The 144,179-nt window shown below is 41.0% G+C and overlaps 2 protein-coding genes and 1 long non-coding RNA gene across 3 annotated transcripts; 2 read left to right on the top strand and 1 right to left on the bottom strand.

Moving 5' to 3' along the window:
* Positions 1-59,950: 59,950 nt before the first annotated feature.
* LOC118946052 (cis-aconitate decarboxylase-like) lies at positions 59,951-71,908 on the bottom strand. The gene is made up of 6 exons (XM_036970260.1): positions 71,664-71,908; positions 70,304-70,361; positions 68,861-69,048; positions 65,058-65,150; positions 61,352-61,557; positions 59,951-60,920 (listed from the first exon to the last, which is right to left on the bottom strand). The coding sequence occupies exons 1-6, from the start codon at positions 71,679-71,681 to the stop codon at positions 59,975-59,977; spliced, it is 1,509 nt and encodes a 502-aa protein (XP_036826155.1). The 5' UTR covers positions 71,682-71,908; the 3' UTR covers positions 59,951-59,974.
* Positions 62,805-63,158, top strand: LOC118946053. Its single transcript, XR_005041209.1, has 3 exons — positions 62,805-62,867; positions 62,927-62,996; positions 63,115-63,158. It is a non-coding gene; the product is annotated as an uncharacterized LOC118946053 (long non-coding RNA).
* A 128-nt stretch (positions 71,909-72,036) lies between the features above and the next one.
* LOC110504477 lies at positions 72,037-89,902 on the top strand. Its single transcript, XM_036970259.1, has 10 exons — positions 72,037-72,241; positions 75,608-75,785; positions 76,095-77,657; positions 79,484-79,576; positions 82,335-82,439; positions 82,899-83,008; positions 83,183-83,540; positions 83,979-84,144; positions 88,524-88,618; positions 88,897-89,902. The coding sequence occupies exons 2-10, from the start codon at positions 75,629-75,631 to the stop codon at positions 88,980-88,982; spliced, it is 2,733 nt and encodes a 910-aa protein (XP_036826154.1). The 5' UTR covers positions 72,037-72,241; positions 75,608-75,628; the 3' UTR covers positions 88,983-89,902.
* Positions 89,903-144,179: the final 54,277 nt, after the last annotated feature.

The raw sequence follows: 144,179 nt of genomic DNA, 5'->3' as shown, positions 1-144,179 counted from the left end.
ATATTATGACAGACCAGCAAGATCTACTGTCTCTATTATATTATGACAGAGCATCTAGATCTACTGTCTCTATTATATTATGACAGACCAGCTAGATCTACTGTCTCTATTATATTATGACAGACCAGCTAGATCTACTGTCTCTATTATATTATGACAGAGCCTCTAGATCTGCTGTCTCTATTATAATATGACAGACCAGATAGATGTACTGTCTATATTATAATATGACAAACCAGCTATATCTACTGTCTCTGTCTCTATTATATTACGACAATCCAGCTAGATCTACTGCCTCTATTAAATTATGACAGACCAGCTAGATCTACTGTCTCTATTATAATATGACAGACCAGCTAGATCTCCTGCCTCTATTATAATATGACAGACCGGTTAGATCTACTCTCTCTATGTCTCTATTATATTATGACAGACCAGCTAGATGTATTGTCTCTATTATAGACCAGCTAGATCGACAGTCTCAAACATATTATGACAGACCAGCAAGATCTACTGTCTCTATTATATTATGACAGAGCATCTAGATCTACTGTCTCTATTATATTATGACAGACCAGCTAGATCTAATGTCTCTATTATATTATGACAGACCAGCTAGATCTACTGTCTCTATTAAATTATGACAAAGCCTCTAGATCTGCTGTCTATATTGTATTTTGACAGACCAGCTAGATCTACTGTCTCTATTATATTATGACAGACCAGCTAGTTCTACAGTCTCTATTATATTATGACATACCAGCTAGATCTGCTGTCTCTATTATATTATGACATACCAGCTAGATCTACTGTCTCTATTATAATATGACAGACCAGCTAGATCTACTGTCTCTATTATAGACCAGCTAGATTGACAGTCTCTATTATATTATGACATACCAGCTAGATCTACTCTCTATTATATTATGAGAGACCAGCTAGATCTACTGTCTCTATTATATTACGACAAACCAGCTAGATCTACTGCCTCTATTAAATTATGACAGACCAGATAGATCTACTGTCTCTATTATATTATTACAGACCAGCTAGATATATGGTGTCTATTATATTATGACAGACCAGCTAGATCTACATTCTCTATTATATTATGACATAGCAGCTAGATCTGCTGTCTCTATTATATTATGACATACCAGCTAGATCTACTGTCTCTATTATAATATGACAGACCAGCTAGATCTACTGCCTCTATTATATTATGACAGACCAGCTAGATCTACGGTATTATAATATGACAGACCAGCTAGATCTCCTGCCTCTATTATAATATGACAGACCAGCTAGATTTACTGTCTCTATTATAGACCAGCTAGATCGACAGTCTCTATTATATTATGACAGATAAGCTAGATCTGCTGTCTCTGTTATATTATTACAGACCAGCTAGATCTACTGTCTATATTATAATATGACAGACCAGCTAGTTCTCCTGCCTCTATTATATGATGACAGAAAAGCTATATCTACTGTCTCTAATATATTATGACAGACCAGCTAGATCTAATGTCTCTATTATATTATGACATAGCAGCTAGATCTGCTGTCTCTATTATATTATGACATACCAGCTAGATCTACTGTCTCTATTATAATATGACAGACCAGCTAGATCTACTGTCTCTATTATAATATGACAGACCAGCTAGATCTACTGTCTCTATTATAATATGACAAACCAAATAGACCTACTGTCTCTATGTCTCTATTATATTATGAGAGACCAGCTAGATCTACTGCCTCTATTATAATATGACAGACCAGCTAGATCTACTGTCTCTATTATAATATGACAGACCAGCTAGATCTACTGTCTCTATTGTAATATGACAGACCAGTTAGATCTACTGTCTCTATTATAATATGACAGACCAGCTAGATCTACTGGCTCTATTATAATATGACAAACCAAATAGACCTACTGTCTCTATGTCTCTATTATATTATGAGAGACCAGCTAGATCTACTGCCTCTATTATATTATGACAGACCAGCTAGATCTACGGTATTATAATATGACAGACCAGCTAGTTCTCCTGCATCTATTATAATATGACAGACCAGCTAGATTTACTGTCTCTATTATAGACCAGCTAGATAGACACTCTATTATATTATGACAGATCAGCTAGATCTGCTGTCTCTGTTATATTATTACAGACCAGCTAGATCTACTGTCTATATTATAATATGACAGACCAGCTAGATCTACTGTCTCTATTATATTATGACAGAACAGCTAGATCTACTGTCTCCATTATATTATGACAGACCAGCTAGTTCTCCTGCCTCTATTATATGATGACAGAAAAGCTAGATCTACTGTCTCTAATATATTATGACAGACCAGCTAGATCTAATGTCTCTATTATATTATGACATAGCAGCTAGATCTGCTGTCTCTATTATATTATGACATACCAGCTAGATCTACTGTCTCTATTATAATATGACAGACCAGCTAGATCTACTGTCTCTATTATAATATGACAGACCAGCTAGATCTACTGTCTCTATTATAATATGACAAACCAATTAGACCTACTGTCTCTATGTCTCTATTATATTATGAGAGACCAGCTAGATCTACTGCCTCTATTATAATATGACAGACCAGCTAGATCTACTGTCTCTATTATAATATGACAGACCAGCTAGATCTACTGTCTCTATTATAATATGACAGACCAGTTAGATCTACTGTCTCTATTATAATATGACAGACCAGCTAGATCTACTGGCTCTATTATAATATGACAAACCAAATAGACCTACTGTCTCTATGTCTCTATTATATTATGAGAGACCAGCTAGATCTACTGCCTCTATTATATTATGACAGACCAGCTAGATCTACGGTATTATAATATGACAGACCAGCTAGTTCTCCTGCATCTATTATAATATGACAGACCAGCTAGATTTACTGTCTCTATTATAGACCAGCTAGATCGACACTCTATTATATTATGACAGATCAGCTAGTTCTCCTGCCTCTATTATATGATGTCAGAAAAGCTAGATCTACTGTCTCTATTATAATATGAGAGACCAGGTAGATCTGCTGTCTCTGTTATATTATTACAGACCAGCTAGAGCTACTGTCTATATTATAATATGACAGACCAGCTAGATCTACTGTCTCTATTATATTATGACAGACCAGCTAGATCTACAGTCTCCATTATATTATGACAGACCAGCTAGTTCTCCTGCCTCTATTATATGATGTCAGAAAAGCTAGATCTACTGTCTCTATTGTAATATGAGAGACCAGGTAGATCTACTGTCTCTACTATAATATGACAGCCCAGCTAGATCTACTGTGTCTATTATATTATGACAGACCAGCTAGATATGCTGTCTCTATTATAGTATGACAAACCAGCAAGATCTACTGTCTCTACTATATTATGACAGACCAGCTAGATCTACTGTCTCTATTATATTATGACAGAGCAGCTAGATCTACTGTCTCTATTATATTATGAGAGACCAGCTAGATCTACTGCCTCTATTATATTATGACAGACCAGCTTGATCTACTGTCTCTGTTATATTATGACAGACCAGCTAGTTCTACTGTCTCTCTTATAATATGACAAAGCAGCTAGATCTACTGTCTCTACTATATTATGACAGACCAGCTAGATCTACTGTCTCTATTATATTATGACAGACCAGCAATATCTACTGTCTCTATTATAATATGACAGACCAGCTAGATCTACTGTCTCTATTATAGACCAGCTAGATCAACAGTCTCAGTTATAGTATGACAGACCAGCAAGATCGACTGTCTCTATTATAATATGCCAAACCAGCTAGATCTACTGTCTCTGTTATAATATGACAGACCAGCTAGATCTACCGTCTCTATTATAATATGACAAATCAAATAGACCTACTGTCTCTATGTCTCTATTATATTATGAGAGACCAGCTAGATCTACTGCCTCTATTATATTATGACAGACCAGCTAGATTTACTGTATTATAATATGACAGACCAGCTAGATCTCCTGCCTCTATTATAATATGACAGACCAGCTAGATTTACTGTCTCTACTATAGACCAGCTAGATCGACAGTCTCTATTATATTATGACAGATCAGCTAGATCTGCTGTCTCTATTATATTATTACAGACCAGCTAGATCTACTGTCTATATTATTATATGACAGACGAGCTAGATCTACTGTCTCTATTATATTATGACAGACCAGCTAGATCTACTGTCGCTATTATATTATGACAGAGCCTCTAGATCTGCTGTCTCTATTGTATTTTGACAGACCAGCTAGATCTACTGTCTCTATTATATTATGACAGACCATCTAGATCTACAGTCTCTATTATATTATGACATAGCAGCTAGATCTGCTGTCTCTATTATATTACGACAAACCAGCTAGATCTACTGCCTCTATTTAATTATGACAGACCAGCTAGATCTACTGTCTCTATTATATTATTACAGACAAGCTAGATATATGGTTTCTATTATATTATGACAGACCAGCTAGATCTACATTCTCTATTATATTATGACAGACGAGCTAGTTCTCCTGCCTCTATTATATGATGACAGACCAGCTAGATCTACTGTCTCTATTATTTTATGACAGACCAGCTAGATCTAATGTCTCTATTATATTATGACAGACCAGCTAGACCTGCTGTCTCTACTATATTATGACAGACCAGCTAGATCTACTGTCTCTATTATAATATCAGAGACCAGGTAGATCTACTGTCTCTACTATAATATGACAGCCCAGCTAGATCTGCTGTCTCTATTATATTATGAAAGACCAGCTAGATATGCTGTCTCTATTATAGTATGACAGACCAGCTTGATCTACTGCCTCTATTATAATATGACAGACCAGCTAGATCTACTGTCTCTATTCTATTGTGACAGACCAGCTAGATCTACTGTCTCTATTATATTATGACAGAGCCCCTAGATCTGCTGTCTCTATTGTATTTTGACATACCAGCTAGATCTACTGTCTCTATTATAATATGACAGACCAGCTAGATCTACTGTCTCTATTATAATATGACAAACCAAATAGACCTACTGTCTCTATGTCTCTATTATATTATGAGAGACCAGCTAGATCTACTGCCTCTATTATATTATGACAGACCAGCTAGATCTACTGTATTATAATATGCCAGACCATCTAGATATCCTGCCTCTATTATAATATGACAGACCAGCTAGATTTACTGTCTCTATTATAGACCAGCTAGATCGACAGTCTCTATTATATTATGACAGATCAGCTAGATCTGCTGTCTCTATTATATTATTACAGACCAGCTAGATCTACTGTCTATATTATAACATGACAGACCAGCTAGATCTACTGTCGCTATTATATTATGACAGACCAGCTAGATCTACTGTCTCTATTATATTATGACATAGCCTCTAGATCTGCTGTCTCTATTGTATTTTGACAGACCAGCTAGATCTACTGAATCAAATCAAATCAAATGTATTTATATAGCCCTTCGTACATCAGCTGATATCTCAAAGTGCTGTACAGAAACCCAGCCTAAAACCCCAAACAGCAAGCAATGCAGGTGTAGAAGCACGGTGGCTAGGAAAAACTCCCTAGAAAGGCCAAAACCTAGGAAGAAACCTAGAGAGGAACCAGGCTATGTGAGGTGGCCAGTCCTCTTCTGGCTGTGCCGGGTGGAGATTATAACAAAACATGGTCAAGATGATCAAATGTTCATGAATGACGAGCATGGTCGAATAATAATAAGGCAGAACAGTTTAAACTGGAGCAGCAGCACAGTCAGGTGGACTGGGGACAGCAAGGAGTCATCATGTCAGGTATTCCTGGGGCATGGTCCGAGGGCTCAGGTCCTCCGAGAGAGAGAAAGAAAGAGAGAATTAGAGAGAGCATATGTGGGATGGCCAGTCCTCTTCTGGCTGTGCCGGGTGGAGATTATAACAGAACATGGCCAAGATGTTCAAATGTTCATAAATGACCAGCATGGTCTAATAATATTAAGGCAGAACAGTTGAAACTGGAGCAGCAGCACAGCCAGGTGGACTGGGGACAGCAAGGAGTCATCATGTCAGGTAGTCCTGGGGCATGGTCCTAGGGCTCAGGTCCTCCGAGAGAGAGAAAGAGAGAAGGAGAGAATTAGAGAACGCACACCTAGATTCACACAGGACACCGAATAGGACAGGAGAAGTACTCCAGATATAACAAACTGACCCTAGCCCCCTGACACATAAACTACTACTGCAGCATAAATACTGGAGGCTGAGACAGGAGGGGTCAGGAGACACTGTGGCCCACTCCGAGGACACCCCCGGACAGGGCCAAACAGGAAGGATATAACCCCACCCACTTTGCCAAAGCACAGCCCCCACACCACTAGAGGGATATCTTCAACCACCAACTTACCATCCTGAGACAAGGCTGAGTATAGCCCACAAAGACCTCCGCCACGGCACAACCCAAGGGGGGAGGGGGGGGGGGGGCGCCAACCCAGACAGGATGACCACATCAGTGACTCAACCCACTCAGGTGACGCACCCCCTCCAGGGACGTCATGAGAGAGCCCCAGTAAGCCAGTGACTCAGCCCCTGTAATAGGGTTAGAGGCAGAGAATCCCAGTGGAAAGAGGGGAACCGGCCAGGCAGAGACAGCAAGGGCGGTTCGTTGCTCCAGAGCCTTTCCGTTCACCCTCCCACTCCTGGGCCAGACTACACTCAATCATATGACCCACTGAAGAGATGAGTCTTCAGTAGAGACTTAAAGGTTGAGACCGAGTTTGCGTCTCTGACATGGGTAGGCAGACCATTCCATAAAAATGGAGCTCTATAGGAGAAAGCCCTGCCTCCAGCTGTTTGCTTAGAAATTCTAGGGACAATTAGGAGGCCTGCGTCTTGTGACCGTAGCGTACGTGTAGGTATGTACGGCAGGACCAAATCAGAGAGATAGGTAGGAGCAAGCCCATGTAATGCTATGTAGGTTAGCAGTAAAACCTTGAAATCAGCCCTTGCTTTGACAGGAAGCCAGTGTAGAGAGGCTAGCACTGGAGTAATATGATCAAATTTTTTGGTTCTAGTCAGGATTCTAGCAGCCGTATTTAGCACTAACTGAAGTTTATTTAGTGCTTCATCCGGGTAGCCGGAAAGTAGAGCATTGCAGTAGTCTAACCTAGAAGTGACAAAAGCATGGATTAATTTTTCTGCATCATTTTTGGACAGAAAGTTTCTGATTTTTGCAATGTTACGTAGATGGAAAAAAGCTGTCCTTGAAATTGTCTTGATATGTTCTTCAAAAGAGAGATCAGGGTCCAGAGTAACGCCGAGGTCCTTCACAGTTTTATTTGAGACGACTGTACAACCATTAAGATTAATTGTCAGATTCAACAGAAGATCTCTTTGTTTCTTGGGACCTAGAACAAGCATCTCTGTTTTGTCCGAGTTTAAAAGTAGAAAGTTTGCAGCCATCCACTTCCTTACGTCTGAAACACATTCTTCTAGCAAGGTCAATTTTGGGTCTTCACCATGTTTAATTGAAATGTACAGCTGTGTGTCATCCGCATAGCAGTGAAAGTTAACATTATGTTTTCGAAAAACATCCCCAAGTGGTAAAATATATAGCGAAAACAATAGTGGTCCTAAAACGGAACCTTGAGGAACACCGAAATTTACAGTTGATTTGTCAGAGGACAAACTATTCACAGAGACAAACTGATATCTTTCCGACAGATAAGATCTAAACCAGGCCAGAACTTGTCCGTTTAGACCAATTTGGGTTTCCAATCTCTCCAAAGAGACTGTCTCTATTATATTATGACAGACCATCTAGATCTACAGTCTCTATTATATTATGACATAGCAGCTAGATCTGCTGTCTCTATTATATTATGACATACCAGCTAGATCTACTGTCTCTATTATAATATGACAGACCAGCTAGATCTACTGTCTCTATTATAATATGACAGACCAGCTAGATCTACTGTCTCTATTATAATATGACAAACCAAATAGACCTACTGTCTCTATGTCTCTATTATATTATGAGAGACCAGCTAGATCTACTGCCTCTATTATATTATGACAGACCAGCTAGATCTACTGTATTATATTATGACAGACCATCTAGATCTACAGTCTCTATTATAATATGAGAGACCAGGTAGATCTACTGTCTCTACTATAATATGACAGCCCAGCTAGATCTACTGTCTCTATTATATTATGACAGACCAGCAAGATCTACTGTCTCTATTATAGTATGACAGACCAGCTAGATCTACTGCCTCTATTATAATATGACAGACCAGCTAGATCTACTGTCTCTATTATATTATGACAGACCAGCTAGATCTACTGTCTCTATTATAATATGACAGACCAGCTAGATCTCCTGCCTCTATTATAATATGACAGACCGGTTAGATCTACTCTCTCTATGTCTCTATTATATTATGACAGACCAGCTAGAGGTATTGTCTCTATTATAGACCAGCTAGATCGACAGTCTCAAACATATTATGACAGACCAGCAAGATCTACTGTCTCTATTATATTATGACAGAGCATCTAGATCTACTGTCTCTATTATATTATGACAGACCAGCTAGATTTACTGTCTCTATTATAGACCAGCTAGATCGACAGTCTCTATTATATTATGACAGATAAGCTAGATCTGCTGTCTATATTGTATTTTGACAGACCAGCTAGATCTACTGTCTCTATTATATTATGACAGACCAGCTAGATCTACAGTCTCTATTATATTATGACATAGCAGCTAGATCTGCTGTCTCTATTATATTATGACATACCAGCTAGATCTACTGTCTCTATTATAATATGACAGACCAGCTAGATCTACTGTCTCTATTATAATATGACAGACCAGCTAGATCTACTGTCTCTATTATAATATGACAAACCAAATAGACCTACTGTCTCTATGTCTCTATTATATTATGAGAGACCAGCTAGATCTACTGCCTCTATTATATTATGACAGACCAGCTAGATCTACGGTATTATAATATGACAGACCAGCTAGATCTCCTGCCTCTATTATAATATGACAGACCAGCTAGATTTACTGTCTCTATTATAGACCAGCTAGATCGACAGTCTCTATTATATTATGACAGATAAGCTAGATCTGCTGTCTCTGTTATATTATTACAGACCAGCTAGATCTACTGTCTATATTATAATATGACAGACCAGCTAGATCTACTGTCTCTATTATATTATGACAGAACAGCTAGATCTACTGTCTCCATTATATTATGACAGACCAGCTAGTTCTCCTGCCTCTATTATATGATGACAGAAAAGCTAGATCTACTGTCTCTAATATATTATGACAGACCAGCTAGATCTAATGTCTCTATTATATTATGACATAGCAGCTAGATCTGCTGTCTCTATTATATTATGACATACCAGCTAGATCTACTGTCTCTATTATAATATGACAGACCAGCTAGATCTACTGTCTCTATTATAATATGACAGACCAGCTAGAACTACTGTCTCTATTATAATATGACAAACCAAATAGACCTAATGTCTCTATGTCTCTATTATATTATGAGAGACCAGCTAGATCTACTGCCTCTATTATAATATGACAGACCAGCTAGATCTACTGTCTCTATTATAATATGACAGACCAGCTAGATCTACTGTCTCTATTATAATATGACAGACCAGTTAGATCTACTGTCTCTATTATAATATGACAGACCACCTAGATCTACTGGCTCTAGTATAATATGACAAACCAAATAGACCTACTGTCTCTATGTCTCTATTATATTATGAGAGACCAGCTAGATCTACTGCCTCTATTATATTATGACAGACCAGCTAGATCTACGGTATTATAATATGACAGACCAGCTATTTCTCCTGCATCTATTATAATATGACAGACCAGCTAGATTTACTGTCTCTATTATAGACCAGCTAGATCGACACTCTATTATATTATGACAGATCAGCTAGATCTGCTGTCTCTGTTATATTATTACAGACCAGCTAGATCTACTGTCTATATTATAATATGACAGACCAGCTAGATCTACTGTCTCTATTATATTATGACAGACCAGCTAGATCTACAGTCTCCATTATATTATGACAGACCAGCTAGTTCTCCTGCCTCTATTATATGATGACAGAAAAGCTAGATCTACTGTCTCTAATATATTTTGACAGACCAGCTAGATCTAATGTCTCTATTATATTATGACAGATCAGCTAGATCTGCTGTCTCTCTTATATTATTACAGACCAGCTAGATCTACTGTCTATATTATAATATGACAGACCAGCTAGATCTACTGTCTCTATTATATTATGACAGACCAGCTAGATCTACAGTCTCCATTATATTATGACAGACCAGCTAGTTCTCCTGCCTCTATTATATGATGACAGAAAAGCTAGATCTACTGTCTCTATTATAATATGATAGACCAGCTAGATCTACTGTCTCTACTATAATATGACAGCCCAGCTAGATCTCCTGCCTCTATTATAATATGACAGACCGGGAAGATCTACTCTCTCTATGTCTCTATTATATTATGACAGACCAGCTAGATGTATTCTCTCTATTATAGACCAGCTAGATCGACAGTCTCAAACATATTATGACAGACCAGCAAGATCTACTGTCTCTATTATATTATGACAGAGCATCTAGATCTACTGTCTCTATTATATTATGACAGACCAGCTAGATCTACTGTCTCTATTATAATATGACAGACCAGCTAGATCTCCTGCCTCTATTATAATATGACAGACCGGTTAGATCTACTCTCTCTAAGTCTCTATTATATTATGACAGACCAGCTAGATGTATTGTCTCTATTATAGACCAGCTAGATCGACAGTCTCAAACATATTATGACATACCAGCAAGATCTACTGTCTCTATTATATTATGACAGAGCATCTAGATCTACTGTCTCTATTATATTATGACAGACCAGCTAGATCTACTGTCTCTATTATATTATGACAGACCAGCTAGATCTACTGTCTCTATTAAATTATGACAGAGCCTCTAGATCTGCTGTCTATATTGTATTTTGACAGACCAGCTAGATCTACTGTCTCTATTATATTATGACAGACCAGCTAGATCTACAGTCTCTATTATATTATGACATAGCAGCTAGATATGCTGTCTCTATTATATTATGACTTACCAGCTAGATCTACTGTCTCTATTATAATATGACAGACCAGCTAGATCTACTGTCTCTATTATAATATGACAAACCAAATAGACCTACTGTCTCTATGTCTCTATTATATTATGAGAGACCAGCTAGATCTACTGCCTCTATTATATTATGACAGACCAGCTAGATCTACGGTATTATAATATGACAGACCAGCTAGATCTCCTGCCTCTATTATAATATGACAGACCAGCTAGATTTACTGTCTCTATTATAGACCAGCTAGATCGACAGTCTCTATTATATTATGACAGATAAGCTAGATCTGCTGTCTCTGTTATATTATTACAGACCAGCTAGATCTACTGTCTATATTATAATATGACAGACCAGCTAGATCTACTGTCTCTATTATATTATGACAGAACAGCTAGATCTACTGTCTCCATTATATTATGACAGACCAGCTAGTTCTCCTGCCTCTATTATATGATGACAGAAAAGCTAGATCTACTGTCTCTAATATATTATGACAGACCAGCTAGATCTAATGTCTCTATTATATTATGACATAGCAGCTAGATCTGCTGTCTCTATTATATTATGACATACCAGCTAGATCTACTGTCTCTATTATAATATGACAGACCAGCTAGATCTACTGTCTCTATTATAATATGACAAACCAAATAGACCTAATGTCTCTATGTCTCTATTATATTATGAGAGACCAGCTAGATCTACTGCCTCTATTATAATATGACAGACCAGCTAGATCTACTGTCTCTATTATAATATGACAGACCAGCTAGATCTACTGTCTCTATTATAATATGACAGACCAGTTAGATCTACTGTCTCTATTATAATATGACAGACCACCTAGATCTACTGGCTCTATTATAATATGACAAACCAAATAGACCTACTGTCTCTATGTCTCTATTATATTATGAGAGACCAGCTAGATCTACTGCCTCTATTATATTATGACAGACCAGCTAGAACTACTGTCTCTATTATATTATGACAGACCAGCTAGATCTACAGTCTCCATTATATTATGACAGACCAGCTAGTTCTCCTGCCTCTATTATATGATGACAGAAAAGCTAGATCTACTGTCTCTATTATAATATGATAGACCAGCTAGATCTACTGTCTCTACTATAATATGACAGCCCAGCTAGATCTCCTGCCTCTATTATAATATGACAGACCGGGAAGATCTACTCTCTCTATGTCTCTATTATATTATGACAGACAAGCTAGATGTATTCTCTCTATTATAGACCAGCTAGATCGACAGTCTCAAACATATTATGACAGACCAGCAAGATCTACTGTCTCTATTATATTATGACAGAGCATCTAGATCTACTGTCTCTATTATATTATGACAGACCAGCTAGATCTACTTTCTCTATTATATTATGACAGACCAGCTAGATCTACTGTCTCTATTGTATTATGACAGAGCCTCTAGATCTGCTGTCTCTATTGTATTTTGACAGACCAGCTAGATCTACTGTCTCTATTATAATATGACAGACCAGCTAGATCTACAGTCTCTATTATATTATGACATAGCAGCTAGATCTGCTGTCTCTATTATATTATGACATACCAGCTAGATCTACTGTCTCTATTATAATATGACAGACCAGCTAGATCTACTGTCTCTATTATAATATGACAGACCAGCTAGATCTACTGGCTCTATTATAATATGACAAACCAAATAGACCTACTGTCTCTATGTCTCTATTATATTATGAGAGACCAGCTAGATCTACTGCCTCTAGTATATTATGACAGACCAGCTAGATCTACTGTATTATAATATGACAGACCAGCTAGATCTCCTGCCTCTATTATAATATGACAGACCAGCTAGATTTACTGTCTCTATTATAGACCAGCTAGATCGGCAGTCTCTATTATATTATGACATACCAGCTAGATCTACTGTCTCTATTATAATATGACAGACCAGCTAGATCTACTGTCTCTATTATAATATGACAGACCAGCTAGATCTACTGGCTCTATTATAATATGACAAACCAAATAGACCTACTGTCTCTATGTCTCTATTATATTATGAGAGACCAGCTAGATCTACTGTCTCTATTATAATATGACAGACCAGCTAGATCTACTGTCTCTATTATATTATGACAGACCAGCTAGATATGCTGTCTCTATTATAATATGACAAACCAGCTAGATCTACTGTCTCTATTATAGACCAGCTAGATCGATGGTCTCAATTATATTATGACAGACCAGCTAGATCTACTGTCTCTATTATATTATGACAGACCAGCTAGATATGCTGTCTCTATTATAATATGACAAACCAGCTAGATCTACTGTCTCTATTATAGACCAGCTAGATCGATGGTCTCAATTATATTATGACAGACCAGCTAGATCTACTGTCTCTATTATAATATGACAGACCAGATAGATCTACTGTCTATATATTATAATGTGACAAACCAGCTAGATCTATTGTCTCTATTATATTACGACAAACCAGCTAGATCTACTGCCTCTATTAAATTATGACAGACCAGATAGATCTACTGTCTCTATTATATTATTACAGACCAGCTAGATATATGGTGTCTATTATATTATGACAGACCAGCTAGATCTACATTCTCTATTATATTATGACAGACCAGCTAGTTCTCCTGCCTCTATTATATGATGACAGACCAGCTAGATCTACTGTCTCTATTATATTCTGACAGACCAGCTAGATCTAATGTCTCTATTATATTGTGAAAGACCAGCTAGATCTACTGTCTCTATTATAATATGAGAGACCAGGTAGATCTACTGTCTCTACTATAATATGACAGCCCAGCTAGATCTACTGTCTCTATTATATTATGACAGACCAGCTAGATCTAATGTCTCTATTATATTGTGAAAGACCAGCTAGATCTACTGTCTCTATTATAATATGAGAGACCAGGTAGATCTACTGTCTCTACTATAATATGACAGCCCAGCTAGATCTACTGTCTCTATTATAGTATGACAGACCAGCTAGATCTACTGCCTCTATTATAATTTGACAGACCAGCTAGATCTACTGTCTCAATTCTATTATGACAGACCAGCTAGATCTACTGTCTCTATTATAATATGACAGACCAGCTAGATCTCCTGCCTCTATTATAATATGACAGACCGGGTAAATCTACTCTCTCTATGTCTCTATTATATTATGACAGACCAGCTAGATTTATTGTCTCTATTATAGACCAGCTAAATCGACAGTCTCAAACATATTATGACAGACCAGCAAGATCTACTGTCTCTATTATATTATGACAGAGCATCTGGATCTACTGTCTCTATTATATTATGACAGACCAGCTAGATCTACTGTCTCTATTATATTATGACAGACCAGCTAGATCTACTGTCTCTATTATATTATGACAGAGCCTCTAGATCTGCTGTCTCTATTGTATTTTGACAGACCAGCTAGATCTACTGTCTCTATTATAATATGACAGACCAGCTAGATCTACTGTCTCTATTATAATATGACAGACCAGCTAGATCTACTGTCTATATTATAATATGACAGACCAGCTAGATCTACTGTCTCTATTATATTACGACAATCCAGCTAGATCTACTGCCTCTATTAAATTATGACAGACCAGCTAGATCTACTGTCTCTATTATAATATGACAGACCAGCTAGATCTAATGTCTCTATTATATTATTACAGACCAGCTAGATCTACTGTCTACTATATTATGACAGACCAGCTAGATCTACTGTCTCTATTATATTATGACAGAGCAGCTAGATCTACTGTCTCTATTATATTATGACAGTCAGGCTATATCTACTGTCTCTATTATATTATGACAGACCATCTAGATCTGCTGTCTCTATGATATTATGACAGGCCAGCTAGATATATGATGTCTGTTATATTATGACAGACCAGCTACATCTACATTCTCTATTATATTTTGACAGACCAGCTAGATCTACTGTCTACTATATTATGTTATGTCTTTTTTATAATATGACAGACCAGCTAGATGTCCTGCTTCTTTTATAATATGACAGACCAGGTAGATCTACTCTCTCTAAGTCTCTATTATATTATGACAGACCAGCTAGATCGACAGTCTCTATTAAATTATGACAGACCAGCTAGATCTACTGCCTATATTATAATATGACAGACCAGCTAGATCACCTGTCTCTATTCTATTATGACAAACCAGCTAGATTTACTGTCTCTATTATAGACCTGCTAGATCGACAGTATCAAACATATTATTAGAGACCAGCAAGATCTACGGTCTCTATTATATTATGACAGACCAGCTAGATCTACTGTCTCTATAGAATATGACAGACCAGCTAGATCTACTGTCTCTATTATAATATGACAGACCAGGTAGATCTACTGTCTCTATGTCTCTATTATATTATGACAGAGCAGCTTGATCTAATGTCTCTATTATATTATGACAGACCAGCTGGATCTGCTTCCTCTATTATATTATGACAGACCAGCTATATCTGCTGTCTCTATTATATTATGACATACCAGCTAGATCTACTGCCTCTACTATAATATGACAGACCAGCTAGATCTACTGTCTCTATTATATTATGACAGAGCATCTAGATCTACTGTCTCTATTATATTATGACAGACCAGCTAGATCTACTGTCTCTATTATATTATGACAGACCAGCTAGATCTACTGTCTCTATTATATTATGACAGAGCCTCTAGATCTGCTGTCTCTATTGTATTTTGACAGACCAGCTAGATCTACTGTCTCTATTATAATATGACAGACCAGATAGATCTACTGTCTATATTATAATATGACAAACCAGTTATATCTACTGTCTCTGTCTCTATTATATTACGACAATCCAGCTAGATCTACTGCCTCTATTAAATTATGACAGACCAGCTAGATCTACTGTCTCTATTATAATATGACAGACCAGCTAGATCTCCTGCCTCTATTATAATATGACAGACCGGTTAGATCTACTCTCTCTATTATATTATGACATACCAGCTAGATCTACTGTCTCTTTTATAATATGACAGACCAGCTAGATCTACTGTCTCTATTATATTATGACAGAGCCTCTAGATCTGCTGTCTATATTGTATTTTGACAGACCAGCTAGATCTACTGTCTCTATTATATTATGACAGACCAGCTAGTTCTACAGTCTCTATTATATTATGACATAGCAGCTAGATCTGCTGTCTCTATTATATTATGACATACCAGCTAGATCTACTGTCTCTATTATAATATGACAGACCAGCTAGATCTACTGTCTCTATTATAATATGACAGACCAGCTAGATCTCTTGCCTCTATTATAATATGACAGACCAGGTAGATCTACTGTCTCTATTATAGACCAGCTAGATCGACAGTCTCAAACATATTATGACAGACCAGCAAGATCTACTGTCTCTATTATATTATGACAGAGCATCTAGATCTACTGTCTCTATTATATTATGACAGACCAGCTAGATCTACTTTCTCTATTATATTATGACAGACCAGCTAGATCTACTGTCTCTATTGTATTATGACAGAGCCTCTAGATCTGCTGTCTCTATTGTATTTTGACAGACCAGCTAGATCTACAGTCTCAAACATATTATGACAGACCGGCAAGATCTACTGTCTCTATTATATTATGACAGAGCATCTGGATCTACTGTCTCTATTATATTATGACATACCAGCTAGATCTACTGTCTCTATCATAATATGACAGACCAGCTAGATCTACTGTCTCTATTATAATATGACAGACCAGCTAGATCTACTGTCTATATTATAATATGACAGACCAGCTAGATCTACTGTCTCTATTATATTATGACAGACCAGCTAGATCTACTGTCTCTATTATAATATGACAGACCAGCTAGATCTCCTGCCTCTATTATAATATGACAGACCGGTTAGATCTACTCTCTCTATTATATTATGACATACCAGCTAGATCTACTGTCTCTTTTATAATATGACAGACCAGCTAGATCTACTGTCTCTATTATATTATGACAGAGCCTCTAGATCTGCTGTCTATATTGTATTTTGACAGACCAGCTAGATCTACTGTCTCTATTATATTATGACAGACCAGCTAGTTCTACAGTCTCTATTATATTATGACATAGCAGCTAGATCTGCTGTCTCTATTATATTATGACATACCAGCTAGATCTACTGTCTCTATTATAATATGACAGACCAGCTAGATCTACTGTCTCTATTATAATATGACAGACCAGCTAGATCTCTTGCCTCTATTATAATATGACAGACCAGGTAGATCTACTGTCTCTATTATAGACCAGCTAGATCGACAGTCTCAAACATATTATGACAGACCAGCAAGATCTACTGTCTCTATTATATTATGACAGAGCATCTAGATCTACTGTCTCTATTATATTATGACAGACCAGCTAGATCTACTTTCTCTATTATATTATGACAGACCAGCTAGATCTACTGTCTCTATTGTATTATGACAGAGCCTCTAGATCTGCTGTCTCTATTGTATTTTGACAGACCAGCTAGATCTACAGTCTCAAACATATTATGACAGACCGGCAAGATCTACTGTCTCTATTATATTATGACAGAGCATCTGGATCTACTGTCTCTATTATATTATGACATACCAGCTAGATCTACTGTCTCTATCATAATATGACAGACCAGCTAGATCTACTGTCTCTATTATAATATGACAGACCAGCTAGATCTACTGTCTATATTATAATATGACAGACCAGCTAGATCTACTGTCTCTATTATATTATGACAGACCAGCTAGATCTACTGTCTCCATTATATTATGACAGACCAGCTAGTTCTCCTGCCTCTATGATATGATGACAGAAAAGCTAGATCTACTGTCTCTAATATATTATGACGGACGAGCTAGATCTAATGTCTCTATTATATTATGACAGACCAGCTAGATCTGCTGTCTCTATTATATTATGACAGACCAGCTAGATCTACTGTCTCTATTATATTATGACAGACCAGCTAGATCTGCTGTCTCTATTATAATATGACAGACCAGCTAGATCTCCTGCCTCTATTATAATATGACAGACCGGGTAGATCTACTCTCTCTATGTCTCTATTATATTATGACAGACCAGCTAGATTGATTCTCTCTATTATAGACCAGCTAGATCAACAGTCTCAAACATATTATGACAGACCAGCAAGATCTACTGTCTAAATTATATTATGACAGAGCATCTAGATCTACTGTCTCTATTATATTATGACAGACCAGCTAGATCTACTGTCTCTATTATATTATGACAAACCAGCTAGATCTACTGTCTCTACTATATTATGACAGACCAGCTAGATCTACTGTCTCTATTATAATACGACAGACCAGCTAGATCTACTGTCTCTATTATATTCTGACAGACCAGCTAGATCTAATGTCTCTATTATATTGTGACAGACCAGCTAGATCTACTGTCTCTATTATAATATGAGAGACCAGGTAGATCTACTGTCTCTACTATAATATGACAGCCCAGCTAGATCTACTGTGTCTATTATATTATGACAGACCAGCTAGATATGCTGTCTCTATTATAATATGACAGACCAGCTAGATCTACTGTCTCTATTATAGACCAGCTAGATCGATGGTCTCAATTATATTATGACAGACCAGCAAGATCTACTGTCTCTATTATAATATGACAGACCAGATAGATCTACTGTCTATATATTATAATGTGACAAACCAGCTAGATCTACTGTCTCTATTATATTACGACAAACCAGCTAGATCTACTGCCTCTATTAAATTATGACAGACCAGATAGATCTACTGTCTCTATTATATTATTACAGACCAGCTAGATATATGGTGTCTATTATATTATGACAGACCAGCTAGATATACATTCTCTATTATATTATGACAGACCAGCTAGTTCTCCTGCCTCTATTATATGATGACAGACCAGCTAGATCTACTGTCTCTATTATATTCTGACAGACCAGCTAGATCTAATGTCTCTATTATATTGTGAAAGACCAGCTAGATCTACTGTCTCTATTATAATATGAGAGACCAGGTAGATCTACTGTCTCTACTATAATATGACAGCCCAGCTAGATCTACTGTCTCTATTATATTATGACAGACCAGCTAGATATGCTGTCTCTATTATAGTATGACAGACCAGCTAGATCTACTGTCTATATTATATCATGACAGAGCAGCTAGATCTACTGTCTCTATTCTATTATGACAGACCAGCTAGATCTAATGTCTCTATTATAATATGACAGACCAGCTAGATCTCCTGCCTCTATTATAATATGACAGACCGGGTAGATCTACTCTCTCTATGTCTCTATTATATTATGACAGACCAGCTAGATTTATTGTCTCTATTATAGACCAGCTAAATCGACAGTCTCAAACATATTATGACAGACCGGCAAGATCTACTGTCTCTATTATATTATGACAGAGCATCTGGATCTACTGTCTCTATTATATTATGACAGACCAGCTAGATCTACTGTCTCTATTATATTATGACAGACCAGCTAGATCTACTGTCTCTATTATATTATGACAGAGCCTCTAGATCTGCTGTCTCTATTGTATTTTGACAGACCAGCTAGATCTACTGTCTCTATTATAATATGACAGACCAGATAGATCTACTGTCTATATTATAATATGACAAACCAGCTATATCTACTGTCTCTGTCTCTATTATATTACGACAATCCAGCTAGATCTACTGCCTCTATAAAATTATGACAGACCAGCTAGATCTACTGTCTCTATTATAATATGACAGACCAGCTAGATCTACTGTCTCTATTATATTATGACAAAGCAGCTAGATCTACTGTCTCTATTATATTATGACAGTCAGGCTATATCTACTGTCTCTATTATATTATGACAGACCATCTAGATCTGCTGTCTCTATGATATTATGACAGGCCAGCTAGATATATGATGTCTGTTATATTATGACAGACCAGCTACATCTACATTCTCTATTATATTTTGACAGACCAGCTAGATCTACTGTCTACTATATTATGTTATGTCTTTTTTATAATATGACAGACCAGCTAGATGTCCTGCCTCTTTTATAATATGACAGACCAGGTAGATCTACTCTCTCTAAGTCTCTATTATATTATGACAGACCAGCTAGATCGACAGTCTCTATTAAATTATGACAGACCAGCTAGATCTACTGCCTATATTATAATATGACAGACCAGCTAGATCACCTGTCTCTATTCTATTATGACAGACCAGCTAGATTTACTGTCTCTATTATAGACCTGCTAGATCGACAGTATCAAACATATTATTAGAGACCAGCAAGATCTACGGTCTCTATTATATTATGACAGACCAGCTAGATCTACTGTCTCTATAGAATATGACAGACCAGCTAGATCTACTGTCTCTATTATAATATGACAGACCAGGTAGATCTACTGTCTCTATGTCTCTATTATATTATGACAGAGCAGCTTGATCTAATGTCTCTATTATATTATGACAGACCAGCTGGATCTGCTTCCTCTATTATATTATGACAGACCAGCTATATCTGCTGTCTCTATTATATTATGACATACCAGCTAGATCTACTGCCTCTACTATAATATGACAGACCAGCTAGATCTACTGTCTCTATTATAATATGACAGACCAGCTAGATCTCTTGCCTCTATTATAATATGACAGACCAGGTAGATCTACTGTCTCTATTATAGACCAGCTAGATCGACAGTCTCTATTATATTATGACATACCAGCTAGATCTAATGTCTCTATTATATTGTGAAAGACCAGCTAGATCTACTGTCTCTATTATAATATGAGAGACCAGGTAGATCTACTGTCTCTACTATAATATGACAGCCCAGCTAGATCTACTGTCTCTATTATATTATGACAGACCAGCTAGATATGCTGTCTCTATTATAGTATGACAGACCAGCTAGATCTACTGCCTCTATTATAATTTGACAGACCAGCTAGATCTACTGTCTCTATTCTATTATGACAGACCAGCTAGATCTACTGTCTCTATTATAATATGACAGACCAGCTATATCTAATGTCTCTATTATATTATTACAGACCAGCTAGATCTACTGTCTACTATATTATGACAGACCAGCTAGATCTACTGTCTCTATTATATTATGACAGAGCAGCTAGATCTACTGTCTCTATTATATTATGACAGACAGGCTATATCTACTGTCTCTATTATATTATGACAGACCATCTAGATCTGCTGTCTCTATGATATTATGACAGGCCAGCTAGATATATGATGTCTGTTATATTATGACAGACCAGCTACATCTACATTCTCTATTATATTTTGACAGACCAGCTAGATCTACTGTCTACTATATTATGTTATGTCTTTTTTATAATATTACAGACCAGCTAGATGTCCTGCCTCTTTTATAATATGACAGACCAGGTAGATCTACTCTCTCTAAGTCTCTATTATATTATGACAGACCAGCTAGATCGACAGTCTCTATTAAATTATGACAGACCAGCTAGATCTACTGCCTATATTATAATATGACAGACCAGCTAGATCACCTGTCTCTATTCTATTATGACAGACCAGCTAGATTTACTGTCTCTATTATAGACCTGCTAGATCGACAGTCTCAAACATATTATTAGAGACCAGCAAGATCTACGGTCTCTATTATATTATGACAGACCAGCTAGATCTACTGTCTCTATTATAATATGACAGACCAGCTAGATCTACTGTCTCTATTTTAGACCAGCTAGATCCATGGTCTCAATTATATTATGACAGACCAGCAAGATCTACTGTCTCTATTATAATATGACAGACCAGATAGATCTACTGTCTATATATTATAATGTGACAAACCAGCTAGATCTACTGTCTCTATTATATTACGACAAACCAGCTAGATCTACTGCCTCTATTAAATTATGACAGACCAGATAGATCTACTGTCTCTATTATATTATTACAGACCAGCTAGATATATGGTGTCTATTATATTATGACAGACCAGCTAGATCTACATTCTCTATTATATTATGACAGACCAGCTAGTTCTCCTGCCTCTATTATATGATGACAGACCAGCTAGATATATGGTGTCTATTATATTATGACAGACCAGCTAGATCTACATTCTCTATTATAATATGAGAGACCAGGTAGATCTACTGTCTCTACTATAATATGACAGCCCAGCTAGATCTACTGTCTCTATTATATTATGACAGACCAGCTAGATATGCTGTCTCTATTATAGTATGACAGACCAGCTAGATCTACTGCCTCTATTATAATTTGACAGACCAGCTAGATCTACTGTCTCTATTCTATTATGACAGACCAGCTAGATCTACTGTCTCTATTATAATATGACAGACCAGCTAGATCTCCTGCCTCTATTATAATATGACAGACCGGGTAGATCTACTCTCTCTATGTCTCTATTATATTATGACAGACCAGCTAGATTTATTGTCTCTATTATAGACCAGCTAGATCGACAGTCTCAAACATATTATGACAGACCAGCAAGATCTACTGTCTCTATTATATTATGACAGAGCATCTGGATCTACTGTCTCTATTATATTATGACAGACCAGCTAAATCTACTGTCTCTATTATATTATGACAGACCAGCTAGATCTACTGTCTCTATTATATTATGACAGAGCCTCTAGATCTGCTGTCTCTATTGTATTTTGACAGACCAGCTAGATCTACTGTCTCTATTATAATATGACAGACCAGATAGATCTACTGTCTATATTATAATATGACAAACCAGCTATATCTACTGTCTCTGTCTCTATTATATTACGACAATCCAGCTAGATCTACTGCCTCTATTAAATTATGACAGACCAGCTAGATCTACTGTCTCTATTATAATATGACAGACCAGCTATATCTAATGTCTCTATTATATTATTACAGACCAGCTAGATCTACTGTCTACTATATTATGACAGACCAGCTAGATCTACTGTCTCTATTATATTATGACAGAGCAGCTAGATCTACTGTCTCTATTATATTATGACAGACAGGCTATATCTACTGTCTCTATTATATTATGACAGACCATCTAGATCTGCTGTCTCTATGATATTATGACAGGCCAGCTAGATATATGATGTCTGTTATATTATGACAGACCAGCTACATCTACATTCTCTATTATATTTTGACAGACCAGCTAGATCTACTGTCTACTATATTATGTTATGTCTTTTTTATAATATTACAGACCAGCTAGATGTCCTGCCTCTTTTATAATATGACAGACCAGGTAGATCTACTCTCTCTAAGTCTCTATTATATTATGACAGACCAGCTAGATCGACAGTCTCTATTAAATTATGACAGACCAGCTAGATCTACTGCCTATATTATAATATGACAGACCAGCTAGATCACCTGTCTCTATTCTATTATGACAGACCAGCTAGATTTACTGTCTCTATTATAGACCTGCTAGATCGACAGTCTCAAACATATTATTAGAGACCAGCAAGATCTACGGTCTCTATTATATTATGACAGACCAGCTAGATCTACTGTCTCTATAGAATATGACAGACCAGATAGATCTACTGTCTCTATTATAATATGACAGACCAGGTAGATCTACTGTCTCTATGTCTCTATTATATTATGACAGAGCAGCTTGATCTAATGTCTCTATTATATTATGACAGACCAGCTGGATCTGTTTCCTCTATTATATTATGACAGACCAGCTATATCTGCTGTCTCTATTATATTATGACATACCAGCTAGATCTACTGCCTTTACTATAATATGACAGACCAGCTAGATCTACTGTCTCTATTATAATTTGACAGACCAGCTAGATGTCTTGCCTCTATTATAATATGACAGACCAGGTAGATCTACTGTCTCTATTATAGACCAGCTAGATCGACAGTCTCTATTATATTATGACATACCAGCTAGATCTAATGTCTCTATTATATTGTGAAAGACCAGCTAGATCTACTGTCTCTATTATAATATGAGAGACCAGGTAGATCTACTGTCTCTACTATAATATGACAGCCCAGCTAGATCTACTGTCTCTATTATATTATGACAGACCAGCTAGATATGCTGTCTCTATTATAGTATGACAGACCAGCTAGATCTACTGCCTCTATTATAATTTGACAGACCAGCTAGATCTAATGTCTCTATTCTATTATGACAGACCAGCTAGATCTACTGTCTCTATTATAATATGACAGACCGGGTAGATCTACTCTCTCTATGTCTCTATTATATTATGACAGACCAGCTAGATTTATTGTCTCTATTATAGACCAGCTAGATCGACAGTCTCAAACATATTATGACAGACCAGCAAGATCTACTGTCTCTATTATATTATGACAGAGCATCTAGATCTACTGTCTCTATTATATTATGACAGACCAGCTAGATCTACTGTCTCTATTATATTATGACAGACCAGCTAGATCTACTGTCTGTATTATATTATGACAGAGCCTCTAGATCTGCTGTCTCTATTGTATTTTGACAGACCAGCTAGATCTACTGTCTCTATTATAATATGACAGACCAGATAGATCTACTGTCTATATTATAATATGACAAACCAGCTATATCTACTGTCTCTGTCTCTATTATATTACGACAATCCAGCTAGATCTACTGCCTCTATTAAATTATGACAGACCAGCTAGATCTACTGTCTCTATTATAATATGACAGACCAGCTAGATCTAATGTCTCTATTATATTATTACAGACCAGCTAGATCTACTGTCTACTATATTATGACAGACCAGCTAGATCTACTGTCTCTATTATATTATGACAGACCAGCTAGATCTACTGTCTCTATTATATTATGACAGACCATCTAGATCTGCTGTCTCTATTCTATTATGACAGACCAGCTAGATCTACTGTCTCTATTATAATATGACAGACTAGGTAGATCTACTGTCTCTATGTCTCTATTATATTATGACAGACCAGCTAGATCTAATGTCTCTATTATATTATTACAGACCAGCTAGATCTACTGTCTACTATATTATGACAGACCAGCTAGAACTACTGTCTCTATTATATTATGACAGACCAGCTAGATCTGCTGTCTCTATGATATTATGACAGGCCAGCTAGATATATGATGTCTGTTATATTATGACGGACCAGCTACGTCTACATTCTCTATTATATTTTGACAGACCAGCTAGATCTACTGTCTACTATATTATGTTATGTATTTTTTTAAATATGACAGACCAGCTAGATGTCCTGCCTCTTTTATAATATGACAGACCAGGTAGATCTACTCTCTCTAAGTCTCTATTATATTATGACAGACCAGCTAGATCGACAGTCTCTATTAAATTATGACAGACCAGCTAGATCTACTGCCTATATTATAATATGACAGACCAGCTAGATCTCCTGCCTCTATTATAATATGACAGACCGGGTAGATCTACTCTCTCTATGTCTCTATTATATTATGACAGACCAGCTAGATTTATTGTCTCTATTATAGACCAGCTAGATCGACAGTCTCAAACATATTATGACAGACCAGCAAGATCTACTGTCTCTATTATATTATGACAGAGCATCTAGATCTACTGTCTCTATTATATTATGACAGACCAGCTAGATCTACTGTCTCTATTATATTATGACAGACCAGCTAGATCTACTGTCTGTATTATATTATGACAGAGCCTCTAGATCTGCTGTCTCTATTGTATTTTGACAGACCAGCTAGATCTACTGTCTCTATTATAATATGACAGACCAGATAGATCTACTGTCTATATTATAATATGACAAACCAGCTATATCTACTGTCTCTGTCTCTATTATATTACGACAATCCAGCTAGATCTACTGCCTCTATTAAATTATGACAGACCAGCTAGATCTACTGTCTCTATTATAATATGACAGACCAGCTAGATCTAATGTCTCTATTATATTATTACAGACCAGCTAGATCTACTGTCTACTATATTATGACAGACCAGCTAGAACTACTGTCTCTATTATATTATGACAGACCAGCTAGATCAACTGTCTCTATTATATTATGACAGACCATCTAGATCTGCTGTCTCTATGATATTATGACAGGCCAGCTAGATATATGATGTCTGTTATATTATGACGGACCAGCTACGTCTACATTCTCTATTATATTTTGACAGACCAGCTAGATCTACTGTCTACTATATTATGTTATGTCTTTTTTAAAATATGACAGACCAGCTAGATGTCCTGCCTCTTTTATAATATGACAGACCAGGTAGATCTACTCTCTCTAAGTCTCTATTATATTATGACAGACCAGCTAGATCGACAGTCTCTATTAAATTATGACAGACCAGCTAGATCTACTGCCTATATTATAATATGACAGACCAGCTAGATCACCTGTCTCTATTCTATTATGACAGACCAGCTAGATTTACTGTCTCTATTATAGACCTGCTAGATCGACAGTCTCAAACATATTATTAGAGACCAGCAAGATCTACGGTCTCTATTATATTATGACAAACCAGCTAGATCTACTGTCTCTATAGAATATGACAGACCAGCTAGATCTACTGTCTCTATTATAATTTGACAGACCAGGTAGATCTACTGTCTCTATGTCTCTATTATATTATGACAGAGCAGCTTGATCTAATGTCTCTATTATATTATGACAGACCAGCTGGATCTGCTTCCTCTATTATATTATGACAGACCAGCTATATCTGCTGTCTCTATTATATTATGACATACCAGCTAGATCTACTGCCTCTACTATAATATGACAGACCAGCTAGATCTACTGTCTCTATTATAATATGACAGACCAGCTAGATCTCTTGCCTCTATTATAATATGACAGACCAGGTAGATCTACTGTCTCTATTATAGACCAGCTAGATCGACAGTATCTATTATATTATGACAGACCAGCTAGATCTACTGTCTCTTGTATATTATTTCAGACCAGCTAGATCTACTGTCTCTATTATATTATGACAGACCAGCTAGAACTACTGCCTATATTATAATATGACAGACCAGCTAGATCAACTGTCTCTATTCTATTATGACAGACCAGCTATATCTACTGTCTAATATATTATGACAGACCAGCTAGATCTACTGTCTCTATGATTCTATGACAGGCCAGCTAGATCTGCTGTAACTATTATATTATGACTGACCAGCTAAATCTACTGTCTCTATTAAATTGAGACAGACCAGCTAGATCTACTGTCTCTATGTCTCTATTATATTATGACAGACCAGCTAGATCTACTGGCTCAATTATATTATGACAGACCAGCAAGATCTATTGTGTCTATTATATTATGACAGACCAGATAGATCTACTATCTCTATTATAATATGACAAACCAGCTAGATATATTGTCTCTATTATATTATGACAGACCAGATAGATCTACTGTCTCTATTATATTATGACAGACCTGCTAATTCTCCTGCCTCTATTATATTATGACAGACCAGCTAGATCTACTGTCTCTATTATAATATGACAGACCAGCTAGATCAACGGTCTCTATTCTATTATGACAGATCAGCTAGATCTACTGTCTCTTTTATAATATGACAGACCAGCTAGATCTCCTGCCTCTATTATAATCTGACAGACCAGGTAGATCTACTCTCTCTAAGTCTCTATTATATTATGACAGACCAGCTAGATCGACAGTCTCTATTAAATTATGACAGACCAGCTAGATCTACCTCCTATATTATAATATGACAGACCAGCTAGATCACCTGTGTCTATTCTATTATGACAGACCAGGTAGATCTACTCTCTTTATGTCTCTATTATATTATGACAGACCAGCTAGATTTACTGTCTCTATTATAGACCAGCTAGATCGACAGTCTCAAACATATTATTACAGACCAGCAAGATCTACTGTCTCTATTATATTATGACAGAGCATCTAGATATACTGTCTCTATTATATTATGACAGACCAGCTAGATCTACTGTCTCTATTATAATATGACAGACCAGGTAGATCTACTGTCTCTATGTCTCTATTATATTATGACAGACCAGCTAGATCTACTGTCTCTATGTCTCTATTATATTATGACAGACCAGCTAGATCTACTGTCTCTATGTCTCTATTATATTATGACAGACCAGCTAGATCTACTGTCTCTATTATATTATGACAGAGCAGCTAGATCTACTGTCTCTATTATATTATGACAGACAGGCTATATCTACTGTCTCTATTATATTATGACAGACCATCTAGATCTGCTGTCTCTATGATATTATGACAGGCCAGCTAGATATATGATGTCTGTTATATTATGACAGACCAGCTACATCTACATTCTCTATTATATTTTGACAGACCAGCTAGATCTACTGTCTACTATATTATGTTATGTCTTTTTTATAATATTACAGACCAGCTAGATGTCCTGCCTCTTTTATAATATGACAGACCAGGTAGATCTACTCTCTCTAAGTCTCTATTATATTATGACAGACCAGCTAGATCGACAGTCTCTATTAAATTATGACAGACCAGCTAGATCTACTGCCTATATTATAATATGACAGACCAGCTAGATCACCTGTCTCTATTCTATTATGACAGACCAGCTAGATTTACTGTCTCTATTATAGACCTGCTAGATCGACAGTCTCAAACATATTATTAGAGACCAGCAAGATCTACGGTCTCTATTATATTATGACAGACCAGCTAGATCTACTGTCTCTATAGAATATGACAGACCAGCTAGATCTACTGTCTCTATTATAATATGACAGACCAGGTAGATCTACTGTCTCTATGTCTCTATTATATTATGACAGAGCAGCTTGATCTAATGTCTCTATTATATTATGACAGACCAGCTGGATCTGTTTCCTCTATTATATTATGACAGACCAGCTATATCTGCTGTCTCTATTATATTATGACATACCAGCTAGATCTACTGCCTTTACTATAATATGACAGACCAGCTAGATCTACTGTCTCTATTATAATATGACAGACCAGCTAGATGTCTTGCCTCTATTATAATATGACAGACCAGGTAGATCTACTGTCTCTATTATAGACCAGCTAGATCGACAGTCTCTATTATATTATGACATACCAGCTAGATCTAATGTCTCTATTATATTGTGAAAGACCAGCTAGATCTACTGTCTCTATTATAATATGAGAGACCAGGTAGATCTACTGTCTCTACTATAATATGACAGCCCAGCTAGATCTACTGTCTCTATTATATTATGACAGACCAGCTAGATATGCTGTCTCTATTATAGTATGACAGACCAGCTAGATCTACTGCCTCTATTATAATTTGACAGACCAGCTAGATCTAATGTCTCTATTCTATTATGACAGACCAGCTAGATCTACTGTCTCTATTATAATATGACAGACCGGGTAGATCTACTCTCTCTATGTCTCTATTATATTATGACAGACCAGCTAGATTTATTGTCTCTATTATAGACCAGCTAGATCGACAGTCTCAAACATATTATGACAGACCAGCAAGATCTACTGTCTCTATTATATTATGACAGAGCATCTAGATCTACTGTCTCTATTATATTATGACAGACCAGCTAGATCTACTGTCTCTATTATATTATGACAGACCAGCTAGATCTACTGTCTGTATTATATTATGACAGAGCCTCTAGATCTGCTGTCTCTATTGTATTTTGACAGACCAGCTAGATCTACTGTCTCTATTATAATATGACAGACCAGATAGATCTACTGTCTATATTATAATATGACAAACCAGCTATATCTACTGTCTCTGTCTCTATTATATTACGACAATCCAGCTAGATCTACTGCCTCTATTAAATTATGACAGACCAGCTAGATCTACTGTCTCTATTATAATATGACAGACCAGCTAGATCTAATGTCTCTATTATATTATTACAGACCAGCTAGATCTACTGTCTACTATATTATGACAGACCAGCTAGAACTACTGTCTCTATTATATTATGACAGACCAGCTATATCAACTGTCTCTATTATATTATGACAGACCATCTAGATCTGCTGTCTCTATGATATTATGACAGGCCAGCTAGATATATGATGTCTGTTATATTATGACGGACCAGCTACGTCTACATTCTCTATTATATTTTGACAGACCAGCTAGATCTACTGTCTACTATATTATGTTATGTCTTTTTTAAAATATGACAGACCAGCTAGATGTCCTGCCTCTTTTAAAATATGACAGACCAGGTAGATCTACTCTCTCTAAGTCTCTATTATATTATGACAGACCAGCTAGATCGACAGTCTCTATTAAATTATGACAGACCAGCTAGATCTACTGCCTATATTATAATATGACAGACCAGCTAGATCACCTGTCTCTATTCTATTATGACAGACCAGCTAGATTTACTGTCTCTATTATAGACCTGCTAGATCGACAGTCTCAAACATATTATTAGAGACCAGCAAGATCTACGGTCTCTATTATATTATGACAAACCAGCTAGATCTACTGTCTCTATAGAATATGACAGACCAGCTAGATCTACTGTCTCTATTATAATTTGACAGACCAGGTAGATCTACTGTCTCTATGTCTCTATTATATTATGACAGAGCAGCTTGATCTAATGTCTCTATTATATTATGACAGACCAGCTGGATCTGCTTCCTCTATTATATTATGACAGACCAGCTATATCTGCTGTCTCTATTATATTATGACATACCAGCTAGATCTACTGCCTCTACTATAATATGACAGACCAGCTAGATCTACTGTCTCTATTATAATTTGACAGACCAGCTAGATCTCTTGCCTCTATTATAATATGACAGACCAGGTAGATCTACTGTCTCTATTATAGACCAGCTAGATCGACAGTCTCTATTATATTATGACAGACCAGCTAGATCTACTGTCTCTTGTATATTATTTCAGACCAGCTAGATCTACTGTCTCTATTATATTATGACAGACCAGCTAGAACTACTGCCTATATTATAATATGACAGACCAGCTAGATCAACTGTCTCTATTCTATTATGACAGACCAGCTATATCTACTGTCTAATATATTATGACAGACCAGCTAGATCTACTGTCTCTATGATTCTATGACAGGCCAGCTAGATCTGCTGTAACTATTATATTATGACTGACCAGCTAAATCTACTGTCTCTATTAAATTGAGACAGACCAGCTAGATCTACTGTCTCTATGTCTCTATTATATTATGACAGACCAGCTAGATCTACTGGCTCAATTATATTATGACAGACCAGCAAGATCTATTGTGTCTATTATATTATGACAGACCAGATAGATCTACTATCTCTATTATAATATGACAAACCAGCTAGATATATTGTCTCTATTATATTATGACAGACCAGATAGATCTACTGTCTCTATTATATTATGACAGACCTGCTAATTCTCCTGCCTCTATTATATTATGACAGACCAGCTAGATCTACTGTCTCTATTATAATATGACAGACCAGCTAGATCAACGGTCTCTATTCTATTATGACAGATCAGCTAGATCTACTGTCTCTTTTATAATATGACAGACCAGCTAGATCTCCTGCCTCTATTATAATCTGACAGACCAGGTAGATCTACTCTCTCTAAGTCTCTATTATATTATGACAGACCAGCTAGATCGACAGTCTCTATTAAATTATGACAGACCAGCTAGATCTACCTCCTATATTATAATATGACAGACCAGCTAGATCACCTGTGTCTATTCTATTATGACAGACCAGGTAGATCTACTCTCTTTATGTCTCTATTATATTATGACAGACCAGCTAGATTTACTGTCTCTATTATAGACCAGCTAGATCGACAGTCTCAAACATATTATTACAGACCAGCAAGATCTACTGTCTCTATTATATTATGACAGAGCATCTAGATATACTGTCTCTATTATATTATGACAGACCAGCTAGATCTACTGTCTCTATTATAATATGACAGACCAGGTAGATCTACTGTCTCTATGTCTCTATTATATTATGACAGACCAGCTAGATCTACTGTCTCTATGTCTCTATTATATTATGACAGACCAGCTAGATCTACTGTCTCTATTATAATATGACAGACCAGCTAGATCTACTGTCTCTATTATAGACCAGCTAGAGCGACAGTCTCCATTATATTATGACAGACCAGCAAGATCTTCTGTCTCTATTATATTATATCAAACCAGCTAGATCTACTGTCTCTATTATATTATGACAGACCAGCTTGATCTACTGTCTCTATTATAATATGACAGACCAGATAGATCTACTGTTTCTATTATAATATGGCAAACCAGCTAGATATACTGTCTCTATGTCTCTATTATATTATGACAAACCAGCTAGATCTACTGCCTCTATTATATTATGACAGACCAGCTTGATCTACTGTCTCTATTATAATATGACAGACCAGCTAGATCTCCTGCCTCTATTATATTTTGACAGACCTGCTAGATCTACTGTCTTTATTATTATATGACAGACCAGCTAGATCTCCTGCATCTATTTTAATATGACAGACCAGGTAGAACTACTGTCTCTATTATATTATGACAGATCAGCTAGATCTGCTGTCTCTATTATATTATTACAGACCAGCTAGATCTACTGTCTCTATTATAATAAGACAGACCAGCTAGATCTCCTGCCTCTATTATAATCTGACAGACAATGTAGATCTACTGTCTCTATGTCTCTATTATATATTGACAGAGCAGCTTGATCTACTGGCTCTATTATAATATGACAGACCAGCTAGATCTCCTGCCTCTATTATATTTTGACAGACCAGCTAGATCTACTGTCTTTATTATTATATGACAGACCAGCTAGATCTCCTGCCTCTATTATAATATGACAGACCAGGTAGAACTACTGTCTCTATTATATTATGACAGACCAGCTAGATATACTGCCTATATTATAATATGACAGACCAGCTAGATCACCTGTCTCTATTCTATTATGACAGACCAGCTAGATTTACTGTCTCTATTATAGACCTGCTAGATCGACAGTCTCAAACATATTATTAGAGACCAGCAAGATCTACGGTCTCTATTATATTATGACAAACCAGCTAGATCTACTGTCTCTATAGAATATGACAGACCAGCTAGATCTACTGTCTCTATTATAATATGACAGACCAGGTAGATCTACTGTCTCTATGTCTCTATTATATTATGACAGAGCAGCTTGATCTAATGTCTCTATTATATTATGACAGACCAGCTGGATCTGCTTCCTCTATTATATTATGACAGACCAGCTATATCTGCTGTCTCTATTATATTATGACATACCAGCTAGATCTACTGCCTCTACTATAATATGACAGACCAGCTAGATCTACTGTCTCTATTATAATATGACAGACCAGCTAGATCTCTTGCCTCTATTATAATATGACAGACCAGGTAGATCTACTGTCTCTATTATAGACCAGCTAGATCGACAGTCTCTATTATATTATGACAGACCAGCTAGATCTACTGTCTCTTGTATATTATTTCAGACCAGCTAGATCTACTGTCTCTATTATATTATGACAGACCAGCTAGAACTACTGCCTATATTATAATATGACAGACCAGCTAGATCTACTGTCTCTATTCTATTATGACAGACCAGCTAGATCTACTGTCTCTATTATAATATGACAGACCAGCTAGATCTACTGTCTCTATTATAGACCAGCTAGAGCGACAGTCTCCATTATATTATGACAGACCAGCAAGATCTTCTGTCTCTATTATATTATATCAAACCAGCTAGATCTACTGTCTCTATTATATTATGACAGACCAGCTTGATCTACTGTCTCTATTATAATATGACAGACCAGATAGATCTACTGTTTCTATTATAATATGGCAAACCAGCTAGATATACTGTCTCTATGTCTCTATTATATTATGACAAACCAGCTAGATCTACTGCCTCTATTATATTATGACAGACCAGCTTGATCTACTGTCTCTATTATAATATGACAGACCAGCTAGATCTCCTGCCTCTATTATATTTTGACAGACCTGCTAGATCTACTGTCTTTATTATTATATGACAGACCAGCTAGATCTCCTGCATCTATTTTAATATGACAGACCAGGTAGAACTACTGTCTCTATTATATTATGACAGATCAGCTAGATCTGCTGTCTCTATTATATTATTACAGACCAGCTAGATCTACTGTCTCTATTATAATAAGACAGACCAGCTAGATCTCCTGCCTCTATTATAATCTGACAGACAAGGTAGATCTACTGTCTCTATGTCTCTATTATATATTGACAGAGCAGCTTGATCTACTGGCTCTATTATAATATGACAGACCAGCTAGATCTCCTGCCTCTATTATATTTTGACAGACCAGCTAGATCTACTGTCTTTATTATTATATGACAGACCAGCTAGATCTCCTGCCTCTATTATAATATGACAGACCAGGTAGAACTACTGTCTCTATTATATTATGACAGACCAGCTAGATATACTGCCTATATTATAATATGACAGACCAGCTAGATCACCTGTCTCTATTCTATTATGACAGACCAGCTAGATTTACTGTCTCTATTATAGACCTGCTAGATCGACAGTCTCAAACATATTATTAGAGACCAGCAAGATCTACGGTCTCTATTATATTATGACAAACCAGCTAGATCTACTGTCTCTATAGAATATGACAGACCAGCTAGATCTACTGTCTCTATTATAATATGACAGACCAGGTAGATCTACTGTCTCTATGTCTCTATTATATTATGACAGAGCAGCTTGATCTAATGTCTCTATTATATTATGACAGACCAGCTGGATCTGCTTCCTCTATTATATTATGACAGACCAGCTATATCTGCTGTCTCTATTATATTATGACATACCAGCTAGATCTACTGCCTCTACTATAATATGACAGACCAGCTAGATCTACTGTCTCTATTATAATATGACAGACCAGCTAGATCTCTTGCCTCTATTATAATATGACAGACCAGGTAGATCTACTGTCTCTATTATAGACCAGCTAGATCGACAGTCTCTATTATATTATGACAGACCAGCTAGATCTACTGTCTCTTGTATATTATTTCAGACCAGCTAGATCTACTGTCTCTATTATATTATGACAGACCAGCTAGAACTACTGCCTATATTATAATATGACAGACCAGCTAGATCTACTGTCTCTATTCTATTATGACAGACCAGCTAGATCTACTGTCTCTTTTATAATATGACAGACCAGCTAGATCTACTGTCTCTATTATATTATTCCAAACCAGCTAGATCTACTGTCTCTATTATATTATTACAGACCAGCTAGATATATGGTGTCTATTATATTATGACAGACCAGCTAGATCTACATTCTCTATTATATTATGACAGACCAGCTATATCTAATGTCTAATATATTATGACAGACCAGCTAGATCTACTGTCTCTATGATTCTATGACAGGCCAGCTAGATCTGCTATAACTATTATATTATGACTGACCAGCTAAATCTACTGTCTCTATTAAATTGAGACAGACCAGCTAGATCTACTGTTTCTATGTCTCTATTATATTATGACAGACCAGCTAGATCTACTGGCTCAATTATATTATGACAGACCAGCAAGATCTATTGTCTCTATTATATTATGACAGACCAGATATATCTACTATCTCTATTATAATATGACAAACCAGCTAGATATATTGTCTCTATTATATTATGACAGACCAGATAGATCTACTGTCTCTATTATATTATGACAGACCTGCTAATTCTCCTGCCTCTATTATATTATGACAGACCAGCTAGATCTACTGTCTCTATTATAATATGACAGACCAGCTAGATCAACGTTCTCTATTCTATTATGACAGATCAGCTAGATCTACTGTCTCTTTTATAATATGACAGACCAGCTAGATCTCCTGCCTCTATTATAATCTGACAGACCAGGTAGATCTACTCTCTCTAAGTCTCTATTATATTATGACAGACCAGCTAGATCTACCTCCTATATTATAATATGACAGACCAGCTAGATCACCTGTGTCTATTCTATTATGACAGACCAGGTAGATCTACTCTCTTTATGTCTCTATTATATTATGACAGACCAGCTAGATTTACTGTCTCTATTATAGACCAGCTAGATCGACAGTCTCAAACATATTATTACAGACCAGCAAGATCTACTGTCTCTATTATATTATGACAGAGCATCTAGATATACTGTCTCTATTATATTATGACAGACCAGCTAGATCTACTGTCTCTATCGAATATGACAGACCAGCTAGATCTACTGTCTCTATTATAATATGACAGACCAGGTAGATCTACTGTCTCTATGTCTCTATTATATTATGACAGACCAGCTAGATCTACTGTCTCTATGTCTCTATTATATTATGACAGACCAGCTAGATCTACTGTCTCTATTATAATATGACAGACCAGCTAGATCTACTGTCTCTATTATAGACCAGCTAGAGCGACAGTCTCCATTATATTATGACAGACCAGCAAGATCTTCTGTCTCTATTATATTATATCAAACCAGCTAGATCTACTGTCTCTATTATATTATGACAGACCAGCTTGATCTACTGTCTCTATTATAATATGACAGACCAGATAGATCTACTGTCTCTATTATAATATGGCAAACCAGCTAGATATACTGTCTCTATGTCTCTATTATATTATGACAAACCAGCTAGATCTACTGCCTCTATTATATTATGACAGACCAGCTTGATCTACTGTCTCTATTATAATATGACAGACCAGCTAGATCTCCTGCCTCTATTATATTTTGACAGACCAGCTAGATCTACTGTCTTTATTATTATATGACAGACCAGCTAGATCTCCTGCCTCTATTATAATATGACAGACCAGGTAGATCTACTGTCTCTATGTCTCTATTATATTATGACAGAGCATCTAGATCTACTTTCTCTATTATATTATGACAGACCAGCTAGATCTACTGTCTCTATTATATTATGACAGATCAGCTAGATCTGCTGTCTCTATTATATTATTACAGACCAGCTAGATCTACTGTCTCTATTATAATAAGACAGACCAGCTAGATCTCCTGCCTCTATTATAATCTGACAGACAAGGTAGATCTACTGTCTCTATGTCTCTATTATATTATGACAGAGCATCTAGATCTACTTTCTCTATTATATTATGACAGACCAGCTAGATCTACTGTCTCTATTATATTATAACAGACCAGCTAGTTCTCCTGCCTCTATTATATTATGACAGACCAGCTAGATCTGCTGTCTCTATTATAGTATGACAGACTGGCTAGTTCTCATGCCTCTATTCTATTATGACAGACCAGCTAGAACTACTGCCTATATTATAATATGACAGAGCAGCTATATCTCCTGTCTCTATTATATTATGGCAGACCATCTAGATCTGCTGCCTCTATTATATTATGACAGACCAGCTAGATCTGCTGTCTCTATTATATTATGACATACCAGCTAGATCTACTGTCTCTATGTCTCTATTATATTACGACAAACCAGCTAGTTCTACTGCCTCAATTAAATTATGACAGACCAGCTAGATCTCCTGCCTCTATTATATTTTGACAGACCAGGTAGATCTACTGTCTCTATTATAGACCAGCTAGATCGACAGTCTCTATTATATTATGACAGAGCATCTAGATCTGCTGTCTCTATTATATTATTACAAACTAGCTAGATCTACTGTCTCTATTATAATAAGACAGACCAGCTAGATCTGCTGTCTCTATTATATTATTACAGACCAGCTAGATCTACTGTCTCTATTATAATAAGACAGACCAGCTAGATCTCCTGCCTCTATTATAATCTGACAGACAAGGTAGATCTACTGTCTCTATGTCTCTATTATATTATGACAGAGCATCTAGATCTACTTTCTCTATTATATTATGACAGACCAGCTAGATCTACTGTCTCTATTATATTATGACAGACCAGCTAGTTCTCCTGCCTCTATTATATTATGACAGACCAGCTAGATCTACTGTCTATGTTATATTATGACAGACCAGCTAGATCTACTGTCTCTATTATATTATGACAGACCAGCTAGATCTGCTGTCTCTATTATAGTATGACAGACTGGCTAGTTCTGATGCCTCTATTCTATTATGACAGACCAGCTAGAACTACTGCCTATATTATAATAAGACAGAGCAGCTATATCTACTGTCTCTATTATATTATGACAGACCAGCTAGATCTGCTGTCTCTATTATATTATGACATACCAGCTAGATCTACTGTCTCTATGTCTCTATTATATTACGACAAACCAGCTAGTTCTACTGCCTCAATTAAATTATGACAGACCAGCTAGATCTCCTGCCTCTATTATATTTTGACAGACCAGGTAGATCTACTGTCTCTATTATAGACCAGCTAGATCGACATTCTCTATTATATTATGACAGAGCATCTAGATCTGCTGTCTCTATTATATTATTACAAACTAGCTAGATCTACTGTCTCTATTATAATAAGACAGACCAGCTAGATCTCCTGCCTCTATTATAATCTGACAGACAAGGTAGATCTACTGTCTCTATGTCTCTTTTATATTACGACAGACCAGCTAGATCGACAGTCTCTATTATATTATGACAGAGCATCTAGATCTACTGTCTCTATTATATTATGACAGACCAGCTATATCTACTGTCTCTATTCTATTATGACAGACAAGCTAGATCTACTGTCTCTTTTATAATATGACAGACCAGCTAGATCTACTGTCTCTATTATATTATGACAGACCAGCTAGATCTACTGTCTCTATTATATTATGACAGAGCAGCTAGATCTACTGTCTCTATTATATTATGGCAGACCAGCTAGATCTGCTGCCTCTATTATATTATGACAGACCAGCTAGATCTGCTGTCTCTATTATATTATGACATACCAGCTAGATCTAGTGTCTATATGTCTCTATTATATTACGAAAAACCAGCTAGTTCTACTGCCTCAATTAAATTATGACAGACCAGCTAGATCTCCTGCCTCTATTATATTTTGACAGACCAGGTAGATCTACTGTCTCTATTATATACCAGCTAGATCTACTGCTCTATTATATTATTTCAGCAGCTAGATCTACTGTCTCTATTATATTATGACAGACCAGCGAGATCTCCTGCCTCTCTTATAATATGACAGACCAGCTAGATCTGCTGCCTCTATTATATTATGACAGACCAGCTAGATCTACTGTCTCTATTATAATAAGACAGACCAGCTAGATCTCCTGCCTCTATTATAATCTGACAGACAAGGTAGATCTACTGTCTTTATGTCTCTTTTATATTATGACAGAGCATCTAGATCTACTTTCTCTATTATATTATGACCGACCAGCTATATCTACTGTCTCTATTCTATTATGACAGACCAGCTAGATCTACTGTCTCTTTTATAATATGACAGACCAGCTAGATCTCCTGCCTCTATTATAATATAACAGACCAGCTAGATCTACTGTCTCTATTATATTATGACAGACCAGCTAGATCTACTGTCTCTATTATATTATGACAGAGCAGCTAGATCTACTGTCTCTATTATATTATGGCAGACCAGCTAGATCTGCTGCCTCTATTATATTATGACAGACCATCTAGATCTGCTGCCTCTATTATATTATGACAGACCAGCTATATCTGCTGTCTCTATTATATTATGACATACCAGCTAGATCTACTGTCTCTATGTCTCTATTATATTACGACAAACCAGCTAGTTCTACTGCCTCAATTAAATTATGACAGACCAGCTAGATCTCCTGCCTCTATTATATTTTGACAGACCAGGTAGATCTACTGTCTCTATTATAGACCAGCTAGATCGACAGTCTCTATTATATTATGACAGAGCATCTAGATCTGCTGTCTCTATTATATTATTACAAACTAGCTAGATCTACTGTCTCTATTATAATAAGACAGACCAGCTAGATCTGCTGTCTCTATTATATTATTACAGACCAGCTAGATCTACTGTCTCTATTATAATAAGACAGACCAGCTAGATCTCCTGCCTCTATTATAATCTGACAGACAAGGTAGATCTACTGTCTCTATGTCTCTATTATATTATGACAGAGCATCTAGATCTACTTTCTCTATTATATTATGACAGACCAGCTAGATCTACTGTCTCTATTATATTATGACAGACCAGCTAGATCTGCTGTCTCTATTATAGTATGACAGACTGGCTAGTTCTGATGCCTCTATTCTATTATGACAGACCAGCTAGAACTACTGCCTATATTATAATATGACAGAGCAGCTATATCTACTGTCTCTATTATATTATGACAGACCAGCTAGATCTGCTGTCTCTATTATATTATGACATACCAGCTAGATCTACTGTCTCTATGTCTCTATTATATTACGACAAACCAGCTAGTTCTACTGCCTCAATTAAATTATGACAGACCAGCTAGATCTCCTGCCTCTATTATATTTTGACAGACCAGGTAGATCTACTGTCTCTATTATAGACCAGCTAGATCGACATTCTCTATTATATTATGACAGAGCATCTAGATCTGCTGTCTCTATTATATTATTACAAACTAGCTAGATCTACTGTCTCTATTATAATAAGACAGACCAGCTAGATCTCCTGCCTCTATTATAATCTGACAGACAAGGTAGATCTACTGTCTCTATGTCTCTTTTATATTACGACAGACCAGCTAGATCGGCAGTCTCTATTATATTATGACAGAGCATCTAGATCTACTGTCTCTATTCTATTATGACAGACAAGCTAGATCTACTGTCTCTTTTATAATATGACAGACCAGCTAGATCTACTGTCTCTATTATATTATGACAGACCAGCTAGATCTACTGTCTCTATTATATTATGACAGAGCAGCTAGATCTACTGTCTCTATTATATTATGGCAGACCAGCTAGATCTGCTGCCTCTATTATATTATGACAGACCAGCTAGATCTGCTGTCTCTATTATATTATGACATACCAGCTAGATCTAGTGTCTATATGTCTCTATTATATTACGAAAAACCAGCTAGTTCTACTGCCTCAATTAAATTATGACAGACCAGCTAGATCTCCTGCCTCTATTATATTTTGACAGACCAGGTAGATCTACTGTCTCTATTATATACCAGCTAGATCTACTGCTCTATTATATTATTTCAGCAGCTAGATCTACTGTCTCTATTATATTATGACAGACCAGCGAGATCTCCTGCCTCTCTTATAATATGACAGACCAGCTAGATCTGCTGCCTCTATTATATTATGACAGACCAACTAGATATACTGTCTTATAATAATATGACAGACCAGCTAGATCTACTCTCTATTATATTATGACAGACCAGCTAGATCTACTGTCTCTACTATAATATGACAGACCAGCTAGATCTACTCTCGCTATTATATTATTTCAGACCAGCTAGATCTACTGTCTCTATTATATTATGACAGACCAGCTAGATCTACTGTCTCTATTATATTTTTACAGACCAGCTAGATCTACTGTCACTATTATATACCAGTTAAATCGACAGTCTCAATTATATTATGACAGACCAGCTAGATCTAATGTCTCTATTATATTATTCCAAACCAGCTAGATCTACTATCTCTATTATATTATTTCAGACCAGCTAGATCTACTGTCTCAATTATATTATGACAGACCAGCTAGATCTACTGTCTCTATTATATTATGACAGACCAGCTAGATCTGCTGTCTCTATTATATTATGACAGACCAGCTAGATCTGCTGTCTCTATTATATTATGACATACCAGCTAGATCTACTGTCTCTATGTCTCTATTATATTACGACAAACCAGCTAGATCTACTGCCTTAATTAAATTATGACAGACCAGCTAGATCTCCTGCCTCTATTATATTTTTACAGACCAGCTAGATCTACTGTCTCTATTATATACCAGCTAAATCGACAGTCTCAATTATATTATGTCAGACCAGCTAGATCTACTGTCTCTATTATATTATGACAAAGCAGCTAGATCTACTGTCTCTATTATATTTGACAGACCAGCTAGATCTGCTGCCTCTATTAAATTATGACAGACCAGCTAGATCTGCTGTCTCTATTATATTATGACATACCAGCTAGATCTACTGTCTCTATGTCTCTATTATATTACGACAAACCAGCTAGTTCTACTGCCTCAATTAAATTATGACAGACCAGCTAGATCTCCTGCCTCTATTATATTTTGACAGACCAGGTGGATCTACTGTCTCTATTATAGACCAGCTAGATCGACAGTCTCTATTATATTGTGACAGATCATCTAGATCTGCTGTCTCTATTATATTATGACAGACCAGCTAGATCTACTGTCTCTATTATAATAAGACAGACCAGCTAGATCTCCTGCCTCTATTATAATCTGACAGACAAGGTAGATCTACTGTCTTTATGTCTCTTTTATATTATGACAGAGCATCTAGATCTACTTTCTCTATTATATTATGACCGACCAGCTATATCTACTGTCTCTATTCTATTATGACAGACCAGCTAGATCTACTGTCTCTTTTATAATATGACAGACCAGCTAGATCTCCTGCCTCTATTATAATATAACAGACCAGCTAGATCTACTGTCTCTATTATATTATTCCAAACCAGCTAGATCTACTCTCTCTATTATATTATTTCAGACCAGCTAGATCTACTGTCTCTATTATATTATGACAGACCAGCTAGATCTGCTGCCTCTAATATATTATGACAGACCAGCTAGATCTGCTGTCTCTATTATATTATGACAGACCAGCTAGATCTACTGTCTCTATTATATTATGACAGACCAGCTAGATCTGCTGCCTCTATTATATTATGACAGACCAGCTAGATCTGCTGTCTCTATTATATTATGACATACCAGCTAGATCTACTGTCTCTATGTCTCTATTATATTACGACAAACCAGCTAGGTCTCCTGCCTCTATTATATTTTTACAGACCAGCTAGATCTACTGTCTCTATTATATACCAGCTAAATCGACAGTCTCAATTATATTATGTCAGACCAGCTAGATCTACTGTCTCTATTATATTATGAGAGACCAGCTAGATCTACTGTCTCTATTATATTATGACAGACCAGCTAGATCTGCTGCCTCTATTATATTATGACAGACCAGCTAGATCTACTCTCTATTATATTGTGACAGATCATCTAGATCTGCTGTCTCTATTATATTATTACAGACCAGCTAGATCTACTGTCTCTATTATAATAAGACAGACCAGCTAGATCTCCTGCCTCTTATTATAATCTGACAGACAAGGTAGATCTACTGTCTTTATGTCTCTATTATATTATGACAGACCAGCTAGATCGACAGTCTCTATTATGTTATGACAGAGCATCTAGACCTGCTGTCTCTATTATATTATTACAGACCAGCTAGATCTACTGTCTCTATTATAATAAGACAGACCAGCTAGATCTCCTGCTTCTATTATAATCTGACAGACAAGGTAGATCAACTGTCTCTATGTCTCTTTCATAATATGACAGACCAGCTAGATCGACAGTCTCTATTATATTATGACAGAGCATCTTGATCTACTTTCTCTATTATATTATCACAGACCAGCTAGATCTACTGTCTCTTTTATAATATGACAGACCAGCTAGATCTACTGTCTCTATTATATCATTCCAAACCAGCTAGATCTACTGTCTCTATTATATTATTTCAGACCAGCTAGATCTACTGTCTCTATTATATTATGACAGACCAGCTAGATCTACTGTCTCTATTATATTATGACAGAGCAGCTAGATCTACTGTCTCTATTATATTATGACAGACCAGCTAGATCTGCTGCCTCTATTATATTATGACAGACCAGCTAGATCTCCTGCCTCTATTATATTTTTACGGACCAGCTAGATCTACTGTCTCTATTATATACCAGCTAAATCGACAGTCTCAATTATATTGTGACAGACCAGCTAGATCTAATGTCTCTATTATATTATGACAGACCAGCTTGATCTAATGTCTCTATTATATTATGACAGACCAGCTAGATCTGCTGCCTCTATTATAGTATGACAGACCAGCTAGATCTGTTGTCTCTATTATATTATGACATACCAGCTAGATCTACTGTCTCTATGTCTCTATTATATTACGACAAACCAGTTAGATCTACTGCCTCAATTAAATTATGATAGACCAGCTAGATCTCCTGCCTCTATTATATTTTTACAGACCAGCTAGATCTACTGTCTCTATTATATACCAGCTAAATCGACTGTCTCAATTATATTATGACAGACCAGCTAGATCTAATGTCTCTATTATATTATGACAGAGCAGCTTGATCTAATATTTATATTATATTATGACAGACCAGCTAGATCTACTGCCTCTTTTATAATATGACAGACCAGGTAGATCTACTGTCTCTATTATAGACCAGCTAGGTCGACAGTCTCTATTATATTATGACATACCATCTATATCTACTGTCTCTATTATATTATGAGAGACCAGTTAGATCTACTGTCTCTATTATATTATGAGAGACCAGCTAGATCTACTGCCTCTATTATATTATGACAGACCAGCTAGATCTGCTGCCTCTATTATATTATGACAGACCAGCTAGATCTACTCTCTATTATATTGTGACAGATCATCTAGATCTGCTGTCTCTATTATATTATTACAGACCAGCTAGATCTACTGTCTCTATTATAATAAGACGGACCAGCTAGATCTCCTGCCTCTATTATAATCTGACAGACAAGGTAGATCTACTGTCTCTAGGTCTCCATTATATTATGACAGACCAGCTAGATCTACTGTCTCTATTATATTATGACAGACCAGCTAGTTCTCCTGCCTCTATTATATTATGACAGACCAGCTAGATCTACTGTCTATATTATATTATCACAGACCAGCTAGATCTACTGTCTCTATTATATTATGACAGACCAGCTAGATCTACTGTCTCTATTATATTATGACAGAGCAGCTTGATCTAATGTCTCTATTATAATATGACAGACAAGGTAGATCTACTGTCTCTATGTCTCTATTATATTATGACAGACCAGCTAGATCGACAGTCTCTATTATAATATGATAGAGACAGTAGATCTACCTGGTCTGTCATATTATCCAGCTAGTTCTCCTGCCTCTATTATATTATGACAGACCAGCTAGATCTACTGTCTATATTATGTTATGACAGACCAGCTAGATGTACTGTCTCTATTATATTGTGACAGACCAGCTAGTTCTGCTGTCTCTATTATAGTATGAAAGACCAGCTAGATCTACTGTCTCTATTATATTATGACAGACCAGCTAGATGTACTGTCTCTATTATATTATGACAGACCAGCTAGTTCTCCTGCCTCTATTATATTATGACAGACCAGCTAGATCTACTGTTTCTATTATATTATGACAGACCAGCTAGTTCTCCTGCCTCTATTATATTATGACAGACCTGCTAGATCTACTGTCTCTATTATATTATGACAGACCAGCTAGATCTACTGTCTCTATTATATTATGACAGACCAGCTAGATCTACTGTCTCAATTATATTATGACAGACCAGCTAGATCTAATGTCTCTATTATATTATGACAGAGCAGCTTGATCTCATATCTCTATTATATTATGACAGACCAGCTATGTCTGCTGTCTCTATTATTTTATGACATACCAGCTAGATCTACTGCCTCTACTATAATATGACAGACAAGCTAGATCTACTGTCTCTATTATAATATGAAAGACCAGCTAAATCTACTGCCTCTATTATAATATGACAGACCAGGTAGATCTACTGTCTCTATTATAATATGAAAGACCAGGTAGATCTACTGTCTCTATTATAGACCAGCTAGGTCGACAGTCTCTATTATATTATGACATACCAGCTAGATCTACTGTCTCTATTATATTATGAGACACCAGCTAGATCTACTGTCTCTATTATATTATGAGAGACCAGCTAGATCGACAGTCTCTATTATATTGTGACAGATCATCTAGATCTGCTGTCTCTATTATATTATTACAGACCAGCTAGATCTGCTGCCTCTATTATATTATGACAGACCAGCTAGATCTACTGTCTTATAAAATAATATGACAGACCAGCTAGATCTACTCTCTATTATATTATGACAGACCAGCTAGATCTACTGCCTCTACTATAATATGACAGACAAGCTAGATCTACTGTCTCTATTATAATATGACAGACCAGCTAGATCTCCTGCCTCTATTATAATATGACAGACCAGGTAGATCTACTGTCTCTATTATAGACCAGCTAGATCGACAGTCTCTATTATATTGTGACAGATCATCTAGATCTGATGTCTCTATTATATTATTACAGACCAGCTAGATCTACTGTCTCTGTTATAATAAGACAGACCAGCTAGATCTCCTGCCTCTTATTATAATCTGACAGACAAGGTAGATCTACTGTCTTTATGTCTCTATTATATTATGACAGACCAGCTAGATCGACAGTCTCTGTTATGTTATGACAGAGCATCTAGATCTGCTGTCTCTATTATATTATTACAGACCAGCTAGATCTACTGTCTCTAATATAATAAGACAGACCAGCTAGATCTCCTGCTTCTATTATAATCTGACAGACAAGGTAGATCTACTGTCTCTAAGTCTCTTTTATATTATGACAGACCAGCTAGATCGACAGTCTCTATTATATTATGACAAAGCATCTTGATCTACTTTCTCTATTATATTATGACAGACCAGCTAGATCTACTGTCTCTTTTATAATATGACAGACCAGCTAGATCTCCTGCCTCTATTATAATATAACAGACCAGCTAGTACTACTGTCTCTATTATATTTTGACAGACCAGCTATATCTACTGTCTCTATTATAATATGACAGACAAGCTAGATCTACTGCCTCTATTATAATATGACAGACCAGGTAGATCTACTGTCTCTATTATAGACCAGCTAGGTCGACTGTCTCTATTATATTATGACAGACAAGCTAGATCTACTGTCTCTATTATATCATGACAGACCAGCTATATCTACTGTCCTCATTATGTTATGACAGACCAGCTAGATCTACTGCCTCTAATATATTATGACAGACCAGCTAGATCTACTGTCTCTATTATATTATGACAGAGCAGCTAGATCTACTGTCTCTATTATATTATGACAGACCAGCTAGATCTGCTGCCTCTATTATATTATGACAGACCAGCTAGATCTGCTGTCTCTATTATATTATGACATACCAGCTAGATCTACTGTCTCTATGTCTCTATTATATTACGACAAACCAGCTAGATCTACTGCCTCAATTAAATTATGAAAGACCAGCTAGATCTACTGTCTCTGTTATAATAAGACAGACCAGCTAGATCTCCTGCCTCTTATTATAATCTGACAGACAAGGTAGATCTACTGTCTTTATGTCTCTATTATATTATGACAGACCAGCTAGATCGACAGTCTCTGTTATGTTATGACAGAGCATCTAGATCTGCTGTCTCTATTATATTATTACAGACCAGCTAGATCTACTGTCTCTAATATAATAAGACAGACCAGCTAGATCTCCTGCTTCTATTATAATCTGACAGACAAGGTAGATCTACTGTCTCTTTTATATTATGACAGACCAGCTAGATCGACAGTCTCTATTATATTATGACAAAGCATCTTGATCTACTTTCTCTATTATATTATGACAGACCAGCTAGATCTACTGTCTCTTTTATAATATGACAGACCAGCTAGATCTCCTGCCTCTATTATAATATAACAGACCAGCTAGTACTACTGTCTCTATTATATTTTGACAGACCAGCTATATCTACTGTCTCTATTATAATATGACAGACAAGCTAGATCTACTGCCTCTATTATAATATGACAGACCAGGTAGATCTACTGTCTCTATTATAGACCAGCTAGGTCGACTGTCTCTATTATATTATGACAGACAAGCTAGATCTACTGTCTCTATTATATCATGACAGACCAGCTATATCTACTGTCCTCATTATGTTATGACAGACCAGCTAGATCTACTGCCTCTAATATATTATGACAGACCAGCTAGATCTACTGTCTCTATTATATTATGACAGAGCAGCTAGATCTACTGTCTCTATTATATTATGACAGACCAGCTAGATCTGCTGCCTCTATTATATTATGACAGACCAGCTAGATCTGCTGTCTCTATTATATTATGACATACCAGCTAGATCTACTGTCTCTATGTCTCTATTATATTACGACAAACCAGCTAGATCTACTGCCTCAATTAAATTATGACAGACCAGCTAGATCTCCTGCCTCTATTATATTTTTACAGACCAGCTAGATCTACTGTCTCTATTACATACCAGCTAAATCGACAGTCTCAATTATATTATGACAGACCAGCTAGATCTAATGTCTCTATTATATTATGACAGAGCAGCTTTATCTAATATCTCTATTATATTATGACAGACCAGCTAGATCTGCTGCCTCTATTATATTATGACAGACCAGCTATGTCTGCTGTCTCTATTATTTTATGACATACCAGCTAGATCTACTGCCTCTACTATAATGTGACAGACAAGCTAGATCTACTGTCTCTATTATAATATGACAGACCAGCTAGATCTCCTGCCTCTATGATAATATGACAGACCAGGTAGATCTACTGTCTCTATTATAGACCAGCTAGATCGACAGTCTATTATATTGTGACAGACCAGCTAGTTCTCCTGCCTCTATTATATTATGACAGACCAGCTAGATCTACTGTCTCTATTATATTATGACAGACCAGACCAGACCAGACCTGCTGTTAGTCACCCTGCCTGTATCTACCTAGAGAGAGACGTCATTTCCGGTCACGACTTGCAGACTTGTTTGCTGTCGTTTTGTTGCCAACCTGTTTTGCTACCTGACAAATTTACATTTTTTACTTTTTAATTACCGTTTATATTTTTGTTTTTTCCTACTCAACTTTTTCACTCCGGACGCTTTATCTGGACACGGTTCATCAGGACCTCCGACAGCCGAAGCTAAGTAGTAACATTAACATGATGCCTTCTAATTGCAGTCGCTGTACTCGCCTTACGGCGAGGATAGCTGTGCTACAAGCCCAGCTTCAGACGCAATCGCTAGGCAAGGGTAATTTCAGTGTAGGAAAGGATGAGACCGCGTCTGTGCCACCAGTAAGTACAGATAGTAGTATAAATCCTCTGGTACAGTCCCCGCAGCCGGACAACTTTCTCACGGTTTCTGGAAGGAAATGCTGTAGGAACGCTCAACCGGTGTCGCTCATTCAGCCGACAGAAACTTTCAACCGGTTTTCCCCATTAAGCAGCGGGTCGGAGTCAGAGGCCGAGTCTTCTCTGGTCTCTACTCCTCCCGTTACGGGGTCTGAGACGCCGAAGCTTCCCACCATTAGCTCTGACAAATTGAAAACTCTAGTCATTGGTGACTCCATTACCCGCAGTATTAGACTTGAGAATCATCCAGCGATCATACACTGTTTACCGGGGGCAGGGCTACCGACGTTAAGGCTAATCTGAAGATGGTGCTGGCTAAAGCTAAAACTGGCGAGTGTAGAGAGTATAGAGATATTGTTATCCACGTCGGCACCAACGATGTTAGGATGAAACAGTCAGAGATCACCAAGCGCAACATAGCTTCTGCGTGTAAATCAGCTAGAAAGATGTGTCGGCATCGAGTAATTGTCTCTGGCCCCCTCCCAGTTAGGGGGAGTGATGAGCTCTACAGCAGAGTCTCACAACTCAATCGCTGGTTGAAAACTGTTTTCTGCCCCTCCCAAAAGATAGAATTTGTAGATAATTGGCCCTCTTTCTGGGACTCACCCACAAACAGGACCAAGCCTGACCTGCTGAGGAGTGACGGACTCCATCCTAGCTGGAGGGGTGCTCTCATTTTATCTACCAACATAGACAGGGCTCTAACTCCTCTAGCTCCACAATGAAATAGGGTGCAGGCCAGGCAGCAGGCTGTTAGCCAGCCTGCCAGCATAGTGGAGTCTGCCACTAGCACAGTCAGTGTAGTCAGCTCAGCTATCACCATTGAGACCGTGTCTGTGCCTCGACCTGGGTTGGGCAAAACTAAACATGGCGGTGTTCGCCTTAACAATCTCACTAGGATAAAGACCACCTCCATTCCTGTCATTATTGAAAGAGATCATGATACCTCACATCTCAAAATAGGGCTACTTAATGTTAGATCCCTTACTTCAAAGGCAATTATAGTCAATGAACTAATCACTGATCATAATCTTGATGTGATTGGCCTGACTGAAACATGGCTTAAGCCTGATTAATTTACTGTGTTAAATGAGGCCTCACCTCCTGGCTACACTAGTGACCATATCCCCCGTGCATCCCGCAAAGGCGGAGGTGTTGCTAACATTTACGATAGCAAATTTCAATTTACAAAAAAAAAAATGACGTTTTCGTCTTTTGAGCTTCTAGTCATGAAATCTATGCAGCCTACTCAATCACTTTTTATAGCTACTGTTTACAGGCCTCCTGGGCCATATACAGCGTTCCTCACTGAGTTCCCTGAATTCCTATCGGACCTTGTAGTCATAGCGGATAATATTCTAATCTTTGGTGACTTTAATATTCACATGGAAAAGTCCACAGACCCACTCCAAAAGGCTTTCGGAGCCATCATCGACTCAGTGGGTTTTGTCCAACATGTCTCTGGACCCACTCACTGTCACAGTCATACGCTGGACCTAGTTTTGTCCCATGGAATAAATGTTGTGGATCTTAATGTTTTTCCTCATAATCCTGGACTATCGGACCACCATTTTATTACGTTTGCAATTGCAACAAATAATCTGTTTAGACCCCAACCAAGGATCATCAAAAGTCGTGCTATAAATTCACAGACAACACAAAGATTCCTTGATGTCCTTCCAGATTCCCTCTGTCTACCCAAGGACGCCAGAGGACAAAAATCAGTTAACCACCTAACTGAGGAACTCAACTTAACCTTGCGCAATACCCTAGATGCAGTTGCACCCCTAAAAACTAAAAACATTTCTCATAAGAAACTAGCTCCCTGGTACACAGAAAATACCCGAGCTCTGAAGCAAGCTTCCAGAAAATTGGAACGGAAATGGCGCCACACCAAACTGGAAGTCTTCCGACTAGCTTGGAAAGACAGTACTGTGCAGTACCGAAGAGCCCTTACTGCTGCTCGATCATCCTATTTTTCTAACTTAATTGAGGAAAATAAGAACAATCCGAAATTCCTTTTTGATACTGTCGCAAAGCTAACTAAAAAGCAGCATTCCCCAAGAGAGGATGACTTTCACTTTAGCAGTGATAAATTCATGAACTTCTTTGAGGAAAAGATTATGATTATTAGAAAGCAAATTACGGACTCCTCCTTAAATCTGCGTATTCCTTCAACGCTCAGTTGTCCTGAGTCTGCACAACTCTGCCAGGACCTAGGATCAAGAGAGACGCTCAAGTGTTTTAGTACTATATCTCTTGACACAATGATGAAAATAATCATGGCCTCTAAACCTTCAAGCTGCATACTGGACCCTATTCCAACTAAACTACTGAAAGAGCTGCTTCCTGTGCTTGGCCCTCCTATGTTGAAGAAAATAAACGGCTCTCTATCCACCGGATGTGTACCAAACTCACTAAAAGTGGCAGTAATAAAGCCTCTCTTGAAAAAGCCAAACCTTGACCCAGAAAATATAAAAAACTATCGGCCTATATCGAATCTTCCATTCCTCTCAAACATTTTAGAAAAGGCTGTTGCGCAACAACTCACTGCCTTCCTGAAGACAAACAATGTATACGAAATGCTTCAGTCTGGTTTTAGACCCCATCATAGCACTGAGACGGCACTTGTGAAGGTGGTAAATGACATTTTAATGGCATCGGACCGAGGCTCTGCATCTGTCCTCGTGCTCCTAGACCTTAGTGCTGCTTTTGATACCATCGATCACCACATTCTTTTGGAGAGATTGGAAACCCAAATTGGTCTACACGGACAAGTTCTGGCCTGGTTTAGATCTTATCTGTCGGAAAGATATCAGTTTGTCTCTGTGAATGGTTTGTCCTCTGACAAATCAACTGTAAATTTCGGTGTTCCTCAAGGTTCCGTTTTAGGACCACTATTGTTTTCACTATATATTTTACCTCTTGGGGATGTCATTCGAAAACATAATGTTAACTTTCACTGCTATGCGGATGACACACAGCTGTACATTTCAATTAAACATGGTGAAGCCCCAAAATTGCCCTTGCTAGAAGAATGTGTTTCAGACATAAGGAAGTGGATGGCTGCAAACTTTCTACTTTTAAACTCGGACAAAACAGAGATGCTTGTTCTAGGTCCCAAGAAACAAAGAGATCTTCTGTTGAATCTGACAATTAATCTTAATGGTTGTACAGTCGTCTCAAATAAAACTGTGAAGGACCTCGGCGTTACTCTGGACCCTGATCTCTCTTTTGAAGAACATATCAAGACCATTTCAAGGACAGCTTTTTTCCATCTACGTAACATTGCAAAAATCAGAAACTTTCTGTCCAAAAATGATGCAGAAAAATTAATCCATGCTTTTGTCACTTCCAGGTTAGACTACTGCAATGCTCTACTTTCCGGCTACCCGGATAAAGCACTAAATAAACTTCAGTTAGTGCTAAATACGGCTGCTAGAATCCTGACTAGAACCAAAAAAATTGATCATATTACTCCAGTGCTAGCCTCTCTACACTGGCTTCCTGTCAAAGCAAGGGCTGATTTCAAGGTTTTACTGCTAACCTACAAAGCATTACATGGGCTTGCTCCTACCTATCTCTCTGATTTGGTCCTGCCGTACATACCTACACGGACGCTACGGTCACAAGACGCAGGCCTCCTAATTGTCCCTAGAATTTTTAAGCAAACAGCTGGAGGAAGGGCTTTCTCCTATAGAGCTCCATTTTTATGGAACGGTCTGCCTACCCATGTCAGAGACGCAAACTCGGTCTCAACCTTTAAGTCTCTACTGAAGACTAATCTCTTCAGTGGGTCATATGATTGAGTGTAGTCTGGCCCAGGAGTGGGAGGGTGAACGGAAAGGCTCTGGAGCAACGAACCGCCCTTGCTGTCTCTGCCTGGCCGGTTCCCCTCTTTCCACTGGGATTCTCTGCCTCAAACCCTATTACAGGGGCTGAGTCACTGGCTTTACTGGGGCTCTCTCATGCCGTCCCTGGAGGGGGTGCGTCACCTGAGTGGGTTGAGTCACTGATGTGGTCATCCTGTCTGGGTTGGCGCCCCCCCCCCCCCCCCCCCCCTTGGGTTGTGCCGTGGCGGAGGGTTTTGTGGGCTATACTCAGCCTTGTCTCAGGATGGTAAGTTGGTGGTTGAAGATATCCCTCTAGTGTTGTGGGGGCTGTGCTTTGGCAAAGTGGGTGGGGTTATATCCTTCCTGTTTGGCCCTGTCCGGGGGTGTCCTCGGATGGGGCCACAGTGTCTCCTGACCCCTCCTGTCTCAGCCTCCAGTATTTATGCTGCAGTAGTTTATGTGTCGGGGGGCTAGGGTCAGTTTGTTATATCTGGAGTACTTCTCCTGTCCTATTCGGTGTCCTGTGTGAATCTAAGTGTGCGTTCTCTAATTCTCTCCTTCTCTCTTTCTCTCTCTCGGAGGACCTGAGCCCTAGGACCATGCCCCAGGACTACCTGACATGATGACTCCTTGCTGTCCCCAGTCCACCTGGCTGTGCTGCTGCTCCAGTTTCAACTGACCTGAGCCATAGGACCATGCCCCAGGAATACCTGACATGATGACTCCTTGCTGTCCCCAGTCCACCTGACTGTGCTGCTGCTCCAGTTTCAACTTTTCTGCCTTATTATTATTCGACCATGCTGGTCATTTATGAACATTTGAACATCTTGACCATGTTTTGTTATAATCTCCACCCGGCACAGCCAGAAGAGGACTGGCCACCCCAAATAGCCTGGTTCCTCTCTAGGTTTCTTCCTAGGTTTTGGCCTTTCTAGGGAGTTTTTCCTAGCCGCCGTGCTTCTACACCTGCATTGCTTGCTGTTTGGGGTTTTAGGCTGGGTTTATGTACAGCACTTTGAGATATCAGCCGATGTACGAAGGGCTATATAAAATAAATTTGATTTGATTTGATTTGATTTCTCCTGCCTCTATTATATTATGACAGAACAGCTAGATCTACTGTCTCTATTATATTATGACAGACCAGCTAGTTCTCCTGCCTCTATTATATTATGACAGACCATCTAGATCTACTGTCTATATTATATTATCACAGACCAGCTAGATCTACTGTCTCTATTATATTATGACAGACCAGCTAGATCTACTGTCTCTATTATATTATGACAGACCAGCTAGATCTACTGTCTCTATTATATTATGACAGACCAGCTAGATCTACTGTCTCTATAATATTATGACAGACCAGCTAGATCTGCTGTCTCTATTATATTATTACAGACCAGCTAGATCTACTTTCTTTATTATATTATGACAGACCAGCTAGATCTACTGTCTCTATTATATTATGACAGACCAGCTAGTTCTCCTGCCTCTATTATATTATGACAGACCAGCTAGATCTACTGTCTATATTATATTATCACAGACCAGGTAGATCTACTGTCTTTATTATATTATGACAGACCAGCTAGATCTACTGTCTCTATAATATTATGACAGAGCAGCTTGATCTAATGTCTCTATTATATTATGACAGACCAGCTAGATCTGCTGCCTCTATTATATTATGATAGACCAGCTATATCTGCTGTCTCTATTATATTATGACAGACCAGCTAGATCTACTGTCTCTATTATAATATGACAGACCAGCTAGATCTCCAGCCTCTACTATAATATGACAGACCAGGTAGATCTACTGTCTCTATTATAGACCAGCTAGATTGACAGTCTCTATTATATTATGACATACCAGCTAGATCTACTCTCTATTATATTATGAGAGACCAGCTAGATCTATTGCCTCTATTATATTATGACAGACCAGCTAGATCTACTGTCTTATAATAATATGACAGACCAGGTAGATCTACTGTCTCTATTATAGACCAGCTAGATCGACAATCTCTATTATATTGTGACAGATCATCTAGATCTGCTGTCTCTATTATATTATGACAGACCAGCTAGATCGACAGTCTCTATTATATTATGACAGAGCATCTAGATCTCCTGTCTCTATTATATTATTACAGACCAGCTAGATCTCCTGCCTCTATTATAATCTGACAGACAAGGTAGATCTACTGTCTCTATGTCACTATTATATGATGACAGACCAGCTAGATCGACAGTCTCTATTATATTATGACAGAGCATCTAGATCTACTTTCTCTATTATATTATGACAGAACAGCTATATCTACTGTCTCTATTATATTATGACAGACCGGCTAGTTCTCCTGCCTCTATTATATTATGACAGACCAGCTAGATCTACTGTCTATATTATATTATGACAGACCAGCTAGATCTAATGTCTCTATTATATTATGACAGACCAGCTAGATCTGCTGTCTCTATTATAGTATGACAGACCAGCTAGAACTACTGCCTATATTATAATATGACAGACCAGCTAGATCAACTGTCTCTATTCTATTATGACAGACCATCTAGATCTACAGTCTCTACTATAATATGAAAGACCAGCTAGATCTACTGTCTCTATAATATTATTTCAGACCAGCTTGATCTAATGTCTTATAATAATATGACAGACCAGCTAGATCTACTGTCTCAATTATATTATGACAGACCAGCTAGATCTACAGTCTCTACTATAATATGAAAGACCAGCTAGATCTACTGTCTCTATTATAATATGACAGACCAGCTAGATCTGCTGTCTCAATGTATCTATTATATTATGACAGAACAGCTAGATTTACTGTCTCTATTATATTATGAGCTAGATCTGATGTGTCTATTATATTATTACAGACCAGCTAGATCTACTGTCTCTTTTATAATATGACAGACCAGCTAGATCTCCTGCCTCCATTATAATATGACAGACCAGGTAGATCTACTCTCTCTATGTCTCTAATATATTATGACAGACCAGCTAGATTTACTTTCTCTATTATAGACCAGCTAGATCGACAGTCTCAATTATATTATTACAGACCAGCAAGATCTACTGTCTCTATTATATTATGACAGACCAGCTAGATCTACTGTCTTTATAGAATATGACAGACCAGCTAGATCTACTGTCTCTGTTATTTTATGACAGACCAGCTACATCTACTGTCTCTAATATATTATGACAGGCCAGCTAGATCTACTGTCTCTATTATATTATGACAGACCAGCTAGATCTGCTGTCTCTATTATGTTACGACAGACCAGCTAGATCGACAGTCTCATATATATTATTACAGACCAGCAAGATCTACTGTCTCTATTATATTATGACAGACCAGCTAGATCTACTGTCTCTATAGAATATGACAGACCAGCTAGATCTACTGTCTCTATTATATTATGACAGACCAGCTAGATCTACTGTCTCTATAGAATATGACAGACCAGCTAGATCTATTGTCTCTATTATAATATGACATACCAGGTAGATCTACTCTCTCTATGTCTCTGTTATATTATGACAGACCAGCTAGATCTACTGTCTCTATTAAATTATGACAGACCAGCTAGATATGCTGTCTCTATTATATTATGACAGACCAGCTAGATCTACTGTCTCTATTATATTATGACAGAGCAGCTAGGTCTGCTGCCTAATTTATATTATGACAGACCAGCTACTTTCTAAATTATTTCATGACAGACCAGCTACGTCTACTGTCTCTAATATATTACGAAAGACTACGTCAATAGTCTCTTTTATATTGTGATATACCTGCTACATCTACTGTCTCTATTATATTGTGACAGACCAGCTAGATCTACTGTCTCTATTATACTATAAAAGACCAGCTACATCTACTGTCTCTATTATATTGTGACAGACCAGCTAGATCTACTGTCTCTATTATACTATAGAAGACCAGCTAGATCTACTGTCTCAATTATTTTATGACAGACCAGCTACATCTCCTGTCTGTATTATATTATGATAGACCAGCTAGAACTACTGTCTGTATTATATTAAGCCATACCAGCTAGAACTACAGTCTCTATAACATTAAGCCAGACCAGCTAGAACTACTGTCTCTATTATATTATGTCAGACCAGCTAGATCTGCTTTCTAAATTATTTCATGACAGACCAGCTACATCTACTGTCTCTAATATATTATGACATACCAGCTACATCTATTGTCTCTATTATATTATATATGTGTTATTATTGTATATATATTTATATAGTATCTATGCGTTAATATATTGTGTATATACATATATAGTATCTATATGTTAATATTATTGTATATATATATTTATATTGTATATATATATATATATATATAGTATCTGTGTGTTATTATTGTATATATATTTATATAGTATCTATGCGTTAATATATATATATATATTTATATATATATATATATATATATATATATATATACAGTATATATGTGTTATTATTGTATATATATTTATATAGTATCTATGCGTTAATATTTATATATATATATATATATATATATATATATACATATATATATAGTTTCTATGTGTTAATATTGTATATATAAATATATATATATAATATCTATGTGTTAATATTGGGTATATATATATATATATATGTGTTATTATTGTATATATATATATATATCTATATATATATGTATATATATATATATATATATATATATATATATATATATATAGTATCTATGTGTTAATATTGGGTATATATATATATATATATGTGTGTTATTATTGTATATATATTTATATAGTATCTATGCGTTAATATTTATATATATATATATATATACATATATATATAGTATCTATGTGTTGTTTTTGTCAGGTAACATTCCCATGTTATTGTTTGCTTCTGTTCTTCTGATTCAATGAGGTAAATGAGAAGGATAAACAGATCAAGGCTGTAATTAGTTTAATATAATTATTTAATGAAGATTCAAGTATAGAATCATAATAATATACATGTTTGGTAGAATACAAGACTGTTTAACAAAATAGAAAATAAACTTCATAATAAAATCACATGTACATACACGTCCATCCTTCAAATGAATTGTTGTTATTGTCAACATCCACTCAGGACTGTAGAGATACGTTGTCAAGGAAACAGAGGGACCCTAATCGGGGTCATATAAATGGATACACCAAAATATACTGTACTTAATCATTTAGCTTTGATTGTTTATATAATTTAATGTACAGCTAAAGTTAATCACCTATAGACTCTCCCTCTTCCCTCACATTGGAAGTAAATTCTTCATTTTAACTTCATTTATGTTTGATTCTTTAAATAATGTACTTGTCTCTTCCCTCACATTGGAACTAGATTCTTCATTGGACCTCAGCTCACAATGTAAAGTGTTAACATGATATTGTAAAAGGCAGAAACATTAACTGGTCAGGAGTTCTGTGACGTGATGTGTGTGATCCCTGTAGCTCTGTGTGTGATCCCTGTAGCTCTGTGTGTGACCCCTGTAGCTCTGTGTGTGATCCCTGTAGCTCTGTGTGTGATCCCTGTAGCTCTGTGTGTGATCCCTGTAGCTCTGTGTGTGATCCCTGTAGCTCTGTGTGTGATCCCTGTAGCTCTGTGTGTGATCACTGTAGCTCTGTGTGTGATCCCTGTAGCTCTGTGTGTGACCCCTGTAGCTCTGTGTGTTACCCCTGTAGCTCTGTGTGTGATCCCTGTAGCTCTGTGTGTGATCCCTGTAGCTCTGTGTGTGATCCCTGTAGCTCTGTGTGTGATCCCTGTAGCTCTGTGTGTGATCCCTGTAGCTCTGTGTGTGATCACTGTAGCTCTGTGTGTGATCCCTGTAGCTCTGTGTGTGACCCCTGTAGCTCTGTGTGTTACCCCTGTAGCTCTGTGTGTGATCCCTGTAGCTCTGTGTGTGATCCCTGTAGCTCTGTGTGTGATCCCTGTAGCTCTGTGTGTGACCCCTGTAGCTCTGTGTGTGACCCCTGTAGCTCTGTGTGTGACCCATGTAGCTCTGTGTGTGATCCCTGTAGCTTTGTGTGTGATCCCTGTAGCTCTGTGTATGATCCCTGTAGCTCTGTGTGTGATCACTGTAGCTCTGTGTGTGATCCCTGTAGCTCTGTGTGTGATCCCTGTAGCTCTGTGTATGATCCCTGTAGCTCTGTGTGTGATCACTGTAGCTGCTCCAGCAGAGGACAGCAGTCCTCCAGTTTGTCTAGTCCCTCTACTGCCTCTATCAGACCCTCCACCTTCTCTCTGGGAAGGACCGCCCCAGCGTTGCTACGGAACTTCTTCCTCAGGCTCTCATTGGTCAAAGGGTTACGCCAGTGACCATAAAAAGTATCACAGCGTCCGTTCAGGACGTCCCCGCCCACCAGCGTCACCTGCACCTCGCCGTACATGCGGTCAAAGTTAGCGGGGTTGTCATGGGGATGCTCGACGTGGACACGCCCCAGCAGGGAGTAGAGGTCGGGGCGCTGCAGTGCTTCCTGGGAGAATGAGTCCACGGTGACCTCTCCGTCCAGCAGGGCAGAGCAGGCGTTGAACTGGAAGGAGTGTCTGGCCTCATGCTCCGACTCCGGGAACGGACGATCAATGTACTTGGAGCGGGGAACCCTGAGCAGGATGTCCTGGACCTGACCTACGACCCCTGACCCCTGACCACTCCCCCCTGATCCCTGCTCCCCCAGCAGCAGTTTGTGTACGGCGGCAGCAGCGTCGGCCACCCAGTGCATCCCCAGGTGGGCTGGGAACCTCTTAAACCCTATATCCTGGTTCTCTAGGAGGAACTGCAACCCCTCTTCCTCTGGGGAGGCCAAAGGTTGTGGGGCGTAGTCCTCGTAGAAGGCGCTGAACCCTGCGACCCCGGCGGTGTCATCCAGGACCCTGGGTGAGGCCTCCAGACCTCTAGAGGCCAGTAGAGCCGCCTCAAGCCCCAGCCGCGCTGCGTTGCCGATGTGGAGGGGTTTGGACTGGGTGGCGGCGTTAGCCATGGGGGCTCCTGATAGGCTGGCAGCGATGGCCAGGGCGTGGCTACACTGGGAGTGTTCCAGAGAGAGGAGGCGGGCGCAGGCTGCTGCACTACCCAGAGTACCCACAACAGTAGGGGGGTGGAACCTGGAGGGAGAGGGTGGGGGGGGGTCAGATGTTAAGGAAGAACAACAGTAGGGGGGTGGAACCTGGAGGGAGAGGGGGGGGGGGGGGGTCAGTTGTTAAGGAAGCACAACACTCAACAAGGTTCTGATGTTACCTTCCTCTGGTCTCTGAAGTATACACTCCAAGGTTCTGATGTTACCTTCCTCTGGTCTCTGAAGTGTACACTCCAAGGTTCTGATGTTACCTTCCTCCTGTCTCTAAAGTGTACACTCCAAGGTTCTGATGTTACCTTCCTCTGGTCTCAATAGTGTACACTCCAAGGTTCTGATGTTACCTTCCTCTGGTCTCTGAAGTGTACACTCTAAGGTTCTGATGTTACCGATCTCACCTCTTGGGGATGTTGTGGGTTAGTGTCGGTGTTAGGTTTTGGGGTCAGGGGTCAGAGTCCTTACCTCTTGGGGATGTTGTGAGCCTCGTTGGAGAATCTCATCAGTCGTCCCTGGATCTCTATACCCACATTGAACGCAAGCAGGAAGTCCCGCCCACTAGGCTTGCTGTTACTGGGCAGCATATCACTGACCGCCAGCAGGGCAGGAAGGACTGCCCCTGAGGGGTGAGTGGCAGGATGCCAGGTGTCATCAAAGTCCATTGAGTGGGCCTGGAGAACAGACACACAACAAACACAGTTAGCCTGGAGAACAGACACACAACAAACACAGTTAGCCTGAATAACAGACACAGTTAGCCTGGAGAACAGACACACAACAAACACAGATAGCCTGGAGAACAGACACACAACAAACACAGTTAGCCTGAATAACAGACACAGTTAGCCTGGAGAACATACACACAACAAACACAGTTAGCCTGGAGAACAGACACAGTTAGCCTGGAGAACAGACACACAACAAACACAGTTAGCCTGGAGAACAGACACACAACAAACACAGTTAGCCTGGAGAACAGACATACAACAAACACAGTTAGCCTGGAGAACAAACACAGTTAGCCTGGAGAACAGACACACAACAAACACAGTTAGCCTGGAGAAGAAACACAGTTAGCCTGGAGAACAGACACACAACAAACACAGTTAGCCTGAAGAACAGACACACAGCAAACACAGTTAGCCTGGAGAACAGACACAGTTAGCCTGGAGAACAGACACACAACAAACACAGTTAGCCTGAATAACAAACACACAACAAACACAGTTAGCCTGAAGAACAGACACACAACAAACACAGTTATTCTGGAGAACAGACACAGTTAGCCTGGAGAACAGACACACAACAAACACAGTTAGCCTGAATAACAAACACAGTTAGCCTGGAGAACAGACATACAACAAACACAGTTAGCCTGGACAACAGACATAGTGATCCTGGACAACAGACACAGTGATCCTGGACAACAGACCCAGAATAAAGACACCTGTTATTAACAGACTCAGTGGTTGATGGTAAATGTGTCATCACTAATCCAAAAAGACAGCTGGTTAACCACACCAGACAGTAAACAGTCAGAGAGTTATCTGGTGTAATAACTGGCAGAGTGACTGTGTAGTGACTGTAGAGACCCAGGAATATAATAACGGTAGCAGGTCTGTCAGAGTGACTGTGTAGTGACTGTAGAGACCCAGGAATATAATAACGGTAGCAGGTCTGTCAGAGTGACTGTGTAGTGACTGTAGAGACCCAGGAACATAATAACAGTAGCAGGTCTGTCAGAGTGACTGTGTAGTGACTGTAGAGACCCAGGAATATAATAATGGTAGCAGGTCTGTCAGAGTGACTGTGTAGTGACTGTGTAGTGACTGTAGAGACCCAGGAATATAATAACGGTAGCAGGTCTGTCAGAGTGACTGTGTAGTGACTGTAGAGACCCAGGAACATAATAACAGTAGCAGGTCTGTCAGAGTGACTGTGTAGTGACTGTAGAGACCCAGGAATATAATAACGGTAGCAGGTCTGTCAGAGTGACTGTGTAGTGACTGTAGAGACCCAGGAATATAATAACGGTAGCAGGTCTGTCAGAGTGACTGTGTAGTGACTGTGTAGTGACTGTAGAGACCCAGGAATATAATAACAGTAGCAGGTCTGTCAGAGTGACTGTGTAGTGACTGTAGAGACCCAGGAATATAATAACAGTAGCAGGTATGTCAGAGTGACTGTGTAGTGACTGTAGAGACCCAGGAATATAATAACGGTAGCAGGTCTGTCAGAGTGACTGTGTAGTGACTGTAGAGACCCAGGAATATAATAACGGTAGCAGGTCTGTCAGAGTGACTGTGTAGTGACTGTAGAGACCCAGGAATATAATAACGGTAGCAGGTCTGTCAGAGTGACTGTGTAGTGACTGTGTAGTGACTGTAGAGACCCAGGAATATAATAACAGTAGCAGGTCTGTCAGAGTGACTGTGTAGTGACTGTAGAGACCCAGGAATATAATAACGGTAGCAGGTCTGTCAGAGTGACTGTGTAGTGACTGTAGAGACCCAGGAATATAATAACGGTAGCAGGTCTGTCAGAGTGACTGTGTAGTGACTGTAGAGACCCAGGAATATAATAACGGTAGCAGGTCTGTCAGAGTGACTGTGTAGGGACTGTAGAGTCATGAATATCTCTTTATGTATCCTACAGAGAGAGGCTCTAAGTTAAGCATGTTATTGGGCACAGAGGGTAGATTGTTTTAACAACAAGGATGTTCACTCAGTATGTACTTCAGCCAGTCCACTCTGCTGGACTCCAGCTGCACATCTATTTTCAGGTCTCTCCAGAGATGTTTGATTGGGTTCAAGTCCGGGCTCTTGCTGGTCCACTCAAGGACTTGTCCCAAAGCCACTCCTGCGTTGTCTTGACTGTGTGATTAGGGTCATTGTCCTGTTGTAAGATGAACCATTGCCCCAGTCTGAGTTTCTGAGCACTTTGGAGCAGGTTTTCATCACGGATCTCTGTACTTTGCTCCCTTTATCTTTGCCTCGATCCTGACTAGTCTCCCAGTCTCTGCCGATGAAAAACATCCCCACAGCATGATGCTGCCACCACCATGCTTCACCGTAGGGATGGTGCCAGGTTTCCTCCAGACGTGACATTCAGGCCAAAGCGTTGTAAGCAGGCAACATCATATTTTTGATGTGCACAGATAGTCACTCGGTGGACATTCGATGTTCCCATTAAGTCATACATCATCAGATGGCAATAGGCTAGATGCGTTCCCCCATGTAGCTACAGCTCAAACACAGAACATATGGAAGCTTATCTTGGAAGATGTTTGCTGTTTGGTGAAAACTTGTAAAATGAACATTTTGAATCTCGGGGCTGGTGATCAATAACGGAAGGTCACAGGCAGACAAATAAGATATCCTCGTGATCTGTGGAGTCCCGGCTTTCGGTGTATTACGTATTATTTCGTTTATGCTTCACAACGCTAACCGGAATGTAGGTAGCAGCCATCTTGAAATAGGGTCATCGGCTCATTCTGTTCTTATAAATTCGTATGCCCATATATGGTAGTAAGTCATACCAGATATTTGACGGCATTGATCAATAGCCAAGATACTCAGCTTTCCGCAGACACCCTGCTTCTGCATAGAGGGGCTACCGTTCTCATACCAGATTGAATTTAATAACAACATTCAAATACGGTCCCCAAATTGGGGACTTCACATTTAAGAGGTTTTAAGTGACAAGTTGATTTTGCACCACTCAAACACAGGAAATAGATGGCTGAAAATGACAGATCCTCAGGTGGGCGGGGCATGCTAGTATATCTACTCAACATGTGTCTGTTCAGATCTAGTGTAAATATATCTACTCAACGTGTGTCCGTTCAGATCTAGTGTAAATATTGTAAATATATCTACTGAACATGTGGCTGTGCAGATCTAGTGTAAATATATCTACTCAACATGTGTCTGTTCAGATCTAGTGTAAATATATCTACTCAACATGTGTCTGTTCAGATCTAGTGTAAATATATCTACTCAACATGTGTCTGTTCAGATCTAGTGTAAATATATCAACTCAACGTGTGTCTGTGCAGATCTAGTGTAAATATTGTAAATATATCTACTCAACATGTGTCTGTTCAGATCTAGTGTAAATATATCTACTCAACATGTGTCTGTTCAGATCTAGTGTAAATATATCTACTCACAGCCACTCCGTTGACGAAGGCAGCCAGGGTTGGGGAGAGTCTGGTTCCTCTGCGTCCGTACACACTGCTGATGTCATCAGGACCGTACATGTGCTGCAGAGACAGTAGGGGGGCGTTAGACAGACAGACAGACAATCAGACAGACAGACAGACAGACAGACAGACAGACAGACAGACAGAGGATAGACAGTAGGGGGGCGTTAGACAGACAGACAGACAATCAGACAGGCACAGACAGACAATCAGACAGACAGAGGATAAACAGTAGGGGGGCGTTAGAGAGACAGACAGACAGACAGACAGACAGACAGACAGACAGACAGACAGACAGACAGACAGACAGACAGACAGAGGATAATCAGTAGGGGGGCGTTAGAGAGACAGACAGACAATCTGACAGACAGACAGACAGACAGAGGATAGGCAGTAGGGGGGCGTTAGAGAGACAGACAGACAATCAGACAGGCAGACAGACAGACAGACAGACAGACAGACAGACAGACAGACAGACAGACAGACAGAGGATAATCAGTAGGGGGGCGTTAGAGAGACAGACAGACAGACAGACAGACTGACAGAGGATAAACAGTAGGTGGGCGTTAGAGAGACAGACAGACAGACAGAGGATAGACAGTAGGGGGGCGTTAGAGAGACAGACAGACAATCAGACAGGCACAGACAGACAATCAGACAGACAGAGGATAAACAGTAGGGGGGCGTTAGAGAGACAGACAGACAATCAGACAGGCACAGACAGACAATCAGACAGACAGAGGATAAACAGTAGGGGGGCGTTAGAGAGACAGACAGACAGACAGACAGACAGACAGAGTGACAGACAGAGGATAATCAGTAGGGGGGCATTAGAGAGACAGACAGACAATCAGACAGGCAGACAGACAGAGGATAGGCAGTAGGGGGGCGTTAGAGAGACAGACAGACAATCAGACAGGCAGACAGACAGACAGACAGACAGAGGATAATCAGTAGGGGGGCGTTAGAGAGACAGACAGACAATCAGACAGGCAGACAGAGGATAAACAGTAGGGGGGCGTTAGAGAGACAGAGAGACAGACAGACAGACAGACAGACAGAGAATAAACACTAGGTGGGCATCAGAGAGACAGACAGACAGACAGACAGACAGACAGACAGACAGACAGACAGACAGACAGACAGACAGACAGAGGATAATCAGTAGGGGGGCGTTAGAGAGACAGACAGACAATCAGACAGGCAGACAGAGGATAAACAATGGGGGGAGGGGGGCGTTAGAGAGACAGAGAGACAGAGAGACAGACAGACAGACAGACAGACTGACAGAGGATAAACAGTAGGGGGACGTTAGAGAGACAGACAGACAGACAGAGGATAGACAGTAGGGTGGCGTTAGAGAGACAGACAGGCAGACAGACAGACCGAGGATAAACAGTAGGGGGGCGTAAGAGAGACAGACAGACAGAGGATAGACAGTAGGGGGGCGTTAGAGAGACAGACAGACAGGCAGACAGAGGATAAACAGTAGGGGGGCGTTAGAGAGACAGACAGACAATCAGACAGGCAGACAGAGGATAAACAGTGGGGGGGAGGGGGGCGTTAGAGAGACAGACAGACAGACAGACAGACAGACAGACAGACAGACAGACAGACAGACAGACAGACAGACAGAGGATAATCAGTAGGGGGGCGTTAGAGAGACAGACAGACAATCAGACAGGCAGACAGAGGATAAACAGTGGGGGGGGGGGGGGGCGTTAGAGAGACAGAGAGACAGAGAGACAGACAGACAGACAGACAGACTGACAGAGAATAAACAGTAGGTGGGCGTTAGAGAGACAGACAGACAATCAGACAGACAGACAGACAGAGGATAAACAGTAGGGGGGCGTTAGAGAGACAGACAGACAGACAGAGGATAGACAGTAGGGGGGCGTTAGAGAGACAGACAGGCAGACAGACAGACCGAGGATAAACAGTAGGGGGCGTAAGAGAGACAGACAGACAGAGGATAGACAGTAGGGGGGCGTTAGAGAGACAGACAGACAGGCAGACAGAGGATAAACAGTAGGGGGCGTTAGAGAGACAGACAGACAGACAGACAGACAGACAGACAGACAGACAGACAGACAGACATACAGACAGACAGACATACAGACAGACAGACAGTAAGGGGGCGTTAGAGAGACAGACAGACAGACAGTAGGGGGGCGTTAGAGAGACAGACAGACAGACAGTAGTGGTTCGTTAGAGAGACAGACAGACAGACAGACAGACAGACAGACAGACAGATAGACAGACAGACAGAGGATAGACAGTAGGGGGGGCGTTAGAGAGACAGACAGACAATCAGACAGACAGACAGACAGACAGACAGACAGACAGACAGAGGATAATCAGTAGGGGGGCGTTAGAGAGACAGACAGACAATCAGACAGGCAGACAGACAGAGGATAGGCAGTAGGGGGGCGTTAGAGAGACAGACAGACAATCAGACAGGCAGACAGACAGACAGACAGACAGAGGATAATCAGTAGGGGGGCGTTAGAGAGACAGACAGACAATCAGACAGGCAGACAGAGGATAAACAGTAGGGGGGCGTTAGAGAGACAGAGAGACAGACAGACAGACAGACAGACAGAGAATAAACAGTAGGTGGGCATCAGAGAGACAGACAGACAGACAGACAGACAGACAGACAGAGGATAATCAGTAGGGGGGCGTTAGAGAGACAGACAGACAATCAGACAGGCAGACAGAGGATAAACAATGGGGGGGAGGGGGGCGTTAGAGAGACAGAGAGACAGAGAGACAGACAGACAGACAGACAGACTGACAGAGGATAAACAGTAGGGGGGCGTTAGAGAGACAGACAGACAGACAGAGGATAGACAGTAGGGAGGCGTTAGAGAGACAGACAGGCAGACAGACAGACCGAGGATAAACAGTAGGGGGGCGTAAGAGAGACAGACAGACAGAGGATAGACAGTAGGGGGGCGTTAGAGAGACAGACAGACAGGCAGACAGAGGATAAACAGTAGGGGGGCGTTAGAGAGACAGACAGACAATCAGACAGGCAGACAGAGGATAAACAGTGGGGGGGAGGGGGGCGTTAGAGAGACAGAGAGACAGAGAGACAGACAGACAGACAGACAGACTGACAGAGAATAAACAGTAGGTGGGCGTTAGAGAGACAGACAGACAATCAGACAGACAGACAGACAGAGGATAAACAGTAGGGGGGCGTTAGAGAGACAGACAGACAGACAGAGGATAGACAGTAGGGGGGCGTTAGAGAGACAGACAGGCAGACAGACAGACCGAGGATAAACAGTAGGGGGCGTAAGAGAGACAGACAGACAGAGGATAGACAGACAGACAGACAGACAGACAGACAGACAGACAGACAGACAGACAGACAGACAGACAGATAGACAGACAGACAGAGGATAGACAGTAGGGGGTGTTAGAGAGACAGACATACAATCTGACAGGCATACAGACAGACAGACAGACAGACAGACAGACAGACAGACAGACAGACAGATAGACAGACAGACAGACAGAGGATAGAGAGTAGGGGGTGTTAGAGAGACAGACATACAATCTGACAGGCATACAGACAGACAGACAGACAGACAGACAGACAGACAGACAGACAGATAGACAGACAGACAGAGGATAGACAGTAGGGGGTGTTAGAGAGACAGACATACAATCTGACAGGCATACAGACAGACATAGGATAGACAGTAACATTAAACATTGTAACCAATGGACAATAAAGTTGTCTTCTGTTTTCTCACCTGACAGTGTTGCAGGGCCAGCTGGAAGACATGTGTGGTGCTACCCAGTAGTCCCACTCCGATGGAGTCTAGGACCATCCTCTTACTGCGGTGGAGCACGGTGGGGGTCAGCTGGTGGGGCTGGACACCATGGATGAACCTGCCAAAACTGTCTGTCACATTGTCCTCTGAGGCTGGATGATCTACCACTGGAGGGGTGAAGGAGGAGGAGGAGAGGAGGGGGAGAAGATGGGAGGAGAGGAGAAGGAGAGGGAAGGAGGAGAGGGGAGGAGGAGGAGGAGAGGAGGAGAGGAGGAGGAGGAGGAGGAGAGGAGGAGAGGAGGAGGAGAAGATGGGAGGAGAGGAGGAGAGGGGAGGAGGATGAGGAGAAGGAGGAGGAGGAGAGGAGAGGAGGAGGAGATGGAGATGGGAGGAGGAGAGGAGGATATGAGGAGGAGGAGGAGAGGAGAGGAGGAGGAGGAGATGGGAGGAGGAGAGGGGAGAAGGAGAGGGGAGGACAGGGGGAGGAGGAGGAGGAGGAGGAGGAGAGAAGAGGAGGAGAGGAGAGGAAGAGGAGAGGAGGAGGAGGAGGAGGAGGAGGAGGAGGAGGAGGAGGAGAGGAGGAGAGGAGGAGGAGGAGGAGAGGAGGAGAGGAGGAGGAGGAGGAGGAGGAGGAGGAGGAGGAGGAGGAGGAGGAGAGGGGAGGAGGAGAGGGGAGGAGGAGGAGGAGGAGAGGAGGAGAGGAGGAGGAGGACAGGGGGAGGAGGAGGAGGAGGAGGAGGAGGAGGAGGAGGAGAGAAGAGGAGGAGAGGAGAGGAAGAGGAGAGGAGGAGGAGGAGGAGGAGGAGGAGGCGGAGGAGAGGAGGATATGGAGGAGGAGAAGGAGAGGGGGAGGAGGAGGAGGAGGAGAGGACGAGAGGAGGAGGAGAGAGACGAGGAAAGAAGTCAGGAATGTTTTAAAAACCTCCCCAGTATGTCCCATGTCAGTTTACTGATGTCTGAACTGAGACAAGAGGAGAGGTTGGTATAGAACCAACACAGCCTGTATCTAGGAAGGTCTATATAACCTATTTCTATGTTAGTATAGAGCCGACCAACAGCCTATATATTGTTAGAGCTCAGCTTCCTCATATCCCAATGGGTGTGTTTGTCTACGAGGCTGATATTGGGATAAAGGACAGCCCTAACAGGATGAGAGACAACAGACAGCCTAGTGGAAACACTGAGGACAGAAGAAGCTTCATGTGTGTTAGAGAGAGAGAGGAGAGAGAGAGAGAGAGAGAGAGGGGAGAGATAGAGAGAGAAAGAGAGAGAGAGGAGAGAGAGGAGAGAGAGAGAGTGAGAGAGGAGAGAGAGAGAGAGAGAGAGAGAGAGAGAGAGAGAGAGAGAGAGAGGAGAGAGAGGAGAGAGAGAGAGAGAGAGAGAGAGAGAGAGTGAGTGAGATCAAGCTGAGATGTTACTGACCATCCAGGGCTGACTGGTGGAGTCGTCTCAGCGTAACAGACGCAGGTCTGAAGGATCTCTGAGAAACACAGACAGAAAACAGCATAATATCAAACCACAGCTTACTGTTGCATATGAGTTACTGAATGACAGGTTCACAGTGTGAATCAAAACATGAAACATTGATGTAGGCTCTCTTCCTTGGTTACTAAGGCACAATACTATGCCAGATACTGAGCCAGAGGGTAACAATACTATGCCAGATACTGAGCCAGAGGGTAACAATACTCTGCTAGATACTGAGCCAGAGGGTAACAATACTATGCCAGATACTGAGCCAGAGGGTAACAATACTCTGCCAGATACTGAGCCAGAAACATGGCAGCAGAGCAACATATCAGCAGGAAACATGGTAGCAGTACAACAAGGTAGCAGAACAACATGGTAGAACCACAACATGGTAGAAGTTTCACATGGTAGCAGTGCAACATGGTAGCAGCACAACATGGTAGCAACACAACAAGGTCGCAGCACAACATGGTAGCATTACAACATGGTAGCAACACAACATGGTAGCAGCACAACATGGCGGCAGCTCAACATGGCAGCAGCTCAACATGGTAGCAACACAACATGGTAGCAACACAACATAGTAGCATCACCACATGGTAGTAGCACAACATGGTAGCAGCACAACATGGAAGCAACACAACATGGAAGCAACACAGCATGGTAGTAGACCAACATCACAACATGGTAGCAGAGCAACATGGTAGCAACACAACATGGCAGAAGCACAACATGGTAGAGGCACAACATGGTAGCAGAACAACATGGTGGCAACACAACATAGTAGCAGCATAAAATGGTAGCAGCACAACATGGTTAAATCTCAACATGCCACAGACAGGTTTCTAGGTCTCTAACCTCTAACCTCTATTAATGTACTGACAGGTGTCTAGTCATCTAACCTCTAACCTCTAACCTCTAACCTCTACTAATGTACTGACAGGTTTCTAGTTATCTAACCTCTAACCTCTAACCTCTAACCTCTACTAATGTACTGACAGGTTTCTAGTTATCTAACCTCTAACCTCTACTAATATACTGACAGGTTTCTAGTTATCTAACCTCTAACCTCTAACCTCTACTAATGTACTGACAGGTTTCTAGGTCTCTAACCTCTACTAATGTACTGACAGATTTCTAGTTATCTAACCTCTAACCTCTACTAATGTACTGACAGGTTTCTAGGTCTCTAACACAATGAGGAAGTTGAACAGAAAGAGACCTATACATTTCAAACTAAATAATTTAATATAAGTCTCATATACTGTAGGTTATGCCTGGTGACCATATTGACTACATGACTGAGTCTTACCTGTACTTTGGAGAACATGTCTGTCTGTCTGTCTGTCTGTCTGTCTGTCTGTCTGTCTGTCTTCACTCTCTCTGTTGTTCAACTCTTCCTCTGCTTGGTCGTTTTTGGATCTCTTCTCTCTGTTTCTCCTCTCTCTTCTTTGTCGGCGAGGGATCGATGGATGGGTGGATGATGTAGCGTAGGTAGGGAGGATGCAGGTTGTCTCTCAGGTGAGCTCTGCCTGTCTTATATACTGCAGAATGGACAAAAGGTCTAAACTGATAGACAACAGGGAAAGGGGGAGGAACTTCCAAAACACCACCTCTATTCCAATCACAAGCTGAGATTTTTCCTCCTCATCATCATCATCAGAAGGAAGTAATTGACTTCTTAGGTAAGGTATGATGTCACCACTCAAGGGTGGGACCAGGGGAACTCCAGAAACTCCTCCCACCCTGAAGACAGGATATTTCTGGTGATAAACATCAACATTCCTCCAGAGCATCAGATTAACAGTCTTTCTCTCTCTCCGTCCCAGCATCACCTCTTCTCTCTCTCAGCCTGACAATCATCATTATCACCATCTTAACCACCGCCAGGTAAAAACTCTGTCTTACTTGTCACTGAATAATCTGTCCATCTCTTCCCTCTGTAAATACACTGTATAGGCTAGTTTCAGATCAAACAATATATTATTTTAAAACATTCATGGCACGATTAGAAATAACATGTATTTGATGTAAATATGAATGTTAAAGAAAGTTAAAAACAGCTTTTAGCACCGTGGAGAAGTTGTCTGACAAGTTAGCAGAGACTCTCAGTGGAGAAATGGTAAAATGGTGAGAGAGAGAGATGAGGACAGGAGAGCAGAGTGGAGAGTGAGAGAGAGAGAGTGAGAGAGTGGAGAGTAGAGAGTGAGAGCGAGTGTGAGTGAGTGAGAGAGAGAGTGAGTGAGAGAGAGAGAGAGAGAGAGGTCTGATATTAGTAGAAAACCTCTACTAAACTAAAAATAGTCCTCAACTTAATAATATACTTGATGTTTGACAGTCTAACAGATATACAGTATGACAGTCTAACAGATATACAGTATGACAGTCTAACAGATATACAGTATGACAGGTTAACAGATATACAGTATGACAGTCTAACAGATATACAGTATGACAGTCTAACAGATATACAGTATGACAGGTTAACAGATATACAGTATGACAGTCTAACAGATATACAGTATGACAGGTTAACAGATATACAGTATGACAGTCTAACAGATATACAGTATGACAGTCTAACAGATATACAGTATGACAGTCTAACAGATATACAGTATGACAGTCTAACAGATATACAGTATGACAGTCTAACATATATACAGTATGACAGTCTAACAGATATACAGTATGACAGTCTAACAGATATACAGTATGACAGTCTAACAGATATACAGTATGACAGTCTAACAGATATACATTATGACAGTCTAACAGATATACAGTATGACAGTCTAACAGATATACAGTATGACAGTCTAACAGATATACAGTATGACAGTCTAACAGATATACAATATGACAGTCTAACAGATATACAGTATGACAGTCTAACAGATATACAATATGACAGGTTAACATATATACAGTATGACAGTCTAACAGATATACAGTATGACAGTCTAACAGATATACAGTATGACAGTCTAACAGATATACAGTATGACAGTCTAACAGATATACAGTATGACAGTCTAACAGATATACAATATGACAGTCTAACAGATATACAGTATGACAGTCTAACAGATATACAGTATGACAGTCTAACAGATATACAGTATGACAGTCTAACAGATATACAGTATGACAGGTTAACATATATACAGTATGACAGGTTAACATATATACAGTATGACAGTCTAGCAGATATACAGTATGACAGTCTAACAGATATACAGTATGACAGTCTAACAGATATACAGTATGACAGGTTAACATATATACAGTATGACAGGTTAACATATATACAGTATGACAGTCTAGCAGATATACAGTATGACAGGTTAACATATATACAGTATGACAGTCTAACAGATATACAGTATGACAGTCTAACAGATATACAGTATGACAGTCTAACAGATATACAGTATGACAGTCTAACAGATATACAGTATGACAGTCTAACAGATATACAGTATGACAGCCTAACAGATATACAGTATGACAGGTTAACAGATATACAGTATGACAGTCTAACAGATATACAGTATGACAGTCTAACAGATATACAGTATGACAGTCTAACAGATATACAGTATGACAGTCTAACAGATATACATTATGACAGTCTAACAGATATACAGTATGACAGTTTAACAGATATACAGTATGACAGTCTAACAGATATACATTATGACATTCTAACAGATATACAGTATGACAGTCTAACAGATATACAGTATGACAGTCCAACAGATATACAATATGACAGCCTAACAGATATACAGTATGACAGTCTAACAGATATACAGTATGACAGTCTAACAGATATACAGTATGACAGTCTAACAGATATACAGTATGACAGCCTAACAGATATACAGTATGACAGTCTAACAGATATACAGTATGACAGTCTAACAGATATACAGTATGACAGTCTAACAGATATACAGTATGACAGTCTAACAGATATACAGTATGACAGTCTAACAGATATACAGTATGACAGTCTAACAGATATACAGTATGACAGTTTAACAGATATACTTATGTATATATATATATATAATAATTCCTAAATGTTTTCTCATAATAAGTGTAGTTTGCTGTGTTCCATCTAGAGGGAGCTGTGATCTTTATGTTCACTGAGAAATAACATGAAGTATTGAGATAAATCTGGCCTGCTTCGTATCCAGGAAGTCTGTCAGACTAGGACTGCTGAGATAGGATCAGTTAACATGAAGAATATCTGTCTCTGTCTGTCTGTCTGTCTGTCTGTCTGTCTGTCTGTCTGTCTGTCTGTCTGTCTGTCTGTCTGTCTGTCTGTCTGTCTGTCTGTCTGATTGTCTGTCTGTCTCTCTAATGCCCCCCTACTGTCTATCCTCTGTCTGTCTGTCTGTCTGTCTGTCTGCCGGTCTGATTGTCTGTCTGTCTCTCTAATGCCCCCCCTACTGTCTATCCTCTGTCTGTCTGTCTGCCTGTCTGATTGTCTGTCTGTCTCTCTAACGCCCCCCTACTGTCTTTCCTCTGTCTGTCTGCCTGCCTGTCTGATTGTCTGTCTGTCTCTCTGATGCCCCCCTACTGTCTATCCTCTGCCTGCCTGTCTGAGTGTCTGTCTGTCTCTCTAATGCCCACCTACTGTCTATGCTCTGTCTGTCTGTCTGTCTGTCTGTCTGTCTGTCTGTCTGTCTGTCTGTCTGTCTGTCTGTCTGTCTGTCTGTCTGTTGAGGATGTGTCATCTCTCCAGTCAACAAAACATTTATCCTTCAGGATGGCCTGGCTCGGTGACATCATCAGCTCTCCAAATATATCTTCTGGTTTATTATCCAAAACACATTTATACCAGAAACACATTTATACTTTACTTCCATTCCACAGGATATAAAAAAGAGCAAATATTAGGTTTAAGTGTATAGCTAGAGGAAGGCTTAGCTAGTCTCAGCCCTGGGTTGGAGGAGCATGTTGACAGACAGACAAGCCAACCACACCAGCTAGGCTGCATCCTAAATGGCCCCCTCCTCCCTATATACTGTAGTGCACTACTTTTGACCAGGTTCCCCATAGGAAAGAGGGAGCCAAGGGGGGCTCAGTCTACAACCTTGTGGTTAAACATTTGACCTAAGGCTGGAATAAAAGCCTACTGATTAACGTCTATTTGTATCATTCGGCCGTCTCTCTCACTCTTTCTTTATTTTCCAGTTGTCTCTCTCATGTTGACATGATATTCGGATCTTCTCTGTTTTACAGCTGTAGCTAAACCACTGTGCCATGGCAACCTTGGATGGTTTTCCCGCCAGTTTCTATGGGGAGCCGGGGGTGTTGGGTATGTTGGCCAATGGGATCAGTGCGTTCCTGGTTCTACTGCAGAACTTCAACACAGCTAGAACCGGAGTATCTGCAGAGGGGGTGGAGAACATTCTGGCAGGTACGCTAATCAATCCATCCATCACAATCACTTTCACAATGACTAACCCTACTCTTTTCCCTGTTCTTGATCTGTTGTGTTTCAGGTGTTGTTCAACAGCACTGTGTTGTGTTTCAGGTGTTGTTCAACAGCACTGTGTTGTGTTTCAGGTGTTGTTCAACATCATTGTGTTGTGTTTCAGGTGTTGTTCAACATCATTGTGTTGTGTTTCAGGTGTTGTTCAACAGCACTGTGTTGTGTTTCAGGTGTTGTTCAACATCACTGTGTTGTGTTTCTGGTGTTGTTCAACATCATTGTGTTGTGTTTCAGGTGTTCATCTCATCCTGATAGGTGGAGTGTGTCAGCTGATTGCCGGCCTCTTGTCGTTCCGTAAATACGACCACCTGAGTGGCACCGCCTTCATTGGCTATGCAGCTCTCTGGGGCAGCTATGGTGCCACACGCATCTTCCTGGGTGCATCCCAATCAATCACAACTAACCTGACCATGTCACATGACCTGATGAGTAACACGACCCCGCTCACTGCCCTCACGACCAACCTATCCCTGTCGGCTGAACTCTGGAACAGCACCTCGCAGAGCCCTGATTGGCTGTCTCTCCTGCTCATCCCCCAGTCTGCCATCGCGGGATTGGTCCCCTACATCCTTCTATCCTTCCTATTGGCCTTCTGCTCTGCCACGGTAAACGTCATCATGCCCTTCGTGTTCGGTGCCATCACGCTTACCCTGCTGTTTGAGGCTGTGGCGGTGGGCGTGTCCTCGGCCTGGCCACTGGTCGTCTCTGGCATTCTAGAACTCCTCATCCTCCTTTTCGCCGTGTACGGCAGCGCCGCCCTGTTGGTGAAAGGTCTGGCGCAGCGCTATGTCCTCAAGGGGTTCGGCACGCCGCTGTTCAACGTGCTCCTGCTGGGGACCAACAGCCCTGCGGCCAGCGCCCAGAGCCTGGGACAGGAGAAGAAGAAGAACACCAAGTACGCTGAACCTCAGGCGCTCTTCTTCTTCTGTGACACGGTGTCTCCCTTCATCATGTTGTTCTACAGCTTTGGATACGTCACATCCTTCTCCCTGGGTGCTGTGTGGGTCTCCATAATCTCTGCTGCTCAACTCCTCTCTAGCTACTACGCTCACCTGCGGCAAGATGGCTACCTGGTCACCAAGGCCGGCCTGCATGCCACCTACTGGCTTACCAAGGCGTGGGAGGAGTTTGTGTTGTCGGCTGTGATCGTGTCGGAGCCGGAGAGAGAGGTGGCTACTGGGAGACAGGCGATGGTTGGTGATTGGTTCTTCGTGGCGGTGGCGCTCCTCCTCCTAGTTGTCAGTCTGAGTAATGACACCCTGGAGGTTACCCATAATGCTCTGTTCCTGCTGCTGTCCGTCTCCACGGTCCCCCAGATCCCCCTCCAGGGGTACTATGTGTTCTTCGGGGTGTCCTGTTCCCTGTTCGCCTCCGCTTCGCTCTACGGGACATTTTGCCGCCTGATCAACTCCATCGCTGAGAAGAGTCTGATCCCGGTGGGTCCTCAGCCCATCTCCTCCGACCGTCTCCACTCCTTCCTGTCCTGCTTTCGCTCCCCGGGGAAACTCCAGGGGGCGCTGCCTTCATCATCATCAGCATCCTCCCCGACCAATCAGATCCCTGACGCTCTGTTCTACCTGACCAACGGTGTGGCCGCTCTCTCGGCGCTCCACGCGGCCTCATCCAGTCAGAGCGTGTCCTTCCTGCGACTGAGTGTTCCCTGGGTTCTGGTATCTGGAGCGGTGGTACAGGGGTTTGTCAGCAGGCTGCAGGTCAGAGGAGGACAGAGGTTTGGCTCCGTCATCCCATCCTTCTACCTGTCTGTCTGGGCCACCTGGACATGGTATCGCTTCGCAGGTATGTGGATGACTTCAAGCTAACACTAACCAATCCTAACTGGAGTTAACTTTTTTCATAACTAGGAAAAGCCCCATAAAAATTCAGACTCCAGCCACCCAAGCCATAGAATGTTCTCTCTGCTACCGCACGGCAAGCAGTACCAATGTACCAAGTCTGCAACCAACAGGACCCTGAAACACTTCTACCTCTTCTACCCTGTATATACAGCCATGTTATTATCTGATACCCTGTATATATAGCCATGTTATTGTCTGATACCCCGTATATATAGCCATGTTATTATCTGATACCCTGTATATACAGCCATGTTATTATCTGATAACCTGTATATATAGCCATGTTATTATCTGATACCCTGTATATATAGCCATGTTATTATCTGATAACCTGTATATATAGCCATGTTATTATCTCATACCCTGTATAGATAGCCATGTTATTATCTGGTACCCTGTATATATAGCCATGTTATTACCTGATACCCTGTATATATAGCCATGTTATTATCTCATACCCTGTATATATAGCCATGTTATTATCTGATACCCTGTATATATAGCCATCTTATTACCTGATACCCCGTATATATAGCCATGTAATTACCTGATACCCTGTATATATAGCCATGTTATTTTCTCGTACCCTGTATATATAGCCATGTTATTATCTCGTACCTTGTATATATAGCCATGTTATTTTCTCGTACCTTGTATATATAGCCATGTTATTATCTCGTACCCTGTATATATAGCCATGTTATTATCTCATACCCTGTATATATAGCCATGTTATTATCTGATACCCTGTATATATAGCCATCTTATTACCTGATACCCCGTATATATAGCCATGTTATTACCTCATACCCCGTATATATAGCCATGTTATTACCTGATACCCCGTATATATAGCCATGTAATTACCTGATACCCCGTATATATAGCCATGTAATTACCTGATACCCCGTATATATAGCCATGTAATTACCTGATACCCCGTATATATAGCCATGTTATTACCTCATACCCCGTATATATAGCCATGTTATTACCTGATACCCCGTATATATAGCCATGTTATTATCTGGTACCCTGTATATATAGCCATGTAATTACCTGATACCCCGTATATATAGCCATGTAATTATCTCGTACCCTGTTGTTGTTGTTGTTGTTGTTGATGATGTTGTTGTTGATCTTGTTGTTGTTGATGTTGTTGTTGCTGTTGATGTGCTTGTTGTTAATGTTGTTGTTAATGTTGTTGATGTTGTTGTTGATGTTGTTGATGTTGTTGATGTGGTTGTTGTTGTTGCTGTTGTTGTTGCTGTTGATGTGCTTGTTGTTAATGTTGTTGTTAATGTTGTTGATGTTGTTGTTGATGTTGTTGATGTGGTTGTTGATGTTGTTGATCTTGTTGTTGTTGCTGTTGATGTGCTTGTTGTTAATGTTGTTGTTAATGTTGTTGATGTTGTTGTTGATGTTGTTGATGTTGTTGATGTTGTTGTTGATGTTGTTGATGTGGTTGTTGTTGTTGTTGTTGTTGTTGCTGTTGATGTGCTTGTTGTTAATGTTGTTGTTAATGTTGTTGTTAATGTTGTTGTTGATGTTGTTGATGTTGTTGATCTTGTTGTTGTTGCTGTTGATGTGCTTGTTGTTAATGTTGTTGTTAATGTTGTTGATGTTGTTGTTGATGTTGTTGATGTGCTTGTTGTTAATATTGTTGTTAATGTTGTTAATGTTGTTGATGTTGTTGTTGTTGTTGTTGTTGCTGTCTCCATGCTCTGTTGCCTGTTTCAGTAAAACATCTCTGTGTTCTTTTCTCAGGCCCCTTGCTGCAGATCTCTCCAGTAGGATCCTATGGGTTTACAGCTGGAGCCATCGCTTTCCTGGTTATCAACGCTTTCCTCATGCTCATCGGTCAGTCTTTACATGAAATCATCTATATCTACCTCTTGTCCTGATGCAATACAGAGGGAGAGAAGAACGGAGTGGGTTTTCCCTAATGTCATTCTATTCCCTACACAGCCCCATGGGTCCAGGTCTAAAGTAGTGCACTATATAGAGAATAGGCCCTGGTCTAAAGTAGTGCACTATATAGAGAATAGGCCCTGGTCTAAAGTGGTGCACTATATAGGGAATAGGGCACTGGTCTACAGTAGTGCACTATATAGGGAATAGGTTACTGGTCTAAAGTAGTGCCCACTCCATGGTAACCTGGTCCTAACCCTCTCCATGGTAACTTGGTCCTAACCCTCTCCATGTTAACCTGGTCCTAACCCTCTCCATGGTAACCTGGTCCGAAACCTCTCCATGGTAACCTGGTCCTAACCCTCTCCAAGGTAACCTGGTCCTAACCCACTCCATGGTAACCTGGTCCGAAACCTCTCCATGGTAACCTGGTCCTAACCCTCTCCATGGTAACCTGGTCCTAACCCTATCCATGGTAACCTGGTCCTAACCCTCTCCATGGTAACCTGGTCCTAACCCTCTCCATGGTAACCTGGTCCTAACCCTCTCCATGGTAACCTGGTCCTAACCCTCTCCATGGTAACCTGGTCCTAACCCACTCCATGGTAACCTGGTCCTAAACCTCTCCATGGTAACCTGGTCCTAACCCTCTCCATGGTAACCTGGTCCTAACCCTTTCCATGGTAACCTGGTCCTAACCCTCTCCATGGTAACCTGGTCCTAACCCTCTCCATGGTAACCTGGTCCTAACCCTCTCCATGGTAACCTGGTCCTAAGCCTCTCCATGGTAACCTGGTCCTAACCCTCTCCATGGTAACCTGGTCCGAAACCTCTCCATGGTAACCTGGTCCTAAGCCTCTCCATGGTAACCTGGTCCTAACCCACTCCATGGTAACCTGGTCCGAAACCTCTCCATGGTAACCTGGTCCTAACCCTCTCCATGGTAACCTGGTCCTAACCCTCTCCATGGTAACCTGGTCCTAACCCTCTCCATGGTAACTTGGTCCTAACCCTCTCCATGTTAACCTGGTCCTAACCCTCTCCATGGTAACCTGGTCCGAAACCTCTCCATGGTAACCTGGTCCTAACCCTCTCCAAGGTAACCTGGTCCTAACCCACTCCATGGTAACCTGGTCCGAAACCTCTCCATGGTAACCTGGTCCTAACCCTCTCCATGGTAACCTGGTCCTAACCCTATCCATGGTAACCTGGTCCTAACCCTCTCCATGGTAACCTGGTCCTAACCCTCTCCATGGTAACCTGGTCCTAACCCTCTCCATGGTAACCTGGTCCTAACCCTCTCCATGGTAACCTGGTCCTAACCCACTCCATGGTAACCTGGTCCTAAACCTCTCCATGGTAACCTGGTCCTAACCCTCTCCATGGTAACCTGGTCCTAACCCTTTCCATGGTAACCTGGTCCTAACCCTCTCCATGGTAACCTGGTCCTAACCCTCTCCATGGTAACCTGGTCCTAACCCTCTCCATGGTAACCTGGTCCTAAGCCTCTCCATGGTAACCTGGTCCTAACCCTCTCCATGGTAACCTGGTCCGAAACCTCTCCATGGTAACCTGGTCCTAAGCCTCTCCATGGTAACCTGGTCCTAACCCACTCCATGGTAACCTGGTCCGAAACCTCTCCATGGTAACCTGGTCCTAACCCTCTCCATGGTAACCTGGTCCTAACCCTCTCCATGGTAACCTGGTCCTAACCCTCTCCATGGTAACCTGGTCCTAACCATCTTCATGGTAACCTGGTCCTAACCCTCTCCATGGTAACCTGGTCCTAACCCTCTCCATGGTAACCTGGTCCTAACCCCCTCCATGGTAACCTGATCCTAACCCTCTCCATGGTAACCTGGTCCTAACCCTCTCCATGGTAACCTGGTCCTAACCCTCTCCATGGTAACCTGGTCCTAACCCTCTCCATGGTAACCTGGTCCTAAACATCTCCATGGTAACCTGGTCCTAACCCTCTCCATGGTAACCTGGTCCTAACCCTCTCCATGGTAACCTGGTCCTAACCCCCTCCATGGTAACCTGGTCCTAACCCCCTCCATGGTAACCTGGTCCTAACCCTCTCCATGGTAACCTGATCCTAACCCTCTCCATGGTAACCTGGTCCTAACCCTCTCCATGGTAACCTGGTCCTAACCCTCTCCATGGTAACCTGGTCCTAACCCTCTCCATGGTAACCTGGTCCTAACCCCCTCCATGGTAACCTGGTCCTAACCCCCTCCATGGTAACCTGGTCCTAACCCTCTCCATGGTAACCTGGTCCTAACCCTCTCCATGGTAACCTGGTCCTAACCCCCTCCATGGTAACCTGGTCCTAACCCCCTCCATGGTAACCTGGTCCTAACCCTATCCATGGTAACCTGGTCCTAACCCTCTCCATGGTAACCTGGTCCTAACCCTCTCCATGGTAACCTGGTCCTAACCCTCTCCATGGTAACCTGGTCCTAACCCGCTCCATGGTAACCTGGTCCTAACCCCCTCCATGGTAACCTGGTCCTAACCCTCTCCATGGTAACCTGATCCTAACCCTCTCCATGGTAACCTGGTCCTAACCCTCTCCATGTCCCCTCCAGCTGCGTATGGTAACCTGGTCCTAACCCTCTCCATGGTAACCTGGTCCTAACCCTCTCCATGTCTCCTCCAGCTGCGTATGGTAACCTGGTCCTAACCCTCTCCATGTCTCCTCCAGCTGCGTATGGTAACCTGGTCCTCTTGTCTCTGACCGTGGTCATGGAGATAGTTCTGGTGTGTTTCCTCCTGTCCACTCTGCAACAGCTCCCCTACCAGCTGGAGAGTAAGTGACCTGCTTTTCACCTCCCTACACTGACAGGACTCACATTCTACATAAACGGCTCAGGAGGCTCCTGAGGGGAGAACGGCTCATAATAATGGCCGGAACGGAGCAAATGGAATGGCATCAACCACCTTGAAACTATGTGTTTGATGTATTTGCTACCATTCCACTGATTCTGTTCCAGTCAATAGAACAAGCCCTCATTTCTTCCCAATGAAGGTTCCACCAACCTATTGTGATATACAGTAAGGCTGAAACCCAAAACCAACACTTGGCCATCTGCCCTTTATGGAGTGATCGGAGTGGTTGAAGTGTTGGGTTTGTGATTCAGACAGTGTTATGTGGTATCCATCAATACGTTTGCTGCTCAAACAGTAACTGTAAAATGTACACATTATTTTGCAATCTAGATGTCAGCTGTGTAACTGTTCTAACACATTTCTGGCGTTGTTCTTGTAGTTGCCATGCTAGCTGTGTTCTCTGTCATCTGTCTATATGGAACCCTGGCATCACTGGTCAACTGTACCTTCCGTCAGAGTGTGATGCCCATGGGGCCTCCACTGGTTAAGGTGAGAACAAGGCACTATTCCATTCTGTTGCTTTCCACTGGATGAGCTGACAAGTAGAATGGAGTGGGTTCATGTGCTTCATTACATTTTATTCTACTTTTCTCCAATCCAGTTCATTCCTTTTCTATTGTGTTCCATATCGTGTGTCTCTCTCCCTGTGTTGTTGTGTCTCAGGATGTGAATCAGCAGCAGATGTCCTCCCCTGCCCTGCCTTGTCCCGTAGCAGACTCCAGACTGACCAGCGGTCTTCTGAAGATCTCCAGACTGCTGGACGACGGGGGGGTCTGTGGAATCCCCACCGATACGGTCTACGCCCTGGCCGCATCCTGCAAGAACCCTCAGGCCATCGAGAACATCTACAACATTAAGGACCGTCCAGCAGAGAAACCCATCTGTATCTGTATCTCCAGTGTGGAGCAGCTGGTGGCAGCCAAGCCCCCATTCAGCTCTCTACTCTGGGAATTCATGAGGAACGTCTACCCTGGAGGGATCAGCTGCATCGTCAGCAAGGGAGACTGGCTACTCAGACTGGGTAAGGGGTGAGGAGGGGGAGGAGAGGGGTGAGGAGGGGAGGAGAGGGGAGGAGGAGGGTGGCTTCAACTGCATTGGGATTTTAAATAGTTTTTTAAAACTTTATTTAACTAAGCAAGTCAGTTATGAACACGTTCTTATTTTCAATGACAGCCTAGGAACAGTGGGTTGACTGCCTGTTCAGGTGCAGAATTACAGATATGTACCTTGTCAACTAAGGGGATTGAACTTGCAACCTTCCGCTTACTAGTCCAACGCTCTAACCACTAGGCTACCCTGCCGGGTTACATTGGTTTAGAGTTAGGGATACTCTCAGAAATGGTTTGATAACAGCATGCCTGATTTCCACTTATAGAAACAACATATTATTTGGTCTCTTTATTCTATATTGTGAGCGATTATTCGATTGATGTTCTAATTGTTTACCTATGTTGTCCAGGTGTGGGTCCGGCCTACGACCGCGTGGGGACCAATGATAGCATCATGATCCGAGTCCCTGACCACACCGTCACAGGACACCTGTGTAACATCACCGGACCACTTGCAATCACCTCAGCCAATCCAAGTGGAGAACCCGACAGCACGCACCACGACATGGTCATCAGGTAAAGTCCTATCATAACACTCACCTGTACCCACCAGTACCCACCTCTACTCACCTGTACTTGCCTGTTCTCACCTCTACCCACCTGTATTCGCCTGTTCTCACCTGTACCCACCTCTACCCACCTGTATTCGCCTGTTCTCACCTGTACCCACCTGTACTCACCTGTACCCTGTACTCACCTATACTTAAGCACTTAAGCCTGTTGGTATGCTATGCTGCCTTCATCAGATAGTTTGAACAGCTATGCTGCCTTCATTAGATAGTTTGAACAGCTATGCTGCCTTCATTAGATAGTTTGAACAGCTATGCTGCCTTCATCAGATAGTTTGAACAGCTATGCTGCCTTCATCAGATAGTTTGAACAGCTATGCTGCCTTCATCAGATAGTTTGAACAGCTATGCTGCCTTCATCAGATAGTTTGAACAGCTATGCTCCCTTCATGCTGATGGTGATACTGAAAGTGATGTCAGTATTGAAGTATTTTTCTATCTTGGATTGCTGTTTGTATTGTAAACTGGTCTGATATTTCCTGTCAGACTGGTTTCATATCAGTCAGCCTGCTGTGTAAATATCCAGTTCTACTAATATATCTGTGTTAATCAGTACTCTGCCTTGTGTCCTGCTGGCTGTAGGGTCATGATGATTAGTTTCCATTGATGGTAGGTGCCGTTTAAGAATAGTGAGGACGATTATTCTTAAATCTATTACAGCATATTGAATGACTGGAATTCATTATTCCATTCACCCAGTTCAATGTAACAGTGATCGGTTTAGGCTACTACATGAAACTCTAATTTTCCCTCTACCCATCATGAGGTTGCTACAACCTAGCCTACGAATGAACGTTTACAATGTAGGTGCACAGGTCGTGTAATCAAGGTGACAGACAGTGACACATTCAATACCGCCTTGCCTGCATCTAGCTGATCTAGGGTGGAATCCTTCGTACAAACAAAATCAAATCAAATGTTATTTGTCACATGCGCCAAATACACAGGTGTAGTAGACCTTACAGTGAAATACTGAATACAACAGGTGTAGTAGACCTTACAGTGAAATGCTGAATACAACAGGTGTAGTAGACCTCACAGTGAAATGCTGAATACAACAGGTGTAGTAGACCTTACAGTGAAATACTGAATACAACAGGTGTAGTAGACCTCACAGTGAAATGCTGAATACAACAGGTGTAGTAGACCTTACAGTGAAATGCTGAATACAACAGGTGTAGTAGACCTTACAGTGAAATGCTGAATACAACAGGTGTAGTAGACCTCACAGTGAAATGCTGAATACAACAGGTGTAGTAGACCTTACAGTGAAATGCTGAATACAACAGGTGTAGTAGACCTCACAGTGAAATGCTGAATACAACAGGTGTAGTAGACCTTACAGTGAAATGCTGAATACAACAGGTGTAGTAGACCTTACAGTGAAATTATGAATACAACAGGTGTAGTAGACCTTACAGTGAAATGCTGAATACAACAGGTGTAGTAGACCTTACAGTGAAATGCTGAATACAACAGGTGTAGTAGATCTTACAGTGAAATGCTGAATACAACAGGTGTAGTAGACCTTACAGTGAAATGCTGAATACAACAGGTGTAGTAGACCTTACAGTGAAATGCTGAATACAACAGGTGTAGTAGACCTTACAGTGAAATTATGAATACAACAGGTGTAGTAGACCTCACAGTGAACTGCTGAATACAACAGGTGTAGTAGACCTTACAGTGAAATGCTGAATACAACAGGTGTAGTAGACCTTACTGTTAAATGCTGAATACAACAGGTGTAGTAGACCTTACAGTGAAATTATGAATACAACAGGTGTAGTAGACCTTACAGTGAAATGCTGAATACAACAGGTGTAGTAGACCTCACAGTGAAATGCTGAATACAACAGGTGTAGTAGACCTTACAGTGAAATGCTGAATACAACAGGTGTAGTAGACCTTACAGTGAAATGCTGAATACAACAGGTGTAGTAGACCTTACAGTGAAATGCTGAATACAACAGGTGTAGTAGACCTTACAGTGAAATGCTGAATACAACAGGTGTAGTAGACCTTACAGTGAAATGCTGAATACAACAGGTGTAGTAGACCTTACAGTGAAATGCTGAATACAACAGGTGTAGTAGACCTTACTGTTAAATGCTGAATACAACAGGTGTAGTAGACCTCACAGTGAACTGCTGAATACAACAGGTGTGTAGACCTTACAGTGAAATGCTGAATACAACAGGTGTAGTAGACCTTACAGTGAAATGCTGAATACAACAGGTGTAGTAGACCTTACAGTGAAATGCTGAATACAACAGGTGTAGTAGACCTTACAGTGAAATGCTGAATACAACAGGTGTAGTAGATCTTACAGTGAAATGCTGAATACAACAGGTGTAGTAGACCTTACAGTGAAATGCTGAATACAACAGGTGTAGTAGACCTTACTGTTAAATGCTGAATACAACAGGTGTAGTAGACCTCACAGTGAACTGCTGAATACAACAGGTGTGTAGACCTTACAGTGAAATGCTGAATACAACAGGTGTAGTAGACCTTACAGTGAAATTATGAATACAACAGGTGTAGTAGACCTCACAGTGAAATGCTGAATACAACAGGTGTAGTAGACCTTACAGTGAAATGCTGAATACAACAGGTGTAGTAGACCTTACAGTGAAATGCTGAATACAACAGGTGTAGTAGACCTTACTGTTAAATGCTGAATACAACAGGTGTAGTAGACCTCACAGTGAACTGCTGAATACAACAGGTGTGTAGACCTTACAGTGAAATGCTGAATACAACAGGTGTAGTAGACCTTACAGTGAAATTATGAATACAACAGGTGTAGTAGACCTTACAGTGAAATGCTGAATACAACAGGTGTAGTAGACCTTACAGTGAAATGCTGAATACAACAGGTGTAGTAGACCTTACAGTGAAATGCTGAATACAACAGGTGTAGTAGATCTTACAGTGAAATGCTGAATACAACAGGTGTAGTAGACCTACTCTGACACTGTCTGTCTCTATGTGTATCCTAGTCGGCTGGGGCAATCTAAACCTAACCTAAACCTAAACCTGAACCTACTCTGACACTGTCTGTCTCTATGTGTATCCTAGTCGGCTGGGGCAATCTAAACCTAACCTAAACCTGAACCTGAACCTACTCTGACACTGTCTGTCTCTATCTGTATCCTAGTCGGCTGGGGCAATCTAAACCTAACCTGAACCTGAACCTACTCTGAAACTGTCTGTCTCTATGTGTACTCTAGTCGGCTGGGCCAATCTAAACCTAACCTAAACCTGAACCTACTCTGACACTGTCTGTCTCTATGTGTATCCTAGTCGGCTGGGCCAATCTAAATCTAACCTAAACCTGAACCTGAACCTGAACCTACTCTGACACTGTCTGTCTCTATGTGTATCCTAGTCGGCTGGGTCAATCTAAACCTGAACCTGAACCTGAACCTACTCTGACACTGTCTGTCTCTATGTGTATCCTAGTCGGCTGGGTCAATCTAAACCTGAACCTGAACCTACTCTGACACTGTCTGTCTCTATGTGTATCCTAGTCGGCTGGGTCAATCTAAACCTGAACCTGAACCTACTCTGACACTGTCTGTCTCTATGTGTATCCTAGTCGGCTGGGCCAATCTAAACCTGAACCTGAACCTACTCTGACACTGTCTGTCTCTATGTGTATCCTAGTCGGCTGGGCCAATCTAAACCTGAACCTGAACCTACTCTGACACTGTCTGTCTCTATGTGTATCCTAGTCGGCTGGGCCAATCTAAACCTGAACCTGAACCTACTCTGACACTGTCTGTCTCTATGTGTATCCTAGTCGGCTGGGCCAATCTAAACCTGAACCTGAACCTGAACCTACCCTGACACTGTCTGTCTCCATGTGTATCCTAGTCGGCTGGGCCAATCTAAACCTGAACCTGAACCTACTCTGACACTGTCTGTCTCTATGTGTATCCTAGTCGGCTGGGCCAATCTAAACCTGAACCTGAACCTGAACCTGAACCTGAACCTGAACCTGAACCTGAACCTACTCTGACACTGTCTGTCTCTATGTGTATCCTAGTCGGCTGGGCCAATCTAAACCTGAACCTGAACCTACTCTGACACTGTCTGTCTCTATGTGTATCCTAGTCGGCTGGGCCAATCTAAACCTGAACCTGAACCTACTCTGACACTGTCTGTCTCTATGTGTATCCTAGTCGGCTGGGCCAATCTAAACCTGAACCTGAACCTACTCTGACACTGTCTGTCTCTATGTGTATCCTAGTCGGCTGGGCCAATCTAAACCTGAACCTGAACCTACCCTGACACTGTCTGTCTCTATGTGTATCCTAGTCGGCTGGGCCATAAGATCCAGGGGATTCTGTGTGATGGGGATTCCAACGAGATCGTAGCCTCAACGGTGGTGAACTGCCTCAAGATAGATGAAGGTATGATGTTACAGAACAGAAGCACACTACAATAACTAATTACTAACCTCTTAGGTTGTGTTGTCCTGTCTTGGGATGTAACATTCTGGAAACTTTCCCCAAATTCCCAGGCTTTCCAGAAATACAGGTTGAAAGATTCCTGGATTTCAAAGAATCCTCTGACCAGGATTTCTAGAAAACCTGGGAACGCTACCGGGACATTGCAACCCTTGTCCCACCCTATGATTCATTGTGTGTCAGTGATCACTCAGTCAATATTGTGTTTCCTCCTCCTCCAGGCACGATTAGTATCGTGAGGGAAGGCTGCGTCCCGGCTGTGAAGGTCCGACAGATCTTTGAGAGGGTGAAGACCAGTATGTTGTGAGGAGGACCCTTCCCTCCGTCCCTCCATCCTCTGTTGACCAATGACGACACTCAGATCAGATACTGGACCCACCCACCTCAGGCCACCATCCAATATGTCTCTCAAACATGTTGAGGAACAGTTGTTACATATTTATTCTGTATGTTGTCGATGTAATCATATATAAATATGTGCATTTGAGATTCGATTTTAGGATTATAAGTATGTTTTGTTTTGTTCTGTATGATTTGATTATGTAAATGAGGGATTAATGAAGGATGATGTAGTTCTCTAAATGAGGGATTAATGAAGGATGATGTAGTACTCTAAATGAGGGATTAATGAAGGATGATGTAGTTCTCTAAATGAGGGATTAATGAAGGATGATGTAGTGCTCTAAATGAGGGATTAATGAAGGATGATGTAGTGCTCTAAATTAGGGATTAATGAAGGATGATGTAGTACTCTAAATGAGGGATTAAAGAAGGATGATGTAGTTCTCTAAATTAGGGATTAATGAAGGATGATGTAGTTCTCTAAATGAGGGATTAATGAAGGGTGATGTAGTTCTCTAAATGAGGGATTAATGAAGGATGATGTAGAACTCTAAATGAGGGATTAATGAAGGATGATGTATGTGAATGTACGATGCTGCTGGGTATAAATTAATAATACATTATTGTGAAGTACTGTTTAACTGGGAATATATATATTGTTTAATATGGGAGATTGACGCAGGCCAAATGCATACATGCAACATTGAAAAGCATTATTTGCTTTGGCAATTTACTGCAATAGATCCATGTACATAGTGAAGTTATACTTTTAAAAAAACTGTTGTAGATCCATGTATATAGTGAAGTTATACTTTCAAAAAAACTGTTGTAGATCCATGTATATAGTGAAGTTATACTTTCAGAATAAAACTCTAATTAAATATACTTATTTCTCCACTTTGTTCTGCTCTGTAACCAACATTTCAGATCATCAAATCAAACGTTATTTTCCACATGTGCCAAATACAGCAGGGGTAGACTTTACCGTGAAATGCTGATTTACGAGCCCTTAACCAACGGTGAAGTTAAAAAGTAAGACACATGTTTGCTAAATTAATAAGGAAAAAGGAAGACAATGAAAACAATAACGAGGCTATAAACAGGAAGTAGCAGGTAATAACATGGCTATAAACAGGAAGTACCAGGTAGTAACAGGGCTATAAACAGGAAGTAGCAGGTAATAACATGGCTATAAACAGGAAGTACCAGGTAGTAACAGGGCTATAAACAGGAAGTACCAGGTAGTAACATGGCTATAAACAGGAAGTACCAGGTAGTAACATGGCTATAAACAGGGAGTACCAAGTAATATAATGGCTATATACAGGGAGTACCAGGTAATAACATGGCTATATACAAGGAGTACCAGGTAATAACATGGCTATATACAGGGATTACCAGGTAATAACATGGCTATATACAAGGAGTACCAGGTAATAACATGGCTATATACAGGGAGTACCAGGTAATAACATGTCTATAAACAGGAAGAACCAGGTAATAACATGGCTATATACAGGAAGTACCAGGTAATAACATGGTTATATACTTGGAGTACCAGGTAATAACATGGCTGGATACAGGGAGTACCAGGTAATAACATGGCTATATACAGGGAATACCAGGTAATAACATGGCTATATACAGGGAGTACCAGGTAATAACATGGCTATATACAGGGAGTACCAGGTAATAACATGACTATATACAGGGAGGTAATATCATGGCTATATACAGGGAGTACCAGGTAATAACACGGCTATAAACAGGGAGTACCAGGTAATAACATGGATATATACTTGGACTACCAGGTAATAACATGGTTATATACAGGGAGTACCAGGTAATAACATGGCTATATACAGGGAGGTAATAACATGGTTATATACAGGGAGTACCAGGTAATAACATGGCTATATACAGGAAGTACCAGGTAATAACATGGCTATATACAGGGAGTACCAGGTAATAACATGGCTATATACAGGGAGTACCAGGTAATAACATGGCTATATACAGGAAGTACCAGGTAATAACATGGCTATATACAGGGAGTACCAGGTAATAACATGGCTATATAAAGGGAGTACCAGGTAATAACATGGCTATAAACAGGAAGTACCAGGTAATAACATGGCTATATACAGGGAGTACCAGGTAATATCATGGGTATATACAGGGAGTACCAGGTAATAACATGGCTATATAAAGGGAGTATCAGGTAGTTGAGGTAACATGTACCATATGTAGGGGTTAAAGTGTCTTGTCAATCAAGATAGATAATAAACACAGTAACAGCAGCGTATGTGAAGAGTGTGTGTGAGTGTGGCGTCAATATGCAAGTGTGCTTGTTTTGCATGTGGGAGAATATGTGGTGTAGTACGTGTGATTGTGTGGGTGGAGTCTAGTCAGTGTGTGGGTAGAGGCTAGTGAGTGTGTGTGTAGAGTCTAGTGAGTGTGTGGGTAGAGGCTAGTGAGTGTGTGGGTAGAGACTAGTGAGTGTGTGGGTAGATTCTAGTGAGTGTGTGGGTAGAGACTAGTGAGTGTGTGGGAGGATTCTAGTGAGTGTGTGGGTAGAGTCTAGTGAGTGTGTGGGTAGAGTTTAGTCAGTGTGTGGGTAGAGGCTAGTGAGTGTGTGGGTAGAGACTAGTGAGTGTGTGGGTAGATTCTAGTGAGTGTGTGGGTAGAGAATAGTGAGTGTGTGGGTAGATTCTAGTGAGTGTGTGGGTAGAGTCTAGTGAGTGTGTGGGTAGAGGCTAGTGAGTGTGTGGGTAGAGACTAGTGAGTGTGTGGGTAGATTCTAGTGAGTGTGTGGGTAGAGACTAGTGAGTGTGTGGGAGGATTCTAGTGAGTGTGTGGGTAGAGTCTAGTGAGTGTGTGGGTAGAGTTTAGTCAGTGTGTGGGTAGAGGCTAGTGAGTGTGTGGGTAGAGACTAGTGAGTGTGTGGGTAGATTCTAGTGAGTGTGTGGGTAGAGAATAGTGAGTGTGTGGGTAGATTCTAGTGAGTGTGTGGGTAGAGTCTAGTGAGTGTGTGGGTAGAGTCTAGTGAGTGTGTGGGTAGAATCTAGTAAGTGTGTGGGTAGAATCTAGTCAGTGTGTGATTAGAAACTAGTCAGTGTTTGGGTAGATTCTAGTCAGTGTGTGGGTAGAGTCTAGTCAGTGTGTGGCTAGAGTCAGTGTGTGGGTAGAGGCTAGTAAGTGTGTGGGTAGAATCTAGTCAGTGTGTGATTAGAAACTAGTCAGTGTCTGGGTAGAGTCTAGTCAGTGTTTGGGTAGAGTCTAGTCAGTGTGTGGGTAGAGTCAGTGTGTGGGTAGAGGCTAGTGAGTGTGTGGGTAGAGCCTAGTGAGTGTGTGGGTAGAGTCTAGTGAGTGTGTGAGTAGAGTCTAGTCAGTGTGTGGGTAGAGACTAGTCAAATCAAATCAAATCCAATTTATTCATATAGCCCTTCGTACATCAACTGATATCTCAAAGTGCTGTACAGAAAACCAGCCTAAAACCCCAAACAGCAAGCAATGCAGGTGTAGAAGCACTGTGGCTAGGAAAAACTCCCTAGAAAGGCCAAAACCTAGGAAGAAACCTAGAGAGGAACCAGGCTATGTGGGGTGGCCAGTCCTCTTCTGGCTGTGCCGGGTGGAGATTATAACAGAACATGGCCAAGATGTTCAAATGTTCATAAATGACCAGCATGGTCCAATAATAATAAGGCAGAACAGTTGAAACTGGAGCAGCAGCACGGCCAGGTGGACTGGGGACAGCAAGGAGTCATCATGTCAGGTAGTCCTGAGGCATGGTCCTAGGGCTCAGGTCCTCCGAGAGAGAGAAAGAAAGAAAAAAAGAGAGAATTAGAGAGAGCACACTTAAATTCACACAAGCCACCGAATAGGACAGGAGAAGTACTCCAGATATAACAAACTGACCCTAGCCCCCTGACACATAAACTACTGCAGCATAAATACTGGATGCTGAGACAGGAGGGGTCAGGAAACAATGTGGCCCCATCCGAGGAAACCCCCGGACAGGGCCAAACAGGAAGGATATAACCCCACCCACTTTGCCAAAGCACAGCCCCCACACCACTAGAGGGATATCTTCAACCACCAACTTACCATTCTGAGACAAGGCCGAGTATAGCCCACAAAGATCTCCCCCACGGCACAACCCAAGGGTGGGGGGGGGGGGGGGGGCCAACCCAGACAGGAAGATCACATCAGTGACTCAACCCACTCAAGTGACACCCCCCCCCCCCCCCCCCCAGGAACAGTATGAAAGAGCCCCAGTAAGCCAGTGACTCAGCCCCTGTAATAGTGGAAAGAGGTGGAAAGAGGGGCACCGGCCAGGCAGAGACAGCAAGGGCCGTTCGTTGCTCCAGAGCCTTTCCGTTCACCTTCCCATTCCTGGGCCAGACTACACTCAATCATATGACCCACTGAAGAGATGAGTCTTCAGTAAAGACTTAAAGGTTGAGACCGAGTTTGCGTCTTTTACATGGGTAGGCAGACCATTCCATAAAAATGGAGCTCTATAGGAGAAAGCCCTGCCTGCAGCTGTTTGCTTAAAAATTCTAGGGACAATTAGGAGGCCTGCGTCTTGTGACCATAGCGTACGTGTAGGTATGTACGGCAGGACCAAATCAGAGAGATAGGTAGGAGCATGCCCATGTAATGTTTTGTAGGTTAGCAGTAAAACCTTGAAATCAGCCCTTGCCTTGACAGGAAGCCAGTGTAGGGAGGCTAGCACTGGAGTAATGTGATCAACTTTTTTGGTTCTAGTCAGGATTCTAGCAGCCGTATTTAGCACTAACTGAAGTTTATTTAGTGCTTTATCCGGGTAGCCGGAAAGTAGAGCATTGCAGTAGTCTAACCTAGAAGTGACAAAAGCATGGATTAATTTTTCTACATCATTTTTGGACAGAAAGTTTCAGATTTTTGCAATGTTACGTAGATGGAAAAAAGCTGACCTTGAAATGGTCTTGATATGTTCTTCAAAAGAGAGATCAGGGTCCAGAGTAACGCCGAGGTCCTTCACAGTTTTATTTGAGACGACTGTACAACCATTGAGATTAATTGTCAGATTCAACAGAAGATCTCTTTGTTTCTTGGGACCTAGAACAAGCATCTTTGTTTTGTCCGAGTTTAAAAGTAGAAAGTTTGCAGCCATCCACTTCCTTATGTCTGAAACACATGCTTCTAGCGAGGGCATTTTTGGGGCTTCACCATGTTTCATTGAAATGTACAGCTGTGTGTCATCCGCATAGCAGTGAAAGTTAACATTATGTTTTCGAATGACATCCCCAAGAGGTAAAATATATAGTGAAAACAATAGTGGTCCTAAAATGGAACCTTGAGGAACACCGAAATGTACAGTTGATTTGTCAGAGGACAAACCATTCACAGAGACAAACTGATATCTTTCCGACAGATAAGATCTAAACCAGGCCAGAACTTGTCCGTGTAGACCAATTTGGGGTTCCAATCTCTCCAAAAGAATGTGGTGATTGATGGTATCAAAAGCAACACTAAGGTCTAGGGACACGAGGACAGATGCAGAGCCTCGGTCTGATGCCATTAAAAGGTAATTTACCACCTTCACAAGTGCAGTCTCAGTGCTATGATGGGGTCTAAAACCAGACTGAAGCATTTTGTATACATTGTTTGTCTTCAGGAAGGCAGTGAGTTGCTGCGCAACAGCCTTTTCTACAATTTTTGAGAGGAATGGAAGATTCGATATAGGCCGACAGTTTTTTACATTTTCTGGGTCAAGGTTTGGCTTTTTCAAGAGAGGCTTTATTACTGCCACTTTTAGTGAGTTTGGTACACATCCGGTGGATAAAGAGCCGTTTATTATGTTCAACATAGGAGGGCCAAGCACAGGAAGCAGCTCTTTCAGTAGTTTAGTTGGAATAGGGTCCAGTATGCAGCTTGAAGGTTTAGAGGCCATGATTATTTTCATCATTGTGTCAAGAGATATAGTACTAAAACACTTGAGCGTCTCTCTTGATCCTAGGTCCTGGCAGAGTTGTGCAGACTCAGGACAACTGAGCTTTGAAGGAATACGCAGATTTAAAGAGGAGTCCGTAATTTTTGTTTCTAATAATCATGATCTTTTCCTCAAAGAAGTTCATGAATTTATCACTGCTAAAGTGAAAGCCATCCTCTCTTGGGGAATGCTGCTTTTTAGTTAGCTTTGCGACAGTTTCAAAAAGGAATTTCGGATTGTTCTTTTTTTCCTCAATTAAGTTAGAAAAATAGGATGATCGAGCAGCAGTAAGGGCTCTTCGGTACTGCACGGTACTGTCTTTCCAAGCTAGTCGGAAGACTTTCAGTTTGGTGTGGCGCCATTTCCGTTCCAATTTTCTGGAAGCTTGCTTCAGAGCTCGGGTATTTTCTGTGTACCAGGGAGCTAGTTTCTCATGATAAATGTTTTTAGTTTTTAGGGGTGCAACTGCATCTAGGGTATTGCACAAGGTTAAATTGAGTTCCTCAGTTAGGTGGTTAACTGATTTTTGTCCTCTGGCGTCCTTGGGTAGACAGAGGGAATCTGGAAGGACATCAAGGAATCTTTGTGTTGTCTGTGAATTTATAGCACGACTTTTGATGCTCCTTGGTTGGGGTCTGAGCATATTATTTGTTGCGATTGCAAACGTAATAAAATGGTGGTCCGATAGTCCAGGATTATGAGGAAAAACATTAAGATCCACAACATTTATTCCATGGGACAAAACTAGGTCCAGAGTATGACTGTGACAGTGAGTGGGTCCAGAAACATGTTGGACAAAACCCACTGAGTCGATGATGCCTCCGAAAGCCTTTTGGAGTGGGTCTGTGGACTTTTCCATGTGAATATTAAAGTCACCAAAGATTAGAATATTATCTGCTATGACTACAAGGTCCGATAGGAATTCAGGGAACTCAATGAGGAACGCTGTATATGGCCCAGGAGGCCTGTAAACAGTAGCTATAAAAAGTGATTGAGTAGGCTGCATAGATTTCATGACTAGAAGCTCAAAAGACGAAAACGTCATTTTTTTGGTTGTAAATGTTAGCAACACCTCCGCCTTTGCGGGATGCACGGGGGATATGGTCACTAGTGTAGCCAGGAGGTGAGGCCTCATTTAACACAGTAAATTCATTAAGCCATGTTTCAGTCAGGCCAATCACATCAAGATTATGATCAGTGATTAGTTCATTGACTATAATTACCTTTGAAGTAAGGAATCTAACATTAAGTAGCCCTATTTTGAGATGTGGGGTATCATGATCTCTTTCAATAATGACAGGAATGGAGGAGGTCTTTATCCTAGTGAGATTGCTAAGGCGAACACCGCCATGTTTAGTTTTGCCCAACCTAGGTCGAGGCACAGACACGGTCACAATGGTGATAGCTGAGCTGACTACACTGACTGTGCTAGTGGCAGACTCCACTATGCTGGCAGGCTGGCTAACAGCCTGCTGCCTGGCCTGCACCCTATTTCATTGTGGAGCTAGAGGAGTTAGAGCCCTGTCTATGTTGGGTAGATAAGATGAGAGCACCCCTCCAGCTAGGATGGAGTCCGTCACTCCTCAGCAGGTCAGGCTTGGTCCTGTTTGTGGGTGAGTCCCAGAAAGAGGGCCAATTATCTACAAATTCTATCTTTTGGGAGGGGCAGAAAACAGTCAGTGTGTGGGTAGAGACTAGTCCGTTGTGGTTTTACACAGCAGAATCACACCACAGTCAGGGTGGGTTTTACACAGCAGAATCACACCACAGTCAGGGTGGTTTTCCACAGCAGAGTCACTCCACAGTCAGGGTAGTTTTACACAGCAGTCACTCCACAGTCAGGGTGGGTTTTCCACAGCAGAGTCACACCACAGTCAGGGGCAGGGTGGTTTTCCACAGCAGAGTCACACCACAGTCAGGGTGGGTTTTACACAGCAGAATCACACCAGTTAGTTAGTCTTGTGGCTTGGGGGTAGAAGCTGTTTAGAAGTCTCTTGGACCTAGACTTGGCGCTCCAGCTTGCCAGGAATGGGTGGAGATTACAACAGTGTTTAGAGATAACAGGTGGTGGTGAGGACCAAAAGGCCTCCTGCAGGTAACAAGGTTTAGCTGGAAATCATCCAAGAGGAAGTCATTGGACTCCCCCCTCCTACCTCCCCCCATTGTGAAGGAGCTAACAGGTGATGGAGAAGTAAAAGCCATGTGGATACCAAATCATTACCTAGGGTATGGCCATAAGGAAGTTTCAGAGGCCAAATCAACAGCCCTGTCACGTCAGTAGACAGGCTGAGAGGTGTGCCGGGGCCGATGTCTTTTCTCTCTCTCTCATAGCGTTCCATTTCCTTGAACTCACCACTCCAACTTTCAGGTTGACAATCACGTACATTAGAGGGGGGAGGTCTGCTGTTTATGAGGCGTGACTCAATCTCCGGGCTTCATTCATAAATGAGTATCAGGTGGCCTTTATATATCTGATATATTGCAACCCCGTCATATAGTCTATGATTGAAACCTATGGTAGATTGTATTACAGTGAGTTATACATCTGTTGTTTTCTGTCAGTTGCTGTTCACACAAATCACCACTAAGATGAACAGTTCAGAGATGTTCGGTCCTTCAGGATATAGATACTGTTCAACAGCATAGGCCTACTCATTGCTCATACAATAGGCTCTCATGCCATTAATGAAAAGCTGAATTGTTTTCTCTGTGAGATGATTATTATTACAGTCTAGCCATCAATGTATATTTAGTCTATCGTCTTTTCTTTCCCTCGAGGAAACATGATGGAACAAGAGAATGGAAACAGTTCTTAGGTGTTGTTATGACACAATCTCTGTTTAATCCTACTTCATCTAATTGTTATCCATGCAGGTCAAAGAAACAAAGGCTCAGGAAGATAGCTGGATGCCAGGTAAATCAAGGAAATTAAGTATTGACGGTAAACTGTACAATAAACCGTATTGACCAAAGAATGAGGAAACACTGACAATAGATTGTTTCTCAGAAACTATTACACTCTTTTTACTGTACATACACACCTCTGGACTGGTACTATAAATAAATCAACTCTATATGGCAAATTATTAAGGAGCTAGCTGCCAACAAAACCTTATATGAGTCTTTAAAGCATTGAAGAGCAACTGAACCGAAAAAACTACTTCTCTGGTTAAAACCATGTTGAACCTTTAAGATTTTACAGAATAAGACTAAACCTTTAAGATGTCACAGAACATGACTAAGATGTTACAGAACATGGCTAAGATGTTACAGAACATGACTAAACCTTTAAGATGTTACAGAACATGACTAAGATGTTACTGAACATGACTAAGATGTTACAGAACATGACTAAACCTTTAAGATGTCACAGAACATGACTAAACCTTTAAGATGTTAAAGAACATGACTAAGATGTTACAGAACATGACTAAACCTTTAAGATGTTACTGAACATGACTAAGATGTTACTGAACATGACTAAACCTTTAAGATGTTACAGAACATGACTAAGATGTTACAGAACATGACTAAACCTTTAAGATGTTACTGAACATGACTAAACCTTTAAGATGTTACAGAACATGACTAAGATGTTACAGAACATGACTAAGATGTTACAGAACATGACTAAGATGTTACTGAACATGACTAAACCTTTAAGATGTTACAGAACATGACTAAGATGTTACAGAACATGACTAAACCTTTAAGATGTTACAGAACATGACTAAGATGTTACAGAACATGACTAAACCTTTAAGATGTTACTGAACATGACTAAACATTTAAGAGGTTACAGAACATGACTAAGATGTTACTGAACATGACTAAACCTTTACGATGTTACAGAACATGACTAAGATGTTACAGAACATGACTAAGATGTTACAGAACATGACTAAACCTTTAAGATGTTACAGAACATGACTAAACCTTTAAGATGTTACAGAACATGACTAAGATGTTACAGAACATGACTAAACCTTTAAGATGTTACAGAACATGACTAAGATGTTACAGAACATGACTAAACCTTTAAGATGTTACAGAACATGACTAAGATGTTACAGAACATGACTAAACCTTTAAGATGTTACAGAACATGACTAAACCTTTAAGATGTTACAGAACATGACTAAGATGTTACAGAACATGACTAAACCTTTAAGATATTACTGAACATGCCATTGTAAAAATAAAAAAAATCACTGACACATGGAATTAACTTTCTATTTATTTTTGTATTTTTTTTACAATAATGTTTAATAGTTTGTTGTATTACATTGTTGTTGTATTACATTGCTGTTTTTTATTTTTTGTATCTTGTCTTGTTTCATTGTATGTAATGGCAGAGATGAGCGATGAATAAATTACAACCATAATCATATTCATATGAACAGAAATATATGCATTGTTATATAAAGACATGTCCAGATATTGTGGCCAAGGTTTAGCAAATGTTTGTTTTTATTTACATCATCACAATTAAACTTGGGTGGGCAGCAGGGGTGTTTGCTCTGCTCTGCACTCCTCTCCAGCCCTCTCTCCTTCTCTCCTCTCCCCTGCTCTCCTCTTCTCCTCTCCTCTCCCCTGCTCTCCAGTCATCTCTTCTCCTCTCTACTGCTCTCCTCTCCTCCTATCTTCTCCTCTCCCATCCTCTCCTCTCCTTCTCTCCTTTCGTCCTGTCTTCTCCTCTCCAGCCAGCTCTCTCCTCTTCCCCTCTCGTCCTATCTTCTCCTCTCCAGCCCTCTCTCCATCTCTCCTCTCGTCCTATCTTCTCCAGCCCTCTGTCCTCTTCTCCTCTCGTCCAACATTCTCCTCTCCATTCATCTCTCTCCTCTTCCCCTCTCGTCCTATCTTCTCCTCTCCAGCCCTCTCTCCTTCTCTCCTCTCGTCCTATCTTCTCCTCTCCAGCCATCTCTCTCCTCTTCCCCTCTCGTCCTATCTTCTCCTCTTCAGCCCTCTCTCCTTCTCTCCTCTCGTCCTATCTTCTCCTCTCCAGCCCTCTCTCCTCTTCTCCTCTCGTCCTATCTTCTCCAGCCCTCACTCCTTATCCCCTCTCGTCCTATCTTATCCAGCCCTCTCTCCTTATCTCCTCTCGTCCTATCTTATCCTCTCCAGCCCTCTCTCCTCTTCTCCTCTCGTCCTATCTTCTCCAGCCCTCTCTCCTCCTCTCCTCTCGTCCTATCTTCTCCAGCCATCTCTCCTTCTCTCCTCTCCCCTCCTCTCCTCTCGTCCTATCTCCAGCCCTCCCTCCTTCTCTCCTCTCGTCTCTCCTCTCGTCCTATCTTCTCCAGCCCTCTCAACTTCTCTCCTCTCTCCTCTCTCTCCTCTTCTCTCCTCTCCCCTCCTCTCCTCTCCTTCTCTCCTCTCATCCTATCTTCTCTTCTCCAGCCCTCTCCTTCTCTCCTCAGATCCTATCTTCTCTTCTCCAGCCCTCTCTCCTCTTTTCCTCTCGTCCTATATTCTCCTCTCCAGCCCTCTCTCCTCCTCTCCTCTCGTCCTATCTTCTCCTCTCCAGCCCTCTCTCCTCCTCTCCTCTCGTCCTATATTCTCCTCTCCAGCCCTCTCTCCTCTTCTCCTCTCGTCCTATCTTCTCCTCGCCAGCCTTCTCTCCTCTAATTGTCTCTCTCTCCCTCAGAACAGTTGAAACTGGAGCAGCAGCACGGCCAGGTGGACTGGGGACAGCAAGGAGTCATCATGCCAGGTAGTCCTAAGGCATGGTACTAGGGCTTATGTCCTCAAAGAGAGAGAAAGAAAGAGAGTAAGAGAGAATTAGAGAGAGCATACTTAAATTCACACTGGATAAGACAGGAGAAATACTCCAGATATAACAGACTGACCCTAGCCCCCCGACGCATAAATACTGGAGGCTGAGACAGGAGCGGTCAGGAGACACTGTGGCCCCATCCGACGATACCCCCGGACAGGGCCAAACAGGCAGGATATAACCCCACCCACTTTGCCAAAGCACAGCCCCCACACCACTAGAGGGATATCTTCAACCACCAACTTACCATCCTGAGACAAGGCCGAGTATAGCCCACAAAGATCTCCAGTAAGCCAGTGATTCAGCCCCTATAATAGGGTTAGAGGCAGAGAATCCCAGTGGAGAGAGGGGAACCAGCCAGGCAGAGACAGCAAGGGTGGTTCGTTGCTCCAGTGCCTTTCCATTCACCTTCACACTCATGGGCCAGACTACACTTAATCATATGACCCACGGAAGAGATGAGTCTTCAATAAAGACTTAAAGGTTGAGACCTTGGATAAGTCTCACATGGATAAGCAGACCATTCCACAAAAATGGTGCTCTGTAGGAGAAAGCCCTGCCTCCAGCTGTTTGCTTAGAAATTCTAGGGACGGTAAGGAGGCCTGCATCTTGTGACTGTAGCGTACATGTAGGTATGTACGGCAGGACCAAATCGGAAAGATAGGTAGGAGCAAGCTTTGTAGGTTAGCAGTAAAACCTTGAAATCAGCCCTAGCCTTAACAGGAAGCCAGTGTAGAGAGCACTGGAGTAATATGATAAATGTTTTTGTTCTAGTCAGGATTATAGCAGCCGTATTTAGCATCTTGACTCGAACCCCAAACAATAAGACTGTTGTGATGTCATTATTCTGTCTTAACCGTTAATATGTGCACCTTTTCATTATATTATAACGTCATTATTTGGTCATCAATATTTGCACCCTTTCTAACTCGCCTCCATGTCACCTGTTCTCCCTGCCCTGTCAGCATCCTCATGCTGTCTCTATCCCTGCCCTGTCAGCATCCTCATGCTGTCTCTCTCCCTGCCCTGTCAGCATCGTCATGCTCTCTCTCTCTCTCTGCCCTGTCAGCATCCTCATGCTCTCTCTCTCTCTGCCCTGTTAGCATCCTCATGCTCTCTCTCTCCCTGCCCTGTCAGCATCCTCATGCTCTCTCTCTCCCTGCCCTGTCAGCATCGTCATGCTCTCTCTCTCTCTGCCCTGTCAGCATCCTCATGCTCTCTCTCTCTCTGCCCCGTCAGCATCCTCATGCTCTCTCTCTCCCTGCCCTGTCAGCATCCTCATGCTCTCTCTCCCTGCCCTGTCAGCATCCTCATGCTCTCTCTCTCCCTGCCCTGTTAGCATCCTCATGCTCTCTCTCTGCCCTGTCAACATCCTCATGCTCTCTCTCTCTCTGGCCTGTCAGCATCCTCATGCTCTCTCTCTCCCTGCCCTGTCACCATCATCATTCTCTCTTTCTCTGCCCTGTCTGCATCCTCATGCTCTCTCTCTCTGCCCCGTCTGCATCCTCATGCTCTCGCTCTCTCTCCCTGCGCTGTCGGCATCCTCATGCTCTCTCTCTCTCTCCCTGCGCTGTCGGCATCCTCATGCTCTCTCTCTCTCTCCCTGCTTATTCGTAACCAACAACTACAGGTCAGTTGCAATGATTAATTATGATGTCGTAGGGACAACACCAACACGGCGACATCAAATATTGATTCTCAAGACGCTTAAGCGTTCAGCTTATTATAGAGAAGGACACTCAACAAGCACAGCACTTACACAAATGACTGATGATTGGCTGACAGAAATTGACGATAAAATGATTGTGGGGGCTGTCTTGACTTTTTTCAATCTTTACTAACGAGTTAAGCCAGTGTGTCAATGTATGCGGATGAGGGGTGAAAGCCACTGGCTTTGAGTAAAGAGTTTCTATGTAGGGGGGTGAGGGGTGAAAGCCACTGGCTTTGAGTAAAGAGTTTATATGTAGGGGGGTGAGGGGTGAAAGCCACTGGCTTTGAGTAAAGAGTTTCTATGTAGGGGGGTGAGGGGTGAAAGCCACTGGCTTTGAGTAAAGAGTTTCTATGTAGGTGGGTGACTCAACACTTAATAAAGTGTTGTAGTTAGTTTCAGAGTGGCTGGCAAGGAATGTTAGTCCTAATATTTCCAAAACTAAAAGCATTGTATATGGGACAAATCATTCACTAAACCCTAAACCTCAACTACATCTTGTAATCAATAATGTGAATAATGTGGAAATGGGATTTTGTGTTGTAGATATGTGGTCATGGAGTAGGGGGCTGAGGGCCTGAGGGCACACACTCAGTGTGCTGTGAAATCTGTTGATTTGTATTGTAATGTTTTTCAAATTGGTATAACTGCCTTAATTATGCTGGACCCCAGGAAGAGTAGCTGCTACCAAATAGTAATACAGAACTCAATGTGGCGTGATTCAGGAAATTCGGGTGTGAAACTACGTGGTGTGAGTCAAGACAGACATCTCCAGATGAGATCCACCTTGAAGAAAGACAGAGAGCTGTCATAAAGCATCGAGGTGACACGCCAGAATAAAATAACCCCAGAAGAAAGAACCTGTTAATTAAACCCGAACTAAACAATGTTTCTGGTGAGAGAGAGCAGCTGTTGGGTGAACAACAGCTCCATTGTCTCGTCTGTAGATCACTTCCTGACAGTGAAACATACTGTACTGTACTGTAATCACTCTTTGCAGGTACCAGAATTCCTCACATCCAAATTAGCCTACGTATCAACATGTTTTAGGTTAATGAGAAAGATATCAACAAGATAAGGTAAACGCAGTAAGGAAACGGTTGTGAAGGTACCCAGGAGAGGGTTAGAGGTTGATCTGGGAAATGTCCAACCAGGGCTGATAGAAGACTCCTTTGTAGTGTTTTAGTCTGTCTTTGAGAGGGGTCAAACAGGTTGTCCTACGTGTCATTCCGCGAGGGCAGCTATGCATGGTGTATGTGTGTGTGTTTCTCTTGAAGAGGGCTCAAGGAAGTTAGCTTACCTCTCATAACTTCAATACAGAACTCAATGTGGCGTGATTCAGGACATTCTGCTGTGAAGCCTCCTGATGTGAGTCAAGACTGAGGCATCTAATATTGACTGGTGACTTTTAGTCTATTTTTGCTTCCTTCAGGTGAACCTCATCAGGAGGAGCCTGAGAACAACGTAGAGGACATTGTTGTGTTGTCTGAATATTGACATTAGTGTCATCAATTCTCTTCCTCATTCCTCTTTATCATCTAATTGTTTGACTCAGAAGATTTTCAAACACACCTCACTCACGTACACAATGAGCCTCTGTGGTGACATTGTCAACCATTTCACAATGACACTATGAATCTTCCTAGAAGGACAAGCTCTACTTCCTCCTCTGCCTGGAGCATCAAGAATGATGAAGAGTGACAGAGAGTAACAGAAAGTGACGGAGAGTGACAGAAAGTGACAGAGAGTGACGGAGAGTGACGGAGAGTGACGGAGAGTGACTGAGCGTGACGGAGAGTGACGGAGAGCGACGGAGAGTGACTGAGCGTGACGGAGAGTGACGGAGAGAGACGGAGAGTGACGGAGAGTGACGGAGAGTGACGGAGAGTTGCGGAGAGTTGCGGAGAGTGACGGAGAGTGACGGAAAGTGACTGAGCGTGACTGAGCGTGGCGGAGAGTGACGGAGAGTGACGGAGAGTGACAGAAAGTGACAGAGAGTGGTGCCGGTAAATGCCAACGTGCATCACTGGAGAATCAACTTGATGATCTCCTTTCAGGACTATCCTGCCAATGGGACATTGAATTCTGTAATCTTGTGTTTCACCAACGACAGTGGTTTTCCATGCACCGGCAGGACAGAACAGCTACGTCTGGTAAGACGAGGGGTGGGGGTGTGTCTATTTGTCAATAACAGCTGATGCGCGATGTCTAATATTAAGGAAGTCTCAAGGTATTGTTCGCCTGAGGTAGAGTACCTCATGATAAGTTGTAGACCACACTATCTACCAGGTGAGTTTTCATCTAGATTTTTCATAACCGTCTTTTTACCACCACAAACCGATGCTGACACTGAGACCCACTCAACTCACTCGAAGCCATAAGCAAACAAGGAAATGCTCATCAAGAATACCTCATTTCTACCAGCATGTCACATGTGCAAGCAGAGGGAAAAAACTCTAGAGCACCTTTACTCCACACACAGAGATGCGTACAAAACCATAAGTCTGTCCTCCTCATTCCTGCTTACAAGCAGCAATGTAAGCAGGGAGTACCGGAGACTCGCTCAATACGGAAGTGGTCAGATGATGCAGAAGCTACGCCATCCAATGGCTTTGAGGAGTATACCACCTCAGTCACCGGCATCATCAACAAGTGCATCGATGACGTCATCCCCACAGTGACCGTACGTACATATCCCAACCAGAAGACATGGATTTCAGCAACATCCGCACCGAGCTAAAGGCTAGAACTGCCGCTTTCAAGGAGAGGGACACTAATCCCGAGGCATATAAGACATCCCGCTATGTCCTCAGATGAACCATCAAACAGGCAAGGCGTCAATACAGGGCTAAGATTGAATCCTACTACACCGGCTCTGATGCTCATCGGATGTGGCAGGGCTTGCAAACTATTACTGACTACAAAGGGAAACACAGCCGCGAGCTGCCCAGTGACGTGAGCCAACCAGACGAGCTAAATGTCTTTAATGCACGCTTTGAGGCAAGCAACACTGAAGCAGATATGAGAGCACCAGCTGTTCTGGTACAACAGTGTTATCAAGTTCTCCGTAGCCAATGTGAGCAAGACCTTTAAACAGGTCAACATTCACAAGGCCGCGGAGCCAGACGGATTACCAGGATGTGTACTCAAAGCATGCACGGACCAACTGGCAAGTGTCTTCACTGACATTTTCAACCTGTCCCTGACCAAGTCTGTAATACCAACATGTTTCAAGTAGACCACCACAGTCCCTGTGCACAAGAACACTAAGGTAACCTGCCTAAATGACAACCGCTCCGTAGCACTCACGTCGGTAGCCATGAAGTGCTTTGAAGTGCTCACATCAACAACATCATTCTAGAAACCTTAGACCCACTCTAATTTGCATTCCACCCCAACAGATCCACAGATGATCTCAATCTCAATCACACTCCACACTGGCCTGTCCCAACTGGACAAAATAAACACCTATGTGAGAATGCTGTTCATTAACTACAGCTCAACATTCAACAACATAGTGCCAACAAATGATCACTAAGCTAAGGACCCGGGGACTAAATAACTCCCTCTGCGACTGGATCCTGGACCTCCTGGCAGGCTGCCCCCAGCCTAAGTTGAACAATAGCCTCTCTCTCCTCTCTCTCACCTCTCAGATGGAGACATATATCCCAGTTAACCAATAGCATCTCTCTCCTCTCGCTCACCTCTCAGATGGAGGTATATCCCAATTAACCAATAGCCTCTCTCCTCTCTCTAAAATCTCAGAAGTAGACATATCCCAGGTAACCAATAGCCTCTCTCACCTATCTCTCGCCTCTCAGATAGAGACAAATCCCAGTTAACCAATAGCAACTCTCTCCTCTCTCTCACCTCTCAGATAGAGACATATCCCAGTTAAACAACAGTCTCTCTCACCTCTCAGATAGAGACATATCCCAGTTAACCAATAGCCTCTCTCTCCTCTCTCTCACCTCTCGGATGGAGACATATCCCAGTTAACCAATAGCCTCTCTCACCTCTCTCTCGCCTCTCAGATAGAGACATATCCCAGTCAACCAATAGCCTCTCTCTCCTCTCTCTCTCCTCTCTCTCACCTCTCAGATGGACATATATCCCAGTTAACTACAGCAGTAAAGGAATGTGAGGACTGAATAGAGCAATTGTTAGGAATATTATGATTAAATGACTGAACAATATTCTCATTTGGAACTGTAACTTAGTAAACTTACTCTGTTTTATTATATCTGATTAACAAAATGAGTTCATAAGAAGGGATTGTGTGACACAAACAAGGAGTAATTAAATATAACGAACACCATTCCAAACTAGTCTGGAGAGGAGTGGGTTAAGTAAGCAGATAGGGTCTTTAACCTATGATTGAACCAACGAAACTGAGCTCTGGGGTGTTTTAGATAAGGCAGTGAGTGCATTCCTAGATTTTCTGTTAATTAGCTAAGTTAGCTAAGTGGTGATCGATAATGGTGAGGAATCAAGAGTTAATTAAGTTATGTTGTGTGACCTGTGAGTGTGTTAGTGAGTTGGAATGACCTTTTAAACTCACTTAATTCTAAGTCGGGAGGAGGGGATTCATTCTAGAAGGAATGAAATGACGTTATGTTATTGTATATAAACTGTTGCTCGTGGTAACGTGGCAGGGTGCTCCCAGAATAGAAACTGTTACCTATTGTTGATAAGACTGGTCTCCGTCTATTTTATGCAAACAAGAATCTTACAAATTCTCATAAAATAGATTAAGGGAATTCAATTAATGAAAACATATTGGAATAATTAAATTACAGTAACAGCAAAAATAAAACATTTATGAGTGAATTCAGTTGATTGGGGGAAAAGCCCATGGCCAACAAACATGTTATCTTGTCTGTTGACCAGTCTTTCCACAGGTAGAATAGAACAGGTAGAGTTGAGCCAATTAAAGACTCTTGTTTGACCAGCCTTAAGTGTCATGACAGATGAACTTCCTTATAGAGTGTCAATGTCATGCTTCATCAGTCCTTACTGGCATCATATTTCTCCCTCTATCCTGAGCATCAAGAATGTTTAGTGTCCGTGACAGTAGACAACCATTCAACATATTTCCTTTAAACACGTTTCCTGGACATCAATTCACAGGTACCGGTCATCCTCTCATCACAACTGGCCTACTTATCAAAACATTGTATATACGTTTTATGTGACCACACCAGCCCCAAGATCCTCTCTCATCGCCAATGATTATGTCAATCTTTAATTCAAATCTAGAAGCAATGTGTAAAGGTTTTCTTCTGTTGAAAGAAAGGCGGACCAAAATGCAGCGTGGTTAGTTTTGTACATCTTTAATAAAGATGAAAATACAACAATCTACAAAACAAGAAACGTGAAAAAACCAAAACAGTCCTATTTGGTGCCACAAACACAAAGACATGAACAATCACCCACAAAACCCAACACAAAACAGGCTACCTAAATATTGTTCCCAATCAGAGACAATGACTAACACCTGCTTCTGATTGAGAACCATATCAGGCCAAACATAGAAATAGACAAACCAGACACACAACATAGAATACCCACCCAGCTCACGTCCTGACCAACACTAAAACAAGGAAAACACACACGAACGATGGTCAGAACGTGACAGTACCCCGCCCCCCCCACCCCCCCCCCCCCCAAGGTGCGGACTCCGAACGCACAACCTAAACCTATAGGGGAGGGTCTGGGTGGGCATCTGTCCGCGGTGGCATCTGGCGCTAGACGTGGACCCCACTCCATAATTGTCTTAGTCCACCTCCTTAGCGTCCCTTGAGTGGCGACCCTCGCCGCTAACCTTGTCCTAGGAACCCTAACAACGGGCCCCACTGGACTGAGGGGCAGCTCCGGACTTAGGGGAAGCTCGGGACTGAGTGGAAGCTCAGGCAGGTTGATGGATCCTCGCTGGCTGGTGGTTCTGGCAGATCCTGGCTGACTGGTGGTTCCGGCAGATCCTGGCAGCTCTGGCAGATCCTGGCTGACTGGCGGATCCTGGCTGACTGGCGGATCCTGGCAGATCCTGGCTGACTGGCGGATCCTGGCTGACTGGCGGCTCTAGCGGATCCTGGCAGACTGGCGGCGCTGGGCAGACGGGTGACTCTGATGACGCTGGGCAGACGGGAAGCTCCTGCAATGCTGGAGAGGAAGGCTCTGGCAGCGCTGGACTGAGGGGCTCTGGCGCCTCTGGACTGAGGGGCTCTGGCGCCTCTGGACTGAGGGGCGGAAACTCTGGTAGCGCCGGACAGGCGGGAGCACCTGCGTTGATGGGACGGAGAGACAGCCTGGTGCGGGGTGCCGGCACTGGTGGTACCGGGCTGGGGACACGCACCTCAGGGCGAATGCCTTGCATACTACGCCAAATCAACTGCTCTCTTTCTTCACACTCCCCCAATTCCATTAACACCTCCTCGAGTGTCTCATCTACCATCCGTTCACTCTCCTCTATTCTGTCCAATAACTCCTCTACCCTCTCAGACTCAGCCCTCAGCTTCGCCGATAGCTCCGATAACATCCATGGCTCCTTACGGTAAACAGGGGGAGTTGGCTCAGGTCTGGCTCCTGACTCTGCCACACTCTCCCTGTGCCTCCCCCAATAAATTTTTTGGGCTGCCTCTCTGGCTTCCAGCCGCTCTGCCGTGCTAGCTCCTCATAATGCCGCCTTTCTGCTTTCGCTGCCTCCAGCTTGGCTTTGGGGTGGCAATATTCCCCTGGCTCTGCCCAGGGTCCTTTCCCGTCAAGGATCTCCTCCCAAGTCCATTTCTCCAAATAGTGCAGCCTCTCCCACTGCTGCTTCTCCTGCTGCTGCTGCTGTTGCTCCTGCTGCACCTGTCGCTTCTCCTGCTGCTGCTGTTGCTGCTGCCTCTGTTTACCACGCCGCTTGGTCCTTGGTTGGTGGGTGATTCTGTAACGGTTTTCTTCTGGTGAAAGAGAGGCGGACCAAAATGCAGCGTGGTTAGTTTTGTACATCTTTAATAACGATGAAAATACAACAATCTACAAAACAAGAACCGTGAAAAAAACCAAAACAGTCCTATCTGGTGCCACAAACACAAAGACAGGAACAATCACCCACAAAACCCAACACAAAACAGGCTACCTAAATATGGTTCCCAATCAGAGACAATGACTAACACCTGCCTCTGATTGAGAACCATATCAGGCCAAACATAGAAATAGACAAACCAGACACACAACATAGAATGCCCACCCAGCTCACGTCCTGACCAACACTAAAACAAGGAAAATACACACGAACGATGGTCAGAACGTGACACAATGAAGCATGACGGTATGTTGGTGGTTGAAGATATCCCTCTAGTGGTGTGGGGGCTGTGCTTTGGCAAAGTGGGTGGGGTTATATCCTTCCTGTTTGGCCCTGTCCGGGGGTGTCCTCGGATGGGGCCACAGTGTCTCCTGACCCCTCCCTCAGCCTCCAGTATTTATGCTGCAGTAGTTTATGTGTCGGGGGGCTAGGGTCAGTTTGTTATATCTGGAGTACCTCTCCTGTCCTATTCGGTGTCCTGTGTGAATCTAAGTGTGCGTTCTCTAATTCTCTCCTTCTCTCTTTCTTTCTCTCTCTCGGAGGACCTGAGCCCTAGGACCATGCCCCAGGAATACCTGACATGATGACTCCTTGCTGTCCCCAGTCCACCTGACCGTGCTATTGTTCCAGTTTAAACTGTTCAGCCTTATTATTATTCGACCATGCTGGTCATTTATGAACATTTTAACATCTTGGCCATGTTCTGTTATAATCTCCACCCGGCACAGCCAGAAGAGGACTGGCCACCCCACATAGCCTGGTTCCTCTCTAGGTTTCTTCCTAGGTTTTGGCCTTTCTAGGGAGTTTTTCCTAGCCACCTTGCTTCTACACCTGCATTGCTTGCTGTTTGGGGTTTTAGGCTGGGTTTATGTACAGCAATTTGAGATATCAGCTGATGTACGAAGGGCTATATAAATAAATTTGATTTGATTTGATTTGATTTGATGACAATATGACAGCAAAGTTGATTGGAGGCCCACAGACATTAAATAACTCTAGTTATGTGACAAGTTGGCAGGTTGCCTAGTGGTTAGAGATTTGGACTAATAATTGAAATGTTGCCAGATTGAATCCTGGAGCTGACAAGGTAAAAATGTCTCCCTCTACCCCGAAAAAGTTTGTTGACCCACTGTTCCTAGGCCATCAATGAAAGTAAGAATTTGTTCTGAGCTGAATTGCCAAGTTAAAAATAAATCAAGTCTTTACACGGATATGATGTTATTACTGTAAGAAAGAATGTGTTCTCCGTGACTTTCCTTGTTAAATCAACTTCCTGAATGATGTCACACTTCACAGGTTCCAGTCTACCTCCCACCAAGATTAGCCTCCACGTCAACATGTTTTGGGTGAGTGTTGTGAAGGTACACAGGAAAGGAGGAGAGGATTCATCAGGGTAACACAAAGGACTTGTGTAACAGAGTTGTACTTCCTGTAAAATGAATGACTGACACAGTTGTTGATATCGCTCTTCTTCCTCCATCCTGAGCAACAATAACTCTCTTCAAAATCATTTATGTAGGTTTTACGTGATGATACCATTCCCACGAGCCTCTCTCCTCTCTCAGATGGAGCAATATCCCAGTTAACCAATAGGTTATCTCTCCTCTCTCTCACCTCTCTCTCACCTCTCAGATAGAGACATATCCCAGTAAACCAATAGGTTATCTCTCCTCTCTCTCACCTCTCAGATGGAGACATATCCCAGTAACCAATATCCTCTCTCACGTCTCAGATAGAGACATATCCCAGTTAACCAATAGCCTCTCTCTCCTCTCTCTCACCTCTCAGATAGAGATATATCCCAGTTAACCAACAGCCTCTCTCACCTCTCAGATGGAGACATATCCCAGTAACCAATAGCCTCTCTCACCTCTCAGATAGAGACATATCCCAGTAAACCAATAGGCTCTCTCTCCTCTCTCACCTCTCAGATGGAGACATATCCCAGTTAACCAATAGCATCTCTCTCCTCTCTCTCACCTCTCAGATGGAGACATATCCCAGTAACCAATAACCTCTCTCACGTCTCAGATAGAGACATATCCCAGTTAACCAATAGCCTCTCAGTTGATTGGGGGAAAAGCCCATGGCCAACAAACATGTTATCTTGTCTGTTGACCAGTCTTTCCACAGGTAGAATAGAACAGGTAGAGTTGAGCCAATTAAAGACTCTTGTTTGACCAGCCTTAAGTGTCATGACAGATGAACTTCCTTATAGAGTGAGTGATGTCATGCTTCATCAGTCCTTACTGGCAACATATTTCTCCCTCTATCCTGAGCATCAAGAATGTTTAGTGTCCGTGACAGTAGACAACCATTCAACATATTTCCTTTAAACACGTTTCCTGGACATCATTTCACAGGTACCGGTCATCCTCTCATCACAACTGGCCTACTTATCAAAACATTGTATATACGTTTTATGTGACCACACAAACCCCAAGATCCTCTCTCATCGCCATTAATTATGTCAATCTTTAATTAAAATCTAGAAGCAATGAAGCATGACAATATGACAGCAAAGTTGATTGGAGGCCCACAGCCATTAAATAACTCTAGTTATGTGACAAGTTGGCAGGTTGCCTAGTGGTTAGAGATTTGGACTAATAATAGAAATGTTGCCAGATTGAATCCTGGAGCTGACAAGGTAAACCTCTGTCCCTCTACCCCTGAAAAAGGTTGTTGACCCACTGTTCCTAGGCCATCAATGAAAGTAAGAATTTGTTCTTAACTGAATTGCCAAGTTAAGAGTCTTTACACGGATATGATGTTATTACTGTAAGAAAGAATGTGTTCTCCGTAACTTTCCTTGTTAAATAAACTTCCTGAATGATGTCACTCTTCACAGGTACTGGTCTTCCTCTCATCACAACTGGCCTACTTATCAAAACATTGTATATATGTGACCACACCAGACCCAAGAGCCTCTCACGTCGACAATAATTATTTCAATATTTTTTTTGAGATTCCAGAAGCAATGAATCATGACAATGACAGCAACGTTGATCAGAGGCCCACGCCCAAAAAATACCTCAGATTATTTGACAAGTCTTTACACGGATATGATGTTATTACTGTAAGAAAGAATGTGTTCTCCGTGACTTTCCTTGTTAAATCAACTTCCTGAATGATGTCACTCTTCACAGGTTCCAGTCTACCTCCCACCAAGATTAGCCTCCCAGTCAACATGTTTTGGGTGAGTGTTGTGAAGGTACACAGGAAAGGAGGAGAAGATTCATCAAGGTAACACAAAGGACTTGTGTAACAGAGTTGTACTTCCTGTAAAATGAATGACTGACACAGTTGTTGATATCGCTCTTCTTCCTCCATCCTGAGCAACAATACAGCTCTTCAAAATGATTTATGTAGTTTTTACGTGATGATACCATTCCCACGAGCCTCTCTCACTTTTCAGATGGAGACATATCCCAGTTAACCAATAGCCTCTATCTCCTCTCAGATGGAGACATATCCCAGTTAACCAATAGCCTCTCTCACCTCTCTCTCACCCCTCAGATAGAGACATATCGCAGTTAACCAATAGCCTTTCTCTCCTCTCTCTCACCCCTCAGATAGGGACATTTCCCAGTTAACCAATAGCCTCTCTCCTCTCTCTCACCTCTCAGATGGAGAAATATATCCCAGTTAACCAATAGCCTCTCTCACCTCTCTCTCACCCCTCAGATGGAGACATATCGCTGTTAACCAATAGCCTCTCTCCTCTCTCTCACCTCTCAGATGGAAACATATATCCCAGTTAACCAACAGCCTTTCTCACCTCTCTCTCACCTCTCTCTCTCCTCTCTCTCACCTCTCTCTCTCCTCTCTCTCACCTCTCAGATGGAGACATGTATCCCAGTTAACCAATAGCCTCTCTCTCCTCTCTCTCACCTCTCAGATGGAGACATATCCCAGTTAACAAATAGCCTCTCTCACCTCTCTCTCTCCTCTCTCTCACCTCTCAGATGGACATATATCCCAGTTAACCAATAGCCTCTCTCACCTGTCTCTCTCCTCTCTCTCACCTCTCAGATGGACATATATCCCAGTTAACCAACAGCCTCTCTCTCCTCTCTCTCACCTCTCAGATGGACATATATCCCAGTTAACCAACAGCCTGTCTCTCCTCTCTCTAACCTCTCAGATGGACATATATCCCAGTTAACTACGGCAGTAAAGGAATGTGAGGACTGAATAGAGCAATTGTTAGGAATATTATGATTAAATTACTGAACAATATTCTCATTTGGAACTGTAACTTAGTAAACTTACTCTGTTTTATTATATCTGATTAACAAAATGAGTTCATAAGAAGGGATTGTGTGACACAGACAAGGAGTAATTAAATATAACGAACACCATTCCAAACTAGTCTGGAGAGGAGTGGGTTAAGTAAGCAGATAGGGTCGTTAACCTATGGTTGAACCAACGAAACTGAGCTCTGGGGTGTTTTAGATAAGGCAGTGAGTGCATTCCTAGATTTTCTGTTAATTAGCTAAGTTAGCTAAGTGGTGATCGATAATGGTGAGGAATCAAGAGTTAATTCAGTTATGTTGTGTGACCTGTGAGTGTGTTAGTGAGTTGGAATGAACTTTTAAACTCACTTAATTCTAAGTCGGGAGGAGGGGATTCATTCTAGAAGGAATGAAATGACGTTATGTTATTGTATATAAACTGTTGATCGTGGTAACGTGGCAGCGTGCTCCGAGAATAGAAACTGTTACCTATTGTTGATGAGACTCGTCTCCGTCTATTTTATGCAAACAAGAATCTTGCAAATTCTCATAAAATAGATTAAGGGAATTCAATTAATGAAAACATATTGGAATAATTAAATTACCGTAACAGAAGTAAGGAAACATTTATGAGTGAATTCAGTTGATTGGGGGAAAAGCCCATGGCCAACAAACATGTTATCTTGTCTGTTGACCAGTCTTTCCACAGGTAGAATAGAACAGGTAGAGTTGAGCCAATTAAAGACTCTTGTTTGACCAGCCTTAAGTGTCATGACAGATGAACTTCCTTATAGAGTGAGTGATGTCATGCTTCATCAGTCCTTACTGGCAACATATTTCTCCCTCTATCCTGAGCATCAAGAATGTTTAGTGTCCGTGACAGTAGACAACCATTCAACATATTTCCTTTCAACACGTTTCCTGGACATCATTTCACAGGTACCGGTCATCCTCTCATCACAACTGGCCTACTTATCAAAACATTGTATATACGTTTTATGTGACCACACCAGCCCCAAGATCCTCCCTCATCGCCAATAATTATGTCAATCTTTAATTACAATCTAGAACCAATGAAGCATGACAATATGACTGCAAAGTTGATTGGAGGCCCACAGCCAAATAATAATTATCGTTATGTGACAAGTTGGCAGGTAGCCTAGTGGTTAGAGAGTTGAACTAGTAACTGGAAGGTTGCCAGATCGAATCACAGAGCTGACAAGGTAAAAATCTGTCCCTCTACCCCTGAAAAAGGTTGTTGACCCACTGTTCCTAGGCCATCAATGAATGTAAGAATTTGTTCTTAGCTGAATTGCCAAGTTAAAAATAAATAAAGTCTTTACACGGATATGATGTTATTACTGTAAGAAAGAATGTGTTCTCCGTGACTTTCCTTGTTAAATGAACTTCCTGAATGATGTCACTCTTCACAGGTACTGGTCTTCCTCTCATCACAACTGGCCTACTTATCAAAACATTGTATATATGTGACCCCAAGAGCCTCTCACGTCGACAATAATTGTGTCAATATTTTTTGGGAAATTCCAGAAGCAATGAATCATGACAATGACAGCAACGTTGATCAGAGGCCCACGCCCAAAAAATACCTCTGATTTTTTGACAAGTCTATAAAACCTCTTGAAGCTAGGGGGCACTATTTTTATTTTTGGAAAAATAACTTTCCCAAAGTAAACGGCCTATTTCTCAGGACCAGATGTTAGAATATTCATATAATAGACAGCTTAGAATAGAAAACACTCTAAAGTTTCCAAAACTGTAAGAATATTGTCTGTGAGTATAACAGAACTGATATTGCAGGCGAAAGCCTGAGGAAAATCCAATCAGGAAGTGACTCATATTTTGAAACCTTTGTGTTCCTATGCATCCCTATTGACCATTGAAAGGGATATCAACCATATTCCTGTTTCTACGTATTCCCTTAGGTGTCTACAGCCTTTAGACATAGTTTCACGCCTTTATGTTGAAGAATGAGCGTAAACGAGCACATTGCGTAAGTGGCCAGCTGATGGCTCTCAGAGTGATTCTTGCGTAAAACAGAGAGGTAGCCATTTTTCCTCCCGGTCCTACTGAAAAGCCAAATGTCCCGGTTGATATATTATCGAATAGATATTTGAAAAACACCTTGAGGATTGATTATAAAAAAACGTTTGCCATGTTTCTGTCGATATTATGGATATAATTTTGATTTTTTTTTTCGGTGTTGTCGTGACTGCAATTTCCGGTGGATTTCTGAACATAATGTGACAAACAAACAGAGGTATTTTGGGTATAAAAATAATCTTTATGGAACAAAAGGAACATTTGCTGTCTAACTGGGAGTCTCGTCAGTGAAAACATCTGAAGATCATCAAAGGTAAATGGTTAATTTGATTGCTTTTCTGATTTCGTGACCAAGCTTCCTGCTGCTAGCTGGACACAATGCTATGCTAGGCTATCGATAAACTTACACAAATGCGTGTCTTGCTTTCGCTGTAAAGCATCATTTCAAAATCTGAGACGACAGGGTGATTAACAAAAGGCTAAGCTGTGTTTCGCTATATTTCACTTGGGATTTTATGTATATGAATATTTTCTAGTGAGATTATTTGACCGTTGCGCTATGCTAATTAGTGTAGTTGATGACAATTATCCTGGATCCGGGATGGGTAGTTCTAAGAGGTTTAAAACAGATATGATGTTATTACTGTAAGAAAGAATGTGTTCTCCGTGACTTTCCTTGTTAAAACAACTTCCTGAATGATGTCACTCTTCACCGGTTCCAGTCTACCTCCCACCAAGATTAGCCTCCCCGTCAACATGTTTTGGGTGAGTGTTGTGAAGGTACACAGGAAAGGAGGAGAAGATTCATCAGGGTAACACAAATGACTTGTGTAACAGAGTTGTACTTCCTGTAAAATGAATGACTGACACAGTTGTTGATATCGCTCTTCTTCCTCCATCCTGAGCAACAATAACGCTCTTCAAAATGATTTATGTAGGTTTTACGTGATGATACCATTCCCACGAGCCTCTCTCACTTTTCAGATGGAGACATATCCCAGTTAACCAATAGTCTCTCTCTCCTCTCAGATGGAGACATATCCCAGTTAACCAATAGTCTCTCTCTCCTCTGAGATAGAAATATATCCCAGTTAAACAACAGCCTCTCTCTCCTTTCTCTCACCTCTCAGATGGAGACATATCCCAGTTAACCAACAGCCTCTCTCTCCTCTCTCTCACCTCTCAGATGGAGACATATCCCATTGAAACAATAGCCTCTCTCTCCTCTCTCTCACCTCTCTCTCACCTCTCTCTCTCACCTCTCTCTCACCTCTCTCTCACATTTCTCTCACCTCTCAGATGGACATATATCCCGGTAAACTTGGCAGTAAAGGAATGTGAGGACTGAATAGAACAATAAGGAAACATTTATGAGTGAATTCAGTTGATTGGGGGAAAAGCCCATGGCCAACAAACATGTTATCTTGTCTGTTGACCAGTCTTTCCACAGGTACAGTAGAACAGGTAGAGTTGAGCCAATTAAAGACTCTTGTTTGACCAGCCTTAAGTGTCATGACAGATGAACTTCCTTATAGAGTGAGTGATGTCATGCTTCATCAGTCCTTACTGGCATCATATTTCTCCCTCTATCCTGAGCATCAAGAATGTTTAGTGTCCGTGACAGTAGACAACCATTCAACATATTTCCTTTAAACACGTTTCCTGGACATCATTTCACAGGTACCGGTCATCCTCTCATCACAACTGGCCTACTTATCAAAACATTGTATATACGTTTTATGTGACCACACCAGCCCCAAGATCCTCTCTCATCGCCAATTTGACCGTCTTTAAAATACATTCTAGAAGCAATGAAGCATGAAAATATGACTGCAATGTTGTGGCTTTTATTAGGAACATCTCAGTCTCCCTCTGGACCAATCGGTTAGGTCATAACAGCTCAGTCTCTCTCTCTGGACCAATCAGGCAGGTCATAACATCTCAGTCTACCTCTGGACCAATCAGGTAGGTCATAACATCACAGTCTCCCTCTGACCAGGGCTAGAGTAGCCAACTGACCAGGACTAAACTTGACCAACTGCTCACCAGGCTCAGCAAGGACCTCCCAGACCGTTATGCTGTTCTGCTATTCCAAGGATGTGTAACCGAAGAGACATACCGAAAGTGGGCACAGAATACAAAGCCTTCCCACTGCTTACGTCTATTTCTGCACCGTTTCGTGCTGCTCTGAGACAAGCGTGGAGAAACAAAAATGTTCAAATATTCCATGATATTCTTAAGATATGTGTTGACTAAGCAAATGATGTCTGCTAAATAATCAAGTTAGGTGTCTCCAGAAATAAATAATTCTAAATATCAAACTGGCTTTATTTACACATTTGCGAGACTGTCTCACCCCAGGGTAGCCTAGTGGTTAGAGTGTTGGACTAGTAACCGGAAGGTTGCAAGTTCAAATCCCCGAACTGATTAGGTACAAATCTGTTGTTTTCTACCCCTAGAAAAGGCAGTTAACCCACTGTTCCTAGGCCGTCATTGAAAATTAGAATTTGTTCTTAACTGACTTGCCTAGTTAAATAAAATATTAAATGAAATGTCCAAAATATTGTTACTTCTTAAACAAAGCAATTATGATTATTAATTCATTTACAATTATATAGATATTAGATATTCTCACAGATCCTAATGGAAATGCCCCTTAGATATTAATATAGAGTCCTCCAAACCTCTAAATGTAAGGAAAATGCCCCTTAGACATTAATATAGTCCTCCAATGCTCTAAATTGAATTATTGGTGGAGAGTCACTTTGAAAATAGAAATTATGTTGGTAATATTTAGTTAAAGAGCATATGCAATCTGGTTTCCGAGCCACGCTCAAGGTCCTAAACGACATCATAACCGCCATCGATAAAAGACAATACTGTGCAGCCGTGTTCATCGACCTGGCCAAGGCTTTCGACTCTGTCAATCACCACTTTCTTATCGGCAGACTCAGCAGCTGTGATGTGTGCAGAGGATCCCTGGTTCGCGCCCGGGTATGGGTGAGGGGACGGTCTAGAGTTATACTGTTACACACACTAGTATTTTTTTTTTTTTTTTACATTTATTTAACTAGGCATGTCAGTTAAGAACAAATTCTTATTTTCAATGACGGCCCAGGAACAGTGGGAGATTTGTTTTGATTATTAGTCCAACGTTATTATGAGTAATAAACAGTAGGTAGTCTACCAGAGTAGGGTTATTATGGGTAATAAACAGTAGGTATGGTACCAGAGTAGGGTTATTCTGAGTAATAAACAGAAGATAGGGTACCAGAGTAGGGTTATTATAAGTAATAAACAGTAGATAGGGTACCATAGTAGGGTTATTATGAGTAATAAACAGTAGATATGGTACCAGAGTAGGGTTATTATGGGTAATAAACAGTAGGTATGGTACCAGAGTAGGGTTATTCTGAGTAATAAACAGAAGATAGGGTACCAGAGTAGGGTTATTATGAGTAATAAACAGTAGGTAGTCTACCAGAGTAGGGTTATTATGAGTAATAAACAGTAGGTAGTCTACCAGAGTAGGGTTATTATGGGTAATAAACAGTAGGTAATCTACCAGAGTAGGGTTATTATAAGTTATAAACAGTAGGTAGGGTACCATAGTAGGGTTATTATGAGTAATAAACAGTAGGTAATCTACCAGAGTAGGGTTATTATTGGTAAAAAACAGTAGGTAGTCTACCAGAGTAGGGTTATTATGAATAATAAACAGTAGGTAGTCTACCAGAGTAGGGTTATTATGAGTAATAAACAGTAGGTAGTCTACCAGAGTAGGGTTATTATGAGTAATAAACAGTAGGTAGTCTACCAGAGTAAGGTTATTATGAGTAATAAACAGTAGGTAGTCTCCCAGAGTAGGGTTATTATGGGTAATAAACAGTAGGTAGTCTACCAGAGTAGGGTTATTATGAGTAATAAACAGTAGGTAGTCTACCAGAGTAGGGTCATTATGGGTAATAAACAGCAGATAGTCTACCAGAGTAGGGTTATTATTGGTAAAAAACAGTAGGTAGTCTACCAGAGTAGGGTTATTATGAGCAATAAACAGTAGATGGGGTACCAGAGTAGGAAATAAACAGTAGGTATCCTAACATAGTAGGGATATTATGGGTAAAAAACAGAAGGTAGTCTACCAGAGTAGGGTTATTATGAGTAATAAACAGTAGATGGGGTACCAGAGTAGGAAATAAACAGTAGGTATCCTAACATAGTAGGGTTATTATGAGTAATAAACAGTAGGGAGTCTACCAGAGTAGGATTATTTTGAGTAATAAACAGTAGGTAGTCTACCAGAGTAGGGTTATTATGGGTAATAAACAGTAGACAGGGTACCATAGTAGGGTTATTATGGGTAATAAACAGTAGGTACTCTACCACAGTAAGGTTATTATGGGTAATAAACAGTAGGTGATCTACCAGAGTAGGGTTATTATGAGTAATAAACAGTAGGTAGTCTACCAGAGTAGGGTTATTATGGGTAATGAACAGTAGGGAGTCTACCAGAGTAGGGTTATTATAAATTATAAACAGTAGACAAGGTACCATAGTAGGGTTATTATGGGTAATAAACAGTAGGTAGTCTACCAGAGTAGGGTTATTATGAGTAATAAACAGTAGGTAGTCTACCAGAGTAGGGTTATTATAAATTATAAACAGTAGACAAGGTACCATAGTAGGGTTATTATGGGTAATAAACAGTAGGTAGTCTACCAGAGTAGGGATATTATGAGTAATAAACAGTAGGTAGTCTACCAGAGTAGTGTTATTATTGGTAAAAAAAACAGTAGGTAGTCTACCAGAATAGGGTTATTATATGTAATAAACAGTAGGTTGTTAACCAGAGGAGGGTTATTATGGGTAATAAACAGTAGGTAGTCTACCAGACTAGGGTTATTATGAGTAATAAACAGTAGGTAGTCTACCAGAGTAGGGTTATTATTGGTAAAAAAACAGTAGGTAGTCTACCAGAATAGGGTTATTATATGTAATAAACAGTAGGTTGTTAACCAGAGGAGGGTTATTATGGGTTATAAACAGTAGGTAGTCTACCAGAGTTGGGTTATTATGAGTAATAAACAGTAGGTTGTCTACCAGAGTAGGGTTATTATGGGTAATAAACAGTAGGTTGTCTACCAGAGTTGGGTTATTACAAGTTATAAACAGTAGACAGGGTACCATAGTAGGGTTATTATGGGTAATAAACAGTAGGTAGTCTACCAGCGTAGGGTTATTATGGGTAATAAACATTAGGTAGCCTACCAGAGTAGGGTTATTATGAGCAATAAACAGTAGGTAGTCTACCAGAGTAGGGTTATTATGAGTTAAAAACAGTAGATATGGTACCATAGTAGGGCTATTATGGGTAATAAACAGTAGTTAGTCTACCAGAGTTGGGTTATGTCGTGGAAATTTCCTCTATTTACCAAATCATGGGAGCAAACCACACACACAAGTCAGAGTTAGTTATAAAAGTCCATCTTTAATTATACAAGCTCTATAGCATCTTGACTTTCAACAGTTCAGTATCTCTAATGAAAAGTTGAGGATCCCCACACAATGGCAAAATGGGATCCTTTATAGCAAAGATCACACATAGTCAGACAGCATAGACATAATTCATCGTTCAGCTTTGTCTCCTTTCCCAAACCCCAGAACCATAAACCAATCCTCCATATCAACAGGCATATATGAAATTGTAATTTAGATACAACCCACTCTAAATACAAACTCACGGATAGGAGAGTGAGGCTATAGGTTAAGATAAAAGGGAGCATGAGAATGATTCCAGACACTGCCACCCTCCTTTCCCCACTAGAAAAAGGTAGGGAGTAAAAGATATGTTTACACATGATGACACTTTGACCTCTCCCCTCTCTGTGGCCCATGCAACTTAGTTTTGACATAGAACAGATACCTGCAACCTCGCCACAGCATTATACAAAAATACCATTCTGATGAGAAGTAACTTACACCCATTTGATGAATGTAAAAACATCTTACATATGTTACCAACAAATTCTGAATCTTCCACGACATTCCCCTCTCAAGGGACTCAGTCCCTTCTGAAGAATCAGAATAGTAACATACTCCATATTTTAAAATTCAAATCCCCTCAATGTCAAATACCTTAGCTTATATGTAAGCTTTCTCCCTTCTGAAACTAAGATTACAACCTTTATTCTACAAAACAAATTTGCACATGTTTAATAACACAGAATAATCAATTTGAGGAAAAATAAAAACATAACATATAAATGCTCTTTAAATTACATGAGAACCAGTGTCTAAACACAGGCCTCCTCACAACATATAGGACAGACATCCCTCTAAGTAGTCATGCTCAGAAATATACTCAGGAATAGAGAATAGGGCAGTGAAATCATTCATATTCCAAATCATAAGTAACAACCCAACTATTTATCCAACATTCCTCAGTGATTCAAATGGGTCATTATCACTTAAAGTAAAAACCTCAATTTAACACACATCAATATTAGCAGATGTACATACAGTATAATTATCCCATAATTCTACTATTAACTTTTTTAATCATGATTTTAATACAGATCGGTATCTCAATGCATTCTTAATCTAAATTACTACAATTTACATGGTGTAGACATCTTCAATCAATCTGATACCACAAAAGTATAAACAATTTTAATGGCACAGGTTGATTAAACCCACCCCCCCCCCCCCCCCCCCCCTCTCAGGCACGGCATCTTCTGGCATCTTCGTTTTTCTTCAAATAGCTTTACAGTTCAAAGTGGACGGCCCATGATAATGTCCCAATTTCAATGTCTTATCTTTACCACTCATGTCTTGTCCATTCGTCAACTAATATACCAGCATCATAAGAAAATGTTAGAACAGATCTTTCTCCATGATCACTCCAAATGGACTCCTCACAGTATGACAGAACCATGAAAGAAAAGCAGTTGATAGCTTAGATCTGAGACTGTACACCAATTTCTGACTTGGTTCTTTTCTCTCGGTAGAAGTGGTTTGGAAAGCCTCCTTCAATGCCTTTGTCTCTCTTCTTCAGCCAGGTAGAGGGGGTTTTGAGGTACACACACCATTCGGTCCAAATTATCTCTTCCATGCATTAAGATACCGTCTGATGTCACTTTTCATGATAACCTCGAAAGAACAGATCAGAACAACAGTTTAGTTCAGTTCATTAACTACATGATAAATGATTACTTTTACCAATTATTCTTAACACACATATCTAAACATATTTCACAGAGAATATCAAAACATTCTATTGAAACTATTCTTTCAAATTGGTTTATACTCCCGATCTCACTGTCAACTCCATCGTAGAGCCAAGGATGAAGAAGTTAGACCTATACCCCTCGGGAATAGAACAAAACAAACACAACAATACAATACACTCAACAATACAATATACTCATTCAATATTCACTTAAGTTGTATAACTTCAATTCAAACCCTAAAAAAACTGAATCCTCCCCCATGTTTTACACACATCTCTCCGTATGAGAGTAATGTAAAACAAAACTTCAGCTAACCTAATCAAAATTAAAATCACTAAACTGAAAAAAAACTCCACAAAGAAAAATGATGGTCATAGGAAAATAGACTTAAAATAGAAAATAGACTTAAAGCAGCATACCCTTAGTTAAAAGCAATGCCCTCCACAGTGGGCCAAATTACAAATATGGCTAAGAAACATATTTACCAATTACACAAATTATTTTGAAAGCAGTATTACAAATGACCATAAATTCATTATCCAAATGGCTTTCCAATGCGGGTGATCAAGCCACAACAGAAAGTCATCAGCAGGTCATAGGTCATACAAAACCCTTCAAAACAGTGTTTTTCACTATATTAAACAAATTGCAAACAATAGTCAACTAGTTCCAACATTTTCGTATTTCCATGTTCCCAGAACATTCCTTTATCAAAAGAATTTGCGTGTGTAATGAAAAGTCAGAAAATAAAATAAAAGTGCCCCTTTCAATATGGTAGTTTATGGCCCCAATTTCACTCACTCTCCCCCAGGGTATAGTCCCTGGAAACATTCCAGAGAGAGACAGTGAAATATCAATTTTCCCGGAGAAAACACAATTTACACTTAGTATTCATTTACACTACATTGATTCAGAAACTCAAACGTGAACTATAAACCAAACCTAATGATAATTCCACTGTTCCTCAAATCATTAATCATAAGTTTTAATCAAATCAATGTATATGCATGATACAATGTTTAATTAAGTTAAATCAACTCCTAAAAAAAACTTTTAATCAGCAACCTAATAATTTCAATCTGTTGATATAAATTTAGTAAAAACCAATCCTGATTTTTTTAAACAAATCTAAAATCCTTCAAAAGTCGGTGCTGTCTCATCATCGTAAAAATACAAATAAACATATTTTTTTCCCCCACTGATATCCACAAAGGTCAATACTGTTCAGCACATCCATTAATGATCCTCCTTTAGTCTGTACAGGGTCTGAAGTTCCAATGTCTGCAGATGATACAGTGATAAATTCATGCAAACAACAAACTACACAAAAACTCACTACTATAATGATTCAGATGACAAAATTACTCAGAGACTCATGTTTACATCTCAATAAAATAAAACACAGTCTGCATGTTCCTCAAAAAACAACCACTGATGTAAAAAGCTCCTGGTGGTATCTGATTTTAAGTGCCAAGGCATCTTACTTGATTCCAACCTCTCTTTTAAAAAGCAAATTATAAAGGAACTCAAATACAAAATTCAACCTAGCTAATTTCCCAAAACATATGAAATTGTTTTGACTATTGCGGTAACAACACTATAATTAAAATCTATGATACTCCCCCACTTAACATACTAGTTTACTAGTTTGGCCCAAGCTTGCTTTTCAACATTCATACCCATTCAGTCTTCTGTCAACAGGCTCTCATACTATTCAATCCAGCAATCACCTTTAATGACCTGACATTGTTCCACATAATGGAAACATACTATAACGTTAGACTACATGAACTTTCCTGCTCAAATTAACTGGTGTTACTTAAACAATCAAACCAAAAATCAATAACCATCAGAATCTATCCTTACGATGTTTTATGATCCAGACAACCAGTCTCACACAAATCTCTGTTGCCCACCTAGCGAATCAGCTGCTAGAAATTACCTTACCTTACCTCTATGTAAGATTAAAACCAACTTTATAACTTCCTCTTCTCTTTGCTCTTCACACTTATGAAATGTATCCTATTTCTTTAAAAACAACACACGCAGCGCTAAAATTATAACATGCGTCAGTCAATCTACAAGAATGAAAAACATTTCGGTAACCACTTTCCATTGCCATTCTCTCCCCGCTATTATTCAGAATTTCTTTAATTTTGGTAACTGTCTTCTCTATTGATACAGTAATTTAAATACGACCCAATTCTCAATACATTATTCCAGCAGATAATTTAGTGAACAGACATCGTCTTGCATCAGAATTCGCTTCGTTATCATTTTAAATTGAATTAGTCTATCAATTTAACCTAAACAATCTATTGAAAACGTTCAATTTATCTCTTATACAAACACTAGCGACCATAACTTTCCAGGCAAAACATACAAATAGATTATTTACAATCAAAAACTCTGAATTCAGCAAGCGCCATGACTGGGAAGGGAACTCGGTCCTCCCGCGTTGCAGGTGAGAATTCTACCACTGAACCACTAATGCTATTTCAAAAAACAAAAATTCTGCGCATATAAACCCCATTTACAAAGTCAAATCAAAACACGTCACTATCGGTAATTCCCAGAAGAATAATAGCCCAATTTTAATAGTACAAACGTTACTCCAGCTATGATTCTCAAATTCCAGCTATGATTCTCATACTCCAGCTATGATTCTCAAATTCCAGCTATGATTCTCATACTCCAGCTATGATTCTCATACTCCAGCTATGATTCTCATACTCCAGCTATGATTTTCAAATTCCAGCTATGATTCTCATACTCCAGCTATGATTCTCAAATTCCAAATGAATATATTAGCAATCAAAGAATAAAATCGACATTAATGACTAGGAAAAGATATTGCGCCTTTTAATTAAAATAGATTATGTTTTCTAATTATTTCAATTACTTTACTACATCACATTAATCACGCAATGATAATTAGTTTGATGGAAAACCTTAGGCTTTGTACAACATTATAAATTACATCGAGAATCCCTCGAATTTTCTTTAACTTTATGGAAAACAGTTTATTCAATAAATCCCGCAACTTCTCTCATACTGGGAAGAAAAATTCTAACATGTTCAGACCTTAAGGGCAGTTTAATTTCAAATGTTTCACCCAGACAGAGATAATCCAATATGCGTTTTATAGTTACATCGTTAGGGTAAGATAACCAAAAGTGGACACACTCTAATCAGTTTCTAGAGCTCAATTTCCCAGATTTTTTAGATTATTTTAATAGTGCTTAAAAACTTCATCTTTATCAAATTATCCATTTAAGATATCAACTCAAAACCTACGTACGTCTACGAATGGGTGGTTTAAATTGTATCTAATCATTCTCCGCATTACTTTATACACACATACCATTTATCATAATTTCAAATAATTCACTCCATATAAAACTTTAAACATCTTAGGTACTCACACAGAACTTTCAGGATCATCCACACAGGATTGTTCAGATTTTCACATAGAACTGGTCAGGCGTCCACACAGGACATCAAAAGGTTTTCCCACACAGAGTCAACCCTACCCCGCTCACACAGAACGGTCCGACAACTAATACATACTCACACAGAGTATCCCAGGGCATACCTGGCTAGCACATTTAAAATAATTGGAATTCACCACATCTGAGGGTCACTTAGACAAATCACACAGACGCACAGAATGAGGTCCTTCTTCTAATAGGGCTTCACCAAGTACCGTGTTTCACCTAGAACACACAGTCACCCTGGCTCCTCACCCCGACAGACCTCACCAAATCCCCACTGTGATCAATTCACAGTTTCAACAGTTCAGTATCTCTAATGAAAAGTTGAGAGTCCCCACACAATGGCAAAATGGGATCCTTTATAGCACATATGTCAGAGTCAAGGCCCGCGGGCCACATCCGGCCCGCAAGAAGGTTTTTTACGGCCCCTGGGATGATCTTGATTTATTATTAGAACCGGCCCGCAGCAAGCCGGCAGCCCGCAGATCTTTTACACGCACCAATACTACATTTCCCACAATGCAAAGGTGACGCACCGAGCAGTAGGCTGCTTAATTTCAATATTTATTGGCACAGCAGTCGTCAGCATCACAGTAAAATTAACTTTCAGATACCCATCAAAAATGGCAAAACGGAAGGTGGATACTGAGAACCGGGGGTTTCAAACAAGGTGGGAGTCGGAGTATATGTTCACGAAGGTAGCTGGAAAACCTGTGTGTCTTCTGTGTGAAGAAAGTGTGGCGGTACTGAAAGAGTATAATCTGAGACGACATTATGAAACGAAACACGCGGACAAAAACAAGAATATGGACATGGAACAAAGGCTACAAAAGGCAGAGGAATTAAAACGAGGCCTCAAATCTCGACAGGCTCTGTTCAAAAAAGCCAAATCACAAGGCCAGGCTGCTGTCAAGGCCAGTTTTATTTTGGCAGAAGAGATCGCTAAATCAGCCCGGCCATTTACGGAGGGGGATTTCATCAAAAACTGCATGATTAAAGTTTGTGACGAAGTTTGCCCAGAAAAAAGGCAACTCTTTTTAAATGTGAGTCTGAGCAGAAACACCATTGCCGAGAGAGTAGACCAGTTGTCCATCAATCTAAAAGAGCAGCTTGTGAAAAAGGGAAAAGATTTTATTGCATATTCCTTGGCTGTGGATGAGAGCACCGACATTTCTGACATTGCCCAGTTGTCAATTTTCATCCGCGGAGTGGACTCCAACCTAAGTGTGACAGAGGAGTTTTTGGCTTTACGTCCTATGCATGGCACAACTACGGGGCATGATTTGTATGAAGAGGTGTCAAGATGTGTAAATGAGATGGAGCTGCCTTGGGAAAAACTCGTGGGTTTGACAACCGACGGAGCACCTGCGATGTGTGGACACAGGAGCGGACTGGTGGCGAAGATACGGGAAAAGATGCAAGAGGAAAACGCGACAGGTGAGCTGACAGCTTATCATTGTATCATACACCAGGAAGCGTTGTGCGGTAAAGCCTTGAAAATGGAGCATGTAATGAGCATCATCACGCGCACAGTTAACTTTATCAGAGCCAAAGGTTTGAATCACCGCCAGTTCAAGGCATTTCTGACGGAGTTAGAAACGGAGCATGGTGATTTGCCTTATCACACAGAGGTGCGATGGCTAAGCCAGGGAAAGGTGCTTCAAAGATGTTTCGAGCTTCGTGAGGAGATTTGTCTGTTCTTGGACAGCAAAGGGAAAGACACAACACAACTCCGAGACGAAATGTTTCTGTGTGAAATGGCTTTTCTGTGTGACATTACGAGTCATCTGAATGCAATAAACTTGCAGCTGCAGGGTCGGGATCGTGTCATCTCTGATATGTACAGTACAGTGAAGGCATTTAAAACCAAACTGACTCTGTGGGAGACGCAGATGCGGAAAGAAAATTTGAGCCACTTTCCCAGCTGCCAGACCATGAAAGAGAAGCTCTCTACCAGTGCGTTCCCGAGCACACAGTTGGCTGATAAAATAGGTATGCTTGCCGCTGACTTTCGACGCCGATTTGCTGACTTTGAAGCACAAAAAAGCAGGTTGGAACTGCTCGGTAACCCATTTGCTGTTGACGTGGAAAGCTCACCACCAAACCTCCAAATGGAGTTGATTGACCTCCAATGCAATGATGCACTGAGGGCAAAATATGCGGCAGTGGGTGCTGCGGAGTTCGCCCGTTTCCTCCCCGGCACAATGCCCCAGCTGCGCATCCAGGCTGCTCAAACGTTGTCTATGTTTGGCAGCACATACCTGTGTGAACAACTGTTTTCTTTGATGAACCTGAACAAAACATCACACAGAAGTCGACTTACTGCTGAACACCTCCACTCAATTCTGAGGATTTCTTCAGCTCAGAGCCTTACCCCGAACATTGATGAACTTGTGGAAAAGATGGGACACCACCAAGTATCACCCTCAACCTCAAACAAGTGAACATTACTGTGCAATCACATATTTAGAGTTTTTACTCAGTTCAAGTTTAAAAGTTAAAATTTAATATTTGTTTTCACTGCATGTTACTTCTCCTTAAACAAAGTGTTGTTTTTGATTAATAGATTTTTGCACTTTATTTTTTTGTATTTCAATCCAATTATATTTTAAAAATATTTCAGTTGAGTGGATGATAGAAAATTGCTATTATTGTTTTTTCTTTGAAGTAAATTTAGCCCACTTTTGCTAAAATAGAAAATATAGTCTACTGATGGTGCCTTGAATACCGGTTTCTTTCATTTAATGTTCATGTTATGGGGATATTTATATAAAGGAAATTTGTCTTTTGTGTCTGTTGAAAATTAAAGATTACTGACAGAGCCATAAGAAAATATTGCTTTATTTATCTGATCATATTGTAATATATTTGTTAGGTTTTCAGTAGGTTCAATTAGGTTCACTAGACTATATGCGTCATTTAAAAATTTTTCAATGAACATTCGAACAGTCCGGCCCTCGTCTTGTAGCTGATTTTTTTATTTGGCCCTCCGTCCATTTGACTTTGACACCCCTGCTTTATAGCAAAGATCACACAGAGTCAGACAGCATAGACATAATTCATCGTTCAGCTTTGTCTCCTTTCCCAAACCCCAGAACCATAAACCAATCCTCCATATCAACAGGCATATATCAAATTGTCATTTAGATACAACCCACTCTAAATACAAACTCACAGAGAGGAGAGTGAGGCTATAGGTTAAGATAAAAGGGAGCATGAGAATGATTCCAGACACTGCCACCCTCCTTTCCCCACTAGAAAAAGGTAGGGAGTAAAAGATATGTTTACACATGATGACACTTTGACCTCTCCCCTCTCAGCGGCCCAGGCAACTTAGTTTTGACATAGAACAGATAACTGCAACCTCGCCACAGCATTATACAAAAATACAATTCTGATGAGAAGTAACTTACACCCATTTGATGAATATAAAACATCTTACATATGTTTCCAACAAATTCTGAATCTTCCACGACAGTTATTATGAGTAATAAATAGTAGGTAGTCTACCAGAGTAGGGTTATTATGAGTGATAAACAGTAGGTAGTCTACCAGAGTAGGGTTATTATGAGTAATAAACAGTAGGTAGTCTACCAGAGTAGGGTTATTATGAGTAATAAACAGTAGGTATCCTACCAGAGTAGGGTTATTATGGGTAATAAACAGTAGGTAGTCTACCAGAGTAGGGTTATTATAAGTAATAAACAGTAGGTAGTCTACCAGAGTAGGGTTATTATGAGTAATAAACAGTAGGTCGTCTACCAGAGTAGGATTATTATGGGTAATAAACAGTAGGTAGTCTACCAGAGTAGGGTTTTCATGGGAAATAAACAGTAGGTACCCTAACATAGTAGGGATATTATGGGTAATTAACAGTAGGTGGTCTACCAGAGTATGGTTATTATGAGTAATAAACAGTAGGTAGTCTACCAGAGTTGGGTTATTATGAGTAATAAACAGTAGGTAGTCTACCATAGTAGGGTTATTATGAGTAATAAACAGTAGGTCGTCTACCAGAGTAGGATTATTAATGGTAATAAACAGTAGGTAGTCTACCAGAGTTGGGTTATTATGAGTAATAAACAATAGATAGGGTACAAGAGTAGAGTTATTATAGGTAATAAAGAGTAGGTAGTCTACCAGAGTTGGGTTATTATAAATAATAAACAGTAGGTCGTCTACCAGAGTAGGGTTATTATGAGTAATAAACAGTAGATAGTATACCAGAGTAGGGTTATTATTAGTAATAAACAGTAGGTAGTCTACCAGAGTAGGGTTATTATGAGTAATAAACAATAGATAGGGTACAAGAGTAGAGTTGTTATAGGTAATAAAGAGTAGGTAGTCTACCAGAGTAGGGTTATTATGATTAATAAACAATAGATAGGGTACAAGAGTAGGGTTATCATGGGTAATAAACAGTAGGTAGTCTACCAGAGTAGGGTTATTATGAGTAATAAACAGTAGATATGGTACCAGAGTAGGGTTATTATGAGTAATAAACAGTAGGTAGTCTACCAGAGTAGGGTTATTATGAATAATAAACAGTAGGTAGTCTACCAGAGTAGGGTTATTATGAGTAATAAACAGTAGGTAGTCTACCAGAGTAGGGTTATTATGAGTAATAAACAGTAGATAGGGTACAAGAGTAGGGTTATTATGGGTAATAAACAGTAGGTAGTCTACCAGAGTAGGGTTATTATAGGTAATAAACAGTAGGTAGTCTACCAGAGTAGGGTTATTATGAGTAATAAACAGTAGGTAGTCTACCAGAGTAGGGTTATTATGGGTAATAAACAGTAGGTAATAAACAGTAGGGAGTCTACCAGAGTAGGGTTATTATGGGTAATAAACAGTAGGTAGTCTACCATAGTAGGGTTATTATGAGTTATAAACAGTAGATAGGGTACCATAGTAGGGTTATTATGGGAAATAAACAGTAGATAGTCTACCAGAGTATGGTTATTATTAGTAATACACGGTAGGTAGTCTACCATAGTAGGGTTATTATGAGTAATAAACAGTAGGTAGTCTACCAGAGTAGGGTTATTATGAGTAATAAACAGTAGGTGGGGTAGCAGAGTAGGGTTATAATGGGAAATAAACAGTAGGTACCCTAACATAGTAGGGTTATTATGAGTAATAAACAGTAGGTAGTCTACCAGAGTTGGGTTATTATGAGTAATAAACAGTAGGTAATCTACCATAGTAGGGTTATTATGAGTAATAAACAGTAGGTCGTCTACCAGAGTAGGATTATTATGGGTAATAAACAGTAGGTAGTCTACCAGAGTTGGGTTATTATGAGTAATAAACAGTAGGTAGTCTACCAGAGTAGGGTTATCATGGGAAGTAAACAGTAGGTAGCCTACCAGAGTTGGGTTATTATAAATAATAAACAGTAGGTTGTCTACCAGAATAGGGTTATCATGAGTAATAAACAGTAGGTAGTCTACCAGTGTAGGGTTATTATTGGTAAAAAACAGTAGGTAGTCTACCAGAGTAGGGTTATTATGAATAATAAACAATAGATAGGGTACAAGAGTAGAGTTATTATAGGTAATAAAGAGTAGGTAGTCTACCAGAGTTGGGTTATTATAAATAATAAACAGTAGGTTGTCTACCAGAGTAGGGTTATTATGAGTAATAAACAGTAGATAGTATACCAGAGTAGGGTTATTATTAGTAATAAACAGTAGGTAGTCTACCAGAGTAGGGTTATTATGAGTAATAAACAATAGATAGGGTACAAGAGTAGAGTTGTTATAGGTAATAAAGAGTAGGTAGTCTACCAGAGTAGGGTTATTATGATTAATAAACAATAGATAGGGTACAAGAGTAGGGTTATCATGGGTAATAAACAGTAGGTAGTCTACCAGAGTAGGGTTATTATGAGTAATAAACAGTAGATATGGTACCAGAGTAGGGTTATTATGAGTAATAAACAGTAGGTAGTCTACCAGAGTAGGGTTATTATGAATAATAAACAGTAGGTAGTCTACCAGAGTAGGGTTATTATGAGTAATAAACAGTAGGTAGTCTACCAGAGTAGGGTTATTATGAGTAATAAACAGTAGATAGGGTACAAGAGTAGGGTTATTATGGGTAATAAACAGTAGGTAGTCTACCAGAGTAGGGTTATTATAGGTAATAAACAGTAGGTAGTCTACCAGAGTAGGGTTATTATGAGTAATAAACAGTAGGTAGTCTACCAGAGTAGGGTTATTATGGGTAATAAACAGTAGGTAATAAACAGTAGGGAGTCTACCAGAGTAGGGTTATTATGGGTAATAACCCGTAGTCACCTTCCAGAGTAGGGTTATTATGGGTAATAAACAGTAGGTAGTCTACCATAGTAGGGTTATTATGAGTTATAAACAGTAGATAGGGTACCATAGTAGGGTTATTATGGGAAATAAACAGTAGATAGTCTACCAGAGTATGGTTATTATTAGTAATACACGGTAGGTAGTCTACCATAGTAGGGTTATTATGAGTAATAAACAGTAGGTAGTCTACCAGAGTAGGGTTATTATGAGTAATAAACAGTAGGTAGTCTACCAGAGTAGGGTTATTATGAGTAATAAACAGTAGGTAGTCTACCAGAGTTTGGTTATTATGAGTAATAAACAGTAGATGGGGTAGCAGAGTAGGGTTATAATGGGAAATAAACAGTAGGTACCCTAACATAGTAGGGATATTATGGGTAATAAACAGTAGGTAATCTACTAGATTAGGGTTATTATGAGTAATAAACAGTAGGTAATCTACTAGATTAGGGTTATTATGAGTAATAAACAGTAGGTAGTCAACCAGAGTAGGGTTATTATTAGTAATAAACAGTAGGTCGTCTACCAGAGTAGGGTTATTATGGGTAATAAACAGTAGATAGGGTACCAGAGTAGGGTTATTATGGGTAATAAACAGTAGATAGGGTACCAGAGTAGGGTTATTATGGGTAATAAACAGTAGTTAGTCTACCAGAGTAGGGTTATTATGAGTAATAAACAGTAGGTAATCTACCAGGGTAGGGTTATTATGGGTAATAAACAGTAGGTCGTCTACCAGAGTAGGGTTATTATGGGTAATAAACAGTAGATAGGGTACCAGAGTAGGGTTATTATGGGTAATAAACAGTAGATAGGGTACCAGAGTAGGGTTATTATGGGTAATAAACAGTAGGTTGTCTACCAGAGTAGGGTTATTATGGGTAATAAACAGTAGATAGGGTACCAGAGTAGGGTTATTATGGGTAATAAACAGTAGATAGGGTACCAGAGTAGGGTTATTATGGGTAATAAACAGTAGTTAGTCTACCAGAGTAGGGTTATTATGGGTAGTAAACAGTAGATATGGTACCAGAGTAGGGTTATTATGGGTAATAAACAGTAGGAGGTCTTCCAGAGTAGGGTTATTATGGGTAATAAACAGTAGGTAGCCTACCAGAGTAGGGTTATTATTGGTAATACACAGTAGGTAGTCTACCAGAGTAGGGTTATTATGGGTAATAAACAGTAGGTAGTCTACCAGAGTAGGGTTATTATGAGTAATAAACAGTAGATGGGGTAGCAGAGTAGGGTTACTATCAGTAATAAACAGTAGATATGGTACCAGAGTTGGGTTATTATGGGTAATAAACAGTAGGTAGTCTACCAAAATAGGGTTATTATGAGTAATAAACAGCAGGTAGTCTACCAGAGTTGGATTACTCTGGGTTCAACAACAGGTCAGAAGTCATCAGGCTTCAGACCACACAAACTCAAAAAAACATTGTTTGACAAGAAGCCATGAACACAGCTCCATATTCGCCCTCTATTGGCCAAGTTTCTGTACTGCAACTTGCCGATGCAGCTGACCACGTTCCCTCACATCTCTCATGAAGTCTATTTTGAGAAACAGCCTGCATTCATGTACAATATATTGCAAATAATATAAACCTTCTCGCACATTTATTGTGATCACAATATTTCATATGAGAGCTATTAGGATCATCAAAATAAATAGTAAATTAGAAAACAAATTAAAAGTACCACTACCTTGTTGTATTGAATATGCTTTTATTGTCCATTTTCCATGCAATAAACTCAACAATACATTTGTTTTACTATGTATTTAAAGTTCTATTCCTAATTCTTTAGAAGGTTTAAGGCTTAATAAAAAGTTATGGAAATTGAACCGATCAGAAATCAGAAGGTTCACTTACCGCCGGAGATCCTGAGAATGTCCATGGAGAAATGAAGCGACTCTGTCTCGAGCCATCAAAGGAGCATCTGATGCACTGAGGTTAAAAATACGTATTATGTGGTCGTATTATTATTAGAAAAAGGGATGGTTGGGAGTATAACACTGGATGGTTGGGAGTATAACACTGGATGGGTGGGAGTATAACACTGGATGGTTGGGAGTATAACGGGTGGGAGTATAACACTGGATGGGTGGGAGTATAACACTGGATGGGTGGGAGTAGAACGGGTGGGAGTATAACACTAGATGGGTGGGAGTATAACACTGGATGGGTGGGAGAATAACACTGGATGGTTGGGAGTATAACACTGGATGGTTGGAAGTATAACCTGTGGGAGTATAACACTGGATGGTTGGGAGTATAAAACTGGATGGTTGGGAGTATAACACTGGATGGTTGGGAGTATAACACAGGATGGGTGGGAGTATAACACTGGGTGGGTGGGAGTATAACACTGGATGGGTGGGAGTAAAACACTGGATGGGTGGGAGTACAACGCTGGATCAGTGGGAGTATAACACTGGATGGTTTGGAGTATAACACTGGATGGGTGGGAGTATAAAACTGGATGGGTGGGAGTAAAACACTGGATGGGTGGGAGTATAACACTGGATGGTTGGGAGTATAACACTGGATGGGTGGGAGTATAACACTGGATGGTTGGGAGTATAACACGGGATGTTGTGGAGTATAACACTGGATGGTTTGGAGTATAACACTGGGTGGGTGGGAGTATAACACTGGATGTTTGGGAGTATATCGGGTGGGAGTATAACACTGGATGAATGGGAGTATAACACTGGATGTTTGGGAGTATATCGGGTGGGAGTATAACACTGAATGGGTGGGAGTATAACACCTGATGGGTGGGAGTATAACACTGGATGGGTGGGAGTATAACACTGGATGGTTGGGAGTATAACACTGGATGTTTGGGAGTATAACACTGGATGGTTTGGAGTATAACAATGGATGGGTGGGTGTATAACACTGGATGGGTGGGAGTATAACACGGGATGTTGTGGAGTATAACACTGGTTGGGTGGGAGTATAACACTGGATGGGTGGGAGTATAACACGGGATGTTGTGGAGTATAACACTGGTTGGGTGGAAGTATAACACTGGATGGGTGGGAGTATAAGACTGGATGGGTGGGAGTATAACACTGGATGGGTGTGAGTATAACACGGGATGTTGTGGAGTATAACACTGGTTGGGTGGAAGTATAACACTGGATGGGTGGGAGTATAACACTGGCTGTTGTGGAGTATAACACTGGATGTTGTGGAGTATAACACTGGATGGGTGGAAGTATAACACTGGATGTTTGGGAGTATATCGGGTGTGAGTATAACACTGGATGGGTGGGTGTATAACACTGGATGAATGGGAGTATAACACTGGATGGGTGGGAGTATAACAATGGATGGGTGGGTGTATAACACTGGATGGGTGGGAGTATAACACTGGATGGTTGGGAGTATAACACTGGATGGGTGGGAGTATAACACTGGATGGGTGGGAGTAAAACATTGGATGGTTGGGAGTATAACGGGTGGGAGTATAACACTAGATGGGTGGGAGTATAACATTGGATGGTTGGGAGTATAACGGGTGGGAGTATAACACTGGATGGGTGGGAGTATAACAATGGATGGGTGGGTGTATAACACTGGATGAATGGGAGTATAACACTGGGTGGGTGGGAGTATAACACTGGATGGGTGGGAGTATAACTGGATGGGAGGGAGTATAACACTGGATGGGTGGGAGTATAACACTGGATGGGAGGGAGTATAACACTGGTTTGGTGGGAGTATAACACTGGATGGTTGGGAGTATAACACTGGATGGGTGGGAGTATAACACTGGCTGTTGTGGAGTATAACACTGGATGTTGTGGAGTATAACACTGGATGGGTGGGAGTATAACACTGGATGTTTGGGAGTATATCGGGTGGGAGTATAACACTGGATGGGTGTGAGTATAACAATGAATGGGTGGGTGTATAACACTGGATGAATGGGAGTATAACACTGGATGGGTGGGAGTATAACAATGGATGGGTGGGTGTATAACACTGGATGGGTGGGAGCATAACACTGGATGGTTGGGAGTATAACACTGGATGGGTGGGAGTATAACACTGGATGGGTGGGAGTATAACATTGGATGGTTGGGAGTATAACGGGTGGGAGTATAACACTAGATGGGTGGGAGTATAACATTGGATGGTTGGGAGTATAACACTAGATGGGTGGGAGTATAACACTGGATGGGTAGGAGTATAACACTGGATGGGTGGGAGTATAACATTGGATGGTTGGGAGTATAACACTGAGTGGGTGGGAGTATAACACTGGATGGTTGGGAGTATAACACTGGATGGGTGGGAGTATAACACTGGATGGTTGGGAGTATAACACTGGATGGGTGGGAGTATAACACTGAGTGGGTGGGAGTATAACACTGGATGGGTGGGAGTTTAACTGGATGGGAGGGAGTATAACACTGGATGGGTGGGAGTATAACACTGGGTGGGTGGGAGTATAACACTGGATGGGTGGGAGTATAACTGGATGGGAGGGAGTATAACACTGGATGGGTGGGAGTATAACACTGGATGGGAGGGAGTATAACACTGGTTGGGTGGGAGTATAACACTGGATGGTTGGGAGTATAACACTGGATGGGTGGGAGTATAACACTGGGTGGGTGGGAGTATAACACTGGATGGGTGGGAGTATAACTGGATGGGAGGGAGTATAACACTGGATGGGTGGGAGTGTAACACTGGATGGGTGGGAGTATAACACTGGATGGGTGGGAGTATTACACTGGATGGGTGGGAGTATAACACTGGATGTTTGGGAGTATAACACTGGATGGGTGGGAGTATAACACTGGGTGGGTGGGAGCATAAATCTGGATGGTTGGGAGTATAACACTGGATGGGTGGGAGTATAACACTGGATGGGTGGGAGTATAACGGGTGGGAGTATAACACTAGATGGGTGGGAGTATAACATTGGATGGTTGGGAGTATAACGGGTGGGAGTATAACACTAGATGGGTGGGAGTAAAACACTGGATGGGTGGGAGTATAACACTGGATGGGTGGGAGTATAACATTGGATGGTTGGGAGTATAACACTGAGTGGGTGGGAGTATAACACTGGATGGTTGGGAGTATAACACTGGATGGGTGGGAGTATAACACTGGATGGTTGGGAGTATAACACTGGATGGGTGGGAGTATAACACTGGATGGGTGGGAGTATAACATTGGATGGTTGGGAGTATAACGGGTGGGAGTATAACACTAGATGGGTGGGAGTATAACATTGGATGGTTGGGAGTATAACGGGTGGGAGTATAACACTAGATGGGTGGGAGTATAACACTGGATGGGTGGGAGTATAACACTGGATGGGTGGGAGTATAACATTGGATGGTTGGGAGTATAACACTGAGTGGGTGGGAGTATAACACTGGATGGGTGGGAGTATAACACTGGATGGGTGGGAGTATAACACTGGATGGTTGGGAGTATAACACTGGATGGGTCGGAGTATAACACTGAGTGGGTGGGAGTATAACACTGGATGGGTGGGAGTTTAACTGGATGGGAGGGAGTATAACACTGGATGGGTGGGAGTGTATCACTGGGTGGGTGGGAGTATAACACTGGATGGGAGGGAGTATAACTGGATGGGAGGGAGTATAACACTGGATGGGTGGGAGTATAACACTGGATGGGAGGGAGTATAACACTGGTTGGGTGGGAGTATAACACTGGATGGTTGGGAGTATAACACTGGATGGGTGGGAGTATAACACTGGATGGTTGGGAGTATAACACTGGATGGGTCGGAGTATAACACTGAGTGGGTGGGAGTATAACACTGGATGGGTGGGAGTTTAACTGGATGGGAGGGAGTATAACACTGGATGGGTGGGAGTATATCACTGGGTGGGTGGGAGTATAACACTGGATGGGTGGGAGTATAACTGGATGGGAGGGAGTATAACACTGGATGGGTGGGAGTGTAACACTGGATGGGTGGGAGTATAACACTGGATGGGTGGGAGTATTACACTGGATGGGTGGGAGTATAACACTGGATGTTTGGGAGTATAACACTGGATGGGTGGGAGTATAACACTGGGTGGGTGGTAGTATAAATCTGGATGGTTGGGAGTATAACACTGGATGGGTGGGAGTATAACACTGGATGGGTGGGAGTATAACGGGTGGGAGTATAACACTAGATGGGTGGGAGTATAACATTGGATGGTTGGGAGTATAACGGGTGGGAGTATAACACTAGATGGGTGGGAGTAAAACACTGGATGGGTGGGAGTATAACACTGGATGGGTGGGAGTATAACATTGGATGGTTGGGAGTATAGCACTGAGTGGGTGGGAGTATAACACTGGATGGTTGGGAGTATAACACTGGATGGGTGGGAGTATAACACTGGATGGTTGGGAGTATAACACTGGATAGGTGGGAGTATAACACTGGATGGGTGGGATTATAACATTGGATGGTTGGGAGTATAACGGGTGGGAGTATAACACTAGATGGGTGGGAGTATAACATTGGATGGTTGGGAGTATAACGGGTGGGAGTATAACACTAGATGGGTGGGAGTATAACACTGGATGGGTGGGAGTATAACACTGGATGGGTGGGAGTATAACATTGGATGGTTGGGAGTATAACACTGAGTGGGTGGGAGTATAACACTGGATGGTTGGGAGTATAACACTGGATGGGTGGGAGTATAACACTGGATGGTTGGGAGTATAACACTGGATGGGTCGGAGTATAACACTGAGTGGGTGGGAGTATAACACTGGATGGGTGGGAGTTTAACTGGATGGGAGGGAGTATAACACTGGATGGGTGGGAGTATATCACTGGGTGGGTGGGAGTATAACACTGGATGGGAGGGAGTATAACTGGATGGGAGGGAGTATAACACTGGATGGGTGGGAGTATAACACTGGATGGGAGGGAGTATAACACTGGTTGGGTGGGAGTATAACACTGGATGGTTGGGAGTATAACACTGGATGGGTGGGAGTATAACACTGGATGGTTGGGAGTATAACACTGGATGGGTCGGAGTATAACACTGAGTGGGTGGGAGTATAACACTGGATGGGTGGGAGTTTAACTGGATGGGAGGGAGTATAACACTGGATGGGTGGGAGTATATCACTGGGTGGGTGGGAGTATAACACTGGATGGGAGGGAGTATAACTGGATGGGAGGGAGTATAACACTGGATGGGTGGGAGTATAACACTGGATGGGAGGGAGTATAACACTGGTTGGGTGGGAGTATAACACTGGATGGTTGGGAGTATAACACTGGATGGGTGGGAGTATAACACTGGCTGTTGTGGAGTATAACACTGGATGTTGTGGAGTATAACACTGGATGGGTGGGAGTATAACACTGGATGTTTGGGAGTATATCGGGTGGGAGTATAACACTGGATGGGTGGGAGTATAACAATGGATGGGTGGGTGTATAACACTGGATGAATGGAAGTATAACACTGGATGGGGGGGAGTATAACAATGGATGGGTGGGTGTATAACACTGGATGGGTGGGAGTATAACACTGGATGGTTGGGAGTATAACACTGGATGGGTGGGAGTAGAACACTGGATGGGTGGGAGTATAACATTGGATGGTTGGGAGTATAACGGGTGGGAGTATAACACTAGATGGGTGGGAGTATAACATTGGATGGTTGGGAGTATAATGGGTGGGAGTATAACACTAGATGGGTGGGAGTATAACACTGGATGGGTGGGAGTATAACACTGGATGGGTGGGAGTATAACATTGGATGGTTGGGAGTATAACACTGAGTGGGTGGGAGTATAACACTGGATGGTTGGGAGTATAACACTGGATGGGTGGGAGTATAACACTGGATGGTTGGGAGTATAACACTGGAATGGTGGGAGTATAACACTGAGTGTGTGGGAGTATAACACTGGATGGGTGGGAGTTTAACACTGGATGGGAGGGAGTATAACACTGGATGGGTGGGAGTATAACACTGGGTGGGTGGGAGTATAACACTGGATGGGTGGGAGTATAACTGGATGGGAGGGAGTATAACACTGGATGGGTGGGAGTATAACACTGGATGGGAGGGAGTATAACACTGGTTGGGTGGGAGTATAACACTGGATGGTTGGGAGTATAACACTGGATGGGTGGGAGTATAACACTGGCTGTTGTGGAGTATAACACTGGATGTTGTGGAGTATAACACTGGATGGGTGGGAGTATAACACTGGATGTTTGGGAGTATATCGGGTGGGAGTATAACACTGGATAGGTGGGAGTATAACAATGGATGGGTGGGTGTATAACACTGGATGAATGGGAGTATAACACTGGATGGGTGGGAGTATAACAATGGATGGGTGGGTGTATAACACTGGATGGGTGGGAGTATAACACTAGATGGTTGGGAGTATAACACTGGATGGGTGGGAGTAGAACACTGGATGGGTGGGAGTATAACATTGGATGGTTGGGAGTATAACGGGTGGGAGTATAACACTAGATGGGTGGGAATATAACATTGGATGGTTGGGAGTATAACGGGTGGGAGTATAACACTAGATGGGTGGGAGTATAACACTGGATGGGTGGGAGTATAACACTGGATGGGTGGGAGTATAACATTGGATGGTTGGGAGCATAACACTGAGTGGGTGGGAGTATAACACTGGATGGTTGGGAGTATAACACTGGATGGGTGGGAGTATAACACTGGATGGTTGGGAGTATAACACTGGGATGGGTGGGAGTATAACACTGAGTGTGTGGGAGTATAACACTGGATGGGTGGGAGTTTAACACTGGATGGGAGGGAGTATAACACTGGATGGGTGGGAGTATAACACTGGGTGGGTGGGAGTATAACACTGGGTGGGTGGGAGTATAACTGGATGGGAGGGAGTATAACACTGGATGGGTGGGAGTATAACACTGGATGGGAGGGAGTATAACACTGGTTGGGTGGGAGTATAACACTGGATGGTTGGGAGTATAACACTGGATGGGTGGGAGTATAACACTGGCTGTTGTGGAGTATAACACTGGATGTTGTGGAGTATAACACTGGATGGGTGGGAGTATAACACTGGATGTTTGGGAGTATATCGGGTGGGAGTATAACACTGGATGGGTGGGAGTATAACAATGGATGGGTTGGTGTATAACACTGGATGAATGGGAGTATAACACTGGATGGGTGGGAGTATAACAATGGATGGGTGGGTGTATAACACTGGATGGGTGGGAGTATAACACTGGATGGTTGGGAGTATAACACTGGATGGGTGGGAGTAGAACACTGGATGGGTGGGAGTATAACATTGGATGGTTGGGAGTATAACGGGTGGGAGTATAACACTAGATGGGTGGGAGTATAACATTGGATGGTTGGGAGTATAACGGGTGGGAGTATAACACTAGATGGGTGGGAGTATAACACTGGATGGGTGGGAGTATAACACTGGATGGGTGGGAGTATAACATTGGATGGTTGGGAGTATAACACTGAGTGGGTGGGAGTATAACACTGGATGGTTGGGAGTATAACACTGGATGGGTGGGAGTATAACACTGGATGGTTGGGAGTATAACATTGGATGGGTGGGAGTATAACACTGAGTGGGTGGGAGTATAACACTGGATGAGTGGGAGTTTAACTGGATGGGAGGGAGTATAACACTGGATGGGTGGGAGTATAACACTGGGTGGGTGGGAGTATAACACTGGATGGGTGGGAGTATAACTGGATGGGAGGGAGTATAACACTGGATGGGTGGGAGTATAACACTGGATGGGAGGGAGTATAACACTGGTTGGGTGGGAGTATAACACTGGATGGTTGGGAGTATAACACTGGATGGGTGGGAGTATAACACTGGGTGGGTGGGAGTATAACACTGGATGGGTGGGAGTATAACTGGATGGGAGGGAGTATAACACTGGATGGGTGGGAGTATAACACTGGATGGGAGGGAGTATAACACTGGTTGGGTGGGAGTATAACACTGGATGGTTGGGAGTATAACACTGGATGGGTGGGAGTATAACACTGGCTGTTGTGGAGTATAACACTGGATGTTGTGGAGTATAACACTGGATGGGTGGGAGTATAACACTGGATGTTTGGGAGTATATCGGGTGGGAGTATAACACTGGATGGGTGGGAGTATAACAATGGATGGGTGGGCGTATAACACTGGATGAATGGGAGTATAACACTGGATGGTTGGGAGTATAACAATGGATGGGTGGGTGTATAACACTGGATGGGTGGGAGTATAACACTGGATGGTTGGGAGTATAACACTGGATGGGTGGGAGTAGAACACTGGATGGGTGGGAGTATAACATTGGATGGTTGGGAGTATAACGGGTGGGAGTATAACACTAGATGGGTGGGAGTATAACATTGGATGGTTGGGAGTATAACGGGTGGGAGTATAACACTAGATGGGTGGGAGTATAACACTGGATGGGTGGGAGTATAACACTGGGTTGGTGGGAGTATAACACTGGATGGGTGGGAGTATAACTGGATGGGAGGGAGTATAACACTGGATGGGTGGGAGTATAACACTGGATGGGAGGGAGTATAACACTGGTTGGGTGGGAGTATAACACTGGATGGATGGGAGTATAACACTGGATGGGTGGGAGTATAACACTGGGTGGGTGGTAGTATAACACTGGATGGGAGGGAGTATAACACTGGATGGGTGGGAGTATAACACTGGATGGGTGGGAGTATAACACTGGATGGGTGGGAGTATAACACTGGATGGGTGGAAGTATAACACTGGATGGTTGGGAGTATAACACTGGATGGGTGGGAGTATAACACTGGATGGGTGGGAGTATAACACTGGATGGTTGGGAGTATAACACTGCATGGGTGGGAGTATAACACTGGGTGGGTGGGAGTATAACACTGGATGTTTGGGAGTATAACACTGGATGGGTGGGAGTATAACACTGGATGGGTGGGAGTATAACACTGGATGGTTGGGAGTATAACACTGGATGGGTGGGAGTATAACACTGAGTGTGTGGGAGTATAACACTGGATGGGTGGGAGTTTAACACTGGATGGGAGGGAGTATAACACTGGATGGGTGGGAGTATAACACTGGGTGGGTGGGAGTATAACACTGGATGGGTGGGAGTATAACTGGATGGGAGGGAGTATAACACTGGATGGGTGGGAGTATAACACTGGATGGGAGGGAGTATAACACTGGTTGGGTGGGAGTATAACACTGGATGGTTGGG

The sequence above is a fragment of the Oncorhynchus mykiss genome, chromosome 31 (genome assembly GCF_013265735.2).
Source record: "Oncorhynchus mykiss isolate Arlee chromosome 31, USDA_OmykA_1.1, whole genome shotgun sequence".
NCBI classification, from domain to species: Eukaryota; Metazoa; Chordata; class Actinopteri; order Salmoniformes; family Salmonidae; genus Oncorhynchus; species Oncorhynchus mykiss.
The sequence above is the reverse complement of the archived record's forward strand: the minus strand, read 5'-3'. Positions and strand labels throughout refer to the sequence as shown.

Bases quoted from the DNA above. Each gene is read 5' to 3' on its own strand.
- LOC110504477 (XM_036970259.1), top strand. From the start codon at position 75,629: ATGGCAACCTTGGATGGTTTTCCCGCCAGTTTCTATGGGGAGCCGGGG. The intron at 84,145-88,523 runs GTAAAGTCCTAT...TGTGTATCCTAG, and splicing joins CACCACGACATGGTCATCAG to TCGGCTGGGCCATAAGATCC. The intron at 88,619-88,896 runs GTATGATGTTAC...CTCCTCCTCCAG, and splicing joins CTGCCTCAAGATAGATGAAG to GCACGATTAGTATCGTGAGG.
- LOC118946052 (XM_036970260.1), bottom strand. The intron at 69,049-70,303 runs GTCAGTAACATC...TCACCCCTCCAG, and splicing joins CCACCAGTCAGCCCTGGATG to TGGTAGATCATCCAGCCTCA. The intron at 61,558-65,057 runs GTGAGTAGATAT...TCTGTTCTCCAG, and splicing joins CCTTCGTCAACGGAGTGGCT to GCCCACTCAATGGACTTTGA.